Below are 144,179 nucleotides of genomic sequence, written 5' to 3' on the forward strand. Positions count from 1 at the left end.
TTGGTTTATTTAAAAACAAAACCTTTGTAGCGCTCTTATTGAAAAATCTGTTGCCTGAAGGTACTTCCCTAGCTTTAATCCTTGCAAGTTGCAAGAGCATTCATGTTCACCGATACTGTCATATCTTACTACGGCAAAACGAGTCGCCCGATTTGTGAACTCTACCGTGAGATTGTATACCTATTTAATACATTTATATTTATTATCTCAAATCCATAATCCATCATCGGTTACGATAACTTCCTTGCTCATTGCTTTCTCACACAATAGCGCAGCACTTAGCGGAATCACAGTTGATTCAACCGATTGCTATTTAAAAACTATCTAAACTACTATCAAGGCTATACATTTCCACAGCGCTATATACATACATACATAATAGCGTGCAAAGCTTGCACTAAAACGATGATGATGAAGTGCTTTCCCACATTCCTATATATGTATGTATGCAAGTGTGTTTGTACACCCATACTGGTGTATGCAATGAGGAAGCGCTGTACGTAGGCCCTGAAACAATGTGATATCCGTGCATAGTACAAAACCAATAAAGCACGCGATTATCCCTTCGTGTGTTGACCTAACCCAAATTTGGTTGTGTGCGACGCAGCGACGCATGCACTTTGATGTCGTACATAAATTATAACGCATTATCCCATTGCCTGTCAGTTTTGTGTGTGTTGTTGTCACATATTCGAAAACAATACATAACATAAACGAAGCCACGATAGGGCTAAACGATTACATGAGTGCGGAAGTGAAAGCAGTGTTGCCACAATGAGAGTCTTTGAAGACACGTCCAGTGCTTTGTACTCGCAACGACCATTCCTAAATAGGTTGACGGGCGGTCGGGCACTTTGTGCGCCTGATGTGTTCGTAGTTTTACCGCAACGAAAGTGACAGCAACAACAACAACTAGTATAAAAAATGGAACGTTCCACTTAATCTGCACGCCCACATAATTTCATGTGCATGTCACTTAAAAATCTTCGTTATGTGCGAGCATATGAGTACATACATATGTATGTGCACACGCTTTTAGTTAAGCTGCTCTGAATTAGAGTAGTTTTCAAAGTGCTTAAGCTCGTGTTACCATGTTTGTGTATATCTGTGTGTGTGGTGTGTGTTGAACCGGCAGCGTCATCACTTTCACTTGACTGTCAGTGGCACGAATTGTTTTCTAGCACATATCCACCTGCAACGGTGCTGAGGTGTTGCCTACACACATACGCGACAATATGGGTGACCTACCACCGCAGCTGTCATTTCGCTGGCGTTCACCTTGTTTTTTCGGTTTCTTGTTTTCTTTTTTTTTTTTTTTTTGGTGCACTGTGGCCTCTTGTCTGTTCATTATTGCTGCTTTAATGGCACGAACAGTAAAAAGGAAAAAATGAGAAGCAACTAAAGCACTTTTCCCAACTCTCTGTAATGATACGAGGGTTGTTTGATATGTCCATGGATAATATTTTATATTTTTTGGTCACAAGTTATTATTCACCTTATGAATAATTCACAAAATTTAGCTAAAGTCTTTTTTACCTCAAAAACATATTTGGTTTGTAACTATGCGATTTTTTCCTTGAAAATTTTAATGTTTATGTAAGAAAAGCATTTAAAATAATATTAATCGCCTCATCACATGGTCATATGAAGCCAAAACATTTTTCCACCTTTCTGACAATTTGGCGAAAGAATCATCCCGGCTTGACCTTATGTCTAGTCGTGAATTCCAGGCGTTTTCTAGCAATCGTTCGTTTCAACTTGATGAGTTGCTGTCGGTATCATCCGCCATAAAAGGTTTCACCCGGATTCAGAAGCTCATAATACAGCATGCCCTTCTAATACCACCAAATATAGGACTCTAAGGTGGCGTCATGAAGTCATCAGGTTTAACATATGCGCTTAGAGTTGTCATAATAAGCCCATTTTTCTTTACCAATCACAATCCAATGCAAAAACAACCATGCACAACACAACGATGATTTTTTTTGTAGTGTTCAAGCATCATTTCTGGTATCAAAATCTCTTGGCTCCCATTCATCCAATTTCACTTTTTAATGTATTTGACTTTTCGAAATGCCCACATCATTGAGTAATAATACCAGTTCTTCATCTAAGATAAGGTTCAACCGTACAATTTTCTATTCCCAAAGATTATTTACACTCTACGAAAAACTGCACTTAAATATTCGTCACATATGTATGCAGCTCTTTGGCCTGACCGATAGGTCGAGCTACGAATACAAAATCTTTGCTCCTGTCTTAGAGCATTAATCTTAACCAAACTACTGTAAAGTTTCATGACATTTCATCCAATTGCTCTCAATATATTGATCACAAAGAGAGACTTCCTATGCTGTGTTGGTTTAAAAAAGAGAAAAGAGAGAGCATTTAGTGTTTCGGCAAAACATTGTTTTTTACATTAATTGATTTACGTCCCCAGCAAATTCGAGAGTTAAGAGTAGTTTTGCTGAACTTCGTTTGGAACCTTTATAGCACAAATGATAAACCCCTTCAGCCAGACTATAACAAAGCCAGAAAACATCGCAAATATTCATGAAATGGTGCTGACTTTCTTACTAACTAACGATCAAAAATCTAACGTTCAAAAGACAATATAGCACTGAACAAAACGAAAAGAACAGTCCATAATCTCCAAAACCGCAACATTATCGACTGCCTCCCGTTGCGCGTAGTTGGATCGATTGGATGTTGAGATCAAAGTCAAACACTCTTTCAAGAAGAAGGAACTGGAGAATACGATGTATGTATTTGTAGAAGCAAATCGAAGCCCAACTCATGGATTTTTGCATGGTTTTTACTGACTTGTGATTCCGTGCCTTGTCTTGGTGGAACAGGTCTTCCCTTTTCTTCTTTCTTTCGACGATTTCGTCCTTCAAACGGCCCATAACGCAATGAATTAGTTGCTGTTGATGGTTTTTCCTTTTTCAAGGCTATCAATAAAAGTTATTCCATGCTCAGCCCAAAATACAGGCGCCATAACCTTGTCAGCCGACCGTTGCGATTGTCCACGCTTTGAAGCGTGTTCATTGTGTGCATTCCACTCGGATGACAGTGGATTGAACTTCTGAGTGAAATAATTGAGCTATGTATGTTTCAACTGTTATCACATTACGATGCAAAAACTCTAGTTTTTTTAGTGTTTACGCTTAAACATCTCCAAACACTGGTCCGAATCATCAACTCGTCTTTGATTTTGATCAAAAGTGAGCTCGCGCGAAACCCACTTTGCCCAGAGCTTTCTCATACCCAAATATTTGTGAATGATGTGAAATGACGTTCAGTTCATATCGTTAGAGTGCTGCTATCTCGAACAACTTCACTTTACGGTCATACAAAATTATTTTGTGGACTTTTTTGATATTTTCACCGGCAACAACCACTTTTAGGCGTCCACTGTGTTCATCGTCTTTGGTGCTCATTTCACAACTTATAAACTTAGGATACCAATACTTGAATGGTTGATTTTCCTTGGGCAGTGTCCGGAAAGTCATCATCAGGCCAAACTTTCGCTTCCACTGTATTTTTTTCCTTGAAACAGCAATAGTTAATCAACACGCGAAATTCCTTTTTTTCAATTTTTTTTCACTGTAACAAAAGTTGCTCCCTCAGAATAATATAATTAACAGACTAGTGATCCGTCTGCTTCAAAATGTATTTTACTTCTAACATTTGCTTTAAAATTTATTAATAAAAATGAAGTTAATATTTCAAAAATTCATTGACTTATCAAGCCTTAACGCTACACCATATGTAATATGTAAATATGTAGATGAAGTCTACGTAGAATACTAACCACTATCGTACAGGCTCCAACTGCCCTTCATCGTCGCACGGCTCCTTCAACTTCCTTCCTTCCTACTTAACATTTCAATCATTTTATTGTGTCAACAAGCTGCGCTCACTAAGCCATCATCAACACCAGCCAGCCAACAACACCAACAATCGCGCGTCCAAGCAGGTTGCATTAACTATCTGCTCTGCGCCGCTTGTGCTCCATTTTAACATATATTTATGCTTCTCCCCATTATAAACATAATTTCAGCGCTCATTTATTTAGCCTGGCGTTGGCGCCATACAACGCAGGCCAAGTCCACGATATGCGAACTAACGACAATGCTGAGCTGGTATTAATCATTGTTGTGCTTTTTTTTACATACTTGCAGAAGGCGGAGGTGGGTTGGAAAAATGTTTGCTTTTATGTACCTTAGTAGGTGCCAGAAATACATACATATATGCAAAATTACATAAATATATATGACATCTATACAGTTTCATATATACTATAAATATGTGTATATATTTGTGTGGCGATTAAAAGTTTTATCCACTGAAGCCACTTGGCCTCATTCCGGCTGAGCTTGACGCTCTGTTAGAACAAATGCTTTATATTTACACTTAGCTTGCATTCACTTATGTAGTATGTAAGTATATATGTGAATATATATGTATGCAATCATATACCTTAAACACACAATGAAACCTTAGCTGGCTTTTGTTGTTACCTGAGCTATAATGTAGTAATAACGCAACGTAATAGCCTCAGGATGAATAATAATCAGAGATTTTTCCTCAATTTTCAGCGGGATAATAAACTTTGTTTTGTACATATGAGGGAACAAATTTATTTATGCGTGTTTACCTACATATATTTCATCTTTGCAAGTCAAGCTTCGACGGTTCTTAAATGAAAAGTAATAAGTATATAAGATAAAAGGTTGGAGAGTGCAGAGCTCGCACCTAAGCTTTTGCCTGTTCGTGAGCGACACCTGTTAGCTTAACTTTGAATTCATTGTTCAAAATTTTCTCGAAAATAAGCAAAATTAATGTCCTAGCGCTCTTAAGTAAATCAAAACTTTTTTCAAAGTAAAGCTTTTACTACTTGTAATATGAATAATGTTGATAATTTCTTTAACGTTTTCCTCTTTCCGCAATTTTTATACTCTCGCAATAAAGTTGCTAAGGAGAGTATTATAGTTTTGTTCACATAACGGTTGTTTGTAAGTCCTAAAACTAAAAGAGTCAGATATAGGGTTATGTATACCAAAGTGATCAGGGCGTCGAGTAGAGTCGAAATCCGGATGTCTGTCTGTCCGTCCGTCCGTCTGTCCGTCCGTCCGTTCAAGCTGTATCTTGAGAAAAAATTGAGATATCATGATAAAACTTGATACACGTATTCCTTGGTTCCATAAGAAGGTTAAGTTCGAAGATGGGCAAAATCGGCCCACTGCCACGCCCACAAAATGGCGGAAACCGAAAACCTATAAAGTGTCATAACTAAGCCATAAATTAAGATATTAAAGTGAAATTTACCACAAAGGATCGCATTAGGGAGGGGCATATTTGGCCGTATTTTTTTGGAAAACTGGGCGTGGCCCCGCCCCCTATCAAGTTTTTTGTACATATCTCGGAAACTGCTATAGCTATGTCAACCAAACTCTATAGAGTCATTTCCTTCAAGCATTTCCATATACAGTTCAAAAATGGAAGAAATCGGATAATAACCACGCCCACCTCCCATACAAAGGTTATGTTGAAAATCACTAAAAGTGCGTTAACCGACTAACAAAAAACGTCAGAAACACTAAATTTTACGAAAAAAATTGCAGAAGGAAGCTGCACCCAGGCTTTTTTTAAAAATTGAAAATGGGCGTGGCCTCGCCCACTTATGGACCAAAAACCATATCTCGGGAACTACTAGACCGATTTCAATGAAATTCGGTACGTAACATTTTCTTAACACCCTGATGACATGTACAAAATATGGGTGAAATCGGTTAAGAACCACGCCTTTTTTCAATATAACGCTATTTTGAATTCCATCTGATGCCTTCTCTGTATAATACGAGTATATATGTACATTAGGAACGAATGATGATAGCGGAATAAAACTTTACACAAATACGGTATTTGAAAAATATGTAAATGGCGGATAATGAAATCTCGATTATCACTTTATCGTGCGAGAGTATAAAATGCTCGGTGACACCCGAACTTGGCCCTTCCTTACTTGTTTAGATCTTCATTTTGACATATGACCTATCCTCATGAGTCTGCAGCAAATTTTTGACATTTCTTATTTTGTAAGAAAACGGATTAATCACTGTTGAGAGCACATTCAAGCGGTCGTCCATTGAAATTTATTTAAAAGTCTCAGAAATCTTTATTTAAAAAATTGCAATTCAATAATTGTTGATTTTCATGATACTGCAAATGGATCACCGTTCCAAATTTCCTACTCTCTTTTTTAAAGAGAAAACACAGAAACTTAAAATTTAATGGGGAATGTTTATTATCATTCGAAAGAATATTCTTTGGTATTTATTTTTTGAAGAATATCTCTTTCAAATTTTGGTTGCGGCTCCGTAGCGGATGGCCAATCCTTTGAGTCCAATTTTCGATTACCCGTTCGAGCATTTCGACTGTTAACTGGCGAAAGACGCGAGTGATGTTTTGCCAAGGCCTGAATCGAAGCGGGACTTTACATATCTTGGTGGCCAATCGACCGGCCCAAAACGTGAAATTATCTGCTCACCGAAGTGTTCTATCAATAAATTCATTAATTGATACAATGTGTGGGAAGTGACGTCGTCTTGTTGAAACGAAATCTCACCGAGATCACGAGCTTCCAATTCGGGCATCAAATAGTCGGTTATCATGGCGCGATGACAGTCACCATTGACGGTTATGTTCTCACCGGCATCATTGTTGAATAAATATAGATCGATGATTCCACCGGACCACTAATCTCACCAAACCGTTGTTTTTTTCTGTATAAAATGGCAGCTGTTGAGCCTCTTCAGGTTGCTTTTTGTTCCAAATGCGGCAATTTTGCCACATTCATTGACCGAGAAGTAGGCCTCATAGCTGCACAAAATTTTTCTCTAAAATGTTTGCCTTCTAGACGTGTTATATTCGGTCGAATATTATCCAATAATGAATGCTGGGTCTGAAGATGCGTGATGGTGTTGCGAACAGTATGCTCATTAACCCGATTATGTTGACCATTCAAACGATTTTTAAGCGAATTCAGGCGTAAGTCTTTCCATGATGAAATATCAAACAAACCTGAACCAAAATAACATGGCAGCTTGACACGACTCACGCGTGATCTGTCAAAAAAAGATATTGGAAAAAGTATCTCTACTTGGCCCTGACGTTATATTGAAAAGACAAGTCATACAAGTATATTGCTATAGAAGTTTTTTGGAAAGATCCTAAATTCAGAATATTTCTTACCTGTCGCATCACCAAAACAATTTTTATTTTAAAGTAATGGATATTGTAATTAAAATGGTTTTCGAAAAAGTCTACGAAGCGACCTCATAGATTATTGTTTAATCCTTAAACCGCCCAGATAATTAACTGAAGTTTTCTCGATTTCCAGTTTCTTGTGATAGCTTTTCGATAGTTCTTCTTATAATTATTAATATAATAAAAGTATATATTTGAGAGAAAACCCTTCATGTGCAAAACTTATATAATATTTTAATGTATCTGGAAACTTGATAACTAGTCAATACTCTCATATCTCTCAGAATGCAAAAACTAATACTATACATAGTTCAAAAAATAACACGGAGACCTCAGGAGGAATAATCTATAACTTTTTTCCTTGTTCCTTAAGATTACCTTTCATAAAATATTTACTAAATTTTTGTGTAAATCTTATAAAAATCTTACTAGGTTTCGATTAGCAAAACAGTTCTTCACCCTATCCTGTGAAAATTGCTAACTCAAATACATACTAATCCTAAAAAATATGTTCGAGTATAATTTTGGTAATTATGGTCATATGTAAATAAAAAGTAAAACCCTTTTCCTGGTTTAATTTTATATAACATCAAGTAAAAATAAATCCATTATTTCTCCAATAGAACGCCACATATTTGTAAGGATCACGCGTTGTATAAGAGCGATTGGGTCACGCTATATGGCGTTGTAAAGATAAAACTTTTAACTAAAAAAATCTTCTCCGAATCCAACTTTTTGTTGGAGCAGGCGCTACAGATAGACAGTAGTAAGGAGTTCAAAATGGGGTTTTCAATAGGGACGCTACAAAAATAGACCGATAGGGAGAGCAAACGACACCATATTTTGTCCGCTCTTTTGACAATTCTCTTCAGTAGTGTTGACCATTTCATCATGGAAAAATATACGATCCATGAAACAGTCGAAAGTATTAAAATTTACTACCGAAATTCGGAGTTACTGGCCTCAACTTTAAGAGCTAAATCGCATTTTATAATTTTTCTCAATAAATCCGAAAATATTGGCCCACTCTAAAAGCCATCCCTTAGACATAAAATTGCCAAAAAGTCTTACATTGTCATACAATTTATATAGAATGACACACTGATTGAATACTGACAGATATTGGAAAAGTAACGATATAAAAATATGAAAAAATTATTTGTAATTTTATTGCTTCGATATTTGTTCTACATATCTACAATTTTAGGTGTTTATTTCAGAGATTTGAATGTCGAGCGCTGAGAAAAACGAGATTCCTTATTTTAGGATGATCGTAAAAGGTTTTTGAAAATTACCTGTTTTTTTCTAGTCACTTAAGCCGTTAGATAAATGATCTCAAACCAAACCAAAGTTACTCAAAAGTGCCAACAGTTATGCGGAGATAGCTTAAGTATTCTTGATTTGCCTGATATAATCAAATTAACATTACGAAAGAGAAAATAATGCCAGACAAATATTAAAAACTAAATATAAGTTATAGCTTAATATCCGCCTTGTACTACCCGTACATGTGTATCGTATGTTGTCTCTTGGAACCTAAGAACAATTTATTTTATTTTCTGTGAAATATCTTAGAGTCCAGAGAGCGACATTCCTTATGGCTCAGGGAAGAATATTCCAAAGTCTTCTCGCACTTTCACTGTACCCCTAATACCTTGGACCCCTGCTACCTACTCCTAGCGGCATTTTCTCCGCGCATTTTCCACCGATAAATATGTGGATCAAGGGAAGATTGGAGGGAAAATTTCTGCCAGGAGCTCTCAATCAACTCTTGTTTCAGTCTGCCAGACTACCGTAGTGTCTTTCACATAGAAGTGACAGCCAGCAGATGTACTTCCCTAGAGTGTAACTTCTTTTAGCTAGGTATGCATTCACACCGATAGAAGAGTTGCGGTTCAGGTCTTAAACAGTGCTAACAGTGAAGCCTTGCCCGAACTTAGCAAGCGGTGGTCAACATACAGCACTGGTGGAGTAGCGAAAGCCGTTTTTGGTCCAAAACATTGAAATGCTAGCTCTAAGCAAGACTTACTAAAGATTTTGGAAGGCGCAACTTTTTAAAATTCTAATGAGGAAGATCAGGAGGAAGCATCGATACACTTTTTCCTTCACTGTTCAGCTTTTGCCAGACTAAGGCTGAAGCATCTCGGTTGCCATACTTTCTACGAACGCGGCGGATTGGGAGAAATCGATATTAGCAGTCTCAGTTAATTCGTGGCAGACTCTAATCGGTTTGTCGATAGATGACAATCTTTTTGACCCATATCTAGGATATCTAGGAGTTCTGTACATCATGGAGAGGCTTCTCCGGCCAAGTGGGATTATTGGGAACCTCATTGATAAACGAGGAATGCACCTCGGCCTTAGGTTTAATGTGCCCTCTCCTAAATCACAAAGACTCACCTTGCGCCAGCATATTAATAAAGCTCAATGTACTGCTAGGTGCTAGCGAAGCGCTGTGATTCCAATTTGGAAACATGGATCCAAGGGCCTTCAACCGGCGCCTGCAGACTGCTGTGCAGTCTATTAGCAGATGTTCTGGTGTTTCAGGCTCCCTGTCGCACAACTCGTGGTCTCACGAGAATTATTTACCCAACCTAACTTACCTTATAAAGAATATAGACTGTAATTCACACCCATCACCTGTTAAAGGTATACACCATTTGACCTAATCAACGGATATTATTTTATTGCATTCGCATTTACCTTCTTTTATCGAGTTCGCATTTAGGTGCTTTTGTGTTATTTGTTCTCACATTCTAGTACACGGTACTTCTTCCTTTTTTTTCTACTTCATACCCTCCAACAGTATTGGTATTCGTATTGACCTCATAACCTCTGCCGAGTGGGCAAAAAAACCCATAAAGCGTCCGAACAGTGCCAAACCTCCGACCATTTACGCTGTTCAAGCACCACACTTCAAACGGACGCAGTCGCTTGGACGCCCATCGATTGTTATTTACCCAATTTATGGGTTGCTTTATGTGTTGTTGTTTACTTTTAGACGTTGTCTACGCATACATACAAGTGTGTATAACGGCACATTGTGTGTCAGGTCCAAGTAAGCACGCGGTCTAGTCGCTTAGTTGGGTGCTGCGGTCGTTGGACGGTCATTAGCCTCGCATATTATGACGCATTGATCCAATTATTTGCAAAAATTTGTAGCCAATTTTATTGACTCACGCGCTCGTGAGTCGGCGTAACTAATTTCGTGTGCTTAGTACGGTCGAAGTTAGCAGTTCGTGAGCATCGCGCGACAACGGAATGCCATTAAAGGCGAAAAGGCACGAGACGCAGCACAAAACAGGCTCGTAAATTATGTTTCTAACATTAGCGCGTGCTGATATTAGCCTATCGCGTTCTAGCCATCAATAAATAATAAGCTTTTTAAGTGAATGACTTCGTTAAAGTTTTAATAAAGTGAACTTTTGTAGGAATTGTACACAAATTCAAATCTTTTTGCAGTTTCTTTTCGCCAGCAATGCACTTCAGAGCGTTCTCCAATCAAAGGATGAACTCAAAATCAACGAGAATGACTTGAGCTGCCGCTAAGTCAGCGAGAAAGTCAAAGCCAGAGTAGGCGTACGCTATTATAAAAAAAGGAATTGAAAGCATATACCGTTATATGTGTTTGTATGAGAAGGGGAGAATGTCAAGTAGTAGAAAGCTTGTAAAAAGTACGCCTTGCATTATTAAAATTCCTTTCGTGCGCAGTCAAGAGGAAAACATGACACAAATTGCGGAACTCAAACCCCACAATACGAAGCGCTACCGAAATCAGCAACAACAACAACAACAACAATAGCAGCAACAGCTAAAGCAGCAACACGAGCGGCAGCAACTTTTAAATACAGCAACCGAGACCAAAAAAAACCAACAACAAAGTAATAGCAAAAAGGCAGACCGAACTGCGCTCAAGCACGCCAACTTGGAAACTTAAGGAAATTCGCAAACACACACACACACTCATGTATGCACACACAAATACGTAAATACGTAATCATAGCAGAAGCTCGCGTCTCACTTTAAAATCGCCTTCAATGCACAACACTCGCTAATAGTGACTGCCAAGCTGAAGTGGGACCTTAGCAGTCGTTCTTTGCGATTTATGTTAAGGACAAGTGGCGCCATTTGTTCAGTGCCTCCATACTCGAGTCACAACTGGCGACGACAACAACACAAGCACAACAGTAGCCAGTGAGCGTGCCACAAATGTGGTAAGGCGGCACGGCAACGGCGGTACAAGCGGTTTGTAAACAAACGCAGCCGCAACGATTAACAAGGATTCTTAGTTGCATTGCCAGCCCCTCATCTTGGGCTTGGCGTTTGGTACATCATACTCGCTACGTCATAGCAACGTTTACTAGTGCCGTAGGTGTTTAACACAATAGCACAGACGACGACTACGACAACGAAAACGGCGACGAGGACGTCGAGGACGTTGAGGACGACTCGGTACTTGAGGACAGTGACGCTGTGGCATTCGGCTCGGCATGGGTGACCTGCAAGCAACAATTGAATTTTCCGTTGAGCTCTATAAATTCTTCAATGTTGACTTATTTCAAAGAGGGTAAGTTCAAGATGTGTTCTCATTTTCCATTCTTATTCCCATTTCCATTTACATTCTTATTCCCATTAGCATTACTTACTGTCGAAAAAATGTGTGAAGTATACCAGTTATATATGGTATGTGTGAGTACATAACATAACAAGGTGTGGTGTGGGGTAAGCAGTGGACAATAAAGTGGCGGTGTCACATTAAATCAGAAAATGCATTGTGCGCACAGTCGTCATGACATTAACATTTGCGCATATTAATTATATTGCAGTAACACATACATACATACATAAGCAGATGCGTATATACATATTCGTTTTCGCTTGACAAATAGGAAAGACCAAAGCTCTTTGAAACACTCGAGTATTCGTTTTTAATTGCCCTCGACAGGAACTCGACTAGGAATTTTTATACTCTCGCAACAAAGTTGCTAAAGAGAATATTATAGTTTTGTTCACACAACTTTTGTAAGTAAAGTGATCAGGATGACGAGTAGAGTTGAAATCCGGATGCCTGTCTGTCCGTCCGTCTGTCCGTCCGTCAGTGCAAGCTGTAACTTGAGTAAAAATTGAGATATCATGATGAAACTTGGTACACGTATTTCTTGGCTCCATAAGAAGCTTAAGTTCGAAGATGGGCAAAATCGGCACACTGCCACGCCCACAAAATGACGAAACCCGAAAACCTATAAAGTGTCATAACTAAGCCATAAATAAACATATTAAAGTGAAATTTAGCACAAAGGATCGCATTAAGGAGGGGCATATGTGGATTTTTTTGGAAAAGTGGGCGTGGCCCCGCCCCCTACTAAGTTTTTTGTACATATCTAGGAAACTACTAGAGCTATGTCAACCAAACTCTATAGAGTCGGTTCCTTCAGGCATTTCCATATACAGTTCAAAAATGGAAGAAATCGGATAATAACCACGCCCACCTCCCATACAAAGGTTATGTTGAAAATCACTAAAAGTGCGTAAATTTTACGGAAGAAATGGCAGAAAGAAGCTGCACCCAGGCTTTTTTTTTAATTGAAAATGGGCGTGGCGTCGCCCACTTATGGACCAAAAACCATATCTCAGGAACTGCTAGACCGATTTCAATGAAATTCGGTATATAATATTTTCTTAACACCCTGATGACATGTGCGAAATATGGATGAAATCGGTTCACAACCACGCCTTCTTCCAATATAACGCTATTTTGAATTCCATCTGATGCCTTTTCTGTATAATACGAGTATATACATTAGGAACCAATGATGATAGCGGAATAAAACTATACAAAAATACGGTATTTGAAAAATATGTAAATGACGTATAATGAAATCTCGATTATCACTTTATCATGCGAGAGTATAAAATGTTCGGTGACACCCGAACTTAGCCCTTCCCTACTTGTTTTTCTGATAAATTTAATATATAATACTTAGCCGACGGTCCGTGTTCAAAACTTTGCGCACACGAACATTGCCGGTGTTTGTCGATGTCACAGATTTCATCAACAACTTCTTCCCGGCCCTTCAAAAAGCCGTGCTAAAGCAACATCTGGTTAACCTGCTTGATCACGTCTCTGTCGTAGATTTACCGAGTTTCACACAGAATTTAAATGCGTGCCTCTGCTCTAACGAACGCTGCATTTTCGGCTTGAACCAGTCAGGTTCTCGGAGCCAACTGACCAGTCGCTCGTTCATTAGCTAGGAGCGCCTTCTATTGAATTTAGACGGTGCGCGCACGCTCTGAAGTACAGTCGCGGCGTAAGAAAATCAGTCCTATTACTTTCCGGAAATACCCTAAATAGGAAGAATGCGTGGTTTTAGTTTGATTGGAACCAATTCGATATAACATAAGGTTATTATGTACCAAACTTAGTTAAAATTGATCGAGTCGTTCCAGAGATAATTAATCTAAAGATAGGCGGTGCCACAACCAATGTTACACCGACTGCTTTGAAGCTTATAAGCACAATCTTGTCTGTAAAATTTAATGTTCCTGACATATTTATTTAGTGAGTTTAGTTGAGAAGTACAGGGAGGATAAATCCTCAGAGAGTTGTTTGATTAAGTTGTCAATTTTTTCCTATTTCCAAAAATTAAGACTAAACTTAATAGGTTACATGGGTTTTCTCGTGTAAAAAATATCCTTTTTTCCACAATTTTTTCTCATATTAAAAATGATTAGGGTTTTCACAAGTCTCTTAAAGTTATAAGCTATAACAATTCGAAAACATAGCATTGAGAATTGTAAATGTGTACTCATTTTTGTATGAAATCCAACAACAATTTTTTTAAACAAGTGTAAAAATTTATAATTTTGCGATTTTACGATGCTTTACGACGGGTTGTGAGTACCCCATATATATTTTAGAATTTTTATTGTTACAAACATACACTAGAAACATACACTAGAAAAGAATTTCTCAAATTTTTGAAAAAAAAAATTTAAACTGTGACGCCATTTTGGTGACTCTTCGGAATGATCATCTAAAGTGAAAAAACTTTTTTTAGTTAAAATCTTAATTTAGAACTTAGACAAAGGAAAAAAACTCAAAATTGGATTTCTGGCAGACAATTCTACAAAAAAATTAAAATTTCAATTTGTAATCGAGAAAAAATCCGTCGTCCGAGTCTTTAAGAATTGTATCTCAGAGTCCTGCTTAAAATTTCGTGAAGATCCGTTCAGCAGTTCTCGAGAAATCTTGCTAAACGACTTCAAAAACACAGTTTCGAAAAAAACGTGTTTAAACGCGGCGCACTATGTCTAGCTAGCCTCGACACACAAGTTCTCAAGGCTGTATCTTCGAAACTATTATTCGGATTAATTTCAAAATTTACATTTCAAATTACTATATTCTAGAAGTGTTGTAGAATTTAATAAGACAATAAAAAATTCGATTTTTTGAAACCCGTAAACCCATGTACCCCTTAAAGGGCTGTCGTTTTACAAAATAGATGAAAATCACTGAAGAAGCTAAAGGCTATCTCAAAAATTAAGTTTGAAATTGGAAGAAGCGTTGTCGTAAGTGCATATTATGAAATGGGGATTGCATTAAAGGCGACAACAATAAAACTCTCACAAAAATGCTTTTTAAAAAAAAAAAAACAATATTTTTATTTTGGTATAGATGAATTCTTATTTCAAGCATAGTTTTTTGTTACTAAAATGTTTATATTGTTGACTCATTATTTAAATATAAAATATTTTTTTACCTGTTTTCTCATATGGTATTTCACACGCAAATCCATTTTTGCACTGTATGGTATGTGAATAAAGAAATTATTTTTTCATAAAAAAAAAACAAAATACTTTAATACAAGTTGAATCGTAAATGAACTCCAACAGCAATAATATCTGGTATTTATTAATAACTATTATTTGTATCATCACGTATGTATGTGTGTACCTAACAAAAACAAATAAATTATACATATTTCGTTTTTATTATTGAAGTTTTTGTTGATTGCCAATAAAATCTAAATTTAGAAACGCTTTGAGCACAACTACAATCCAACAGATAAAGAAATAAATAAATAACTGTATTTAAGCGTATGAATGAAGGGCGAGTACACGCAACGGCCTTTCAAATAATACTCGCATGAAATACCTTGGCGTACATATTTGTATACAAATTAATTATTTATTGAGCTATTTCGTGTTCTAAAAATAAACACTTACAAAAAGTGGAAAACGTTAAAGCGTCAGACTTACGTAGGAAAAAATTACTAGCGGTTGGCTTTGAATTTATGGCAGGTGGAAAAGGTGTACTGATTTTTATACTTCCGCAACATGTTGCACAGAGTAGAATAGTTTACTTCGGTTGTTTGTAAAATCAATAAAATTTGTAAAATTTGAGATATCTTGATAAAACTTTGAATATGTGTATCTTGGCACACTGAGGAGTGCGGTATAAGGGAAGCGTAAAATCGGAACATAAGATTGAGATAACTCAGTCACAAATGATGCAAAAATTAATTTAATACACATGCTTGACACGTCACAGTATCTTCAAAACCGCTAAAGCTATGTCGACGATAAAAAATAGTTTAAATTGGATTATAACCATGTCGATATCCAATACAAGGTCATGTTAAAAATTAGTAAAAGTGTGGAAACTCTCTAAAGAACAAGAAAAAACGTTAACTTCGGCTGCACCGAAGTTAATATACCCTTCACAAGTGAATTTCTTTTAGTAACTATGTGTTCAGTTTGTATGGAAGCTATATGCTATAGTAATCTGATCCAAGCAATTTTGTCGGATTATATTATTACCTTAAACAGTAATACATGTAAAATTTCGTAAAGATACCACGTCAAATGCGAAAGTTTTCCATACAAGCTCTTGATTCCGATAGTTCGGTTTGTATGTCAGCTATATGCTATATTAATCCGTTCTGAACAATTTTTTCCGATATTACATTATTTCTATGAATAATAACTCACACCGAATTTCGTGAAGATATATTGTCAAATGAAGAAGTTTCCCAAGCAAGCAGTTGATTCCGATCCGAGTTAACTGATCTGAACAATTCCTTCGGAGATAACATTATTATTTTAGAAAATAACCTGTGCCATCTTTTGTGAAGATACATTGTCAAATGTGAAAGAAAGTTTTCCATACAAAAACTTAATTCCGATCGTTCAGTTTGTATGTTAGCTATACGTTATAGTGGTCCGATATCGACAGTTCCGACAAATGAGTAGTTTCTTGAAGAAAAAATTGCGTTTTCAAAATTTCAAAACGATATCTTAAAAACTGAGGGACTAGTTCGTATATACTATGTATACAGACGAACAAACAGACAGACAGACGAACATGGCTAAATCGACTCAGCTCAACATACTGATCATTTATATACAAGTATATTCTTTATAGGGTCTGCGACGCTTTCTTCTGGGTTTTACAAATTTCGTGGCAAACTTAATGTACCCGGTTCAGGATATAAAAATGACAGAAGCATACGATTTCCCATAAATTCAATAGATATCGTAAGTTTGCATGAGAATTAGTAAAAAATTGGACAATAAGCGTGCCACGATCCACTCTTAAGTAAAACCTCATATCTCATTAATGGATTTGAGTTAAATTTGGTACATAACATTGCCTAGACATTCTTCTGTTACAGCAACGAAATCGTCAAATATACAAAATCTGACTACAACCACACCTACTAGACATACGACTCCATTTTTAAATCCACCAGATTATGTGCCTTTTCGTTCGATAAAATGTTTCCATCTAGACGGCAAGAACTCGGACAATCACTTTCACAAGCCTCTTTTGAGTTCAACTTTACACCAACAAGGGCATTCGCCATGGACTGGAACAAGTCGTAATCACTTGGCGGGCTATATGGTGGAGCCAATAAAACCTCCCATTCGAGCTCCCGTAGCTTCTGACGAGTCATCAACGAAGTCTGGTCCGGCGTTATCCTGCTGGAACATTACACCCTTCCTGTTGGCCAATTCGGGACGCTTCTGGTCGATCGCCTGCTTCAAGCCCAGAAGGTTTTTTTGCGTCAAATCATGCGGCACCCAAACATCAAGCTTTCTTGTGTATCCAGCCTTCTGCAGATGGTTTAAAATGGTTTTGTGACTAACTCCCATCTTATGGGCGATGTCACGAGATGCCATATGCTGGTCTAACTCGATGTTTTCCATTATTTGATCGGTATTCGTCGTCACAGGTCTTCCGCCGGCTGGTTTATCCATGGTGTTGTTTTCAACCGCTCTGAATCGTCGAAACCATTCCTCCGCATTTCGAAGTGTTAGAGTACCATCCCTCAAAACACCATTAATCTCGCGGAACGTTTCTCTTACGGATTTGCCTTTAACGAAGGAAAACTTTAAAATAACGCGAATTTCGGCATTAGTGAACGCCATGTTAACACGTTTATGACTGTTGAACGCAATATCCAAACTAATCATGCATAGCGTCGTTTTGTAGGTTATGTCAAGACCTTTCAAAGATGTATAGTATTGCCAGACACGAGCTCTGTAGAGCTTTATACAATGTCGCGAAATTCAAAAGACAAAAAGGCGGAAGGGAGATATTTGACAACCTAATATATCCATTTAATAATTACTCCAAAAATTCAGTTAAAAATATATTTCAGCCTGTTACTTAAATACTTTCAGTACTGAACAGCTCAAATAAAAAGTATTACAAATATAACAATCGCATTTTGCCGCCAAAATTTCCGGTGCACTTTAGAACACTGATTTCCTTAATTTCAGAGCGAACACTGTTAATTTCCTCAATCTTTTCGATTTCAAAAATAATCCATTAATGTTTAAGGACACTTCGTGCGACGCTAACGAGTATGCCAGTTGCAGGCAATGTCGCTCAAAACTGCTGACAGCGATTTAAACATTCCAGTGACAAACGCATAAACTGCCTTATAAAATTAAAAATTAATTAAAGCCAACAAGGAAATTCTTGCGTCACTTTCCTGCCTTCTCCCGCTCACTTTTGCCGGCGTAAGCGACGTTGCACGCTTGTTTGGATTTTCCCACGATGCCAAAACGTTTAATTTTAGCCCATTTCATTTGACATTTACGTGCTTGAACGCTATTTAAAAACAAAAAGCAACAACAACAGTAAATTAATTGGCAGCCAACGCAAGCATAGTGGCTGAGCATCGAACATTAAGTGGAGGCAGCCGTTAGGCGTATGTGTGTGGCAAGTACATATACACACGCAATCAGCTGTGCGCTTCACACGTTCACCGCACACCAGCAACACCAGCAGCGAGGCGGCTAAGCACTCAGCAAATCACTTGCTTGTTTATGAAATACACATGTCAGCAACAGCAACCATAACAAATAATTTGACATTTGCAGTTCCCACTCAATGAGTATTGTTGTTGTTGTTATTGTGGTTTTTTTGTGTCTTTACGAAAAGTACACACAGTCGACTGGCTAAGAATGTTTTTCCGGCACAGCAGTAGAGTGATTACATACATACATGTGCACACACACACACATATCTACTCAGTTTGAAATAATATATATTTGTCTGTTACTCATACGCCATGTACCATCGTCCATCTGTCTACTTATCAGCTGCTCTGTCGTTTCGTTTGACTTTTCGCCGCCTCCGACTGACTGGCAGTCTATTTGTCGGGATCAACGGCGAGTGCTTATGTGGGATTTGCACATCTGACGCGCAGCGACAACATTGCGTTGATGAGATTAAAAACGAAAGCATGTTTTCCGCCGTTAAAAGGCCAAAAATAATCGTAACTCATGCGAGCGCTGAGGGCGTTGAACAGCCAATTGACAAATACGCGACGATTTAAGCGCGCCGTTGCTGATGGCAGATAGAATGGCGCAGAAATTAATGTATGCTGCGGTTAATTCATTCTTATCCACTGGTAGCTGCTTGCCACACACATGTACACACACACACACCAAAGAGAAAACTCATTTTGAAATACTTGCTTCCACCAATATATATTTTATATATATAAATTTCGCATATAAATTCCAGTTTACTTATATGTTTTGTATAAATTTACGACTCTTCCGCAGACTCTATCAGGTGCGCTGCGGTCTACGTGTTTCTCCACGGCTCCCCGTGCAGGTGGAGACCAGCATAGCAGACACACCGCAGAACAATGCACACATGGCGGAAATACACACACAGGCGCCAGCAACCACAAATGGTTGCAATGGTGGCGATAGCAGTGGCGGTGATGGCGGCGGCGGCGGCAGCAGCGATGGCGATGTGTTGCAAGAGCCGCGTGAACAGCAACAGGATGCATTGCCAAGCATGTTGCAGAACGGCGGCAGCCTATTGTCGGGATCTGCATGCATAATTAACGGTTGTGGCGCATCGCGCGTCTTTCAGATCCTCTACCGGAATGAGGAAGTGACGCTGCGCGATGTTATACACTTTCGCACACACTTGTTGGGTGAGTGATAATTTTAGATTTATTACCGTACGGCATGCGGCATGTGCACTTGCAGAGTTTTGATGCCTGTGAAAGGAAATAATTAGGAACTTTATATGGGTATACGCTTGCTATGTAATCAGTGCTATATTCAGCATAAAAATTTCAAATTACAATTTTAATAATGCAAGACTTTATTGTTGATGTATGTGTGTATGAACAATTACTTACTGACAAGGTACCGAATTAATTACACTATGCGACAAATTCTGAGTGTTGAACCAAACCAGTTTTTCGAGAGATTCAGTCATAGGTAAACAACTAATCACTCAAGTTTTCGAAGGTAAGCGCCGAAATCGAAATATTTGCTTTGAATTTCGAAATTGAGGTTATTGAAAAACTTATTATTAATTCTGGTGAGAAGTTATTAAAAACAAAGAAGAAGAAAAAACGTCGACGGTTGCACCGAAGTTAGAATATTATTCACAAATAATAAAGTTTCTAAACAAGAAGTTGATGTGATCGGCTAATTTGTACGGTTGCTATATGCTATAATGCTCCGATTTCGGCGGTTCCGATAAAGGGAGCTTCTTGGAGAGAAAAGGAGGTGCGCAGAACTTCAGAATAATATCTCCAAAACTGGGAGACTGGAGACTGACAGACAAAATCAAATCCCACAGCAGCCGGTTCTACGTTACCGGAATTGACTCGGATTTTATCCGGCCAAGGGCTGTTTTTTGGCGTTCTAACCTCGTTCAGATCGGTGAGTTTAGATTACGTTTGTCATCACTGGAGCAACTTCTTGCAGCAGGGTGGCTTTGCCTCTTACTGCCGTACGAGTATTGTGTCCTACTCGGGCGCGGTTTACGCTAAAAGACTCTATCCAAACTTCATCTCGGTTAGGTAAGGTATCTTAAGACCTTTTTGGGCCTAAGGCACATCAAAATTAGACCAAAAGTTACGTATCCCCATGTTGCCAACTCAAAACTGCGACATTCGCCTGAACGGCTTTGCAATATGAACCAAGTTCGGACACTTCGCCACCACTGCATCCGAGTGGCCAGCAAAGGACCCTACGGTCAATAGAAGTTCAAACAGGCAACATTGCTCTCCGCCTCCTAGGAATATCAAGAAGTATTTTCTTAACTACGTCGACATAAAACAGTACGCAGTCCAAACTTCGGTCGCAACAAACTTCAGACAAGCGCTGACCGCCATTCATAGTATAGCCACTCTACTAAGTGAAACCACCACCCATTGCAGACGACGAGTCCGAGTTGCCGCGAGAATCTATATAACTTATCGGAATCTTACCACCCTAACGAGGACTTGATAACCGTTACAACAGTAGATATGTCTCAATCGACTGCTCATTTATAAATATACTTTATACGGTCTCCGAAGTGTCCTTCTGAGTATTACAAACTTCGTGGCAAACTTAATTCACCTTCGTCAGGGGTGTAAAAATACGCGTCATTTAAAAAAATCATGTTGCTTCTCATGTAACTATTATATTGGGATCTCATTTTATACCACGCACCAAAGGCTTACGCGGACGTTTGTGAAGTCGAACTTCATGATTGGTGTGGCAATTTGGGAGACTTTGTTATGGTACCGTATCGGTGCAGTAAATGTAATGTACAGAGAGCTCATCCTTGGCTAGCTAATAGGTCATAGAGTTAGTCGACGCATATTTTAGTGACTCCTATGATACGAGTATACAGGTCTATCCTATTTACAATCTTGTTGGAGTAAGAGTGGTCGCTTAATAGTGTGGACTCTGAAAAAAGCATATGTGCAGCCTGCTAAGTTGTCATGGCTGCGCGTATAACGAGAACGGTAGCGTTTAAAAAAAAGGTAATACAATTTGAATGTGACTATGAAATTCCTCGAAGAAAAATTAGGGATCTGTTAATACAAACGTTCCAATCAAAAATCCTTAGAGCTATAACAGCTTCACCATGTATATTCGTAAAGAAAATATTCACAAAGATCTTGGTATTGTTTTAACAGTTCCTTTAGCTAATGTTTTGCTATAATCCATAATCAAGACCCTTTATGAAGAAAGACCTACCGCCTTCTAAAAGTATCACCAAGTCGGCTCAACTAGAACCTGTCTACTTTTAAACAGATTTACGAATTTTATTACTAATTTGCAATCTTAGAACGAGCAGACTCAATAAATAAAGATATAGTAGTAACTAAAAAAAATATTTTCTGGAACTTTCATAGTAGAAGAACTCCGAAGGTATTTAGAAGGTTATCACATAGAAATATTCTGATTATTTTCTTTATAGTTTAGCATGTACGGACGCAGACCACTTACCTTAAGAGTGATCTAAATAGAGAAATTTACGCTTTTTCCGGTAAGGCTTTGGGTCAATCATAAATCGATCCTTCATTGTCATCTGCAACTGTGTGACTCTGACAGAATTCGAACTAAATCTAAGTGAACGTAAAAATAACTAAAGCACCACACTAATAGTTCAAAATGTGTTACAATTTTATCATCTTAGGTATGTAGACCCTTTGATGGGCTTTTGTAACATTATAAATCAACTGAACCAAATTAAATTTAGTCAAAAGCAAACAGGCCCCACACTTAAAGGTGCTCACATACATGTATGTAAATTGGCTGTACTATGTATATTTTAGCATTTAATAGCATTAAATGTGTGCCAACAGCGCCGCGTGTGCTGGCACTATATTCAATTTTTCGCCGCCTTTCCGCTGAGGCATGCAGGCATGCAGGCATGAGGCAGCAACTTGCAGTGCGTGCCAACTGCCGCATTATTGAAATTACTGCGTCTGACATTCGGCTGTCAAAGCACTGCAGGCTGCCGATTGACGCAGCGAGGCATAAGGGCGTGTGTGCGCGACTTCTGCACTGACTTCGAGCTACAGTGAAATAAGGTGGCAAGCGCCGGCAAGTATATGCAAATTTAATGAATTAAATGATTTGTTGCAAATACGCGCAGCGAAATTTAATCTAATTTTAATTACAAAGAAAGCAAGTTTGTTTTCAAGTAATCGGATTTAATTGTATTTAAATTAGTAAACTGTAAATGACTCTTTAGTAACGGATTGCACCCAAAAAGTGTGCGACAAAGTTGTCAGCTGAAGGGAATGGAATATTTATATTATATTAAAAAATTCTTTTATTACATACCACTGTCAGTGACATCTGTGCCTAATGTCACATCAAAATAATTATTAGCGCTTAGTATACGCTTGTCTTTCTAAAGAACATAAAGTGCATTCGACGATTTTTACGATGAGCGAAATTACTCTACAAAATTATTCCATTTTTTGTGTGCGGAATCAAATTTCTGGTGCTAAAACGTTCACTATGTTGGAAAAGGTGATAACTATTTGTCGCAGGCAGGTATTTTTGATTGGTACAAATTATTCAAAGAGGGTCGATAACGCGTTGACGACAAACTACGTCCAGGACGGCATTTAACATCAGCTCATGATCAACACGTCAATAAAATAAAGAAATTGGTGCTTGGGAATCGACGATTAACAGTCAGAAATCTTACTGGAATTGTTGGAATATCGGAAAGATTAGTGGAAACCATTTTGAAAGAAGATTTGGGCCTTAGAAAAGTAAATCGAAAAAATGACTCAATTTTTTCGAAAAAACGGCGTCGCGTGAACATCTGTGAAAGAATCCAGTTGTCGATAACTTGTTTTCTTTTGACTTTTGCTTCTGGCACCAATGGCACTGCCAGTGAACAGCATCTATCTATCAAAAAGTCAATAAGATTTTCCATTTCTTTGATTTTCAAAGCACATACTTTTTTGGAAGCAGCAAACTCAGTTGAAATCCATCCAATACTTTTCTGGTAAAGCGCGTCTTCAAATCTTCGCCGATTGTATTCAACAGAGGAATGTACACTGAGACCCGGTGGTATTCTTCACAAGTTCTCACACAGAAATTTTCGCGTTTGGTTTGTCGGCTGCAGATTCTTGGAGTTTTTCGTAAACTTTCAGTTCTGCCGTCATTTTTTTCGTGTCTGAATAAATGGACCAAAAATGTTCCTCAACTTTTTCTCGATCATTTCGGAACGTTACAAGCAGCTTTTCTATCATATTTGATGCCTTTGCCAGATCCTACGATTCTTTCTGAAGAATCACACTGATGAATGTGTTAGAGATAGAATATCACATAGGCAAAAAATCCCAATTATAAACGCTGCGATGAGAATCGTTGCTTTTCCCGCTATTTCCCTATTTTTCCAGTGACTAATTTTTGTCAGAGCTTTGACGATCAACGACAATTTTGCGGCAAATTGGATAACTGCATCGTGCCATTGAGCCCATTTTGTTTCACATAACTGGATAAGTTGTAGCGCCAAGTATTTTTCCCAATGCGGTCGATGTCCCCCATTTTTCTCCTTTGAATACGCCACTGATACTACTATTACCCTACACCAAGTAATAGATGTGGTTAGAACCGTGATGTGTTTCCACAAAGGTTGAGGTCTTTCTCAGCACTATCTAGTACATAAATATATTTAATTTTTTCGTCAACTTATGATATCATTATTTTAAGTTTTCAGTTTCCTGCACCTATTTAGTTTAACGTCCATATCAAAATAATTGATATCATATTAGTTTCATTCATTTTAATTTTATAAACAAATGGTCAACCGCTTTCAAAAATATTATGAACTCAAACATTTCCTCTCTCTTCAGTTCGGGATGCTTCGTTTTCCAATCTTCTGCTTCATATATATTTTTTTACTTGAACATGTTAAACAGGTGGCCTCCCTCTTCAACAAATGCCTTCAATTTTGAACGTTCTTAAACTTCTACAGTTTGTAATGCCTTCTCTTTATACCATGAACATGGTATATTCAGTTTGCCACAAAGTTCGTAACACCCAGAATGAAGAGTCGGAGACCCTACCATCCATATATATAAATGATCAAAGTGACAAACTAAGTCGATTTAGCCATGTCTTTCTGTCTCTCTGGATATACGGGAATTACTCACTCAGTTTTTGAGATGTCGATCTGAGATTTTACAGCCATATTTTTTTTCATCAAGAAGCTACTCATATGTCGAAACGGTCGATATTGGACCATTAGCATACAGCTGCCATACAAATTGAACGGTCAAAATAAAGTGTTTGCATGGGGAACCTTTTTAATTGACGAGAAATTTTCATTTGACGAGACATCTTCACAAAATTTGACATGGGTTATTTTCTACGATAACGGTGCAGTCTGCAAATAATTTTTTTAGATCGGTTTATATGCTCAGCTATACAGCTGCCATACAAATTGTACGACCAGAAACAAGATGAATGATTTTTATAACCTTGCTTTAAAATATTTACATGAGGAGTGTATTATAGCTTCGGTGCAGCTAAGGTTAACGTTTTTTTATATATATATTCCTTTTTTACAGAAAAGTTCCAAAAAGTTGGCAACTTTCTAATAATTTCACTTTAAAATATTATTATTAAATAATCACTAAAATATTCAAAACCTTTTATCTTCACTAAGATTGCGTGTGTCAGCGTGACGGAATTTTGTTGCGTTACGCGATTTTATTGCATTCGAACTATTTGACTGCTTCAATTTCGCCTTATAAAGTAAAGTCTCAAATATTAAATCCTAAAATCATACAAATCATAAAATGACTAGCTTCAGAGCATCCATTCACTAATCACACCACATTTACAGACCGAAGAAAATCAGTAGATACTCAGACAAGATTTTACAACAGCAACACCTTCATAAACATTACTAAAAGTGCTACAAAATTTAATAGGTACTCGCAATGATAACAATATATTCTACATCCACTCACACGGCAATTTAGCAACTCGACCGTAAGTATCAAGAGATACTTCGTCTAACGTTTTTATGCGCTCATAAAATATTAATGGTCATTTCCTCCATTTTCCTTTTTATGCATTTAGAAGCAAGTGAAGGCTTTATGTGAGCGACTTGTGTCTATGGAAGCGAAAAATACGCAAAATTCAAAGTGGCTCAAGCCTTGATTTCATTTGAGGGTACTTGTGTTTGAAAACCTTTGACGTGAAGGACCTTAGAATAAGTTTTGCCGACATGAAATGTATAAAAAACGGCGTCGAAATAAAATACTTTTTAATGTGCCACATTTTTAAGTACAACAACAATCATAATTGTAAATTAATACGCAACACGTGCTTTGATATAAGTATATGTAAAATGGCATATTTGTGCAAGTGGATTTTGGGCACCTTTTCCGCTAGCAAACATTTCATTTCGTATACTTACATTCAACAAGTGCCAGCAAATTTTATTACCTTTGCCCATTTCATCTTTATGGTTGTTATGTATTTGATTTTTTGAGTAAAGTATATATACTTAGTACAATGAAGAAGTTATTTACATAAGTGACTATTAGATCAGTTGGGAATACTTTGACTATTTCTGACTAATATTTTAGAATCTAGCTTCAGTTATAAAAATTTCATAGTCGCATATATGATTTTATTCAAATGCGAAAATCTCATAACACAAACATTGCAAAACTAAGATCTCGTTGATTACCCTTTATTGAACAATAGATGGCACACCGACCAACTTTAGGCGGAATCTTATGATTCAGAACGTAAACGAACATATTCAACAAAATTTGGTGATTAATACACTACATTTTTATATTAAATTATAAGAGTTGGCGTTATTGGAATAAAACCACGCCGAGTTCTCTTAAAACGCAACTCTAATTTTTCAAACCCGGAATATGTATTCCTAATGCCTATGGAAGGCTTTCTGCCGCTGTGAGATCTACGTATAGTATTGAAATAGAAAGAATTTAAAATGCAGACCTTCCTCTTAAGACCCATATATCTAATATAATGATTTCCCTCTGATTCACTTTGCTTCAATATTCCATATATTAAATTTCGTCCCTTTAAGTTTAGTTTATGAAATTTGTTATTTAAAATTTAAACAAATTAGGTTGATTTAAATATGTATACTTATCTCGGCAACGAAGCAAAATTTGGTAAAGCAACTAAATTAGTCTATGACCTTTAATATACTACTATGAGCAAATCATAGTAAGTCTTTATTCATGATTTTAAAATTCTTAATTTATTTTCAAAAATCTTTGTCGTCTTCGTCAAAGTAATCTCCATTGATACCAATACACTTGTACCAACGTCTTTTCCAATCCTCGAAACAGTTGTAAATTTCCGGAATAGAATTCAATGCGTGTAGCGGTCGTTTGAGTTTGCTGAATAGCCAGAAGTCACCCGGATCTAAATCAGGCGAATACCGTGGTTGTGGTACGTTATTCGTTGAAAATTTGCCAAAAAAAAACTCACGAAGATTCAAGAGTGCGATGGAAAGAGTGCGGTATCACAACTTCGATAAATGAAGGAAACTGTCAACATAATCTTGATTTTTGACTAGGTTGATTGATCGTCTGTTTCTGGGTCGTTAGCATAGATCCAAGACTCATCGCCAGTAAAAATACGTTTAATGACATCCTGATGGTTGGAAAGCATTGTTTCCCAGACGTTAATGCGACGATGTTTTTCGAAAAACTTTTAGTGATTTTGGCACCAATCTGCCCACAAATATTTGAAAAAACTCTTGACATTCACTGGTTTCAACAAACAACATGCCTTGTCTCACTGCGAGACTGTAACAAAAACTCCCTAACGTCTGCTGTCAAAGAGATGTGACAGTGGCACAGTTCTCCTCATATGATTCCCTTCTTGCTTTCCGTTGCCGTCGTCTGACCATTGACGAGCGCAAGAAAAATATTTGTACCAAGCTCATTACTATACTACCCGAGATGGCCGTCGGATTATTTAAAGTGATACAAACCAGGCTAATTTTTTAAAGAACAACTTGCTCGATTTAAATCAAACGCAAATACCAATCAAACCAGGAACCAGTGTAACAAACGGTATTTTATTAAGTTTGCTACGAAGCTTGTAACACCTCGAAGCAAAAGTCGGATACCTTATAAAATATATGTCTAAATAATCAGCAGGATGAGCTGAATCGATTTAGCCATGTGCGTCTGTCTGTTTGTATATACCCGAATTATTCCCTCAGTTTTTGAGATATCGATCTGAAATATTACACACATCTTTTTCTGCCCGGAATCGCTGATATTGGAGCATATAGCTGCCGAATACAACGAAGTTAGTTTTTTCTTTAGTTTTTTTCTAATATGTATTCAACGTTTACATACCGACGATGACACTCAGTATATCTCAAAAGAAAATATATAGCTCCTATGCACAGTGCACTGAAATTGTAAAATTTGTATTTACATACAATTATTTGTATAGGTATGTTGGCAACTCCTCTCGAGAAGTGGTTAATTTGTCGTAAACGCTGTAATGTTCGAGTAGAAAGAAAGTTGTATTTAAATTATATGCACTTTGTAGGGGAAACATTAAATGAATTTCATATATTGCAAAACTCATGTGGTACTTGGGCATAACAAGTGCCACCAACTGACTTAAGTGTTGTTACTATTGTTGTTGCACTTCTTATTGCTATTGTGCGAATACAATAGTTGCATGGAATTGTTTGTGACTGCGGTTGATAGCACCGTCCGCACGTTGCCACAGCGCAACGCAATAACATGCTTGTCATAATATATATTTATGTATTATACTAGCATGTGTATTCTTGTATTATTTGAAGTATAAAATACTCCTTTCTGAGACGCACAGACCGTTTGACAGACAGACACTTTTCATGCAAGTGGCATTTTTCACTTTTTCATCCGCCATTCTAACTTGGAGATCTATTTTCTATACAAATATTTTCCAGCAAACGCACACAGTCGGATTTATACATATATATATGTAGATATATAATGCAAAACTGAATTTATTTGAGTACTCTAATGCACATATGAGTGCAGAAATTTGATGCCAGTGCGACGCATTCTTCTTTAAAACATGCGTGGGTGTTCGGATAAGTCCTTAGCCCACCAAAGAAAAAAGAAAAATTTCGTGAAAGAAAACTGGTGATTCAAACTTTTTAGTTCGATCACTTTACCCAGCGATACTTCTTAAACACGTCAGTGTAAGCTTCGTTGCGATCTACAAACTAGGCTGCAATAACCTCCAAATTCGATTCAATTTTTGGCCGGCGAGGTAGTTTTTCAGGTTTGAAGGGAAAAAGTCACACGAGGCCATATCTAGAGAATACGGTAGATAAGGTGGAAGTTCGTAACCTAGTTAGGCCAATTTGGAAGTGAAAACAGCGGCACAACAACCGCCAATCTGTTGTCATGTTGGAAGAGTAATTTTCTTTGCCAAATGAGACTGTTTTTTCTATAATTCCGACATCGAATTGAACCAATAATTCGGCAAAGCAAAACTCTGTGACAGTTTTACCAACAACCGTGGAAAGCAACCAGAAAAATACTTTATTTTTGCCAATTAGTACTGTTTTCTCTGTAATTCGGCGTCGAATCGGTGCAATAATTCGTCATAAAGAACGCTATGACAATTTTTTCCTTCTTCAAGTAGTCAGTATGAACCATAGCCTTTGAATCTCAGGAAACGGTATTTATCATCTTTCCAGCCGATTTTTACTGTGTTCCTTGGTCTCTGGTGTGTATAAATGGATCCCTGATCCTATGACAGTTCCGAAATGAAGCAGGAGTTCTTTCAAATCGAACTTAAACAGCTTCAAACATTGCGGTGAAGTGATCGCACGGTTGCGCTTGTTGTTCGGAACGCGACACTAACCGCGCCCATCGTTATATCGTTATCATGAATAATATGCAGGATATGATCCAAGTAGTTTTTCCCTGACTTATTTTCAGTCTCAACTATTTCGCGCTCCTTCAAGAGGGATGCGCCAAATATAATTTATTGCTTTTGTCACGTTATCTCCTGTGGAAGCAGTTTTCAGGGCGGATGGGTGTTCTCATCAAAAACCGACGTAAACGACGACTTTGAAAGTCGTTGAAAAAATTTTTGACCGTCCCCACCGAAGGAGATAAGTCACTTTATACGACATCGAAGCGGTTTTTGATTTTACTACGACATTTCCTTTTCAAAAATGAAATTCTAAGCGATCGTTATTGTTCATTCTCAATTTTTGAAATCTGTTGAGGCGTCTGGTTTTGTACGCAGTCAAAATAAAACTTCAGGTCCGATTCGCTTTTACGATACAATAAAAAGTAAAGCTAAGTACTAATCGGACCGCTCTCGTACGCATCTCATACACATGCGCGTGGGTGTTGTCTTTGTTCCAATGTGCATAAGTTCGCAAATAACAAATTTATGCATACGGAATATACTGTATATCACGTACACACATACATATATACTTGTATTCCGTATAGGGCCTTTATTTAGCTCACCGTGAATGCGCAGTTAAGTGGACTCACATCGTGGTGTGTTGACGTTGCCAAGACAAATCTGTGCAAACCAAATAGTACATTACCATGAATTGAATGAAATAAAAAATGAGGAATGACAACTTAAGTCGTCTACAATGCTTCAGTTTCACCAGCCGAAATGAGAACGCTGTTATAAATATTGAAATGTACATTTAAAGTATTTGAGTATTTGCTGAAAGCACTGGGACAATTTCGTGCGGATTTAGAGCTTATTTGCATTGGCAAAACCATCAATTTTTTCAAAGAACTTGAATTTTTCTTGAGAAGTGCCTGAAAGTAACATATTTTTCGGAAGAATGCATTTTCATACTGAACAAAAACTAATAGTTTTCATACAAGAATGTAGCCATGATCACGGCCGCGGCGGCATATTTAGTCACTCGCTAATCTATAATTAAAACTAATAGAGAATCTGACTTTAAATGTAGATTAGGATAAAAGTTGCAGCTTTGACTTAGAAGCTATTAAAGTTAGACGCGTTCTTATTGCTTGGCCAAAAACAATACTATAACGATGCCCCAGCCTTCATATTCCCCAAACATGGCTCCGTCTGACTTTTCCCTATTTCCAAAACTTAAAGTAACCTTAAATGGACGTCGTTTTACAAGCATTGGAATTTAAGTATGCCCAATCCACAAAAAGAGAGACCCCGCAAACTTCGCCAACTGCCGTGGTATTAGCCTCCTCACCATCGCATATAAGGTTCTATCGAGCGTATTGTGTGAAAGATTAAAGCCCACCGTCAACAAACTGATTGGGCCTTATCAGTGTGGCTTTAGGCCTAGAAAATCAACAACGAACCAGATATTCACCATGCGCCAAATCTTGGAAAACACCCATGAAAAGAGGATCGACACACATCAATTCTTCGTCGATTTTAAAGCCTCCTTCGACGGCACGAAAAGGAACTGCCGCTATGTCTGAATTTGGTATCCCCGCAAAACTTATACGGCTGTGTAATCTGACATTAAGCATCTCCAAAAGCTCCATCAGGACCGGGAAGGACGTCTTTGAGCCGTTCGTTACTAAACGAGGTTTCAGACAAGGCGACTTCTTTTCGTGCGACTTTTTTAATCTAGTCCTGGAGAAAATAATTCGATCTGCAGAACTAATCAAAGATACCATCTTCTACAAGAGTGTACCACTGCTGTCGTATGCCGATGACATCGATATCATTGGCCATAACAAGTCTGACTTCTCCATCATTAGCATCCAGCATTAACATCAACAACCACGTCAGCATCGAAATCCAACGCAGGATAACTCTTTCCAACAGGTGCTACTTCGGGCTGAGTGGGCAATTGAGAAGTAAAGTCCTCTCTCGACGAACAAAGACTAAACTCTACAACTAACTCGTACCCGTCCTGCTATATTATGCAGAGGCCTGGACGATGACAACTTCTGATGATTCGACGTTTAAATAAAGGTGTTATCCGAATGGATGAAAACACTCCAGTTCTGAGAGTATCCAACGCAGTAACTGCTGAGGGAAGCAGTGGAATAGGAAGACCACCACTCCGTTGAAAAGACCAGGTGGTACACTTGGAATATTCCATTGGCGCCAAACAGCAAAAAGGAAGCAAAGAAGGAAGAACCTCGTAAGCAATATCTACGCCTAAAATGAAGAAGGTAATCAACAAGATTTCAATAGAAAGGATGGAGAACTTTTTATTATTTGCTCTTCAGCAATATCTGATCTTCATATGCAAACAGTTCTGTATGGTGCCATCGACGGAACTTGAAGTTAGCCGAGGATCTTTTGTTGATATAGCTTTCCAAATGAAGATATCAATCCTAAATGGGCTTTAACGTTAACTGATGCATTTTATTTAGCAAGTTTGCTAGCTATGAGTGTAATAGATCCGGAAATAAATATGACTTGACGTCGACACATGAGATATTTTTTTTAATAAGAATTAAGTCATAGGTATTTGCTAAATATAGCGTTGCAATGATTTTCTCCCCACTGTCGTTAAGAGGTTAGAATGTGATATATAGTAAAGTCTTTCACCGCATGAAGAAACATAGAAATTAATTTATATATAATATTAATGAAATGTCATTTGAAGTTTTTGATTTCAGTTGAGCACAACAGCTCTCAGTGTTAAAAAGCTTGTAAATCTAATTCTTCAATTATTGTTAATTACCTCAAAGAAAAAGCATAATTAGTTTACTTATAAGCAGCAATACCTTTTCGCATGCAAATCCGCTTTTCTCTTTAGTAAGCATTTAATTTTCGATTTTCTCATTTCTCTTTTGCTCACTTCACTTTTTTCCAGTTGACAGCCGTCACTTGAAGGAATCCATTGAACGTGCGGAATTCTCATTGCAATTGGAGTTGTGGTTTGGCGAACAAAACGGCACCAGCGCATTATCATTGGCCTCCACACGCACCTTACAGCTGAATTTCCATCCAGGTCGAGGGCTCCATTACCATCTGCCGGTGCTGTTCGATTACTTCCACTTGGCCGCCATTAGCGTTGGCATCCACGCCAGTTTAGTGGCTTTGCATCAGCCCTACATAAAGTGAGTATTGCATGGAGTCCGTGTGTGAATGTGTTGAATGTGAAAGCTGGGAGGCAGACTCCTGATCCGGCGGGCTGAAGCGGGGCATGTTGAAGGGTCATGAAAAAAAGAGGTTGAAGGGCAAAACCACGCACATTCCGGTTGTGGCATTAACACACATGCTGCTATGTTTGTTTGAAAATGCGGCAGCTTTTGGCCACATACAAGATCATTATACTCTGCACACCGCGCACAAACCGCACCGCTGATGGCTGCGAATGAGGCATTTGTGGCTGCATTGCTGCTGACTTGTGCACATTTGCTCATGCACCTGCGTTGTACTTCATGCCTCTTCATATTTATGGATAAATTATGCAAATGAGGTAGATCGAAAAGCTGGATTTAGAAATAATTTGATAAGAGTTGGGAATTGGAATTTCGAATTTCTATATTATAGTTTTTATCGTACTCCAATCAGGTATCTATGAGGATAAGAACCACATATTTTTGTGGAAAGAAAGAAAACTATCAAGTAGTAGTTTAGTCAGGCTTTCTTAGATAGTAACTTCAAAGAATGTAAACTCAGAAAAACGGTCCTACTAAAAAAATTTTGATTCATCAATACAAAATACCGTGCTATCAATCAAAAATATGGCAATATTTCATTAATTGGGCTCCGTATTCCCCGGATGTAGTCCGCAGCGTCTTGTTCCTGCCTTCAGAACCAAGAAATTACCCGCTAGAATGAAATTCTGCGAAAAAGAAGTGTTCATCGCCTAACCTATTTTTAAGTGAATATGTATTTTTCTACAAAAATGGTATCGAAAAGTTAGAACATAACTAAAAGCGGATCACTACCCTTGATGGCATCGAAGTTAAATAATAAAATCCAATTTCATAATGAAAATATGTTTTTGTTTAAGGCGAAACAAAGTTTTCAGTCTGTCTGAAACACTGTCCATCTATCTTCCACCACGGCTGCCAAAGAAACATTGCGCCCTAAATTTCAAAGGCCCCCCAATCCCTTGAAAACACTGTGGTCAACGTTTTCCTGTTATAAATATCTCACTAGCGAACAGAGAGCTCTTCTTTATCAGATTAGGTTAGGATTAGATCGTATGGTTGATCTAGAATCGATGGATCTTACTTGGACAGATATTTGACCTTTGTGTTACCCTTAAATTCCTAAAAGTTGTCTACTAGAACCCCATAAGTCGACAAAGTGTTAATATCAATCCCAGCTATTTCGTTAGGTGTATCTACCGAGATATTGCAATCACAGTGTGGAAAAAGCCGAGCAATAAAGAAGGTAGTGACAAAATGATCCCACTTCACATTCCTCCACACAGCTTTGAAAAAGAGCGTCTGACAGCCACTGACCGATGTTTAGCCGCACCCCATGTAAACCTTTGAAAAGTGTCCAGTCAGGATACCAACACTTGGGACGACATTGGCTTTGCTAAGAGCCAGCAGTTACACAAATTCCAATCGAATGAAATAGGGGACAGGGTGCCATGCCTAGCAATCTTTGTAGTTTCCGGCGATTTCGCTGTGACCGGGCTCCTATACAAGTCTAATGTGGAAGAAGCTTGAAGCTATTGCTAATGGCGTTATGCACTCCTTGACTAACGCAAGGTCAGCGAGGTCAAAACCAGTATAGCGGCCCGGCTATCGGAGTTAATACGCACCTCTCAGAAGGAAGCTGCATTTCGGAGCAGTACATCTACTGTGATGGCAGCCACCTTCGTGTGAAAGACGCTACATTGTTCCGGTAGACTGAAACTAGAGTTGATGGAGATCTCCCAACAGATGACACCTCCACCTACTCTCCCTATTAACTTCGATCTAAATGTGAAAAAACTCACCCCTTCACCAACGACTTCGCTCCGCAGTCTCTCACAGGAATGTGAGCTTCTTTATCAAGATATCGGCCATTCTCTATATACTTTTATATGATCAAATCAAAGTTCTTATAACTTTAACAATTCAGAACTCGGAAGGTTCAGTTTTACTTGAACAATACTGTAATGGATTTTCGAACAAATTACCTCGGAGTGACTTTTACAAACCTTTCAGCATTGATCCAAAACTCAACACGTCGTTTCATACAAGTTTTGCCCTTCCGATCCAATATAATGCCATACCAAACCTTAAAAGGAATATATTTAATATGCAAAACTGTAATCCCGAACATTCTACAGAAGTCACTTGCAATTGTAAAAATATAATGTTACTAAGCATATAACGGGTGTTTCAATAAGAGCACTACAAAAATTCCTGTGAAAGTACATTCGATGCCATTATGTATGGAACTCGATTTCTTTTGCATGGCCACCACGGCCACGCTTGCAGAAGTCCAGACGCTGAACCCAATTTTCGACGGTTTTCATGCATAAATCGACCGATAATGCTGCATTCTCACGTTCGACATTCGTACGAAGTTCATCAATCGTCCCTGGCTTATTGGCATAGACCATAAACTTGACGTAGCTCCACAGGGAATACTTTCAGTTTAACGGCGTCAAATCGCACGACCGAGGCGGCCTATTGACTGGGCCATTTCGTTAGATAACACGTTCACCAAATTGGCTTTCAATAAATCGATTGTGACTGTGTTTCGCTGCTGTGTGGCTATTGAAACCACATATTGTCCAAGCCCATATCATCCAACGAACATACGATGATTCCTGTGGTCAAGCGGCTTCAGTTCTTGCGTCAATTTGATTTTGTAAGGGTGTAGGCCAAGATTTTCTCGCAAAACTTGCCAGAACGATGTCACAGAGATCCCCAACATTTGAAAACGACGTGTGAGAGACTGATTTGGGTCTTCCTGATGATTATGACGGCCATACATTAGACGTAGCGGTGTTAAATTTTAATAATTTCGACTCGTTGTTGGATCGTACATCCTTTCATGATGAAATTCAAACCTTACTGAAAAGAAATGTCAAAGATGCGGGTAAAATATGACGTCGCTGCTGTCCCTTCGGCCTACTTTTGTAGTTCCCTATTGAAAACCCCTTTACATGGTATTTGCATACATGTATGTTCGTTCATCAACATCGAAGATATGTAAGAATGTGCATATATATGTATATGTACATATAATCGTCCCCACACGTCGGTGACGGCACGTGCACTTATAAAAAATTAACATTCATGCCATGAATGAATTCAAGTGCCGGCTGTTGTGTCTCATCTTATCATAATATACTTATGATCATGAAAAACAGTGCGAGCTAGTACACGAATGACTGAATGAAGGCTAACAACGCAAAAAAAATGGAATAGCGAAGGCATTTGCAACTCATTAAAGCGTTTACACACACGTTTGCCTTGCCATGTGCCACGCATTGACGTTCATTAGCAACGCATGAAGAATGAGCGGCGCATTGCCACAACAGCAAACGTGTCACCACCCACTATCACGTCCCATCCCCCCCTAGTGAGTGGGCAGCTCTCATAGTCGCAGACTCACTTGTAATTTGCAACATGTGTCTACAACTTTCTAACCGAGCATGAATGGCAAGGCGCATCCTTGGCGACGCTCGTGTCCCTAGTCACTTAGCCTCCTCGTCTCCTAGTCTCATGTCTGTCTACACTTCGACCAACTATTGCCCCTCAGTAATCCTATTTGGTATTTCCTTTCCGACCGACATAACGACTCACCGACTTCCTTACTTGTTTTGCAATTAATTTTAATGACTTAAATCAATTGTTGCCGCTGCGCTGCGTTTCATCCTCCAACCGACACACACACACACCCATATATACACGCCATTGGATCACATTCACGTGCCTACAACTGTACGCAGACGTCAAACGAGAGCCTTGCCACAGGTTATTCCTTTCAACTTTCCTTGGCGTATACAAATTTTCCGACGTTTGATGCTGAAAAAGTTTGTATTGCAACACACACACAAACATCCATGTACACACCCGCGCTGAATAATTAAAATCCTTTGCTAATATGAGTATATGTACCATAGCTTGTGTTGTCTGGTATAATATATATACATAGTTGTACAGCCGATTCGCCATTTAATACTCTCTTGAATGTATCGCTCACAGAGGAGAATTTAGAAAGTTCATGCTTACAAATAAATGCGATTTGTTGTAAAACCACAAGTGTCTATTTAATCTCTTAAAGTGACTTGAATGCTTTTAATCCCGTATTGAAAATTGGTTAAGTTTATTAAAGTGATAGCTGCGGTTTTCGAGATATACCCACATAAGTGGACATCAATAAATCACCTGATGGATTTGAAAGAGTTTATTAATAAAGGAGTATTACATATTTTCCCTAAGGATGTGGTTTGTTAAGTTAGTTTCTAGTCTGCTGGCATGTTTGCTGATGACGCAGGGACCTGTTAACACTCCTATTAGAGTTCTTATGTCATTCTTTTTGAATTTGATGTGAAATAGATCCAATTAATTAGATACAATCAGAAGCCAAGGAATGCTTTCCCTGTCTTTGACGAAATCTTAAAAGATAAGATCTGTATATATAAATAAAGTGTAATCCATTTCGAGATTCCCTACTTTTTCAAAGGAAAAACACAGAAACTTCAAATTTAGTGGGGAATGTTTATTATCATTCGAAAGAATATTCTTTGGCATTTATTTTTTGAAATTATCTCTTTCAAATGTTGGCTGTGGCTACGTCTTAGAGGGTCATTCATTGAGTCCAATTTCGATGACTAGTTCTAGCATTTCGACTGGTAACTGGCCAATGGCACGCGTAATGTTTTGCTCCAAGGCCTGAATCAAAACAGGATTGTCAAAATAGAATTTACACTTTACATATCTCCACTAGAAAAAGTCTAACGGTGTGATATCACACGATCTTGGTGGTCGATCGACCGGCCCAAAACGTGAAATTATCTGTCTCACCGATATTCTCTCAATAAATCCATTGATTGATGCGATGTGTGTGAAATGGCACCGCTTCGTTGCAACCAAACGTACCCAAGATCACGAGCTTCAATTTCAAGCGTCAAATAATAGCGCTAACGGTCGCCATTGACGGTTACGTTCTCACCGGCATCATTTTTGAATAAATATGGACCAAACCGTTGTTTTTTCTGGATGAAATTGCAGAAATGTTCAGCTTGTTTACATACCCATTGAGCCAGAAATTCGCCTCAACGCTGGACAAAATTTGGCCCGAAAACGTCGGATCTACTAGAAACTTTTCAAAAGTCCATAGAGCGAAGGAAAGGTAGAGCGGCTTCAGTTCTTGCAAAAGCTGTACTTTGTCCGCTTTCAATTTAAGATCTCGACATAGAATGCGCCAAGTCGATCCATGCGTGTGTCTAAGTTGCAGCGAATGGCACCGAATCGATTACTAAGGCTGCTAAATTTTCTGCACTGCATGCTGGATGTGGTCGATTCCGTCGAATATTATCCAATAATTAATGTTGGGTCTCAAGATGTGTGATAGTGTTGCGAATAGTACGCTCAGTAGCATATCCGTATTATGTTGACCATAAGTTTAGCGAAGCGCGCGAATCACATTTTTTACAGAACGTGAATTTTTGTAATAAAGTTGAACAATTTGTACCACCACCTCCCTCTGGATTATCTAAGTTGTACCCATACGTAAAGATGCTTATCCCTGCGCCCTGTCCAACTCGCCCCTAAAGTAAGACTAAATCAGGCGCAATTCTGGTTTCGTCTGTTCCGGTTATTCCTAAAACATAGATGCACCACGCTTGAGAAGACCAATTGTCAAGCATTTCGATAAATAATGTAAATCGTCGAATGCGACCAACATGTGTACACCATTTCGATTGCCAAGGAGTTAAACTTGTAAAAAACACGTTTGGAATCATTCAAATAAGTGTCATACGTGTTAACGCCAAAATCTTATGGACCGCCTTTCCATCTGTGAATATCTGCTGAATCGCAACAAAATCGTTTAAATTCTGATGTGAATGGTTAGCCAGGTTTAACGGTCAGGAAAGATTTGCCATGTATTTAGTGAAATTGACACAACGATAGTAACGGAACAGAAGCTCTGGAAGCTTCATTGGATACCTCTAACGCATCTACTTTATAGTGATTACTGTGTCTTCCTGTCTGTGGCAAATGATTTTGCTGATGAAAAATCGCTTCAAGAGAAATGTGTGAAAATCGAAGTTCACAGTTGTTTGCCCTTAAGGAAGAGGGTTTATATGAAAGTAGCGTTATGTAATTATCTTCAAAATGGCAATAAGTATTCAAACAAAAGGTTCCTAAAAACATTAATTTAATGCAAATCCACGAAATTTTTTTAAAGGATTTTTATAGCAGTGAAAATCGTGGGCATTTCCTGCCATTTGGTATAGAATTAGTCTAATTATTCGGGATAGTAAAATAATGACACACATTTTCAATAAGGAAGCCTTCGCCTTCCTAGAAACAAGATCGCACGGTGAATACCACTGTTTCGACTGTTTCGTGCTCCCTAATGTACATATGTATATTAAATGATCCTTGTTTCTTCGTTATTTTGTGATAGTAGACGATTTGCTTTATGGGCTCTTGAAAAGTTCCAAGAAGATCCGACGGTGTCGAGCCAAATTTTGTTCAGCGAAGATACCCATTTATGGCTCAATGAGTATTTACACAATTGCCGGATTTGAGACGAAACATCACACGTCTCGTTCGCCAGTTTTCACTAGAAATACTCGAACCTCGAAATGGATCACCCTTTAGTAATATTATTCCTTTTAGTCTCTTGCGCTCAGGCGCCACCGGCGGTAAGGCTAAGTACTTATCGGACCGCCCTCATAATCTAGCGCAGGCTATATTTTCGTTCTGTAAAGGCAAGCATCGCAGTATTTGGTAAAAAATCTCTGGAAGCTTATGGATATTACATACTGCGTATTCATATCGATAATTCGAACAATTTAGTTAAAGCGGGGTTAGGGTTTCAAGTAAAAAATACTTTATTTGCGAATTTATTTCTTAAATATTGATTGAGTAATTTTATTCAGAAGTTTAGAACATTATTGAGCAAACTTTTGACAATATAGGGTAATTTTTTCGTGCAGAAATATTGAAGCACAAGCCAGTAACAGAGCTTTTCTCAGAACGTCTTGGAAAAAAAACAATTTGCGGTGTTCACCATAACACGACTGGAAATTATCCGAAAATAAAAAAAACAAATAAATTAGTCGAATTATAATCAAATCCTTCCCCCAAGATAAGAGAAAACAAAAATCGCTTTTTTGAAAGTAAAAACCCTAACCCCCCTTAAAAAAATATAATTTAAGTTAACAATCATTTAGATCAAGTCTGTTTCCAGTAGTTTTTAGCTTCACATAAATAGTTGAGTTTTCAACTTGTTCTGCCCTTTTATTAACTATTTTTATGCTCTCTTCCTACCGAATTGAATTAAAATAGATTTTGTTGATACACATTTAGCATTTATACCCCCGCAACTCATTTACAGTTAATGCAAAAGCAATGATTATTTCTAAAAGCATATTCGACTCATATACATCATATTATATGCCACTGTATTATTACAAATCATTTTACTAATTTGTTTTTTACTTCCCAAATTCTTTATCCCACAACATTCGAAATGAAACGAAAAAAAAATAAATAAAAAAAAACTTAAACCTATCCGGCCCAAAACTTCAACATTTCACATAATCGCCTATTTTTGCTGTAACAATTTTACGACAAAAATTGTTTTTGTTTTTATTTGGACCTCCCACTCATGAATGCTTACCATCGATAAATTAAAAAGGAAAACACTTTTCCGTTACATGAAACTCTGGTAAGACTCTCTCCACGTTTAGTATCACAATTTTAGTTGTTTTCTTTCAATTTCACTAGCATTTCTCGTTTTCGTTTCACGTTTTCCGTTTTGATTCATACCTTCTGTTGTTTTTTTAGTTTTGGTTGTTTGGTTTGAATGCAGTTTTAGTACAACTTTGCCTAGTTGAAAATAAAATCATGAAAGTAAAATTAAAGTAGTACAACTAAGAGTTTTGAAAATTCCATATAAATATTTGTTATTGTTGTTTTTTTATTTTTAGTAATTTGGTTTAACTTGTAGCACAAACTTCTCGGCCAGTTTGTTATTATTTTTTTTTTTTTGTAATATAACTTAAAGTCTGTAGTCGGCATTGAAGTTGTTCTTAGAGAGCAACAATTAGCGATAATTTTGTGTAAGTGTGTGTGTCCCAAACAAAAATTGAACAAAATCTGAGCTTAAAGCTTCACTTAGTGTAAAAACTGTATTAATTTTTTTTTACCAAAGCTCATAGTCGCTAATACCCACACGTCTCTTTAATGCAGCGCGCCTAAAAGCTCGAAAGCTTGGAGCGGCAAGCTGAACTGCCGTGGCAGTATGTCGCCCGGTCCATTGGAGGCGGTCTTTTTTGGGCCACAAATTGTGGGCACCACCAAGTGCAGCGGCGGTCCCGCTGGACGTTTACTGCAATCGCGTCAAATACATCACGAAGTGTGTAGCCTACTGTTGGGCGCCATTGAGAATCTTAAGGTTACGCTCAACGAGTTCAGCGCAGTGCTTACGAAGAGCATGAATAATCAAATCGGCTCACCACCATTACGCGAGAACGATACCACGGAGCGTTTGCAGCATTTAACCGAAGAGGCGAAGGTAGGTTGTCGGAGCGCTTAAACGAGTTTCGGTAAAATTGTAAATTATTTCAACTTTCTTTTACACAGCTTCACGACACCGAAGAAGATTTCGCGATTCGTGCAAATTCCGACATCGCACAGCTGTGCGCCGAGTGTATCATGTACTGGCGGCGTGTCTTGCTCGCCTCCTCACAAACGGCCGTGCATACACTGCTCGCCAAAAAACATCATATACTGCGTGTGCAACGCTTTGCGGAAGGGTTTTTTGTCAACGAGAACCCGCGTCATTCGGCGGCCGGTTGCTATGATAGCAACTATCAGAATTATGTAGCCATCGCAGAAATGGCACGTCGTAGCCGTTATCTACAGTCGCTGCCACCGCTACCGGTACACTGCACGCCGATCGATGGTGATGCGAGCTCTTTACCATTGATATTTGAAGATCGCTATGTCGAACCGCCGAACTATACGCGTCGTCGTACCGGCAGCGATCCGCATTTAAATAGTCACGAGAGTTTGGTGAGCTCTTGTGGCAGCAGCACAACGCCCAAACTACCACCGCCGCCAGCAGCGAGCATGCTCGATAAGACACACTCAGTTAATAGCCTCAGCGGGCGTAGTACTAATTCCAAAGAATGCTCGTGTACCGTAAATTTTGATTATCAGAATAGTCCCGGCTGTGTGGCTGGCGTGCTGACGCCACGTTTCGCTTTGGGTGGTGAAGTATTGCAAGCAAGTCTCACTATTTCAACCACAGCAGCGGCCAAAGCACCGAGTAATAGCGCGCTAAACCATCGACAGATGTCGCGGCACTCTGTTACCGGTCTACTTGAGGCTGACGATGATTCAGTGACTGCAAAGGAATGCAGTTACAATGCTAATAGCACGCTGCCAGCGCGGCACAGCAAGTCATTGGACCAACTGGATGGCACAGTCCACAGCACGCCCTCCTTGCGCACACACAGCCACACACAACAGCTCAACATGCATGGTTCCTTACAAACGCAATCAGATTCAAATTATAAACACTTTAGTGATGGCGCCAGCGTATCCAGTTTGGCCAACAAGGTCGAACAATCGGCGACGCGCAAGCATAAAGCACAAGCTGAAGATCTCATGCGCAATATTTCCGAGTTCCGTCAGAAGTACAAGAACTGTGAAGATGGTACACGCTGTGAGACCAAACTGCATTTAAATGGACACGCTAAGACCACAAATAATCTAGCTGTAAATGGTTGCAACCGTGCCGACGTAAGCACACTTAATCGGCAGTTAAGTACGGGAAAATTCGATTATTTGCACGAGATACGCATGCTGAACTCACCGAAGCAGCTAACGCTATGCTCACATTACAACTCGTTGCCAAAATACAATGGGAATGGCTTGATACCGCCGCGAAACTCATATCCACCCATTAAGTCCAAGAAAATAAATGGTTGTATAGAGAACGAAGCCAAAGCCGCCAAGCAGATAGTGACGCCAATACAACAACACACAATACCGCGTAGTAGCTCTTCACAAGCTTTACGTCAGAAGTCCCAAGGTGATGTAAGCAGTCAAGCAGAGTATGCGTCAACCATACCGCGTTCGGTTGAGATCGCACGGGTGCGTGTCTCCGATCTCAAAGAAATGTTGAAGAACGGTACACTCAAGAAAGAGTCAAGTAGTTCTGAAAGTGATATACCCTCGAAAGTGCAGTCCTCGAAAAGTAGTGACAATAAAATGCTCTCTTCTCTTAGTGTACCATTTAAATTAGAGTCGCTGAATACGACTAGCAGCGAACAGAATACTAGTGGCTTTAGCGAATCATTACCGAATCTGGCGCCACCACCGCAATTCGATGCGAACACGGGACAAAAGCGAAAACTTGTGCTAAGCAATTCCACGTCGTCGTTGAGTGAGGAGAGTGGTTGGGTGTCGAGTCGGCGCAGTTCACTCGGTCCATCTAGTCCAGAGACCATTACAAATAACGAAAAAAATGAAAAGAATGAGCAAGTACATATCAATGGTATGGAGACTCGCTTAAATGGCGAGCAACTACGTCTTAAATTACAACAACTATTGGATCAGCAAACTCAAAAGAATATTAAAAAGCACAGTACAGCAAAACAGTCGAGTCAAAATCACAAAAACAATGCCGCAAACAATGAAATGTCGATACAACGTAAGGTCTCATCTGTAACGCTGAAGATGAAACCAGACTTTAATAGAACCGAATTGCATTTACGACGCCGTCTGCAGCATTTAACGAATGGCGAATCCACGGAAACGGATGATTTAGAAATCCCTGCACGGCGCGAACGTTTAAGACATGGCAAACACGAAAAATCCAAATCAGATTTCGATCTAGCTAGTTTAAAAGAAAACACACCACTAGAGAATGTGCGCGTACCGCCACCACAGCAGTTCCAAGATGATTTGCTGCCACCCGATGAATTTCGTGATCCACCATTACCCGGTACACATGAGAAATTTACGACAGACACAACGATTCCCACAAATACAACAACCATAATCTCAACAAGACATGGTAACAATAAGAAAACTCCTTCCACGCAGTCCGCAACGTCGAAAATACAGTCAAGCAACGAAATCAAGTTGATGCCGACACAAATATCTAAAACAAAGCTAAAGCATCATCAAAGCTTTAATATTAGTCCAAAGAAGAATCAGAGTCGTCCGTCGCATACAACAACAGTGCAGACACAAAATCTATACGCAATGCAAAAATCTTCGCCGACGACGACACTTCTTGCGAAACCGTCCCAAATAAAAGAAATTGCCACCCCGGATCAAAGCCTTTTAAAACTCATGGAGCCCTCGCATGCTATCGACAACCCAGTCTATCACATATACGAATCGTTGAAACCCATCGCCACACCCGCCATATTCACAAACAAACCGTTATTAAAGTCACACAGCATCTTGGAGCTGAAACATAGTCATCAGCCGTCGAGTGAACTCTACAACAACCACTGCAGATCAACACCGCATCATCACATCGCCAACATAAACAATGGTGTTACGAATGTGACCCACAATGGACACGGCCACAGCCATATGCACAGTCATGAGCATACCAACGATCACACCATACATACGCATGCGGTTGAACTCACCGAGGACGAAGATAAGGAGAATACCAGCAACACACAAAATAAAGCCATAGTGGCGCGAACCGATAGCCAAAAGTCGAACAGTTCCAAGGTGTTGGTTAAACGCACAAAAACCGCTGCTGTCGTCGGTAGTGGTCAAGATTCCAATGTTTCACTCATGGAGTTTGAAAAGTATCGTGAAGAATTTCGCAAACAGATCAAATATACCGGTAGCATTTATTCGGACTTTGCTAAGCTGGCTTCCGAACTGCCATACTTTAGCATTTGCGATGAGTATCGCGCCTTTTCGCCCAACGGTATGCATTTAATTATCTGTGTTCACGGGTTGGATGGAAACGCCGCCGATTTGCGACTCGTGCGTACTTATCTAGAGCTCGGTTTGCCCGGCGCTAACTTGGAGTTTCTAATGTCGGAGCGCAATCAAGGCGATACGTTTTCCGATTTTGAAACAATGACCGATCGGTAAGCGAACTCTATGACTAAAGAGTTTAATAAGGTGTATTTAATATGTATATCTAATCCTTCAGGCTTGTAGCTGAGATACTATATCATATAGAAACATGTGGTCTGAATCCAACACGCATTTCATTCGTCGCACACTCTTTAGGTACGATCATAGTACGTAGCGCTTTGGCGCGTTCGCAAATGCGTCCATTACTACCGCGTCTACACACATTCCTATCGCTGTCTGGACCACATTTGGGTACGCTATACAACACTAGCGGGCTTGTCAATATGGGTGAGTTACCGAAGATGACTAAAGCAGATGAAAAGAAAGAATTAACAATAGAAGTCTGAGTCGAAGCGCTTTGAAACATATTTCTTCCTCTTTTTATTCTGAGGAGACTTTCTCATCCTTGCATATCACTTTATAATAGTAATCATAATCGCGTTTCAGGCATGTGGTTCATGCAGAAATGGAAGAAATCCGGCTCACTTTTACAGCTTTGTATGCGCGACACATCGGATCTACGCAATACGTTTTTATATCGTCTTAGCCAGCGCAGCACCCTGCATCATTTCAAGAATATACTGCTCTGCGGTTCGAGTCAAGATCGTTATGTGCCAGCGCATTCGGCCCGTCTGGAGCTCTGCAAAGCCGCCATACGTGATAACTCCAATCTGGGCACAGTTTACAGGCAAGTAACATCAGTTCAGTGCTTGATTTATTGAAATATAAAACGAAATATCTTTTCATTTTTTTTTCAGGGAAATGATACACAACATAATCGCACCGATATTGGCTCGTCCCGAATTGCAGTTAGCGCGTTACGACGTCCATCATGCACTTCCGCATACAGCAAATACGCTCATCGGTAGAGCAGCGCATATTGCTGTACTCGACTCGGAATTATTCATAGAGAAATTTTTACTGATTGCCGGCTTAAAATATTTTAGTTAACCAAGAAATAACTAGAAATTAACCAACTACAAATAGAGGAGATAAAAATTAGGTATTGGCTTAAAAAATACATGGTACGAACACTTGGGTCACATGTTGAAGCCAGTTTAGTTAAAAGCTATTTTGTGGTCGTAGTTGTTGATACACGCTTTAGAGGTAGTTAGGTATATAGCTGGTAACGGAGGAATCACATGACATAGAAGAGAAAACTATTACGAAGGATTTGAGAATTGGCACGGCGTACAAATTTTATGTATATTTATTTTGAAAACATAAAAAAAAATATTTTAGTTGAGCGGCTCTCATTGTTTTAGCTATAGGTTTCGAAATTGGAGACCTACGGGAAGGAAAACTCTTATAATTCCAGGCAGTTTTGAAAATGTTAAGTATTTCTACCGAGTTTTATACTATATAATTGAGTTATTAAAACAGCTGGCTTACCTTGGACTTAAAATAGGTCTCATCTTTGTAGAATCTCGAATGAGATCTGCCCAGCTAAATACTATTATATCAAACAAAATACGCTGTAAAGTAGGACGGAGTAGGACATTAATTTTAATGAGAAGAAGTGAGTTTTTTAAAAGAGAGACCGCTGCCTGAAAACAAATTTGAGTAAGCGAAGTTTTCTGTCAATAAAAAATCGCCAAACTATTTGAAAAAGTACGCTTTGAGATTGAAGAAATTCAGATTATAATATGAGACCGCCAGCTGTTTAACAATTTAGCAAATGAAAAGTCGATATTACTCCGATTTGTTTCCGATAAGCGGTTCGGTAATTTATAACGATCAGAATAATTATCGAAGACTTAAGAAAGAGTGTGTGTCATCTGCCTGATCTACAGGTACTTATTAAACACAGAAAAGGAGCTGACGATTGTTGATTTCATTATATAGCTATTCTGACAGTAGCTTTTGAAAATATCACCAACTAACTACCGTTAGGTTCGTATATTGACAAAGAAGTTTTAAAAGTTATATGCCTGTATGTACAGGAAATAGCTGATTAGGAGCAGATTGTCGTCGTTTCGTCCACCGATTGTCCGGGTGAACGGGGTCAAAATGAATGTTTGAATGTCATTCCAAACTTGGCGAATGTGAGGGAGCGACTGCAGGCATCCGTAGGCAAATTACGACGTATTTTGCGAAGTGATTGACGTCTCGGACGTCGTGCTGTTCGCAACCATATGTCGTGGCTTGTTTGTGCCTGTGCCACTTATAGAGTCAATGTATGGTGGAAAGCAGCCACGGTAGTCTTGGGGTCCTTTAATACAGAGTTGTATGATTTTTGACTGTTTGCCTGTATGTCATTCCGTCTTAACGAATGCTATGCAGGTTTTGTTAGATGCACCCCCTCTTGACTTGATTGTCCCCTTGGAGTTCGCTCCAACCTGCTAGTTCTAAAGGTTGAGTGACGTATGAGTACATTAGAGACATTGGGTTTTTTTGAGGGTGACCCAAACTTCAGATTATGTCTGAGTCTGGGTTTTCTGCTTACGTGACTACGTGGCTACATGGCATGGGCCTCTGAATCCATTTTTGCATCAGAGGCACCGATCTGATAGGTCAGATTGTTTTGCGGGGCGCGAGTAGAAGACTGGGAGCATGTAATTGCAGAATGCCCGATGTACTTGGTCATTAGGAGTCTGGGTGATATGGGGATTAGCTGGACTGATGGACGTTTAGATGTTAGCGGTGTGATCAACACTAGTCAGAATGCAGAACAGTTAGAGTCGAGTTGCGCTTGAATTCTTTAGGCCGCGAAGGCGTTTAACCGAGAATTAGTTCTGCGTGAATGGTGTGTGCGTGTAATGTGCGTATGGAATCCAACCCCTGGTTATCAGTCCAAAGCAGTATGTAAGATCAACAGGTATTAGTTTCGTCTACGAGGTTTGAGTGTAAACTTAATTCTGGTACCACGGGTAACAGGAGCCCTTGGAGTTCTATCGTCTTCGGTCTCTTTTTTTCTTGAGGTCGATTCTTGCAGGGATTTCACTTGGTCAACTTAGAACGCCGATCTGTTGTGGGTAACTCAAGCTAAAAATGGAGCCAAAATTAGAATTAAATTTAATAAAAATCTTTTTTCCTATACGTGTATGACGAGCAAGTCTTGATTGAGCAGAGATTAATCACACGTTTTAAAATCGTCGCCGACAATTACTCACACACATGCAACATATGGCAAAAGTGTGCTAAGTTGAAAAACAAAAAAAAACTTACTTAAACAAACAAGGAATTTTTCAATGAGATTTGAACTTTTTTACATTAAAATCTATGTATTTAATAATTAATATTAAGGAACAAGCAACACAAACATACATACATACATATATTAAACTATTTAGTATGAGAGTAGTAGTATTAGAGAATCAGTGTTACAAAATCAAAACCAAAGAAACTCTACGCATAGAGAAATGTTAAATTTTTAATCAAAAAGAACAATTTATTGAAGGAAAATATAGTAATAGATTCATGCATACAAACACACATATGTGCGTGTGCTAGCAAGCTAGTTAGAAAAGGGTTAAGAAAGAGTGATAGTTGTGAGGAAGGCAGAGATTTGCGATTTGTTTACACTTTAAGACTTTAAATAGCTGAAGACAAGGACAAACAAAGTCGAAAATCACCAAACTGAAACCACGTTTTTCGTTTTGAACATTTGCGCAGCTATTAAAGTAGTTAAATAGAAGATTAAATACCGTTAAAATATGAATCAAAATTTTTCCAAATATCACCGTTGTAGTTAATAAAAAATATACTGAAACGTTCGAAATGCACCGAAAAAAAAGAAAAATTTATTACGTTACATTTTTTATTGATGAATCACATATTCTACTTTCAGCGGTAAGGGTCAATTAGGTCATGCAAGAAAACTTTAATTTAATTTTTTAATTAGTGAAAATAAGATATTAAATAATAAACCATTGTTAGAAATGCAGGGAACATCATTTATAGAACGTAGGAATTGTCTGAGCGAATTTTCCAAATGCTTATTGTAGTTTGTAGTTGCAACAAATGATTGCATAATATAATAACAGTAAATAAAAAAAAAAACACAAAATTACATATAATAAGTATTTACATTGCCAACTGTCTGATTTTAAACTAGTGATATGCTCTGCATGTAGTTGTTAGCATTTGAAATGGGTTTGCTTGTTAGAAAAAATTCAAAATATCTATTTGTAATTTTCATTCAAGCATATAAGTATAAAAGCATTCAAGCCGTTTCAAAACTTAAGCAGAAATTAATAAACAAAACATTAAATTTATTTACGCTAAATTATATTAATAAATTATTCTACATTATATTGGGCAGTCGAAAAAGTCTTTTCGTATTTTGTCCATAGATGTCGTTGCAGTCGTATATCTGCAGTGCTACCAATCACATTGTGGCATACCATGTAGTGTTGGAAAGGTGATATTTTAACAAAAATTAATAAATTAGGGAAAGTTGAAAAAAAAATTACAGCTGTTCAAAAAAGAAAGAATATAATGAAGAAGTTAGCCTTATTTCGAAATTTTTGTATAAGAAAAGGGAAAAAAGCCACGCAAGCCACCATTGAAATTTGTGGAGTTCACGAAGACAGTGCTGTATCAATTCGTGTAGCACAACAATGGTCGCTTCCGTTCTGGAAATTTCGAAATTTCGATTTACACTGATGGAATAATGTCTCCAGCCGAAAAATGGCAAAAAGTGGTCGACCAAAATGGTGCATATTTGTTTATTTATTGTCTGAAGTTGTTTACACTTCGAGTGCCGAACCCTGTTGAATACGAAAAAACCTTTTCGACTAACCAATATTAAAATTTTTTTCACTGAGTTCGTATTTTTTTTTTAATTCATAAATAATTTCTTAAAATAAATTCATTTGCCAACATAATGTAACCTTCATTTAACTCCGCAAGCTTCGCACAGCGAAATATTACGCATAAGCACCGACTCATCAATTCGTCCACTCAATTACTTTAATGGCAAACATGTAAGCGAAGAATATTGATATATTGACTGCACACACACCTATTCAAATACCAGAGGATTGGCTTTAGCTTATAATTTTGTAGTAATATTTTTAGCGTTTACTCTATACTTTCGATGTGTGCGTAACCTCATTTAAAACTTTAAGAAATTGTGTTTAAAGTAAATCTTAAATGTAAGAAGAAAACATTTAATAAAGCACTGCGAATTATTTAAGCTGGTTTTATTTATCATTCAGATTTTTGAACATGGCCAACATGTTGGAAAGAAAGTTATAATTTGATTGAGGTGTCGAACTGTAGCAAAGCCACGTCTCTTTCCCAAATAAATCCAAAGTTCTTCAGCTTATTTACCATTGCTAATATATAACATGGATGGAAGACTCATCCTCACGTAAGTGTAGAAAGTTCTCTGAGCGCTATTCACTTAGGAGAGGCCAGAAACAATTCTTTTACATATGTATGGCTCAAGCAGCTTACGACTTCCGGTTTAAGACCAAGTATCCTCCGGGTAGCCAAAAAACATCCGTTTGAAGGCGAGCTAAAGTAAAAAGGAGAAATACACTTTCCGAGGGTTGTGGGCTGGGTTTGTGGCCCGCCATGTAAAAGAAAACACCCCCAATAAAAGAAAGAAAACAGCCTCGGATGAAAGATCCCTCTTTTGATGACGACCATTGCCAACGCATTAAGGATTAGGATTTGATGGCATGCACCTGGAATGTGCGGTGCCTTAATTGGGAAGGTGCCGCTGCCCAGCTGGTTGATGTTCTCGTCACAGTGAAGGCTGACACCACCGCTGCCCAAGAAATGCGATGGATGGGACAAGGACTGAGGCAAGTAGATTCTTGTGGCATTTACTTAGTAGCCATATAAAGTAGCACAAATTCGATGTGGGATTCGTGATGGGAGAGAGACTCTGCCACCGAGTCCTGGCATTCACCCCGGTAGATGAACATCTAGCCACAGCAAAGCCAAGTTCTTTAACATAAAGCTGATTTGCACCCTCGCCTCGACGGAAGAGAAGGAAACTTCATCAACCTGTCTGTCTCCAGATCGAAAATCCACCAAACCAGATCGATCATGTTGTGATGGACGGAAGACACGTCGCCAATATTTTAGATCTTGTTGTACCAAAGATACGCACCCACTTCTGTGCAGCAAAATACGCACGTCGACAAACACGAGAAAGGTTCGACGTCGATCATGTTGTGATAGACGGAAGACACGTCTCCAGTGTTTTAGACGTGCATACGCTCCGACGTCCTATCATTGACTCAGACCACTTTCTTGTTGCACCAAAAATACGCACCCGCTACTGTACAGCAAAAAACGCACGTCGATAAACACAAGAAATGTTCGACGAACGAGTTTCGACTAGATTTGCACCCCTCCTATCGGAGAGCACTCAGCAGCAACTCGGTATAAGTGAACTGTGGGACGGAATTTCAAGCTCCTTACGTACAGCTGCAAACGAAACCATTGGTTTTCGGAAAAGACAAAAGTACAGCTGGAGAGAAAACGTTACAATCGACGACAACACGTTCGGTGTGGGATAGATGCAGTGTTTTGCAAACAAAAAAAAAAAAGAGAAGCCGAAATGCGTGTGTATAAAGAGCTTGACAAGCTGGTCGACAGGGGTAATGCTCAGAAATTCTACGTAGGACCGGAGCATATTCTTGTAGAACCCCCAGAGGTGATCTAGTCACTGATACCCAGAGCATACTAAAATTATGGAGGGAATACTTCTCCAGCCTGCTGAATGGCAGTGAAGGCATAACATCAGGAGATGGCGAACCAGATTCCCCAATCGATGACGATGGAGCAGACGTCCCATTGCCCGACCATGAAGAAGTTCAAATAGAAACAACTCCAATAACAAAGCGGCTAGGGCCGATAGATTGACGGCCGTGCTATTCAAACACGGCAGTGAAGAACTGATAAGGAGTATGCATCAACTTCTATGTAGAATATTGTCGGACGATTGGAATTTAAGTGTTCTCTGCCCAATCCACAAAAATAATTTATAGTAACCACCGTGGGATAAGCCTCCTCAACAGCGCATATAAGGTTCTATCGAGTGTACTGCGTCGTCATAGACAATGTCATCCTCGAAATCCAACGTAGAATAACTCGTGCCAACAGGTGCTACTTCGGACTGAAAAGGCAATTGAGAAGTAAAGTCCTCTCTCGACGAACAAAAACCAGACTCTATAAGTCACTCATTATTTCCGTCCTCCTATATGGTGCAGAGGTATGGACGATGACAACATCTGATAAGTCGTACGGCCGTTCCCACGACAGTCTTGTCTACGGAACCTAAACGGACCCGGACCCGGAATTTTGTCCGGCCAAGGACTGTCAACTCGGCAGAATTCTGTCGCTACGACAACAACAACAGTCGACGTTACGAGTTTTCGAAATGAAGAATGACTGGCACGCTGTGGTAAGCTCGGCTACAATTGCGTAAGCTGTGTCTATGCTAATAATGAAGAAGAAGAGGGAAACGTCGGTGAACTTATCCACAAGTGTATACTCTAATATAAGTGATCAACAAGCCCGTTTGTTTTAAAGATATATGTATGTAAAAACTGACCGATCAATGTAGATTCTTATCCAAGGTATCTGTAAGTTATTAGAACAAATTGTTCAGAGCGGACCAGCTCATAGCTCTTATACAAACTGACCTTAGAAAATCAAATAAATCTATATACAATCCTCTACATATAACCATCTATTTATCTCGATTATAACGAAATTATTATAAAAAAAAAATTCCAAATCCGGAAGTCAACATTGAAGTTCTTACATTTATTTGTAGCCCTATCATTTTATCATTTATTATCTCGCTTCGTGAACACCACTCTCAGTAGGCGCAAAGCAAAACAAAAATGAAAAAAAAGGCATACTTATTGTGAATTTGCGAAAATGCTTGTCAAAACAAAATTAATTGGTACGGATTGTGACTGACACGAACATTGATTAATTTTTATAGCCTGAAATTTTTCGCCATAAATATTTGCTTATAATAAACATACCGTTGAAAATTATCTAACCCTTTAATACTCATATAGGAAGTTAAATATGTCAATAGCGCGTGTGCCCCAATTACGAATTGTGCAGCGAGACCTTAAATGCCGTCAAGGCTGTGGATTTTATGGGAATGCCCAATTTGATGGACTCTGCTCCAAATGTTTTCGTGAACGAAACGATAAAAGAAAGAAAGGTTAGCAGTAGCTTTATGAGTTCTAAAAATAAATGTATTATTTTATAATTTGCAATGATTTTTGACATACAGCAGAGCAGAATGCACTTCCTCCTGTTGCAAATTCGCCGAATACCAGTGGCACGAGCACAGCTGGACGATTGTCCCCACAAAACCTCTTGGGGCGTGTACCAAACAAGAGGCAGGACAGCATGCCGGAAATATCGACAGGGACACTTACAAAGAAAAAATCTCTTGTGCCAGCTGTATTTCAAAAAACACTTCAATCGAATACGCTGAAAAGTAAAAAATTAAAACAAGATGGTCATTTAGGTAAGTTTGCAAGCTTTAAGTTTTGTTTGAAATAAAAAGAATTTTTTAATGCAGGACAAAGAGCATATGTGCCCGATCCCACCGAAAGCCAATTTATGCTTCAACTACGCCAACTACGCATACCCGATGATGGCAAACGTAAACTAAAAAGTGAAATTCAACGTTTAGATAATGCCATACGGAGTTATATGAATAATAGTGCTAATAAAAATGTTGATGAATTGTCAGAGATGGTACAAAATGCATACACCAAACTGGCGGATATAGTGCACAATGACCAACGTTTCCAAATAGCCACCAATGAAGACCGTGAGAGTGCAATCGATTTTTTCGAAAAGGTGGTCATGACCCAAAATCACAAGTAATTTCAAAAAAATAACAATTTTTGTTTCAATGTAATTATTTAAATTTGCTTTATCTGCATTTCAGATTCCTATTTAGTCCGTATTTCACGCTCGATGAAGAAAACGATGTAAAAATACAAAAACGGATACGCCAACTCAGTTGGATAACGGCAAAACATTTAGTATGTAGCATTGATGAAGTTAATGCGGAATCGCGAGACTTGGTCTATAATGCTATAACAGGCATGTTGAACCTTTCTTTCTTAAATGCATAATCTAATTTACATTTTTTAACATTTTAGAGTTGGTAGGCATCGATTCTTATTACTCACCTCAAGAGAAACTGGAATGCACAGTGCGTTGTTGTCGCCATATTTTTGAATTACTCAAGCATTCAGTTGGCGGTCCCGCAAGTGCAGATGAATTTCTTCCGGCTCTTATTTTCGTTGTGCTAAAAGCTAATCCAGTGCGACTGCATAGTAATGTAAACTTTGTAACACGCTTCACCAATGCGTCGCGGCTAATGAGTGGCGAAGGTGGCTATTATTTCACTAATTTGGTAAGTATTTTTGTAATTTTCAAATATTTTAGCGATATTTAGATAATTTCATTGTAAAAAACACAAGTGCTGCGCAATCTCCTTTATTGAGAACTTAAATGGCGAAAGTTTGGGTATCTCGGAAGAAGAATTCGAATTACTGATGTCAGGAGATAAAGCTTTCAGTACTCCTTGGGAAAGCGCTTTGCTAGCTTGTGAGGGATTACATTTGATATCGGAGAATATGAAGCGCATGGAATCACTAAAAAAGCGGAACTCTAGCATTGCTACTGGTATTGATAATTTTCGTAAAGACCTCGAAGAGTTTCAGGTATGAGAACTAATACATATTTTATTACATACATACATTTAACTGAGTATTTTGTTTTCTGTTATCAGCGAGAGATCACCGATAAAGTGGACGCTTGCATTGCCAAAGCACCACTTACTATCCTGCCAATAAAAACACCATCACATTTAATCAGTAAAGCAAGGGCTCACCTGGCGAATGGTGGTGAAATAGGTTTAGCGACCGCTGAATCAGTTGGACATTACAGTGCTAATTTGATTGCTGCAATAAGCGCCGATGGAAAAACGAACAAAGAGAGTACAAAAAATACTCAGCCTTTAGTACAAAACAGTACAAATCAAATAATTGATATTCTAGAGGACGCATCGCACACATTGGCGCTTAAAGATACTAGTACTACATCGATTGGTCGACTATCGCCCCTACCACCAGCGCAACCAAACATAGACTTACAATTTGCATCACCAATTTTTAATTATACGCCTTTCGACGCCATTTCTCTACTAGAGGATCACTCTGACTCCACTGATGATTATTTAATTAACACCAATTTACAAGGCGGACTTACAAATGTAAACTATGACTTCGATTTATCCGACCACAGCGGTGAAAACAGTGTTACTGAGGATTTGAAATTAAATTTAGAAGAATTCGATCCACTTGCACAAAAACCCGTGACAGAAAGTGATCTGCAAGCAACTGAGCAAAATGGAAGTACTGTTGAGCGTAGTTTATTGGACAGTGATTCGCCCACAAATGGAACATTACTTCCATCGCCTTTGAAACCGACAGTAACAGATTATCGTGGCTTCTCGAGTTTCGAAATACCATCTATTTCCTGTAATACAGGTGATTTTGCGTCGTTAAATCATTCTGTTAATGAAAGCGAGATTAACATAAAAACAACTAGCACTGTAATCGAAAATAGCAAAGCTAATTGATTTAAATCAGCCGAATTCCACAGTTGTGTGATAAATGTATTAATATAGTTAAATGGATTCTAATTGTGTATAATAAATTAAATGATATTGTAAATTAGTTTGTGTACATAATCAATAATATTTGATTATTTGCTTAAATAATGAGAATATAATTTTTCAAAAATATTGAACATATTGGCCAGATAATTATCAGAGGTAAATAATTATTTTATCATATTATTAGGTTTGTTTCTTAACTACTAATTATTACTAGCTAACTAAGTTTCTGCTGGAAAAGCGTTTCGTAACCCAAAACACTTACAGAAGAGAGTAGAAGTTGAGAGTTGTGAAAATAAAAATTTTATTGATTAATTTTCAAGTGTTGATCGGACATGTTTTCAATAAAAACAACATTTTGATATATTCTTGGTAGTTTTCAGTTTCTTTACTTCTTCGTTATATCACTCTTTGTGAGAGTAACTCGCATTCTCCTTCATATCTAGTACCTACTAGCATTTATGAAACAAACCTTATTACTCATAAAATAGCATCATTGACTGTGAATTCTCTAATACCGCCAGTCACAATAGTATGACAACAAAGCGAAACGCCAAACACAGGCAGACTTCGATTCGATTGGCTTTCGATTTGTCCATCGCTGTGATTTTGTGTGTGGAGGGATTGTGGTATTTTTGAAGGAAGCTGTGAGCGTGATTACATTAAAAACCTTCGGAAATACACAGACAATAGCATAAAAAATGAGGAAAAGTGATGAGGATAGGTTGGTGTCATAGTGAAGTATATGTATTTTGGAATTATGTTAATATTTTAGCATTTTTGTTATGCAATTCAAATGGAGAGTAGAACATATAATAATGAACATCATAATTCGCGTGTGTTGTGTGTGGCTGCGTTGGAAGTACTTTATGTAGCCGGCTGCTATAGATGCAGAGAATGTGCGGGCAGGAGCGCGAGTGAAAATAAATAAATTGTGTGCGAAAGTGTATAATGCTTTCCTTATGATTATTTCGTTTTTTTTATGCTGGACATAAAGGTTATTCATATGCTATGAAAGTATTAGTGTATATTATGTTTTATTAACTATGTTTTAGTACAAAAACAATAATAAAGAAACAGCTGAGTGTGATGCATAGAGGGTATAGAGATGGGTGAAGTTTTCCTACCCTTCCAGATATTACTTGTATCTACTTTTTGCGTCACGTCTACTACGCAATATTGTGACCGAGACCTTGAACTGCACATATGGTTGTCATATATTCATATATATTCACTGACATATTTTTAGGAGTGCTTATATTCCTAACATAACAAAAATTATTTAACTAACTGCCAAAATGTTACTTATAAAAGCAGCTATGTACATAGATTTTTCAATAAATACATATAAGACTATTATAATTGCTTGTCTGCGATAAGACGCTCAAATCATTTATACATATCTATATCTTTCAACTATTTATGACAGTTCTACAAGCGCACCAACTTTTCGCATAATACGTGAAGTTTACGAAAGCACTAATGCACATGAACGCTTTGAAGCAGAGCTGGACAAAGCGCTGGAGGCTAAAGTGGATTACATAATTATCGAACCGCCTAGGCTGGGCGATGAAACTGAACGATGGATAACCGTTGGGAACTGCTTACACAAAACAGCCGTAATTTCAGGAGTAGCTTCTCTTATATCTAGTTTGTTATGGCGGGATCGGCCAGTGATTGCAGCGCCAATGTGCGCTGTTTCGCTTTTCTGTGCAGGATTATATACAGTATCTTGGAATTATGATCCATGCTGCCAGTATCAGGTACTAGAATTTTTTGTTAAATGAAAAAAAACTACTGATTATTTCCCTTGTTTTTTACTCATTTTTTTTATTAATTTAAGGTGGAGAACGATGAAGAAATTTTAAGCAAATTACCACTCGGTGATGTGTCTGCTCCTATGATACTAGGCTATTCGCCTAATAACAAAACAAAATATTTGCATCGCAGTGTCACTTTATTATCAGCAGCATTCTGTGCATGGCAAATATGGCGATCGTACAAGTAGCTGAGCATACCAACACCCAGCCGTATTGTCTGAGTGAAGTTGCATGCTTTTGTGATTAGATGAAAAGTAGAATGTCAATGCCACACCAATGTACTACTGAATTTTGTACATTTATCGTTTTTATTGCATGCAACCGCGCCACCACGTACTCGCCACCGTACCACAATCTCCACCAGTAGTACCCAAATGACCACGAACACACACAGGGATACATTAGGCGTCTCAACTGCAGCGATAATAACTGCATTAGCTCAGCGTGGATTAATAAATACTTGAAAGTTGTTGATGGATAAACATCCCAATTTTTTTTTTATTTAATGCAATTAACGAACTTTTATTTTGTATTTTTTTTACAAATAGTAAGAATGAAGCTAAAATAAGACGTTAGTGTAAAAGAGTGTGTGGAAATATTTTGGCAACGAAATTCACAATTGCAAAAGTTTACCAAAAGACGATTTGTTGGAATACAATACAAATGTAAGGTGAAAAATTATTAAATTAATTGTACGTTTAAATGTTTCGTTTAGCTAAAAGTTTAAGTAAAAATGAACAACAAACTAAATTTATGCATTTCTTTCAATTTTTACTTCATTTTGAGACTGCATTATTATTCGAGTGATATTGCGTACATACCGATCTATATACCACATGTATATCGGCTATCTGCATTGTTCTAAGCCTCTTGTGTGAAAATCTTGGCGTTGAGCAGCAATAAACTACATTCACATTGAAAAGTGTTTAAGCATAAATTGTTTTAATCGTTTAGACATACAAATAAACAAATTGAACTCAAGAGTAATTCAATTATTAAAGTATAATTATAAATGTTTAGCAATAAAACATAAATAAATAATATATTGGAATCGTCTTATGAAGCGTAATTTTGTTTTAGCAAATAATTCAAAATGTAAAACGTTCAAATGTATCTAATACAACGCAAAAAAGCATAAAAACAATAGAAAAAACGCAAACAAAAGTCCAAAAAATAATACGAAATGAAAGAAGTATAGAAATAAATAAATAAAGTTTGAAAAATATTAATTGTTATGTCGTTTACTAAAACATCAAGCACAAATTGTAGGACCAATAACACTTGCCGACTGCCGCATACGACTTTATTTACTGCTGATAACGAAATTTGGCATAGAATTCAGAACGTACGCATACATACATATATACAAATATATCATTTTCGTATGTGTATGCGTTCATTAACTTCTGAAATCTGTACTTACAATCAATCAATTTATTGCCGAAATTCTACTTATACAATATGCACATCTGTGATAGTTGTTCTACATACATACATGTATTATATAATACTAGGGTCGCCAGTGATCGAAATTCGAAAATACATCTTTTTAACAATGTTAATTGAATACAGAACAGTGACCAAGTGTACTTAAGTACATATATGACTGTGTTAAGTGTGATGACGCACAAAAGCGAAATAACATCGACCGATGTAAACGGGCCAACGCGCTTGTAGTTTTGTAATCGCTAAATTTGCGCCAACGAATTTTTACCTGTGTTCCAGTTGAGGCCACCGCCCTTGTAGTTTTGTAGTCGCTAAATTTGCGACAACGCATTTTAGCTGTGTTCCAGTTGAGGTACATGCGAAAAATTACGTGTCCCTCTGCACGCCTTCTGTTGTTGTTATTGGGGCAGAAATCTGCCGTTAACTTCGGCTGCGCGAGGTCTTTATTCTGATTTTGATCGATCAGTGTTTTGTTCTTGTTGTTGTTGTAGCGGCAGAATTCTGCCGAGTTGACAGTCCTTGGCCGGATAAGAGTCCGGGCCGTTCTGGTTACGTACACCCGACTGTCGTGGGAACGGGTCAGTGTGTTGTTCGAATATTGTAGCGATGCATTTATCTATAAAATTTCCAAACAAGGCCTTGATTTGAATCGTTCAGTTTTTATAACAGCTATTAGTTATGGTGGTCTGATATCAAAAATTTTTTTCGAAGACTCTAGTAATACTTCTGACAAAAACCCATGTCAAAATTCACGAGGATAAATTGTCAAATGAAAAAGATTTCTATACAAGGACTTGAGTTTGAGCGATCAGTTTATAAGGCAATTTTTTGCTATAGCGGTCCTTTTGACATAATTGTTTACCCTAAAATCTAGTTTACTCCGCCGATGTTCTGTCTTTAGCCAGTAGTAACGAAGATTTCTCAAATCGTTCTACTTGATCGTTTTTGCTGTGACGTTATAGGTTGCGGGATTGAGGGGCATTTACCAGATTATCTAATTCTTGGAGTCATTAACTTTATCATAACAGCATGAAGAAGACATTCCCACCAGACAGTCATGGTAGACTAGTGTCCAAGATAAGCTTATTTGCGTTTACACATATAATCGAAGGTATTCTTATATGTAAGTATATAAACATGCGCGTAGTATATAAGACACTGAACTGGCCATGTGTAAATCTCAGCGAGCTGACCTGCAAATCCCTCATTGTAGTACTATGAAATCTCATGCTTGCGTAGAAGCGGCCTGTGTTATGTCTTCGCGCACATGCTCGAATACACATGTATACATACACATACACATGTATATACTACGTAGGCATGCATTTTGTTTTTTGTTTTGTCAAAGAACCCTGTGTGAAATCTCACCGATTCCAGAGAGATAACATTTTTCCGAAAAATATCTTAATAAATAATTAGCCTAACACTATCTATCTCCTCTTTAACCATAAGAGAGGCCGTGGGGAATCCGTCATTAATGATTTGGCCGCGATCATGGACCTGTTGTCGGGAATCGTCATATTACATTGAGCCAGGCATTTAAGCTCTAATAAAAAATTCCACTGTTTATTATTGTAATGGTAGGTCAGTGGATATTGCGCTGCATGCTATCGTGCCATAAGGCTTAAGGAACTTGCTGTTCACACCTTCCTAAATATCGAGAGAGCTTTCAATATCATCTTGCCGGAAGCAGTTGCAACAGCTCTGAATGGTTATGGCGTTGAATCGAACCTCAAACACCTTATTTTTAGACTTCCGTGCGACAGAGCGTTCTTGGCGGAATGAGGCAGCGCACGTACTCAGCGAAATGTTAGTAAGGGCACCCCACAAGGCACAGTTCTTTCTCCTCTTCTATGGAACTTTGTTGTCAACGATCTGCCGAAAGACTTAAGTATCGCGGCTGTCGAGCGATTGCCTGCGCAGCCGATTTAGCACGCATGGTCAAAGGAGAGCTCTTAAGTACGGTGAACGATTCGATCCAAGGATACCTCAGCGTCGTAACTATTTGGGCGGCAGAAAACGGCCGTTCCATTAATTTAAATAAAACCGGTTTCATTTACTAGTACACACAAGCTCCAGGAGGCACCATTTGTGACTTTGTTCAGCTACTGAGGAACCATTGACAAAAGATAGGGTCTCTCACCGAAAGTAGCCGTCTGTCTGTCTCTTTGCGATACCATAACCAAAACCTTTAAGTTCTATGAGGTCCTCGTTTAGTGGAGGGCCCTAGAAAAGACAGAAAAGACCCTACTTGCAAGGAAATTCGACAGTGTTTAACGGGGGGCGCTCATCAGCATGTGTGGTACGCTAAGTTCCACCAACCTCGGAATCCTCATACAATTTGACTTAAAACCGGATCTTTTGTTTCATGGAGTTGCTAAATCAAACTCTGGCAGTCTTTTCTCTACCCACATACTTGCGATGGAGATGCAGGTGGGTAAAAACCATTGGAGAAGAGGGACATTGAGCTTCTTTACAGATAAGACAAAGCTAAAGCTAATGAGTTGAAAAAAAGGGTACCCTAGCCCCGCTATCGGCAGAATGAGAACGATTCAGGGCTCCTCTCTACTCGTATATTCTACTACTGGTTAATTGAGCTTACCGGAAACTTGGCTAGCGGTGAGTTACCGCTATCGCTAGATCCTTTTGGGCCCAGATTGATTGTAAGTAATCCAGTGAGCTCTTTGCAATCAGTAAAGCTAACATCTCAGAAGGACTATTTAGACTAGTTAATGTGCAATCTTTGGATCAGCCAACAAACATATTCTTAGCGTTTAGTTCTGCTTATTTATTTAGTTCGGAAAGTTCAATAAATGGTCTGTCGAAGTGGTTCCGATTTCCTGGTAGCATGCAGGCTAAAGTGATCGTGTCCACATAAGGGTTGATCATTTCTTAGAATATGAAACAAATTTAAATCTAATGTGTAATATTGAAATACTCTTCAATGGAAATTTTTTTTTATTAAACAGTTCAGCCTCTACGAATATAAGTTTTAAATATACGTTAAAAAAAAATGTCTGTAATAACCTAAAAAATTATATATATATTATAGTTCTTTTTCACAAAGTCTCACTTAGGTCTAGCGCCCTTATAAATTCAAAGATCGTGCTAATTGCTAGAGGTTCGATACGTCCCTGCTAGTATTCGTGGATCCGAGGGCATACTTCGTCAAACACTCTCAGAGCCGACATAACCTAACCAGCATAGCCGCTGTCTCTTAATTCGCTGAACTATGTCAATGTCGTCATATATCTCGTACAGCTCATCGTTCCATCGAATGCGATATTCGCCGTGGCCAATGGACCATAATCTTCAGCAGAACCTTTCTCTCGAAAACTCGTAACGTTGACTCATCAGATGTTGTCATCGTCCATGCCTCTGCAACATATAACAGAACGGATATATTGAGTGACTTATAGAGTTTGGTTTTTGTTCGTCGATAGAGTTGGCGAGAGTTATTCTGCGTTGGATTTCGAGGCTAACGTTGTTGTTGGTCTTAATTCTGGTTCCAAAATAGACGAAATTATTTACGACTTCAATGTTATGACTGCCAACAGTGATGTGGGAGCCTAGTCGCGAGTGCGACGACTGTTTGTTTGATTACAGAAGATATTTCATCTTGCCCACGTTAACTACCGGACCCAAGTGTTTCGCTTCCTTATACAGCCGCAGCTCGATGTATTTTCTACATGAGCAGATTGAAGAAGTTGTATGATAAGGAGTTGCCGTGTTTAAAGTCAGCTCCTCTTCGTGCTGTCAAAAGCAGCACCTCTTCGGTGGTGTGTGTCGATCCTCTTTTCACGGGACTTTTCCAAGATTTGGCGTATGAGGAATATCTGATCAGTTGTCGATTTTTCAGGCCTAAAGCCACACTGATAAGTCCCAATCAGTTTGTTGACGGTGGACGGCTTTAATCTTTCACACAGTACGCTGGAAAGAACGTTGTATGCGATGTTGAGAAGGCGCTGATTGCATTCTCCTTATCAGTTCATCGCCGCCGTATTTGAATAGCTCGGTCGGCCCGCCACTTTGTTGCTTTCAGATGGGTAATTGCTTTTCGAACTTCTTCCTGGTCGGGTAATGGAACGTCCTCTCTATCGTCATCGATTGGGTAATCAGGTTGACCATCTCCTGGTGGAATGCTTTCACTGCCATTCAACAGGTTGGAGAAGTGTTCCCTCCATAATTTCAGTAAGCTCTGGACATCATAACATTGGCCTTCAAAACAAAATTCCTCATAGGTAAAAATTTTATTAGAACAATTTCATTTATGAGCCAACCTAATGTACAAATGCAATATATTATGTGTGTGTATGTGTTTGTTATATGCATAAGGAATTTGTTAGTTTGTTTATGTGCGTTTGTTTACATGCATTCCGTAGAATCAGAAGTTGTTGTCAGTCATTGAACGGTATCAATTCATCAGCGTTCCGCATTCAAAACGCTTGTCCGCCAATGCGCTCATTTCAAACTCATTAAAGTCGCGCTCAGCAACAGTCGCCACAGAAACACAATTGCTTCCAAAAAGTGTGGACTTGACACCCGCGTGTCGTTTCAAATATTTTTTTTATTCCTGCTAACCTACACACAGATAGCCGTGTTAAAACAAAAAATCGCTGATGAGTGCTTATTCGCTTGTTAAGAGAATGAACAACTTCACAACAATTGGTTTCGCGGATCAGAATTGGCGGTTTGACGTCTGACAGCAAGGACAACAACAATAAACAACAAATTTCAACAACAATAGTCAATATAATTATTTGCCTCTGGACAGCCTTAAAGGCTAGCAAAGGGCAAGAAAGTGCAAATAACACAATAATTTATTTGAGGATCAAATTTGAAGTTTTGTGGAGACGCGGTTCGAGTTCTACGTCCACGATATGGCAGGTGAGTGTTATCTGAATTATCTGATATACCAGTAGTCTGTAGTATATGTTACATAGTTAATTTTGTGGTTCAGATCGTTTGATTTATGATCATTTGGCCTGCTGATCAGTGTACCTCAGATCAAAAAAGTAACTTTCTTGCGGGTATATACTTAAGTACGTATTATACATACTCGTATATATGTATAATTAGTTTCAGCCTACGCTCCCAGCAGGAAAATTTTGTGATGCATAAGATTTATTCTGAGAAAAAGCGATATACATATAGGAATTTCCGAGATTTGCTTTAAAATATAATTTCGTAAACCAAAATTTCTTCGATCGACGAAGAAAGTGATTCTTCTAACGACAATTGGGTCTACGGAACCGAAACGAAGTCGAAAGTCGTTTGTCAGTCAAAGAACTCTCATCTCGTTTTTCCGCTACAACAATGACAATAGAGGAAGAAACTAAAACTATTCTTTCTACTTAATATTAGTCACGCCTCAGTCGACAATGTCAAACCAACATGACAATGAAAAACTATAAAAGAAAAGCTCTTTCAAATCCTAATGCAGAACTGTGGCTGTTTCCATCCCTTTTCAGATAGCAAAAAAAAAGAAAAGAAAATAGCTTAAATATCTAGGAGATCTAGGTGTACGCTTCCAGGTGTTTAAGTCTTGACCTCCCAAAGGCGGGATAGTCAAGAAGGAAGTGTTGAGTTGTTTCCATCCTATCTTCAGGCGTCTGGTAGAATTCCAAGCCTTACTTTATGGACGCCAATAGGGCAATGGCCGTTAAAAGTCCCAAAAGTAGGGAAAGGCTAGCCTTACTGATGGCAAAGAGATCAATAGATCTCTTGCAATCGATTTTGAGCCAAAAGGCTTTGGCGACAGCGCTTGTACGGATGGTGACCTGGCGCTGGCGGAGCCCAGCTAAAAGATAGAACACAAGAAGATACGGGACCGTCGACCCGCTTCTATTCTACTGATACCGGTTCTAGGGTGCCTTTTCTTGCCAACTCATCAGCTTTACAATTTCCTGTGATTCCGTTGTGGCCTGGCACTCATACCAGTCTTATCATAAAGACACTCATTGCTATTGATAGCGAGGTTAGACACTCTTTGACCAGCCCTGAACGTCCTGTTAATGAGTTCGAGACTAGTATCGCCGCTCTGCTATCTGAGTGGATGGTCACTTCTCTGTCTTCCTGACAGTAAACCCCTCCACCATCCTTCCTCCTAAGCGTTGACCCATTCGTAAAGAAGCTCACTGCGCCTCTCTTCCAACGGCTTCTTCCCACCCTTAACTCCCTCGCCGGTATATGGGTAGAGAAAGTGCCACCAGAGTTCGGCTTGGCCACTTCATGATCCAAGTGATCTGGTATGAAGTCAAAGTGAGTGAGGGTTTCCGAGTGAATTTTTACAAATTACAAATACTAAAAAAAATGTTCTAAGTAAATATCTCATTCATAATGATAATGCGGTCATTAGTTAAGTACAGTCTCTATCTATATTTCTTGAACCTTTATGCATCATTTCATCAAAAACTGGAACAAATATATACATATGTACATACCATATGTATTTGTGCATTCTTGTGTACATATGTTATACATATGTATATATTCGTTTACGCTATTATATATTCTTATATACATACTATATATGTACCATATATAAACTCGCACATGAAAGACACAGTGCGAAGATATCTCGCTATCATATGTCTCTAAAGCTCCCATCAAATATTTACAAATTGTATATAGTAGACTGTCGGTCCGTTGTCGGTGTCTGGCGGTAGCGATACGATGTTGTGGGCATAAAGATATTCTCACGCCAAGCAGTAACAATTCTGAGCTCTGTTCGAGTATGCCACTGCAGCTAAGCAATCGCAGTATTGACAATTTCATAAGCTATTACGAACACGATCAGAGATATGAGGAACTCTTCGCGCGGCTAGAAACGTTGCTAACCAACTTTTGGCGTCTAATAAAATTAATAATTGGTTTCAATTTACTACGTACTCTACTAATAACTCTTATTCATTTTGACAAAGATTCTGCACGTCAAAACGAGCGATTGGTGATGCCATGGGGTTCATTTTATGCCCCCATCTCGCGTCCATCTCCCGGAGCACAGGCGAAGGTCAAATCAACGTTGATCGCTATGAATGCCAACGAGCGAACACCGCTTCTGAAGAAGGGTCAAAGTTATGGTGGCACATCGTTGGCGACAGCGGCGGCTTTCAGTGATGGCTATGTGAGTGAGACTGCAGCAGACAGCAGCTATGGCAGCGATAATGATAGTTCGAGTGTCAAAGGAGATTATGCTGGACATGAGCACGCCGGGTTAGGAAAGCATAGAAGGGATTGCTGCTCATATTTGCAAATTATGACATTTGTTTTGATACTAGCCGGTGGCTGTGTTATCGCCACTTATCTCTTGATTGCTGAATGTAAGTTTTGAAAATACCAAAAAAATAATTACTTAACATTTGTATACAAATGAATTGTTTGTTTGTTAGATTTGAGTCCGAATGCATGTAGAAATAATGCCTTTGTTTTATTTCATATAATATAAAACACATTCAGTATATAAGTTTACATATGTTTATTGCAACAGTATATAAGGTACCTAATAGCACTAATCTACACCTATACAAATACATATAGTCCAAGGCAAATACTCGCAGACTGTGCGTTATTTATACTAGATACTAGGTAGGTTCAAGATCCATTATCTTTCGTACGTGCGTTATCTCTTATTCATTGTGATAGGACAGTTCGGATAAAAACTGATAAAAGTAAATGTCGTCTTCAAAGTTTTTTGCAATTTGGTCAGGTTTCTTGTCAACTAATCCAAACAATACAATTGAAAAGTAGAAATATTCGATCACACATGCGCAGCATAGCCTGTATATTCACGACAATAACAGCATATTCGGAAAAAATCATATCCGATATTACTATAGAGTCGATTATAACATTCTTAACGATTATAAAATCAAGCAAACCTCAATCGGACTTTTGATATTTTAGAAGAAAACTATTGTGTAGTCGGAAAAGTCTTTTCGTATGTCTAATCAAACTTCAACTTAATTTTTTTTTTTATTTATATTGAACTTTAATGAACCAAATATGCACCATTCTGGTCGACCAATATTTGCCATTTTTCCGCTAGAGACATTATTTGATCAGTGTAAAACTTTTCTGGTTTCTCGGCGAAAAACTGCGACAAGTAATTTTTGACGGGCTTCTCTTGAAGCCAACTTAAATCCATTAAGGAAGTTCTGCATTGACCGAAACAAATAGTCGTCCAATGGTGCAAGGTCAGGGCTATATGGTGGATGCATCAAAACTTTCCAGCCAAGCTCTCCCAGTTTTTACCGAGTCATCACAGATGTATGTGGTCTAGCGTTGTCCTGATGGAAGACGAAGCCCTTTCTATTGTTCAGATCTGGCCGTTTTTTTCCATTGCTTGCTTCAATCTCATCAGTTGTTGACAGCAAAATATAGAATCAATCGTTCGACCAGGCTGGAGTACCTCATAGTGGATGATTCCTCTCCAATCCTACCAAAAACTCAGCATAACCTTTCGAGGCGTCAATCCCGGATTTGCGATCATTTGTTGAGCTTCACTATGCTTGGACCATGATCTTTTTCGCACATCATTGTTGTATTTAAGCCACTTTACGTCTCCTGTTACCATTCGTTTCAGAAATGGTTCGATTTCATTTCGTTTCAGCAAAGAATTAGAGTAATTAATTCGGTCCATTAAATTTTTCACAGTGTTTTCATGTGGTACCCAAACAACGAGCTTCTTTTTGTAGTCAGCCGTTTTTAAATAGTTCAAAACCGTTTGATGATGATTGTTAAGTTCTTTAGCGATGTCATGGCTGCTTATGTGACGGCGCTGGTCAATCTTTTCCATAATTTCATCTACTTTTTCAACGATAGGTCGACCAGAGAAATTTCCAAAACGGAAGCAAACGAATCATTGTTGTGCTACACAAATTGATACAGCATCGTCTCCGTAAATTTCACAAATATATATATCATGCATTAAATGATCAGGGTACAAAATATGCCGATAGAAAGGAATTATTTCCTACTGAAAACTCTTCTCAGACCTCTTTGAGATTGCTAATTCGCTGGTATCCGTACCATTGAAAAGAAACTGATGTATGGCTGTCACACGAGTTAACACAAAAAATCTTATGGACCAATTTCCATCTACGATCCACTGCTGCTCGATCCAATTTTGAAGCAGTCGTGGTTGAACGCGGCGAACGGTGTAAATGGTGGCTAAACTATCATTAAAGGTCGGGGAAGTTTAGCTATGTGTTTAGTGAGGCCATTGGACCGTCTGAAGTAAATAGTCGGTCAAAAGATTCGACCGTGTCCAGCACCCAGTAAAGAAAATATAGCAGCCTAAGCTGAGGGTGTACACGAAGACCGCGGAGAGCCAATTCGGGGCCGTCCAGCAACTCGGACTGACGTATGGATCCACTTGGCGCATTTTACGTCGATATCTTAAATTAAAAACTTAAAAAATATATTTTGCACAAGAACTGGCGAGTATCGCTTTAAGGGCGCTCGAAAAGTTTAAAGAAGGTCCGTCGTTTTCCATTTCTGGTTCAATGGGCCTGTAAAGAAGTAAAATTGCAGTATTTGGAATGAAGAGTAATCTAAGGAGACCGGTGAAATCATCGGTTCAAATTTCTACAAAAATGATGTCGTTGAGAACGTAACCGTCAATGGCGGCCGCTATTTCGCTATGATAACCGACTATTTGATGCCCGAAATTGAAGCTTCTTTTTCGGCGCCATTTGGTTTCAATAAGAAGGCGCCACTTCCCACACCGTTACACTTTTTCCTGTGGGGATAAGTAAAGTCTAAAGTCTATGCGGACTATACCGCTTGGATTCAGATCTTGGTGCAAAATATCACGTATGTCATTCGCCAGTTAGCAGTCTAAATGCTCGAACGAGTCATCGAAAATTGGACTCAACGGATGTACCATCTGAGACGTAGTCGCAGCCAACATTTGAAAGAGATAAGCTTCAAAAATTAAATTCCAAAAAATATTCTTTCGAATGATAATAAACATTTTACATTAATTTTGAAGATCCAGTGTTTTTTCTTTAAAAAAGTAGCGAACATCCAAATGGGTTACCCTTTAGTTTAACACAGTTAGAAACTTTGCTAAAGAAGTTGTATTATTTTACTTTTTATTACTACTAATTACTATTAAAAATGTAATTAACAGCGTTATCAGTTAACAGAAGTCGCCTATAATCTCTTTCTTAGCGCGTATACCGGCCTTGCAATTCTCGTTGGATCTCGTGCATCGTGACATTTGGAGCAATGTTTCCGCGCCACTTGCAGATTTTCTCAACTTTTCCAACGTCATAAATATAGTTATAATGCAGACAGGTGGTTCAGGTTGTGAAAAACTGGACAAATGTCTACAAATACTACAAGGACTACAAAAACAGGTAGATACTAGAAATAGTAATAATATTTATTTTTTACAAATTTGCTTCTTAACAGTACCAAAAGCAGCTGGGCATGACGCAGGAGGTGCCATTTAACTTCCTGATCGGCGGTGATCGTCAGACTTATGAAGCACGCGGCTGGAACTACGAAAGCGGTCTAAATTGGGTGGCGCAAAATGCAACGCTGGTGATTGCTTTCATAGGTAGGACTGTTTGTCATCTTGTGCCTTCCAACTTTTTGTAATATTCTATCACACTTAAAGGCAACTATACAACACTGGCGCCCAACGCTTTGCAGCTGCGCTCAACATTATCACTTATTGCGGAGTCGGTGCGGCAAAAGAAGCTGCAGCGTCAGTACAAAATTTACGGCTTACAAAATTTAACAAACAGCGAAGTTGATGGTAAAGCGCTCTTCGGCGCTATTAGCCAGTGGACGCAGTACAAAGGGCTCATACAGGTGCTCTGAGCTTGCCACAACGGTTGTGGGTCCATCTCCAGATATTATGGATTTCAGTTTCAGTTACTCAAGTTATTCTTTCATGCCAGATCAAGCGAAACATATTTAAAACAAATTAATTTACTATTTAAAAAGTAAGCAAATGATTTATTTAGCCATTACGCAGTTACACAAAAGCACGAAGCATTGTATTTGTATTTAAAGTACATATGTATAACACTATACACTCGTATAAATATATGTTTGTACATATATATAATTCAATGTTTTTCACACGTACTATCTATACATAGTTAATACTAAACAAAGCCACCAAATGGAGCGTTCACTCCACAAGGCGCTTCTCTGACTGCCAGCTAAATCGTTTATAATTGTTTCCTCTTCGAAAACTCTTAAACTTAAACATTAAGTAATGTAAATTAACACAACACGCACATCAACACAGCATCTGTGAGCTTGGCTCAAACGTCGAACACATCACCACTTTCGGTTAGCAACCTATAACCCACTTCCCTTGAAAGCTTAATCGAACTCCAGCTTTCGAAAACTGCCCTCAATTGACTCGATCTGCGACACGAAATTCATGCCGTTGCTGCTTTTCTCGCTACTGTAATTACTTTTGCGCAAGATGCCGCGGTCGCTTAAGAGCGCAATCTTATCCAAGTTGAGTATAGTTTCACGCTTGGCGAGCAATTCCGCCTTCCACAGTTCAACTATCGCTTTAAGCGGCATTTGACCGCCCAATTCTTGTGGCAGGCAAGCTGGATCAACATGTTTTGCCAATTCCTTGTCTTGTGTATAGAGTGTGAGGCGATTGCGTATTTTCGAACTGACACGCCCCTTTACGAAATCGATCAACCATTTCAGCGTCGCTGGCACATTGACCAAGTGGATTTCTTTGTGTCGCAACGGTAGCGATTGTTCGCTCCACTTGAAGACGCGCGCAAATTCGGTTGGATTCCAATTGGTCACGTGTGTTGTGGTGACACCGGAAAAGTCGCCGACATGAACAAGTCCGCAAATTTGTGTAGCTTGATCTTCCATGAGACACTCGTAGGTGAGAAAATGTGCACGCGCTTGATCACTACTATTATAGATCTTTGGATTGAAGCCTTTGGCGTTGATGACCACAACACGACGTCCGTGCTTGTCACGATTCGGCGTGGCGAAGATGTAGCCGCTGCTGATAATGTCATTCAACTTTTGATCTAGAAAGTCCAACTGTGTGCTCATATGCGGGAAAGTGCGTCGTACATTCAGGTATTTGAGTAGTGTCTGCTGCGCCATAGGCACGCTGAACTTCTTGCAACGCAGGAAACGTAGTAGAAATTGATCGTCGAGTCGTACATTTCGTAAGTCTTCGTGTTTAAGTACCCAGTTGCGCATTTGTTCCAGACTTTGTTCTCGCGAGCATTTATCTTCACGCAGTTCGCGTTTCGCAATCTTCAGCATGTTTTCCGTTAGCTCGGCATCTGCCAATTGTTCGATGGTTTGCTTCATGGTTAGGTGTTTCAAATTAAACGCTCACCGGAGAAATAGCTGCAAATATAAAAAAAACATTTACGTAAATTTAAATGGTTTGTAACTTTATTTCAAATTTATGATGAATATATTTTACAATAAATGATTTGAAGATAAAGGTGAAAAATATCAAGGTATTAGTGGAAGGTTGGAAAATATTATCTGCAAAAAAAGGTGATCCACTTAAAGATTCCATACTTTTTTAAAGAAAAAACACAGAAACTTCAAATTTAATGTGGAATGTTTGTTAATATTCGAAAGATCATTCTTTGGCATTTTTTGAAGATTATCTCTTTCAAATGTTGGTTGTGGCTACGTCCCAGATGGTCCAACCGTTGAGTCCAATTTTCGACTGGCAACTGGGGAATGACACACGTCCAAGGCCTAAATCGAATCGAGATTGTCCGCATAGACTTTAGACTTTACATATCCCCACAGGAAAAAATCTAATGGTGCGATATAACACGATCTTGGTGGCCAATCGACCGGCCCAAAACATAAAATTATCTGCTCACCGAAGTGTTCTCGCAATAAATCCATTGATTGATGCGATGTGTGGGAAGTGAAGACGTTTTGTTGAAACCAAATGTCGTCAAGATCACGAGCTTCAATTTCGGGCATCAAGTAGTCGGTTTTCATTGTGAAATAACGGCCGCCATTGACCATTACTTTCTCACCGGCATCATTTTTGAAGAAATGTTTCTACCAGTCAACAAATCACATAAGACGTGGTTTTTCTGGGTGAAATGACAGCTATTAAATCTCTTCAGGTCACTATTCGTCTCAAGAACCATAAATTTGCTTATTTACATACCCAACGAGCTAGAAGTGGGCCTCATTGCTGAACAAAATTTGGGTCGAAAACGTGGGTTGTTCCTGCAACTTTTCAGGGGCTCATTGAGCGAAGCTAGGTCGCTTGGAAACGTCGAATAGTTTCAGTTCTTGCACAAGTTGTATTTTGTTCCCTTTCAATTTAAGATATCGCCGTAAAATGCGCTTGGTCGTTCTATGCATCAGTCTGAGTTGCTTCACCATAAGTTGTTAAAGCGTAGGTCTTTTCATGATGAAAAGACGAACAATACTGAACAAAAATAACATGACAGCTTGACACGACTCACTCGTGATCTGTCAAAAAAGGTTATTGAAAAAAATACCTTCATTTGGATTACCCGTTAAAAGGAACTACAGTAGCTTTCGCCCTCCAATTGGTAAATATATATATAAGATAGTTTTCGCTTGCTTGTTGTTATATATATATACCTTATATACAAGTATTATACATATTTATAACATTTTAGAATTTGCATAACCATTCTAAATATTATCTCATATATGTAAGTACTATTCTATTTTTTTTATAATTGAAATTTGATGATTTCCTGATGAGATAATTTACGCTCAATTTTTTTCCGTCATCCGTGAAACACACCAATGGGATCATAATTGCGCAAATTTTTTCTCCTCTAATTTTTGCGTAAAAAGTGTAATATATATTGTACAATATAATTGAGGAAGTGACAAGATGTGAACAAAATAAAGTTATTTTTTCATAAGTTGAAAATCTTTGTTTTATTTGTGTGTCTCTATTACTTTGTATATTAGTGATTGTAGTATGTAACTCTTAGTGAATCGAACAAACAACTAGTATAAATCAAATACAAAGACATAAGCAAGTGGATACAAATAATAATAAATTCAACAATTTCAACAAGAGAGAAAAAATAGCGAGCTGTGAATGGACAAATTGAGTTAAAAGCCGGCAACAACTTTATTATATATTTTATACAATTGCGACATGTTGCTATAGAGTATACTAGTTTTGTGCCCCTAACGGTTGTATGTATCACCTAAACCTAATCGAGATAGATATAGAATTATATATGTATATTTAAATGACCAGAATGCCGAGAGAAGTTGAAATCCGAGTGACTGCCTGTCTGTCCATTCGTGCAAGCTGTAACTTGAGTAAAAATTGAGATATCTTGACGGAACTTGGTGTACGAGTTGTATGCATACAAGTATAAAATTGCTTGGATTCCGAACTTCTGGTTCACGTTTTGTACTTTCGGTTATTTCCCTGGCTTTGGTACTGGCAAGTTGCAAGAGTATGACATGTTCGGTTCCAGCCGAACATAGTCCTTCCTTACTTGATTGAGATTTTTCTACATGCAGTGAGAATACTAATTAATTTGATTTATTTTAGCCCAGATTGAATAGTATTTTTATATGTTTATATGTATGGTATATTATGGTATGCAGTAAGAAATCTAATTGGTTATAAAAATATTGTATTTCTAACTTCTACTAGTCAGAAAATATTACTGTAGAAGTTGAGTTTTCCAACTGAAAATAAACTATTAGGTGTGCAACTAAGTTATCGCTGTTTTTTAATGAAAATGTGTTTTTATTGTAAGGAAATGGTTACAAATAAATTATGCCAAGTATTGCCCATCGCTAGTCAACCCATGTGCCATCGATCCACCTCACGTTTAGCAACGTCATGCAGCAGAATCGCATTTTCATGCATCGCCTGGTACTAAGGACATAAGAAAGACCAGTGCTGAAGCAAACTCTTCTTGCATTTAACACGGGTTCTCATGGCAACGTCTTCAACTCACCGTCTTCGAAGGTTTTTGGCCATCCTTCACGCGGACAATGACAATATCGAAATTGCCGTCTTTGAAGTGACGAAATTAACTATGGTATGCAGTTTCACTTGGTCCTCCGTGACTTTTCCGATATGCTTCAGCAAACGGTTATTTTGACTGAAAGACGATTATTTGGTAAAAAAAATCGGACATATTCGCACAACCAAAAAGTATATGACACATAAACAAAGTCTCTAATGTGTAATGCGTTTCTTTTTCAAAGGTCTACATCTGGCATTTGTCGCACGTTATTAAAGACAGCAAGATTCTAAGAAATACCCGGAAAAGAAGTTCGCTGACTAGTTTGCCACGTTACTAGTTTCAAAGTAACTAATAACTAGTTCTAGGCCGCAAGGTACATACTGTACATATGTATACGAGTATACGTATGAGAACAAATGCAATTCCATGCTTATTTTGTGTTAATAATTTATAAGAATTTAATAGTTATTTTTTTTAGCAAATACAAATAATCGAATTATCCAAAGTAGGACAAGCATTAATTGCCCATTCGTTGTTGCGTTGTGTCTATAAATGTATGTATATCCAAATGAATTCACACAGTGGCCGTTTAAAACTTAAATTGCAGTATACTGTACATATATATACACACATAGTATACAATATACAACAGCCACTGTGCGAGTTCACTTCCAAAATACTTAAAATGTCAAACAGTAGCTTCAAGAGCAAAAGGCTTAAGGCATCAAGCCGAATAAATCTCAATAAATATCTTCAAAATCGTGCTACAATTAGGTGTTCAACCATTTTGTTATATATTCCTTTTTATGTATGTTGGTATATACATATTTCTATGCACTATTTATCTCAACGATTTGTGTTTTATGCTCAGCATTCACGTCCGGCGGCAAAATGTGACCTTGTATTGGAACACCATAAATGCCCTTGTCGCTGCACAAGGTAGCTAGCAATCATGTATACAAACATATGAATTATTCTTACATATTTACATATACATAAAAATGTAATGTAGCAGATATGTATGTATGTACATACACAAAAAATAAATTGAATAAAATAATATATATAAATTATGAGCCACTTCAACTGTTGGTCCACCTGACTCATAATGGGTGATATACATATCATATTGAATTATCGCTGAATATGAAGCTAATGTTTGTAAATGCAGTACTTTAAGACCCATTTTTTATTTAAATTTGCTTTAGAATCAGTAAAGGTAAAGAGAATAATAACCATCACATATTCAGAAAGTAAATTTTTCAAACTTTGGTAATTCTTAGAAACTTTTTTTATTTTTATTGAAAACATTCCAAATTTCAAATCACTGTGTTTAATCGCCTAATTGAGATAATCAAACTTTGTCGCAGAAATTTTTAAAATTTGAAAAGTGAACTTTCTAAATATGTGATGGCTATTTTTGAGAAACGAAAATTAGTTGGTGAAATTTTAGTTTGAATGAAAAAACGAAAATTCCTATGTAAAATGTATGGGAACCTAAACAAAAAATAACGACCCCTTAGAGTTAAGCTACAGCGCCTGGCTTGAGGGAGGATTTTTTGTTTGTCAATCACTAACATTTGAGGGGGCAAGAGTTGAAAAAAAAAATCAAAATATTTTTTTTTGAAGCACCCTAGTACATACATTTGTGAGGGCATCGATAGTGAGGCCGCAGAGTCTGTTAAAACTCGCGGCATACTAAAGGATGATTAATCCTCGGACCTAGCAACTGAACTCCATCTGGTATCACAAAGGATCAAAATTGCTCTATGCTTATTGGCCTACCAGATTAACCTAACTTAACCTAATAGATATGGACAGCTGCCATGGACGAATTTCCAAAATTTGTTTTATAAAAAATACACAAAATACTTATTATTCAAATGTTGCCTTTTGAAATCTTGGAAGGTTTTAATAAATTAATTGATTTTTTATATGAACAAAATGGTGAAAATAATCAATTTTTCGGCCGTCAAAAACCCACATTCTCTACTTGAAAGTGGTCCATATTTTTTCTAGCTGTTAAATACGGAATGTCATGAACGCCGTACAAATGACTGACTTCATATTGAAAATATAGGTTAATATATTATTTCATAAAACATATATCAGCGTTTTCCCCTTTCGCATATATATCGGATTTAAGACACAGGAAATAGTCTAACGGCGTCTAGTCACACGACCGAGCCGGCCAATTGACTGGGCCATTTTGCGAGATAACACGTTCACCAAACTTGGTTTTCACTAAATCTATTGTGACATTCGCAGTGTGGCTTGTGGTGCCATCCTGGTGGACCCACATATTGTCCAAGCCCATATCATCCAATTCAGGGCAAAAATATTCGGTTATAATTGAGCGATAGCGACTCCCATTCACAGTAACGTGCCAATCTTGATCATCACGGAAGAAGTACGGCCCAACGACACCGCCGGCCCATAAACCGCTCCAAACCGTAATTTTATCGGGATGCAATGGTGACTCATGGAGTACGTATGGATTGCTGCCTGCTCAATAATGCAAATTTTGCTTATTGACGTAGCCATTCAGCCAGAAATGAGCCTCACTCTGAAGATGATTTTTCGATGAAAATCCGGATCATTTTCAAGTTGTTGCTCGGTTGTTGACGATTGTGGTGATCAAGCGGCGTCAGTTCCTGCGTTAATTTGATCTTGTATGGATGTAGGTCAAGATATTTCGCCTGTAGATTCAATATTTTCCACTAAACGTTCAATTTTAACAATTTCGACTCGTTGCTGTATAATATATCTTTCCGTGATGAAATGGCAAACCTTACTGAAGAGAAATGTCAAAAGAGCAGGAAAAATATGGCGTCGTTTGCTGTTTCTAATGATCTACTTTTGCAGCGTCCCTATTGAAAACCCCGTTATAAAAATTCCTTCAATTCTCACATATTACTAGAGCAACTCAAATTAAGCCCTTTTTTATTTGTTTGTTAATACATATGTATGTATGTATGTATGTGTATAATGGGGTTATATGAATATTAATTTACTCATGTCGCAATTAAATGCTTTTAGTTAAAATTGTATCCAAACCATTCAGTTTTGAATCGAAATTTAAAAATAGAAATTTAGGTTTCAACGTTAAATTTTTCATTAATTAAATTTTAGTTTAAAAGAAATTGCTAAATATTTTACAACCCGTCAGATATCGAAGCATTTGTGTGCACACCTTTATTTGCAACGCAAATTGAATAAAATCGAATTTGTAAAACAAATGCGTCAAGCCTGCTTATACATATGTATGTACATATTTACAAAAGTAAAGATATCTTTAAAGCACTAAAGATTTAAATTCCGATGCTTAATTTATTATTATTAGAAAATATGATTTTTTTTACTTGTATAAACAAATTTAGTTAATTTTGCCATAATTATCAGCGCAAAATTGAAATAATTCCCATGACAAATATGGTATAAATAGATAAACGAGGCATTTTACACGAAGAAATTTGCATAGTTTACAATGTAAGCTTGCTAGCACACTTAAATATATATTTTTTGCTCATACATATGTATATTTACTATAGAGAAACGTATATATATACATATATACGGTAAGCAATATCAGTATGCTGCTTTTGTATGTATGTATGCATGATTTCTTTTGTAATTCTGCGCGGTATGTTAATTAAGCTTCAACGCCGTTGTTGACTACTCTCAACTACAACAACAACAATAACAATTATAGATTTCTCATCAAAGAAGCAAAATTTAATGCGAAAAAAGCCACGGGCACATCTCCCATCAACCATTGAAAGGTACGAAGTAGTTACGTACACACGTTTGTAATCACTGGCAGTGAGTTTTTGCTTGCTCCAGTACCTTTTAGCAAGGTTTGACGTTGATTGTTGTGCCATTTTTTTACCCACAGTGTAGTTTTGTTTTATTTTTCCGCAACATGCGGTTTTTCCTGCTATTTTCAAGTCAGCGTGAACTAAAGTTAATGGAATACGATTTGTATGCCCTGAACGGGCTATATTATTGTAAGTTTGACTTGAAGTTTGTAACCTCCAGAAGAAAACGCCAGAGACTCTATAAATTATATCCATACTTAAATGATCGGCATGATGAGTCGATTTAGCCATATGCGAAATAATTCCTAAATTTTCGAGATATCGATATGAAATTTCGCATACATCCTTTTCTCTCCAAAAAGTTGCCCATTTTGCCATACCAACTAACCGATCAAAATCCAGTTCTTGCAGGAGAAACTTTGACGAGATATCTTTATGAAATTCAGCGCGGGCTATTATCCAAACCAACAGCTTACTCACGGAAGAAATTGTTCAGATAGGACCACTATAGCATAGAGCTGCCACGCAAACTGAGCAATCAAAATCAAGATAAACATTTTATTCTGTAGGAAATGTACCTGTGTGGTATTAAAGCATTGGTGTAGCCGACGTTAAAATTTTTTTCTCGTTTATTGTTAGCTACATATATTAGATATATACAGCTTCTTAAATGTACATTAAGATATTGTATTGCATGAATGTAAATAAGATATATGTAGGCTGGAGTCATGTGTAGAAATTCAGGCATGTGAAGAAAGTTCTCTGATTTCCATTCACTTGGGAATGACAAGAAACTATTCTTTTATTCAAAGTATCCTCTGGGTAATCAAAAAACATCCATTTGAAGGCGAGCTAAAGTGAGAAGGCAAAAACAGCCCTCCACAGACCTGATCGCTGGGTTTGGGACCCGCCACGTAAAAAACGGCCCCAACGAAAAAATACAAACAGCCTCGGATGAAAGACTCTCTTTTTGGTGACGACCATGGCAAACGCACCAAGGATAACAATTTAAGGGCATGCACCTGGAATGTCCGGTCCTCGTTCGAGTGAAAGCTGACATTACCGTCTTCCAAGAAATGCGATGGACGGGACAAGGACTGAGGCGAGTAGGTCTTTGGCCTTTACTACAGTGGCCCTATAAAGGAGCCCAAATTCGGTGTGGGAATCAGCATCAAGGCGAAGTTCTGCAACATATCGCTGATTTGAGCCTAAGCTCCGACGGAAGAGAAGGACAATGCGACCAAAGATGCCTTCTATGAGCGCTTGTAGCCCACCTATGAAAGCTGCCCCCGCCACGATGTCAAAATCGTGCTTGGTGACTTTATCGCCAGGGTGGGCAAAGAATATATCTTCGGCACAGCGGTCGGGAAATTCAGCCTCCATGAGGAAACATCCCCAAATGGGCTGAAGTTGATAGATTTTGCCGGAGGCCGATATCTGTAGTACTAAATTCCAGCATATGAAAATTCATATTCCATAAGACGGAAAAAAATGTCGGCTCACATCTGCGATGTTACAAAGTAGACAATGTTGAGAAATAAACGTCCTTTTTTCCAAATTCGATTTACTTATCGAACCGAACTCGTATTAAATACAAAAACTATATCCATATGTATGATCTAATGATAGTAAGTATATACAAACATACATATGTCTGCAAGCTCATCTTATCTGATGCGAAAATAATTATAATATTTTTGCTTAAATCTCCCAATGAGTTTCATTGCCTTTCGGCTTTTTGGGTTTGGCTTAAGTTTTTGCTTCATTAGCCAGGGTTTATTTTCTTTTTATCTAGCCACACGTACTCAACGTATCTATTGTATAAGTATGTATGTATGTGCGTTGGAATGTATCTTTTCTTTTTGCATAAATTTGCATTGTACGCATGTCATCGAAGGCACACTGGGCGCACAGCGACAGATCTTGGCAAAACCATCGCTTGTATATTTTCTTAACCACCGAATTTTTGTGTTACAAATACATAGTCACATACGTATGCTAACATATTGACCCGCTTTCTGTAAATAAATTTGAACTTGAGCCGATTTTGCACTTACAAAAGACAACGACACAAAATTTCTTAATAAAACACAGGCGAGTACAATGCCTGACCCTCGAGTTGCAGACTTTGCAATGATTTTATATTTTAAATTCTGCTTTTAAGTAGTTAACAAAAGGTTTGTTTATATATGTCACTTTTTTAAAGCGAGTGGCAAAAGAATGCAAAACTTTTATAAAAATTCGCTGAAGGTCTCCTAAAACTACAGTGACAGTTGAGCTGTTAGTCACATGCTCCATTTAGTTTATTTATTATTCCATTTAAAAATTCCATAAACATTATGGAATTAACGTTTGTAGTACTGTACATATTTATACAATTAACATGTGTTCGATCTGAACAACTTTTCGGAAAAAAAATTAAGTAATCAACTCGCCGTTGACAGTTAACTTTAACGAATTCATGATCTACATGTATATGTAGTATAATATCAAGATTTCATCGAACATTGGAAAACCCTTCTAGTTAAAAACTTTTGCCATATTGCAATGTAAAAAACCCGTTCCGATTTGACCCGGTGATTATGTTTCTCAAACATATATTCCTTTACCTTGTCAGTGATGGAAAAAATTCTATCTATCATGTCAGGTGAATACGAATCTGGGGCATCGATACAAGTATATTATTATTTTTGGCCAAGAGTTCACGAACTAATTCTTTGATATATTTCTTTTGAAAACAAAAATCAACAAGCTCATAAAAATACAGCTAACCTTAGCCGCTGCAACAGACAAAGTAAGCAATGAATACTGCTGAAAATTTTATCGTGCTTAAGGGGCATGTGTAAATGTATATATACATATATATTAACATAAAGAAAATTTTGACAATTGAACTCTCCAAATCCGCGGAATTTTAAATTTAAGATCTATACTCTTTTGTATGCGCTTGAATCAATTTTCGAACCACTTTTGTTAATATCGTATGATTGAAGTATCTTCCAAGCATGTGTTCTGAGCGCATCAACCGCTTCGTCAGATGCCAAAAAACGTTGACCTCTTAGTTTGTCCTTTATGTAAGGGAATAAAAAGGAGTCATTCGGTTCCAAGTCAGTTTCGTCTTGGAATGATCTACGACCTCGATAGAATTCAACATACCATCTATAAACACCAGCACTTGATGGAGCTTCATCGCTAAAAACAGTATTAAGTTCAGCGAAGCACTCTTGCTGAGTTAATCCACGTAGACAATTGAAAATATAACCTCGCGATTTAATTTAATTTTTTGAGGTGGAGAAGAATATTTTAAGTTACTGTCAGCAACACAAATGTGCGGACGTATGTCAAAACAATCTGAGTATGTATAACGTCAAAACTATCAAACTTTATAGTAAAGTTGTGAGTTGCCAGATTGCAATACTAGGGTTTCTAAACCCAAAATATAAAAGGCAACCTACGTAGTGTTTGGAACCATTTTCAATTATCGAAAGCGGATTCACTTTTAATTAAACTTCTGACAACCATTGTTCCTAAGAGCGAGATTTAAACGGTGACAATGTGCCGATTCTGGTTCCTAGATATATATCTTTTCATTAATTTCTAATATCTGGTACATTATGAATATGTGCTTAACAGAATTCTGTGTCTAAAGAACGAACGAAAAGTGCAAGAAGAATGGATTAGAGCATACTGTACTGTTTTCTTAAAGTTTTGTGTTTCCAGTGAAAATACTACTATATTTTGGACACGCTACTTTATTACGCAGACAAATCCTTGAGAGCACAAAGCATTCAGTGACGTCATCGAAAACTTTCCCTATGCGAATTCAACAACTACTTCTTTTATTATCGTCATTAAATTGAAAAAGTTAAGGAAAAAATGCTTGAAAATCATCTTGTTGGCATCAGCGAAATAGCCAAAGACCTTAACGTGTCTTATGGATCAATTCAACACATTTTGGTTAATGTTCTTCAACACACTTCAAGCTCTTCTGTATCAAAGACAGTTGCAGATAGTAAGGCGAAAGTTACATCACTAGCGGGTTTTTCGGTCAAATTACGAGCTGAGCTTAAGAAATTTCGCAATTTTCGTTACAAACTCGTCTGCTTAACTTTTAGTCTTTCTGTGAGTAGAAACGTAGTAAAAGCATTCTCTTGGCTGCCTGCTGTTTCTTGATACATATTAATAAACAACTTGAAGCGTAGCGAATGTTGTGGTGGAACCACCAAACAACAACAATATAACTATTTCTATCTTTGACAGCGGTGGCAAGAAATCATAGTGAGTATCTATGTACCATACATACATATAGCATATACATACATACTATATGTATGTATATAGTGTCTGGAGCACTCCAGGCCTGAACAAGTTTTCGCTTGGGCTAAAGAAATCACCGTCTTCAGCATGCAGACTAGTTGGTTTGGCGAGAGTGTATGGATGTATAAATGTCTATGAATAGTCAAGTCCCGCCGCTTATTGCAGCACAATCATTTATCAACGCCGTAAACAATTTACAAACTAATCGAACAACAGAAAAGCCGCACACACAATTGAGTAAATATTATGTGTATGCATGCGCATGCTCATAAACATACATACATATACATATGTAAGTATTTTGTATGTATGTATGTATGTAATTTGGCGCTTTGTTTTTTGCTGCAGCCAACCGACCATTAAAGGTACTTACTGGCTTTGTGACAGCCACCGTCCGTCATACGATCGGTCACTAATCGTTGATTATGTGTTTGTGAACGCCGCACAAAGTCCGAAAATAATTCAGTCTAGATTCGAAAAATGCAGTTGGGCAATTGTTTTTCGAATCAAAGCTTACACACAGCCAGAAAGCTGGTTATTGGACGATAGCAGCCGAGCAAAGACAGTAGTTCGCGGTGTATTAGATAAGTGTTTATGTACATGTAAAAATAATATATGTATGTATGTGTGTAAACGCAAAATGTTATAGAAAAACACATCAGAGACTCCGAAAATGACTCAAAAACAGGAAATATGTGTAAGCAATTGCAGCATTAAATGGCTGAGGTACCGGTTTCTCATAAGTGGCGATCAATATCGAAGATGACAATCGATGGTGTGGGCATTTAACCTCTGTCAAAAAGACATAAGTGTAATGATTGTAAAGCAGTTGCAATGAACATTAACTACTCTAAAATCGATTCGAAACTCAGAGAAAAGAAGATTATAAGAAAATTATCATACTCTAGTAGTGGAAAAGTTCAATGCCTTTAAGAGTTCTTGTTGTTCCAAAGCATAGACTTTAGAGTCTACAGGTAATTTCTGTCTCTTTCGATATTCACTTAAGATTTGTGAGACCACAGCTATTTTAGACACTCAGCCAAGCTTCTCCTTTTATTTGTGGTGGGTGTCTTGCTAAAGAGCTGATAAATTTTATATACTCGAGGAAGAGGCTTTGCATTCGCATGACCTTGTAGTAGTGAGCATCTCTGACTACTATTCGCAGGTAGCCGCCAAGATACTTATTTATTGATAATCCACGATTGCTTTTTAATACTCGTCACGGATTTTTTTTTATTGTTTTGTGTTGGGTATATTATGCGAGGACTGGTAAGCTCTTCGAACTCAGCAAAGAAGTTCTAACGTAGAACTAGACTCTATCCAATAGCGATTGTTGCGATAAGATAGAAAATTTGGCCGGATATCAGTTGCATAAGCTGCAACTAGAAAAAGAAAATGAGATAGAGTCAGCTCAAGGCTAAAATATCTCGGATCGCACACTTTTAGACATCCAGGTGAAATAGCAGATATTGAAATAAAGTACCAAAGTAGATTTACTTAGCTCTCAAAATACTAGATTTAGCAGTCTGTGTTTGATACCAACACTTCTCCAACCTGCTGAGTGGCAGTGAACGTACAACGCCAGGAGAAGGCGAACCCGATTCCCCAACGATCGAATAGCAATTACCCGTCTGAAGAACAACATAGCAGCGGGGGCTGATGGATTGCCGGCCGAGCTATTCAAACACAGCGGCAAAGAACTGATAAGGAGCAAGCATCAACTTCTTTGTAAAATATGGTCGGATGAAAACATGTCCAACGATTGGAATTTAAGTGTGCTATGCCCAATCCATAAAAAAGGAGATCCCACAATCTGCGCCAACTACCGTGGGATATGCCTCCTTAACATCGCGTATAAGGTTCTATTGAGCGTATTGTGTGAAAGATTAAAGTCCACCGTCAACAAACTGATTGGACCTTATCAGTGTGGCTTTAGACCTGGCAAATCAACAAGCGACCAGATATTCACCATGCGCCAAGTCTTGGAAAAGACCCGTGAAAGGAGAATCGACACATACCACCTCTTCACCGATTTCAAAACTTCTTTCGACAGCATAAAAAGGAGCTGGTTTTATGCCGCGATGTCTGAATTTGGTATCCCCGCAAAACTAATACGGCTGTGTAAACTGACGTTGAGCAGCACGAAAAGCTCCGTCAGGATCGGGAAGGACCTCTCCGAGCCGTTCGATACCAAACGAGGTTTCAGACAAGGCAACTCCCTATCGTGCGACTTCTTCAACCTGCTTCTGGAGAAAATAGTTCGAGCTGCAGAACTAAATAGAGAAGGTACCATCTTCTATAAGAGTGTACATCTCCTGACGTATGCCGATGATATTGATATCATCGGCCTCAACACCCGCGCCGTAAGTTCTGCTTTCTCCAGGCTGGACAAGGAAGCAAAGCAAAAGGGTCTGGCAGAGAACGAATGCAAGACGAAATATCTCCTGTCATCAAACAAACAGTCGTCGCACCCATGTCACTGTTGAAAGTCATAACTTTGAAGTCGTAGATAATTTCGTTTATCTTGGAACCAGTGTAAACACCACCAACAATGTCAGCCCAGAAATCCAACGCAGGATAACTCTTGCCAACAGGTGCTACTTCGGACTGAGTAGGCAATTGAGAAGTAAAGTCCTCTCTCAACGAACAAAAACCAAACTCTATAAGTCCCTCATAATTCCCGTTTTGCTATATGGTGCATAGGCTTGGACGATGACAACAACTGATGAGTCGACGTTGCGAGTTTTCGAGAGAAAAGTTCTGCGAAATATTTATGGTCCTTTGCGCATTGGCCACGGCGAATATCGTATTCGATGGAACGATGAGCTGTACGAGATATACGACGACATTGACGTAGTTCAGCGAATTAAAAGACAGCGGCTACGCTGGCTAGGTCATGTTGTCCGAATGGACGAAAACACTCCAGCTCTGAAAGTATTCGACGCAGGACCCGCTGGGGAAAGCAGAGGAAGAGGAAGACCTCCACTCCGTTGGAAGGACCAAGTGGAGAAGGACATGGCTTCGCTTGGAATATCCAATTGGCGCCACGTAGCGAAAAGAAGAAACGACTGGCGCGCTGTTGTTAACTCGGCTATAATCGCGTAAGCGGTGTCTACGCCAATAAGGAAGAAGAAGTGTTTTTGAAGTCGGTTGACACGATTTATCGAGAACTACACAACCGATTTTCATGAAATCTTACACAAGTCTTTGACATACAATTTTTTGGTAAAACTGTCTGCCAAAAATCAAATTTTCAGTTTTTTTCCTTTGTCCAGGTTCTAAGTTTAGGTTTTAACTGAAACACGTATTTTTTCATTTTAGTTGATCCCGTAAGGAGTTATCTTGCCAATGCAGGCGTAGCTTTTTTCCGAGGAATCACCGGAAATAAACGAGTTGTAAATATTTTTTTCCAAATATTTCAGAATTTCTTAGTATATTTAAATTTTTATATGAGAAAAATTGTTGAAAAGTCTGTTTTTTACCCGAGAAAACCCATGTAACCCCATATCCTTCCGTACTTAGATTCATAGAAATGTTCCGTGTCCTGATATCACCAAATATTCAAAACTTTTTCAAATATTTGAATAATAATATGATTATTTGACCAGATAATGGCAATCCATTTTCTTAAATTCATAAATTTTTTTTAAATTTTGTTTCTTCATATATTTTGCTTCAAGATAGTCTTTATTTTGTATATGTTCTGAAAATTGGAAATGATAAGACTATGCTTCATTAATAATTAACAAAAACCTTGTTATACATATGTATGTATATACACATGATTGTAAAAACAAAAGCAAATACCAGAAAATACAAATCGGTGCAATCAATTTCTCAACTGAAACGCTGAATACTCGTGCATACATATCAATTTACATATACAACGAAAATAATATGCATTTATACCACATGTCTACGCACTGCCAACATCACGATAGCATTTTCGGCAACATGCGCATGCGCAGTGACGATATCTTTTACGGATACGCTGATGACCTTGAAAATCCAGCGACGCTGTAAAACTTACTCAAACGTTAACGTTTATCAGTGAGCTCGATTTTGAAAAATGCGTCGTATATATTAAATACATAGGTATGTAATTAAGAGCCAGCGCATGGGGTGCCCTTTTGCGTTTTGTGTGAGCGTTTATACAATAACACAGGTGTAAACAGATGTTAAATGCATTTACATGAAACAAACATGATTTAAGTTATTTACAAGTGTGCGTATGTAGATATGTTTTACATATTCAAAGTAATTAAAATACGCCTTACAACATATACATATTATGAGTATATAAATTTGTGTATATATATAATTTTAGTTTGGTTTAATTTTTTTTTATATTAATAATGAAAATTTTTCACGTTAATTACTCGCCAGTGTTTGATTTATTTTATTTTTGTACGCTACTCATTAGCTTTAGTAGATTTAGTACGCTAAACAGTCTACTAGAGCTAATGAGTAGCGTAAGCGTGACAAAACAGAAAAAAAATCGAAGCTCAATTTGTTGTTGGTATTTGGGGAAATACTAATATTTCCACTATTTGTGAAGCAATCGCCGGTGACCTTTGCCTTGGTAACTAAATGGGGCTTAAGGGACCGTAAAGTTGCAATGAGAAAAAAATATTAAAAAACTAAATGCGCAAGGTGTGCGAAACGCATTCGTACTTAATTATGTGTGTCTTGGGACATGTATGTATGTATTTTATTTTATTTTTTTTTTAAGTGACAGTGGTTAGCAGCTTTACTAATAGCATCTGCATTCTAGCACCAACGCAACGTTTACCATATATGTATCCGTACGTATTTAATATGCATAGTACAAAAGCCTTCATTAGCAAAGAAGAAGCAGATTTTCCGTTATAAAAAATATAATCACCTCATAGTCTCTTCTATAATTGACACAGTTTTATTGTTGCATTCGAATTTTTAATTGTTTAATGTAGGCGTTATAGGCAAAACGGAGTATATTACCACAAGAAATAAAAAGTTGGCATCTTAGCAATTAAACTTCAACAGGCATTTTTGCAGTATTCCACAAAACAATTCGAAATTAATTTTGCTACAATGACAACTAAATTTTAAGGACAATTAATAGCATCGAGTTGGAAATTGTAATTTTATTATGTGTTAAACTTCTGGTTCCTCTATCGAGTCTCGCATAAGCCGGTGGCAATAAATAAAATATTAACCCTTACCTTACTTACATAGAAAATAATAATACAATTTTTTCAATTTTAAAACTTCATTAAAACTGTTCGGAGGACAGTTTTGTAATATTGGTAGTCGAAAAAATATTTTCGTATTTAAATGCTACCACTCACACTGTGTCTTACCATTTGGTGTTGAAAAGGTGAGATTTTTAGCTTCATTTAACCAAAAAAAATTAAATTCGGGGAAGTTGAAAAAAGTTTCAGCTGTTCAAAAATGAGTGAAAATAATGAAGAAATTCGCTATACTTTGAAATTTTTGTATGAAAAAGAGAAGAATGCTACGCAAGCCACAAATGAAATTTGTGAAGTTTACGGAGACGAAGCTGTATCAGTTCGTGTAGCACAATAATGGTTCGCTCCTTCCGTTCTGGAAGTTGAAATTATAGAAAAGATTGGCGAGGACCGTCACAAAAGTCGCCACTACATTTCTAAGGAACTTAAAGTTCATCATCAAACGGTTTTGAACCATTTAAAAAAGGCTGGCTAAAATAATAAGCTCGATGTTTGGATACCACATGAATTGTCTGTGGAAAATTTAATGGACCGAATTAATATCTGCGATTCTTTGCTGAAACGAAATGAAATCGAACTATTTCTGAAGCGATTGGCAACAGGAGATGAAAAGTGGATCAAATACGACAATAACGAGCAAAAAAGATCATGGTCCAAGCGTGGCCAAGCTAGACAAATGGTCGCCAAGCCAGAATTGACGCCTCGAAAAGTTATGCTGAGTGTTTTTGTTGGGATTGAAAAGGAATAATCCACTATGAGCTGCTCCAGCCTGGTCGAACGATCGATTCTATATTCTGCTGTCAACAACTAATGAGATTGAAGCAAGCAAGCCAGAACAGATCAACAGAAATGGGTTCGTCTTCCATCAGGACATAGACCACACACATGATGACTCGGCAAAAAATGGGAGAGCTTGGCTGGGAAGTTTTGATGCATCCACCCTGACCTTGCACCATCGGACTATCATTTATTTCGGTCAATGCAGAACTCCCTCAATGGACTAAAGCTGTAAAAGTCAACATATAACTTACTTAAAGAATATGTTCTTTTTAATATCAATAGTGCCAATTTTTATGATTCGCTAGAAAATCACTTTTTTAGTACCTCATTGGCTACATTTAGAGACTTCATAGGAATATAACTCATAAAAAATAGTCTCTTATAGGTAAGCTACTATTAGGTTCGTTTGGCAAACGTAAAATCATCTATATTTGCACAATATGGTAACCTCGCGTCATTTTAAAATCAATAAAGCTCGAAACATTGACCTCGCTTTTCTTGAGCAGACTTGAGAACTGCAAATAATAGTTTTCCACATGGTCTTGTAAGGCGTTTGTCCCACATATTAAAATTAATAAGAATTGATTTAACTCTTTTTTTTTTATTATTTTGTGTTTGGTCACAAGGGGGGTCTAGACATACGACATATAATATAAGCTGTGTTCGCTCTCTTTCGAAGAAATTAAGAAATTTAATCCTAAATAACTTCCATGAAAAGGCTTCGAACAATTTGTCCACTGCCATAGCTTCAAGCCGGTGTTCTCAAGTGAGAACAAGCAGCCAGTAGCGAAAAGTTTCTCACGGTAGTAGTTGAAGTACAAAATAACTAATAGTTTAAAGAAGGCATGCTTATTGTAGAAATAGGTAGAAAAACATATCGCGTAACTTCGAAGACAGACAAACAACGCTTAACTTTTTAAATGTTAGTCACAAGCTTACAGAGCTTTTAACTCTGTATCTTTACATTTCCCTTTAACTTCTAAAATCCTGAAATCGCTTCGTAGAAAATAGTAGAATACCACTGACGTTAATAGATGAATTTTACCCCATGGTAATGATTCAGCAAAATTATACTATTTTAATCTATCGATTAGAGAACCAAGATGTATAAGAATCAAACAGGTTGTAATATGTGTATATACATAAGTATTTTCGTATCTTCCCTTATTAATGTTTGTATATGTATACACAAATAGAAGCATAAATTAGCATATTTATAGAAAACCGCCTTTACTAAGCCTCTGGCTAAGACATGTTCTAGTTAAAGTCAATATGCCATTAAACATATAGCATACGAAAAAGTGCGTGCCAAAATTTTTGTTGCTATTTTTTAGTTATTTTGGGAAAGGTAACTTCAATACAAGTCTCCTTTGTCAGACCTGCAATCAAATTAAGTTACGAGAAGAATCTTATAAATAGAGACTAACTATGAATTAGCTAGAAAAAGATGACCAAAAGCAAGTCGAACAAGAATTTTCCATAGAATACGGATTTCTAAGAGATACAATTTTAGAATGTTAGATGATATATGATTTGTATGTGTGGGTAATTTGATTTAGGCACGTACACATTTGGGCCGCCTTTAACCCTTTCAGTTGTTAAAACATTTATTTAGAACTCAAGCGCAAGCTTATAAATGAATTTCGATGCTTTGCAGATTGGCACGTGCTTAGTTTTGAATTATTAACCATTACGTATTTAACAGTTATGTATTACATATATATATATACACTAAAATGGCATTTATGGAATCGCTGGAGGCTGAATAGAACAGCTTTCATACAACCTAACTTTTGCCTAGAATTTATCTAGCGCCAACGAATGCTGATAACATTTACTTGTACATATACCATAGATGCGTTTTTGATAGCAGAATAAGTTTGCCATTACCCGTAAAAGGAAAACGGAATATGAAAACCCGTGAAGATTTGCTTCCAAAACTCGCGGACTACAGACCATGACAACGCATATCCAAAGATTTTAGAAAAATGGTAACAGAGCAATATCAATTGAATAGATTTTTATTTTTGAAAGGCTTAGTTGAGTATACATTAGCAAAACATGGACCCTCTGGTATGCACAAAATGCTAGGGAACAGTCAAAACAGTGCACCACACTAACGAACTCCGAAGAAAGCGAAGGCTATGATATCTCCGGGAAAGGTGATGGCATCTGTTTTCTGGGATTCACAATGTGTGATCTAAATTGACCACTTGGAGAAAGATAAAACGGTCACAGGATTCTACTATAATGAATTATCGGACCGATTCGACGACACCGAGTTCTCATTCGCCGTAGAAAAACATCGCAATGGTTTAATTGGCCGCATTAGCTAGGAACTGTTATTGCATCCACCGTAGTCTTCAAAATTGATTTAGCGAGTTTCAACGAGATCTCAAAACGGTTTTTAACATAAGTGCAGGATCTCGTATTGACAGACTGCCAAGTGAAGATGCTCGAAATAGCTGAGATCGTAAGTATCTCAAAAGACCTCGTTAGTGATATCAATTTAATGCATGATATTGCACATGAGACAGCTTTCGGTCCCATTAATGCCTTATTTGCTTACTCCGGACAATGGTAACAAACGTGAGACCATTTTATAGCAGTTTTTGACAGTGTTTAAGCGAAATCTGAATAGGTTTCTGCATCGTTATGTCGCCGTTTAAGATCACCGTTTACTGGAATACACAAATAGTAATCTACATCGGCTACCAGGATAAGGGCTCTACCAAACTAAGTTTCAGTACTGAGTCGACGCTGAATTTGCGAAAGAATGGTAAGTCGTGAAGGTCTTGATAACCCACCTACGATGTCGCCACGGCTAAATTGGTTGTATTAGGCTACGGTCTGTTCCCTCATCCATCCTTGTTTCCATACCAGAAAGTAATAGGACTGATTTTCTTCGCGACTGTACTTCGGAGCGTACGCGCACCAACTTGATTCTGTTGAGGGCGTTCCTAGCCAACGAATGAGTGGCTGGTCAGTTATGTCCAAGCACCTGGAGAGCACAAACATTTTCGCTCGACGTGTTTCTGCGAGTGTTGCAAGTCGAAAATGCAGCGAATAATTACAGAATATACGGAAGTCACTAAAAACTATATACAATATGGTAAAATTTCCGAAAGAGCTGACAGACGGATCAGGGCGATATGGGCATGCAGGAGTGCCATGTTTGTGTGTAAGACCCAAAAATAAAACGCATGCTTTGTACTCATAAGGGTCTCGAAAAAATGCAGGACGGTAGTTGGCCTAATGACAGGTCACAACCTATTGGCTCCAGATACCCATCTGGGGCATAAGTAACAACAATACAATCAGAAAGGGCTGAGAAGTAGGCATTAGAGAGACGCCGGCGGTGTTAAAGTTCGTCAAAAGCGTTGACGTCCTGTATGACGAATACTTCAGCTCAAATTAAACTAAACCTCTATCTGGCATTACTAACAACCAGTAGGTCTATACATGGCGTGACAGCCAGCCAGTATAACCTAACCTAATCAGATAAGATAAGCACTGATCGCACTGGCTTCGTTTATTTGCCCAAATGCTGTAATCACAACAAAATTCCCCAACAAAGTTTTAGCAAGGGGCATCATTTGCTATACTCTCGCAATAAACTGCTCAGAGTTTCATAGTTTTCACACATATAAAAGCGGTAATTGACACAATTAGAAACAGGAATGAGACAGTAGAAGCAATTTTCTGACGCAGACGCAATTCACTAACAATATTGAAATATAGCTCTCTCGATCTCTAATCTAATTTTGTTCATATTTAATTGAAATTCATTACAACGCGCATGGGCTACTCATAAAATTTGCTCACAAGCACAACAACAACCGATTCTTTCACTTGCCTGCAGTCTAATTTGTGAGCATAAATATAAATTAATTTGCAACAAGTTGACACTTTGATTTTGTTTGCAACTTTGCATTAATATTTGTATTTATTGCACAGCTGTGTGTTTACATTTCGCCTCTTCTGCTCGCTTGAATCAATCCAACGGCCACAAAGTAACGTTTTTTATATACATATGTACATATGTATATGTGCTACATTTTTACGCTGCTGTGCGCCGAGTCAGGTTGTTGCCGCAATACCAAAACTCGAAATAGAAATTTCATAGAAAATAGCTGGCAAGCAGCGGAGCGATCGAGCACCAATTACATAAGCCAGCAATGCAGTGGAACATGCGCCGTTGCAACGGCTGCCGTCGCATGCAATTGCATCTGATGGCTGAGTGCATGCATACATACATACAAGCGAGTGTATATGGTTAATGTTTGTATATACATGTGTATAAACGATGTTTGCTTGCAAATGCTATAAATTTCTCAACGAGGTCCTGCGCAAAGAGCGTTGCATAAGAAAATAATTATGAAAAAAGTGAAAAAAGTCACATGATATGCATTATTAAAAAGGCGTATATGACACAACAAATATTTATATTGATTGTTGTAAGTGATTTTCTTAATGGCGTTCACTAATTATATTTTTTAATGATTTTCATAAATTTGTTTTTCTTATTTCTTTGAGGTGTTCATTAAATGCTACTGCTTTCAGCGCAGCGCAATTACTAATTAAGCAATTGTATAAACTAAAATTAACACACTTTTTGAACAATTAAAAAGTTGTTATAAAATGTTTAATAAAAATAATATTTTTTTTTAGATCGGAAGTTTTTTTTTTAACTTTTATGATAAAAATAATATTGTTTTAATTTTTTACAATAAAAAAAATGGTTTTTTAAATATTTTATTGCTTTTATTATTTTTTATAATAAAAATATGTTTTTTTTTTATTTTTTTAACGCTTTTGTTATTATTATTTTTTAACATTTATTACATTACATTATTTTTTTTGTTTTTGTTGTCTTTTTCATTTTTTGCACACTTTTACCTACCTCGTTTAATTATTTTCAAATTCAAAATCACCAGTAAATTGAAATTTTTTTCAATTAACAAAACTGAAAAAAGCTCACTAACTTCGTTAGCTCACTCGGTCGGTCGGTAAATTGGATAAATACACTTTGTGCACAATTTTATTCAACAAACTGCAAGTAACTATCCGAATTGAGCGCTTTTGTTTGAATCAAAATCAACGAAACGTCTGTGTCGCCCGACAGCAAGGTGCGGAATGAATTGCGGCTGCTGCGCAAGCGCTTCGATGGCACGAAACCTCCCGCAGCAACAAGTCACCCCAGCAAAGAAAAATAACTACGAATATACCATAGTTAACTGTGTATGTATATATGTATGCAGGCTTTACAACCAACCAACTAATCAAGCATCTTGAGTAAAGAAACGCCAAAAAGCACATGTCGACGCGTCAACGTAATTATACACACACACATACGCACATTTAAAGGCATCATGTATATAAAAATGTCGGTATATGTAAATTTTGTATCGTTCAATCGCCAAAGCGAAAATATTTCGAAGCTTTCTTGTGCGAATATTTCTCTTTAGGAGTGTCTGGCAGATAAGCCCATGCAAGAGACAACGCTAGCTTTCTTATCCTTTACAGCTTTTCGGCAGACGAACTTTTTTACATATATACGCATATTAAATGTTGAGTTGAATTTTTCAAAGCAGAACTTGGCTGAGCACGGTGGTGTAGTCAAAATTTTTCGATGGAGGATATTAAAGATATTGTGCGATATCGGAAAGGTGAGAAATAAATGGAGATTAAATATTATCTATATAAAGTACATTATATTCACGTACATATGTACATACATATACATGTACGTATACCGTATAAGTATATGCATATGCATACATAAATACATAGTCTAAAAAGTCTTTTCGTATTTTTAATCAAAATTCAACTTTTTTATATTTATAAAGAACTTTAATGAACCAAATGTATACCATTTTGATCGACCACTTTTTGCCATTTTTCTGCTGGAGACTAATGTCTTCCATCAGTATAAAACTTTTCTGCTTTCTCGGCGAAAAACTGCGACAAGTAATTTTCACAGGCTTCTCTTGAAGCCAACTTTGCTCCACTAAGCGAGTTCTGCATTGACCGAAACAAATGGTAGTCCGATGGTGTAAGATCAGGGCTATATGGTGGATGCATCAAAACTTCCCAGCCAAGCTCTCCCAGTTTTCGGCGAGTCATCAAAGATGTGTGTGGTATAGCATTGTCCTGATGGAAGACGAAGCCCTTTCTGTTGATCAGTTCCGGCCGTTTTTTCGATTTCTTGCTTCAATCTCAACAGTTGTTGACAGTAAAATGTAGAATCAATCGTTCGACCAAGCTGGAGCAGCTCATAGTGAATGATGCCTTTTCAATCCCACCAAACACTCAACAAAACCTTTCGTTGCCACAACAGTTGGGCCTACGTAGCTGGAACGAACCACGATTTTTAACCGGCAAAGGACTGTCAACTCGATAGAATTCTGCCGCTACAACAACGAAAACAAGGCGAAGTTTGTTTGAAATTTATACGTAGGTGTATTTTGACTGTGTATTGATAATTTTTCGGAATTGTTCAGATCGGTCAACTATACCACACATCTCACATACCGATTATTCAAATTTTCGCCGAAAAAATCCTTGCTCGAAACCGGTTGCATATATTCTCTTAAGTAAAGTTGCACAGAGTAAGCCGTAGAACATTTCCGCAAGCGTGATTTTATAGAAAAAAAATCGACCCGCTCTAATATACAAATAGGTACACACATACAGATCTTCGATATTCGAATCATGACGTGTTAAATTATTTTTATAACTATTCTGAAACTCAATACACCGCTAAGAAAAAACTCTTAAATTAAAGGCCAAAATACTAATTGTTAACTAATGTTATATGCCAATTCTCTGTCGCTCGAGTTTGTTGCTTAAGTCTTTTGTAAAGTATTGTGTGTAACCAAAATGAGCTTATTTTATCGTTTTTTTTTGGAAACTACATATATTCTTTTATTTAAGAAGCAAATATATTCGACAATGATAATTTAACAGCACTGCACTGTGTACTAGTACTACAACAACAATGCTCATAATTCTTAAATCACTTTTGGGCCCGGACGCCGGAACAGCCTCAAATTTAGACAAGAAACTAAATTATAAAAAAAAACTATAAACACAAATTATAAAAAAATCCAAAAAAAAATTTGTAAAAAAATATTAAAAATTATAAAAGAAAGTTATAGAGGGTAGGCAAATATAAATATAAAAAAAAATTTTAAATAAATATTAAAAATTTATAAATGAAATATAAAAATATTATAAAACAAAATTCTAAAAAAATATTAAAAAAATTATTATTAAAAATATAAAAAAGGTTATAAACAAACTATAAAAAAGTTATAAAAAAATTATAAAAATGTATAAAAAAATATAAAAAGATTTATAAAAAAATTTAAGAAAAATTATAAATAAATTATAAATAAATAAATTATAAAACAAGTTAATTATAAAATTATAAAAAATAAAATAAAAATAAAAAATTATATAAAAAATAAAAATTATAAAAAAAAATGATAAAAAAAAATTTAAAGAAAATTATAAATAAATTATAAAAATAAAATAAATTATAAAAAATTAAAAAATGTTATTAAATAATTTATAAAAAATATTATTAAAAAACTATAAAAAATATAATTAAAAAAACAATGTTATTAAAATAAATTATTAAAATATTATAAAAAATATTATTAAAAATTATAAAAAATATTATTAAAAAATATTATTAAAAAATATTTTATTAAAATATTAAAAAATAATTTATTAAAAATTAAAAAAATGTTATTAAAAAAATTAAAAAAACTTATATTAAAAATTAAAAATTATAAAAATATTAAAAATTATATTATTAAAAAATTATAAAAATATTATAAAAAAATAAAAAATATTATTAAAAAATTATAAAAAAATATTATTAAAAAATTTATAAAAATATTATTAAAATAAATTATAAAAAATATAATTAAAATTAAAAAAAAATATTATTAAAAAAATTATAAAAAATTAAATATTATAAAAAAATTATTAAAAAAAAATTAAAAAAAATTATTACAAAAAATTATAAAAAAATTATAAAAAAAATTATTAAAAAATTATAAAAATAAATTGAAAAATGTTATAAAAAAATTCAAAAAAAATTATAAAAAAAATTATTAAAAAAAAAATTATTAAAAATTATAAAAATATTATTAAAAAAATAAAATATTATTTTAAAAAAATAAAAAAAATTATTAAAAATTATAAAATATTAAAAAATTATAAAAAATTATCAAAAAAATTATAAAAAAAATTATAAAAAAAATTATAAAAAAATTATAAAAAAAACTATAAAAAAAGACACGAAAACGATTATATTGCTTTGGTTGTATGGCATATTTATTTCGTGCAGCAATTTACTTTCGTACGCATTTATGTATATCTATGTTTAGTAAAAGCATGTACACAAATACCCTTCAGACGAAAGCAACGTAAGCGCCAAAAATGGTAGCTTTTCCCCAAATCAAATCTTAAGACTTAAATCTTATAATATTGGTTATATAGTATAAGATCTTAAATAAACTTTATTTCGAGTTGCACTGAAATCCGCCAATCCACATTTAAATTAACTATAAAAAAAAACCTTCTTTAAAATTTCATTTTTGGCACTAACGTCATTTTTGCGAGAATAGCAGAATATATATGTACGTATGTATAGATACACGAAAATATTATTGTACATACATATAATACAAAAGGAATTACATATAAGAATACATATATTTTCTTAAAAATATATTGGAAACTATGCTTTCGCCTTAATTCTCCTCGATGATGTCAAGCAAAATTGACTCCTCTATATCATTAACATTATTAGACTCCTCCTAATAAAAAAAAATATATAAATAAATACAAAACTTTGTAATAAACATAAGTTACTTACTTCAAAACCGAAACATTCATCCACATCTAGTTTGGATGGAGCATCAGCTTTCTCATCTAAAAGCAAAAACATATGAAAAGACAATGTAGGCGATTTAGCATTAAATAATGTTATAAGCAGCAATACCTGTAATGTTCTCTAAACTCGTTAAAATGACACATTCACCGTCACCGTCATCGTCATCCAATTCATCGTCAGTTTCTAGAACTTTCACCACCATATAGCTAGGCAAACCACTCACATCATCCTCTGCGCTGTTTTCGTCCCCATTTCCTGTGGTTTCTACGTTAATTTCTATATTTTTCCCCTTCCCTTTGCCTTTAGATATCGCTGTCGCTGCTGTACTTTTGTTCGATACGTGCGGCTTACTAGTGGTTGGTTCAACCGTTTCTATAGTGAAACCGTTTTCACTCCTTTCGACCTCTTCTATAACACCAAATACTTCGAAATTTTCATCGTTAGTCGCTTCGTCGTCGTTGTCGTCGTTGTTGTCGTCGTTATCGTCGGACACATATGGATCTACAATATCGAATAAATTCTCATCGCCGAATTTGACAATTCTGTCGGTTTTCGATTCTTTATCTGCGTCATGTAATTTCATGTGTCGCACCAAATTGCCCTTGTGCGCAAATGCTCTATTACAATATGGGCAATTATGTGTCTTTTTGAGCTTTGGTGGCGGTGTATAATTTTCATTATGATAAAGATTTGTATGACGACTTAGTAGTTGCCTCTGTCGGAATGTTTGTCCGCATTCACCACACCCAAATGGCTTGACATCGCTGTGTATTTGCTTGTGCATCTCCAAATTACGCATGGAAATCGATTTGTAATTACACTGATCGCAACTGTTTAGTAAAGAATATTTAATTGTTATTGCTTTTCTGTATTTACTTTGTTAAGTGCGTTTGCTTACCTGTAACAGCGTTCTCCTTCGTGTGTTTTTATGTGCATCTTATAGCTATAACGATCGGGCAATTCTTTGCCGCATCTGGTGCATGGTATAGGATGATCCGAATAATGCAGCTTTTGAACGTGTATTCGCAAATCCGATTTGCGGCTGCAAGTCGTTGGGCATAATGCACATTGAAAGACTGGTTTATCATCCACACTGTGTATGAGTTTGTGCGATTTCAATGAGTTTGATTGCGTAAAACGCGCTTTACAAATATCACATTCATATGGTTTTTCACCTGTGTGTGTGCGCAAGTGTCGTTTCAATTTAAAGCTATCCGGTGAAGCGTAAGTGCAATGTGGACACTGATATGGACGTTCGCCTGTGTGGGCGCGCATGTGCCGCTGCAGCTTACTCATCTCAACCGTTGCGTAGTCACATTCGCTGCACTTGTGACGTTTCTCATGCGTGTGTTTATAGCGTACATGCCGTGCCAAATCGCCGGGTGTCGTGAAACGACTTTCACATGACAAACAAGCATGTGGCCTCTTGCCCAGATGCACGTTAATATGATTTTGTAAGGTATGATTCGTCTTGAAACCCCGATCGCATACAGAACAAATAAATGGACGATCGTCTGAATGCCGCTTCATGTGTCGGGATAACAAAAATCGTTTATCGAATTTATTATCACAATGTGGACATGAGTATTGGACTGAACCACCAGCGGAGGAATCTTTATTTTTTACCGGAAACACTTTCAATAGCGACAACTGTACACCTTCTTCCTCTTGAGATCCACTTTGCTCTTCCAATTCATCGAATTCATAGATTTCATCAATCGCAGCAGGATCGTCAACAGTTTGCTCATTTTCTGCTTTAATATTCTCAGACGGAATATAAACCATATATTTTTCTTCAATAGTACACTTGGCATTGCTGACAGTCGTACTGCTTTTAACAGCTAAAAAAATACTTTCGTGCAATTAACATTATGAAAATCTCTTGTTGAATAAGCAACTTACCCTTTCGCTTGGTTTGCATTCCCAGTAAAGGCTTTGCTTTTCTTTTGGTGCTGCTCGGCACATTATCCGACTTGCTTGACGTTAATGTTAAAAACAAATTTCCACTCTCATCCAGGTAGTATTGTTTGTCTACACCTTCTTTATTTTCTCCATCTTGAGATAATTTTACTGACTCTTCATCCTCCTCATCACCACCTAACCCATCAGTTAAGCAAAGCGTTACTTCTTCAATTTCTTTATTTATTGAGTGTATGATGGTGTCCAAATCTTGTCCATCTGAATCTTCATCTATTGTTGCAGACATCCTTCAATTTTTATTGACGATCTTGTATGTTTTCGAAAACTTTCTTCACAGAGGTCGCCCGGAGTTTGGCGCGATATTAAGTACTTTTATAGACTTTGAGCCGACTTTTCAGGCGACACACAGCGGTCAGCAGCAAAGATCCCTAGAACGACGCTCGACTTTGGTTAATCGGTCGGGATGACTGCCTTATATTGATTTCAATGGAGATTACGATGCGTAATTAATAACTGGTAGCCACATTAAAATCAATATGCGATTTAATACAGTTTACACAAATTTTAATGAAGATGAAAAATAGATCTTATATTTTGCCGTCAGAGGAAAAATGAGTGTTGCCTTCATTTGACAGCTGTAGTTAAATTTCAATAAAAGATGGCGTACGAAGGCTACATGGTTGCATGCGGATACATTTAAATTTCAGATTTTCTTTAACTACAACTTTGATCCTTCTGTACTTGTTCACATTTGTCTATTTTTTAAAATGTATTATTTTAATAATAATTTTTGGTAAAGCTTTCAAAATGCCATATACTTTGCAATATTTTATTAAATTTTCCGAATGTAGCTCATATTACTCTATTACAATCTTTAATAATTTGTAATAGAAACTTTTGAGACAACACATTGACAACCCCGACTGTCGAAAGTACCTGTGTACGGCTGTGTATGAAAAACAACAGCAGCCGCATTCCGAATTTTTTTGCAACACCCGGCCGTTTTCCGTTTTTCCCGCGCGTGTAGACTTAACGTTGAAATTTAGAAATACCTAAATTGCAGTCTGCCGAGATCGCCGCAAGAAGTTGTTTCTAGTTTTAAAATATTTGCTTGATATAAAATACCAATACACCACTCTGATATATCAAATAACCATTTAACAAAATTATCTGATTCATTGCGGTGTCAACTTCAACTTTTTTTTATTACTAAGGGACAAAATTTGTAAGTAGATTGGTTAGAATGTATTATACATGCTGTTTATCTTTAAATGGGACTTTTTGATCGTGTCTAACCTTTAAAGTGTTTTAACTTTGTTTCAGTAAAGTCTTAATCCAAGATTTGGTTTAGTAAAATCTGCAAGGCCGCACACCTGGTAACAGCGAAAGAAATAAATTACCCATAAAAATGCCGCGAATCGCAGTACGTCGGAAGGCCTCCACACCAATTGGCAACAATAACAATGAAGAATTAGATGCTCCAAAACGTAAACTACAGCGTACCGCTTACCAATTGCCATTACCTGAGAGACCACACGTGGTGGGACGGGCTTTGGTATGTGGACAAGGAGATATGGGCCAGTTAGGTCTAGGTGATGATGAGTCGAAATTCGAGCGCAAAAGACCGGCTTTGGTGGATTCTATAGAAAATGTTGTTGATGTCAGAGCTGGTGGCATGCATAATCTTGTATTGACACTCGAGGGGACAGTTTACTCTTTCGGCTGTAATGACGAAGGTGCATTGGGACGTGATAGCAGTGAAGATGGTTCAGAATTTGAACCGCATCCAGTTGAATTACCAGGAAAAGTGCTAAAAATATCAACGGGCGATTCACATTCGGCCAGCCTGTTGGAAGATGGTCGTGTTTTTGCATGGGGTTCATTCCGCGACTCGCATGGAAATATGGGTCTGACATTAGAAGGAAATAAAAGACTTCCCATCAACGTTTTACCTGACATGGTATGTTGCGACATTGCTTCCGGAGCAGATCACTTAGTTATACTTACATGCAGCGGGAAAGTATTCACCGTAGGCTGTGCTGAACAAGGTCAATTAGGCCGTGTGTCTTTGCGGTCGGCGACTGGAGAAAGTAAGTATTTATAATGAGCTGCCATTAAGTATCAATTATAAATTCGTTATTGACATAAAATGAAATATTTTATAGGTCGTCGTGGCAAAACAGAGCTGCTTCGCCCAGGTGAGGTTGTAATCAAACGTGGTAAGCCCGTCGAAGCTATTTGGGCCACGAATTACTGTACATTTTTGCGCGAGTCACAGACAGGTAAAATTTGGGCTTTCGGTCTGAACAATTACAAGCAGTTGGCCTATGCCAAAGATCTTGCAACAATTATAAATCCAGTAGATACGAAATTCGAGAACGTTAAACAAATTGCCGGTGGACAGCATCACACATTAGTACTTAAAAATGATGGTTCTTGCTATTCTATTGGACGCAGTGACTACGGTCGTCTTGGACTGGGAACCTTAAATGGTGATATCACAGAACTGCAATCAATCAAAGGATTGTCCGATAAGTTCATAGTTTGTGTGTCATGCGGTGAAGCGCAATCATTTGCGCTAACCGATGATGGTAAACTGTATTCATGGGGCATGGGCTCGAATTACCAATTGGGTACGGGATCGGATGATGACGCATTGGAGCCTGTACAAATCATTAGCAAACAAACTGAAGGCAAACGAATCATACGTGTATCCAGTGGAGGCCAACATAGTATATTTCTGGCTGAAAGCGACGTACAGCCAGCAAAAGATTCTAACGCAGATGTTGAAACAAATGGCGACACTAAAATGGAGGAAACCAACGAAACCGAAAGTACCAAGGAGGTGGAGCAAAAGGAGATTGCCGAAAACAATGAAACTGGGAAAGTTGCTGCAAAGCGTGGACGTAAAAAGAAATAAGAAACTATTTAAAAAGACTCCCAAGAATACAAATCATTTTATAAGTAATTTGTTTCTTGTATATTTTTTGTTTAATTATTAATATTTCGTCTGTTGACTGTTAATAAAATAGAACGTAAATTAATTAGTTATTGACTAGAGCGCACACACACGTACGTACTGGTGTGCCTCTACATTATTGTTTTTTAAATCGGTATATAAATTGATTGATTCTCTTACAATTATGCAATTGAACATAATATATTTCGAAGAACAATATACACTTTTTGTACTACACGTACATCATCTCATATGTAAGTTCATTTGGGATTCTTAATAAAGCATGAATAAAAAAATGAGTAATTAGTATATTTGTTTCTCATTATTTGTAAAGATTGCATTTATTTTAGCTTATTTTTTCGATTTACTATTCATTTGGCTTCTTCATTGTTGTTGTTTGTCTCCGTAGCTGGAGAATTTCGCAAAATAAACCCCCCTAAAAAACATATGTATGTGTGTGTACATATGCTTTAAACCATAGTGGTGTGACAAGTTCGATTTTAGGCAAAATGTTCATTTATATGTATGTATGTATTTATAAAATTTTGTATATATTGGCATTTTGTATGTACAATGTTTTGTATAGTTATTAAATAGTCAATAATATGAGTAATTCCAGCAGTTAATATGTGTATATGTATATTATATATATGAACGTGTGTATATAAAATTGGCTGCCGGTATTTTGGATTTTCCATAATTAGATTTAAAATAGCAATCCTTTGCGTTGATTTTAAGGGTGAACGCATGTAAGCACACCTTAAACATGAAACTAAGTTAAATATTAGTCTATTGTCTGGGGACATAAAATAATCTAGAGAATTTTATAAATTTTAATATTATTATTTAATTTAAAATATTTGTGCATGATTTCGCTCCACTTTATATTAAAATGCAAAAGAGCTACCCCTCGATGACTTTTGTGTTTGTGGCACAATACTAAATACATACATATGTAATGTTTACATACGCATGTCAGTTTTGCACACATTTTGACGGCATTTATAAAATCTTTCCACGTACTACACTTAACATACATAGACATATTTACATATATTGCCGCGTTAAATATTTAGGTTAGTGCATTATATATAAATATGTATTCAAAAAGGTTGTGAGCTCGTTCATTATTACATCAATTTGTTGGCCAACTTCTGTGTGCTTGCTGCGCGTGTGTCCTCATATGTACCTCAATGGTTGTTGCTGGAGGTGTCATTGGTGGCGCTAAAGCGGTAATTGTTGTCCTCGACTCGGAGCAGCAATAGAACGAGATGAATATAATACAGAAGAGCATCGAAATTGTAATTATGATACGCGCAAATTTACGTGCAAATGCGATTAGACCAAGCAGGTAGCCACCACCAGCCACACCGCCCTTATCAAAAGCAGCTTCGTCATAATCCATGGCATCGCCATCGATGACAAAATCACCGCAGTCAATGTCGCCATCAGCTGCTGTATTGCAGTCGCAAGCAGTTGTCTGCTCGCCACTACTACCACCATGACCTCGTCTACGTAGCTTCTCAGCGGCAGTGGGTACCAGTAGGTGCTGCTTGGTCAAATTGCATTTTGAAAGTAAATATTATAGATTTCGGCTTTGACAATTGGCTGAAACACTGCATTCCTCATCACCGATGCAGCCGGGCAGGTGATTTAGTTGTGTCTTCAGTAGATAAACAACTGCGACACAGAGTCCCAGTAAAAATACGAGCGTAATACATTGTAGAATTTGTGTAAATCTCAATTGACTCTCCAAGTGTTTAGCTTGTGTTGACAGCTGTTGGGAAAATTAAGATGCATGACATTAGTACATCTATATGTAAAATGCAGAAGTAATCTTATATTATATTTACAAAAGTTCTACTCACATCCGAAGTGTTGGTACTCTTCGTGGAGGAAAAGCCCTCATCCGGACCACCGTTGAACACGGTAGTTTTTCCACAGGCGCAAGTACCCGGTGTACTTGCTGCACTTGCACTGCTTCTATAGTTGCAGGTTAAGCGATGTTGCTCCACATCATTGCCATTTTGAGGTTTCATTTTCCAAGCTTCACTCATACTTTGCTGTGACGGCTCTATACCCACAGGTGCTGGCATACACATCACGAGAAATTTATCCTTCGGCGACTCACCCAAATGATAGTCCTGCTTCAACATAAGGTTCACCGAAACCGTCTCAGACGGCGCTAAATAGCCACAACGTGGACGCACTCGAAATTTTTCTGGCGAAGTTGTTTGAATCTGTGTGTACATGAGTGTGTATATAATTAAGGACGGTTGATTCGTCAATGGAGAAGAAACTTACCTTATAAGTTATAGCCTGTTTTCCGATGCATGTGAGTTCTATTATGCTCTCGCTATTTTCGCCCCGATTGAAGTATATATTATCGTTTGGAGAAATTCGCAGCATTGTGCCTAAACGTTAAGAATTTTTGTTGAATTTTAATAAATGAAGAAATTCTAAATTGTATGTTCAATTTTGACAAATTTTATGTATATTTTTTGATTATTTGAAGTTACAGGCAATGGCCTATTAATCAAATTTAAGTGTAATATTCGCTGTAAAAATAATACTTTAATTATTTTATGGAATTGCATAAGCATATAATATAAAAAAATATCAATATAAAAGTCAGCAGAATTTATTATAATTCATGTATTTTTTTTTTTTAATTTAATGGGTTATATACTAAAAATATATATACTATTTTATAAGTAAATTTGGCTACACTTACTCATTGGGTCCACGGTTTGATAGCCTCGCTCACATTCCGGCATTTCAGATCCCGCGTACATCCGGTTGTTGTTGGCAAAGTGTACCTAATGAAAACAGTTTTGTTTTAATAATTTTAATTAATTTTTAGGCAGCTGTTGTAATTATTGCAAAATATTGTTCCATTCGGTATTACTAAAATACTCTGTTAACCGTATTAACTTTCCATTACCCACAACTGTCGGCGATTGAATGGTAAAAGATCGACCATTTACTAAAGCTTTGGGTTCGATTCAATGTATAAAGACAAACATACTTATGTTCATATAATTATAAGATTATATGTGCATAATGCTGTACGTTGTAACACTTTTTAAAGGACTTTGCTTGAGGAGCAAAACAGCGCAAAGACTTGCAATTCGTTAAATGTATATGTAAGTAGGTTTTTATCTACAAATTTGTGCATTGTCGTTCTTAGTCTTTTTAGTTCAATTTCAATGAACCCTTCATCATTGTGTTAAGAGCTCTCAAACGTTTCGTTTAAATGCTTACACTTTCTATTTTTGTATTAGGCATCGTTTGCTTTTTTTAATTTTATTACAAGTATAAAATACACATACGCATGTATAAATGGATACAACAATACTAAACACAACAACGGCTATGTATGGTATCCCTGCAAGGAAATACGTGCAAGTTTAAGTTAGATATTTAAAGCAGATATCATAATATTGTATTTGGATATAAGTATTATCACACCAATGTCATAATGTAGTTCAGGTTATTCCTTTATATAGAAAATATAATAAAATCGCTATTTGTTTGGCTGCATCACAGATTCATTTCTATAAAATATGTTTCAATGTAGTTGAAAACATGATATTCAGTTGCTATTAAAGGGGGTTAACAGCAAATTAATAAGGTATTAATAACACTACCGTTCCCTTCCATTCATTATCTTCATTGCCAAAAATCCAAAACGGCTGGAAATTGTTTGTGTTTTTATTCTTTTTTCTATTCCGGTTCCTAATAAAATGTACATTGGTAATATCACAGCGAGAGGACGCCATACGTTTAAGTGAAATCATTATTATAATGACTTTTTCTTATTGTATTTTTTACACGAAATTGTGTTTTGTTCTTATTTATATTTTTTCAATTTTTTTATTTTTTGTAAATTGTAATAGAAAATATTCGCAAAAATTTTGAAAATGTTGAAACGGTTGAAAATTTTAAAAGAAACAAAGAAACTATATATATGTCAAAAACATTTTAAATGCTGTAATGTAATTGTGTTTACACTTTTTTCGACAAATTCACAGCTGCACTTGGTCACCTTATTGAATTTCCTATGAATTGGTGAATTGATTTTCATCATTTTTATACAGATATATATATGTATTTATGTATTTTAATCAAACTTGATTGTTAAAAACAACACATTTTTTTAAAGAAAAATAACTTTTTTATTTTAGTATATCAGTTACTTTTGATATTTCTACGCACCGGTATTAAATTAACTTTCAATAAACGCCCTGCAAACTTTGAGCAGTCAGGATAGCGAAACACTTGTAAATGCAATAGAAATATATCTTTCTACATAAATTGGTCTGATTTGATAAAATATGGTTTGATTGTCGTGAGCTTTCTCTATTTAACTTTTAATTACAAATTATTTAACAAACATTTTTCCAAAAAACGACAAATTATTATACTAAAATCTACACACATATGTTTGTTGAGAAAATTTTACAGCTCTAATATTCACCTCAATAGTTGTGGTTAGTAAAGCAAACAGCTGTTAGTAATTCGAATTTTAACAGAATGCCAGATGTGCGAAAGTTATTTGAGTTATTTAATTTAAACTTAATTGCAAAGGAATGAAACGAGATTAAAAGTCTTATATACGTTATATATGTACAGCGTTTGCTTTTTATTGATAATAACAGTTCGATAAAAGATTACTGTTAACATTTATGGTTATTTTTTTATATTTTTAAGTTTTCAACTGTCAATTTTTTCACATCAGCTGTTTCTTAATTTTGTTTTATTTCCAAATCAAAATATAAGATTAGCGAACTTCTTCAGTTAGAGAATTATGCTGCGTACGTTGTTATTGTTGTTACAGCATAAAATACTATGCTTATGCTAGTTTTAAGTAAAAATATCGGTTGTGGCGAGGGAAATGTAAGCTTGGGCTAGCTCTGGTTGTGGCAGGCCAGACAGTTTTGGTAGTGTTGTAACATATTGGCATTGTTTTTTATGGCGAGCGATGTCTTAAAACCGATCAGTTGCTGTTAAAATTTTATGCTCTCAATTTATTTAATTATTGGGATCCAAAAAATGTCTAAATTTTAAGTTCTAATGATCTTAATCCTTCCATGATTTATACCTACAAATATATGTACGTAAATTTGTAAGGAAATATGTACTTATATCTCCAAATAAATACATACATACATATACATAAACAAATACTATGTCGACATGTATGTATGTATGTACATAAGCTCCCAAGGTCAGCATAATTAAGCCGTACTTATTGCTAATCTAAAAAGTTAGCATATACGTGATCACATACCCTGGGCATCTTGACAGAATATTAATTTTTTGCTGTTTCTCGTTTCCTTATTCTATACACGCTGCCTGGATACTTCGCACAACAGTTGGTTGCCTGCTTGCTTATTCCTCTTATGTTTGTATGTGCTTTTATTTACTGCTGAACACTTTGTATAGAAGCGTTTCAATAATTTCTTTATTTCTTAACACTTCACAAATTCATGCGATCGCGTTTCGAACACTGGCCCGCACCTTACTTTTTACTAAAATAAAATTTAATGAAGGCGAATGCTTACTTTCATTACACGAAACTCGTTCTATCACTCAAAGCTATGAATTTGTTTAAAAAATTATTCATATAAAATTATAAAAAAACATGCGTTGGTACATAAATACTAAGGCACAAACCACTCACGAGTAACTAATGAAAGCGGCGCGGCAACCGAGAATCAACTGAAAACAGCCGACAAACGACAACCAGAGCGTTGGCATTAGGGTCGCCAGTGGCCAACATGTTGAGTAAATGCTAGATACCTACATATGTATGCACATATTTTTAAACACAAAATGTATACAATACATACACCCATCTATTCATTGATATAGCTATGTGAAAATGAAGCAATAAAAACAAAAGACAAGAAGCCTCAAATGCCAATACAACAACTAAACCACTAGCAGCTATACGCGCACCAACAATACTAAACACTTCAGTAGAATTAATGCCAATAACAAGAACAATTCATACATATCTCATAATGTGTGTGCATGTGCACACACAGAACCAGCATTGCCTAGCAGAGAAATGGGCAGGTGCATTTTCAACCAGGTACAAATGGATTCAGGTAAACAATAGATAGGTAGGGAGTGTCACTTGAAACCGCAGTTATTCCATTGTGTTATCTGGGATTTCATTTAAAGTAATTATTTGAAAAAAAGTTTTTTTGTCACGAAAATATAATTTCTAATATTTAGTTTATATCGTCTAATCAAAAATCAATCGGACTAGTAAAAAAAAAAAAACACTTTCATGTATTTTAATACAAATCTTTCTTAACGACTTCAAAATATACTACTTTTACCCCAATACAACCATGTCCACGCTTAATCTAATTAACCCTACACTCGTTATAGAGTCCCGGCTGAGATGACCTTCAGCGTCTTCAGCGAATAATAGTTATTGCGGTTTCGCCTCAATTTCGGAACGCCATTCGCTTCGTTGTTGTACGCTTTCGACGTCATATTCATAAACCCACGTCTCGTCACCAGTAATGATACATTTGAGAAATGTAGGGTACTCAGCTAACTGTCAAGCATCTCTTTTGCGACTTCTACTCGACGTAATTTTTGGGAAATATTCAGGTCTTTTGGTACGAGTCTGGCATAGAAATGCTTCATACCCAAAACACTAAGCAAAATTATCATTAGGGCATGTTGAGATCCTCTGCTATCTCCTTGGTATTCAAAATGACGATTTTCAGGCACTGTTTCTTTAGCTTTATCGATACTATCGTCATTAACAGAGGTGGATGCACAACCCACATTGTTCGATGATTTCACGATCTTATGTTAATGATAAAGTAGAGTCCTCAAAACACTTCTGAAACATTTTCAATGGGAGCCGTGTTTAAAGATTGCTATACTAACTTTTCGCGTGGTAAACACAATACCAATTGGCATAGGTATGGAAATCAAGCTTCGAACATTAAAAAGGTTGTAGCACAAAAAGCAAACTGGTATATTGTTAAGCTTGTCCTCACAGATTGTCGACTGGGTTAGCTTACATACATATGTACATATAAAGCTTAAACCAGTAACTCAACGCAATCCAACGCAAACGACGATCAAAAGATATAATAAACAAAACAATAAAGAATTTCATACGGAGTGAAAAGCTCACACAAAGAAATAGATGAATAAATGGGAATGATATGGAGGCAGATTGTAGGGTTTGACATACAAAGTTAGTATTACGAACATATACACATACTCGCATACATACGTTTATGCATTCTATTAGGCGAATATGCTTGAAGGAGAACTAGAAATTGGCGCGCCGCACAATTGAATATACATACATATGTATGTATGTGTATGTGTACGTGTGTGTATGTTCGTATGTAACTGTGTAAGCTAAATTTGCAAATACATTGATATTTCTGCAAACATATAGTATGTATGAACAAATGTACAGATTAGCCAACATTAAATACCAATTAATTGTGAATTGTAGTTCGAATGTAAAAAAATTATGAATAAGATATATTTATGTAGGTACATATACACATGTACATACATACATATGTATGTTAAATTATCTAGGAATTTTTCTGCAGCTCACCAACTGTTGAACTACAAAGCTTCAATGCGATTGGCATCAATAAATTTTGAAATCATTTTTGTATACATTGCAGATATGGTGTGCATATATATATATACATATGTATGTAAATACGTTTAATATGTTTATCTTTAGGCATGAGCAGATACAAAAATAGGTCCGTATATTTTATATAAACATTTAATGGCATCATTAACATAAATTTCTAGAATTTTAAGTTACTTTTGAGTTGAATTTCGAAAAAAATAATAAATTTCAACATATGTGTATGTACATACATACTACTGTGATCAAATTGAAAGGTGAATTTTGTTCATTTCATTTCCTTCCCCTCCCGCTGCAATACACTTATGGTAGCGAATTTTCCAGTCGTCATAATACTTGGAGAAATCCTCCGTCGTGATGGCTATCAGAGCCTTCTTCGATTCAGCTTTTATATTCTCAATTGAGTCAAAACGGTGTCCTCGGAGTGGTCATGTGAATTTGTTGAATAGCCAGAAGTTATACGACGGTTTCCAATGAGCGCGCGGCTAAAGAATTGCAGAAAATGTTGTAGAAACGTTTTTGGGTGTGGCATAAAGCATTCAGTGAAGTTGAAGGTCTAAATTTTCAAGTTAGACCGAGTAATAGTTTCGGAGATACAGACTTGAGAACTTGTGCACTTGTTTCCCACTTTTATTGCCACTCAAACCTTTGCACGCGTCTTTCTCGAAACTGTGTTTTTGAAGTCGGTTGACAAAGTTTCTCGAGAACTATTTAACCGATCTTCATGCAATTTTACACAAGTCTTTGAGATACAACTCTTAAAGACTTTCACAAAGATTTTTTTCGATTACAAATATTTGAAAAAAAAATTAATAAATAAATGTCGGGAAATTCAAATTTTTTTGTAAAATTGTCTGCCAAAAATCCAATTTTAAATTTTTTTTCCTTCGTCCAAGTCTAAGTTAAGGTTTTAACTAAAACACGTATTTTTTCACTTCAAATGATCCTGTAAGGAGTTGTCCAGTCAACCTGGGTTCTTTTTTCCGAGGAGTCACCGAAAATGTCGTCGAAATGTCGCAATGGTGGAGTTTACAATATTTTTTTCCAAAAAGTTCTAATATTTCATTTTTTATATGAGAAAAAAATTGTTCAGAAAGGGCTGTTTTTTTATCCGATGAAATCCCATGTAATCCCTTAAAGAAAAAGTGTTTTACAATCGGCGTGTTGGTATCAGCAAGATAGCCAAAGATCCCAACATCTTATACACATCCATGCAACACATTTCGGTTAACGTTTTAGATGCGAAACGTGTCAATGCCACACTCGTGCCGAAAGATCTGAATCTTCTGCAAAAACCGGTCAAATACATATATGTTTTAATACACGAGATACGAAACGTAGCTTTATGAATATAACGGCGAAACTGTCCAACAATCTAGCGATATACACTCTCAAAATGGACCGACATCCAAAATTCGCAGAAGGCACTGAAGAGCATCCCAGCCGATGCTTATAAGAAGTATATGGATAATCGTATTAAGCGTTGGTTGGTTGCATTGGCTTAGGAGCCTATTTTGAAAGCGATAATAATGATTTGTATGAAAATAAAAGAAAATGTAGTTTTTGTCAGTCCGGGTCAATTTTGATCAGTTGGTATATAGTGCTCTGGCAAATTTTTAATTTCTCACAGTGAGCCCGCTCTATTATTAAAATTGGTCTCTATTGAAATATACTTTCGACCATCAAGTGACTGTCCTAGACTAAACACGTGCGGTTGTCGACTAACCGCATACACTAGTGAGTTTTGAGAAATTTTTCAACAAAATTTTAACCAAACTTTGTATGCATATACAGTATATATATGATATTTTAACGTCTCCTTCCAATACCAATAGGATCCTCAAATGGCTTAAAATTGCCATTAAATAGTGGCAAATAAATGCTTACAGAAATGATTTTCATAATTCACTTCCTTATACTTATATCCGTTAATTAGCAATGATAATTGCAGTGTCACATGCTCCACAATTGTTATCGAAAAAAGAGCAATGCCACAGCAGTTGAAAATTAATTCATATGGATTGCAAAAAACTCTCACTTCTTACTGAATCGTTATCCGCTCCAACAATTACACAAGAGTTCTCAGATACCCCATGCTCCAAATGCTTATCAAGCTATCGTGTCATGCTGAGGTTGAATATAAGCTCAGTTGACCAATATATAAATTAGTTATATGCCAGCATATATGTATTTACAAACATATACAATTGCAATTACTCTATCTTCAACTCAAATCACTTCATTTCAAAGAATCTATACAAGTTAAGCTCAATGCCAAAAATCAATTAGAAAACGAAAACGACTGCAATGCGTGTCAAAAATAGTTAAGTCAACTTTACGCCAACAACAACAAAAATTATGGATTCCATTGTATATATTGTCGATAATTGCCGAGCTGTGTGCTCAAATGGAGTCACTATCTCGTGGCTTGCGATAGTCGCTGCTCTCATCCTCGCAATCAGCGGTCATTTGGCATTAGAGCTGGGCAATATTTGCAGTTATATACAGACATCTGTATGTATATATCTATGTATATTACTTCGTGGCACACGATAGCGACAAGCATGCCCTCAATTTGCTTTGAAAATAACTTTTCAATATATTTCTCTGTGTACTAATCTATGTAGAACATGCAACACAAAGCTACGCATAAAATATTGTCCCCTTCCGGTTTTTGGTTCTTGCTTGTTGTCAATATACCGCACACAATCCGATAGTGTATAGTATGCTTTGCGTTGATAGCTTTTAGGCGCGGTCAGTGCACGCGTTTCTCCAACTACTAATATTGATAGTAAAGGATGACCAGTAGGAAAAATTGAGCTCAATGTGAAATGTAAGGTAGTCGAAAAAGTTTTTTCGTATTTCTATTAAAACTTCAACTTATTTTTTTTATATTTATAATAATAAATAAATAAACAAATAATGGCACATATTAATGGTCGACCACAAATTTCATTGGTGGCTTGCGTAGCATTCTTCCCTTTTTTATACAAAAATGTCAAAATATATTCATTCTCCATTTTTTGAACAGCTGTAACTTTTTTTCAACTTCCTCGAATTTAATGTTTTTTTGATTAAATGAAGCTTAAAATCTGCACATACGAAAAGACTTTTTCGACTGCCCAATATATGTATAGATTTGCTCTTGCTCTTGGACGGAATATAATTATTTACTTTATAAAAAATAATTTTTGAAAATTTGCGTCAAAGAAAAGCATATTTTTTGGGAAATTTTCGATTGTAACATTCCATCATTTTGTTGCCATTAAGGGCGATACCGCTTGTAGTGATATTTCAGCTTTTTGATATCATTGAGTACGAAGCTTCGGTCTTAGGTTAAAAATGCGGCTCTGTTTCGGTGATTCCTTTCCAGAGACCATTTCTTTTAGGTATGAGGACAGAAAAAAGGTGATGGGTGCCAGATTCTATTTTCATTTTTATGTTTTTAAAGCTCATATTTGACTGAGAAATTGCTAATTTAGTTCCAGTTCTTCAGATAGCACCTATATGAAGTTTTAGCATGTCTGGTATATCATCGAATGAACTGGGGGTTATTTGGATGATATGAATGTACATACAGTAGAGCGGGTCGATTACTTTCTATAATGAAATGTTCTACGGATCATTCTAAACAACTTTGCCTAAGAGACTATGTGACTAAAAACGGGTTTGAGCCAGCGATTTTAATGATGAAGTTTAAGAAATCTGAATAATCGGTTGTATGGGAGATATGTGATATAGCAGTCTGATCAGACTGATTCCAAAAATGAGCGGATATCTCAAAAAAAAAAACATCCGACTCTAAACCGCTTTTAGACCTATAGTCTTTTGAGTGAAGTTCTTCAGATACGTAAAATATTTCCTGCATACACAATTTTTCCATGTTTTTGGCTCTCTGTGAATCTATACCCACTAATGTCAAAGTCTAATAAAGATATGTTGTGCAACTGAACATAAACATTGCTACCATCTTTAGTTAAATATTTAGATTTTTATTTACAATTTTCTGGTACTTTTTTGTCACAATGTTTTCCAGTTTAACACAACAACAACAACTAATGAAAAAAATTGCTGAAAATATAACTGAAATGTCTTCATATAAAATTTATCAATATATTTTACTTGAAAAGCTCGGAGTGCCTGTCGTTTTTCCAACAGGCCCTCCCAATTCAACCTTAAGCGTGTATTTTTATCGTTGATTTGACCAGCACGGCATTTAACTTTCGTGTTTACAATGAACACACAACTAAAATAGAGTTATAACTGTTTATGGAATGATATAAAAGTACACGTAATAAAGTTTTTAGTTTTTTAAAAAGTACTAGACTGATCCAACCTAACCAAGCAATGAATTTCAATTTGTCACCCTAAAAGTATGCTATGATTTACCAAACCACCTTGCTTTGGTCATGCCTATGCACATACATTTTTAATTACAATCAATTGTGATGACATATACACGTACATACATATATGCTTATACACATACAAACTAAATATGTGATTTCTTATCTAAAATAGTTTTACAGAAGTTTGCTAATGTAATTTTGCAAGCACATCTTAGTTCATATGACATAAACTTTAGAGTCTTACTCACCTTCTTTTCATACGACGAATCGGGGCTGCTTGGCTCGCTTGGCAGCGCGCCATTACTTATCACAGTCAGTGTAGTAGGTCTCTGTTTCTTCAACTGTTCTGGCACAAATTTGAATTCGTACAGGTCATTGCCACCCCAACTGGCAAGGCAATTGGCTTTGTCGATATACTGATTTATGTCCTTCTTCGATATCATTTTGAGTATTTCCAGCGCTTTGGCTGGCAGAAAACCCTTTATGATTTTGAAAGCCGCTGCAAAAAGCAAAATTTAGAGTTATAGATTTATGCACTTTAAAAAATAAATATTGCCGCCTACCGTTCAACACCCAAGCCATTTCGAAAATCAATATATAATTCAGCGCATTCGGATAATACAGTTTGAATGTCTCGATGATGCGTTTGACAAACTCCATATCCATGTTGGATACGCCGGTGCCGGCCATGTCGAAGAAAATTGTCATTTGATCCAAATCTGTTTCGCGCTGTATTCGCTCGATCCAATAGACCACAACGCGAATTACTTCATCCATATTCTTTGTGCCCTTCACGTGTAGCTTGGTTCGGAATATGAGCAACGTTTTGCCATCCAAATCTTTGTTGTGTGCAAATATTACTCCATCGTGTAAGTATTCCTTAACCAAATTATTTTCGCTTAGTTCATTTGTGCCAAACTGTTGCCGCCATATGCAAGTATCCCAGAGCTTCTCTATTGATGTCTGCATGTTCAAATCGTACATCTCGAGGAATCGTGTTAGCCACATATCTCCATGGCGTATCCGTTCGAGATCCAGGTTATGGAAGGGTACTGAGAAATAAATTAAGGAAGACAATAAGTTTTAATGACGAAGGCGATGACGAAGATTTTTCTGCTTAAAGTTATCCAAACCCTAAATCCAAATGTTCTTACAAATTATAAAATAGCTTTACAAAAAAAAAATTAAAAATAAATTAATTTTACACTTCAGAGTGCTTTAAAAAACCTAAATTATTATAAAAAATTTCATTCTTTCGGCCCTTACTAAACAAATATATCAAAGAAGGTCATATGATTGGTCCAGACGTTTGGTAGAAAATGAACGATGGGCGTGGCACCTCTCACATTTCGGTGAAAAGCCATATCTCAGGACCTACTCAACCAATATCGACCAAATTTGCTATATGTATGTGGTATTGATACCTTGATATTTCCAAAGGATGAACCATTTCGAAGCTCCTTACATTTTTTTTAAGAAAAAACACAGAAACTTCAAAGCGGATACAGAAATAGTTGTAGGGGAGGCAGGGGGGAAACATTTACTTGACACATGAAGATTATTATATTAAATATACCTTATAGAGCACTCCAGCTCTGAAAGTATTCGACGCAGTACCCGCCGGGGGAAGCAGAGGAAGAGGAAGACCTCCACTCCGTTGGAAGGACCAGGTGGGGAAGGACATGGCTTCGCTTGGAATATCCAATTGGCGCCACGTAGCGAAAAGAAGAAACGACTGGCGCGCTGTTGTTAACTCGGCTATAATCGCGTAAGTGGTGTCTACGCCAATTAAGAAGAAGAAGATACCTTATAGAGTTTAATATCATAGTGGAAAAATTTTAAACGATCTTCTAATACCAAATCACATAATAAATCGTTAACGTGCGTAGAAGAAGAAGTGTGGCAAAAGAGCGTTCAGAACTTGCATTCGGCACAGGAAATGTGCAGAACATACAAAGAAAACATTGAATTAAGGGGTATAGGTCTATACCGCAGTTCTTCAATGCTTCCAATGCAGTGGTCGATAACTTGTTGTCTTTTGACTTTTGCCCCCAATGGCACTGCCAGTGATCAAGTTCACCTTTGAATTTCAAATGTCGCTGGACGTTGTCTTTATTCAAAAGGCTTTTGAATCTATCTATGAAGAAGTCAATGAGATTTTCCTTTTCTTTGCTTTTCAAAGCACATACTTTTTTGGAAGCAGCAAACTCAGTTGAAATCCATCCAATGATTTTCTAGAAAAGTGCGTCTTCAAATCTTCGCCGATTGTATCTAACAGAGGAATGTATACTGAGACCTTGTAGTATTCTTCGCAAGTTCTCACGCAGAAATTTTTTGCTTTTTGTTTGTCAGCCGCAGGTTCTTGGTTTTTCTTCGTCAACTTTCAGTTCTGCCGCCATTTTTTTCGTGCCTGGATAAATGGATCGAAAATTTTTCTCAGCTTTTTGTTTTCGATTACGGAATACTACAAGCAGCACATGTATTATGTTTGATGCCTTTGCCAGATCGATCGATTCTTTCTGAGGAATCACGTTGAGTGAATGAGTTAGAGATAGAATATCAAATTGGCAAAAAATCCCAATTATAAATTCAAATTTGCATTTTCCGCTGTTTCATTATTTCTCCAGTTACTAATTTTTCTATGAAATTTCCCCTATTTCCCCCTCTGATTCCGCCACTGGATGATTCCACCGGCCCGCAAACTATACAAAATCATTGTGTTTTCTTTATACAATGGTAGTTCTTGAATCACTTCAAGTTGATCTTCGTTTCAAATGCGGCAGTTTTGTTTGTTTACATTCCCATTGAGCCAGAAATGAATATTTCAACAGATAACAATTTTTTCGACCAATGAGTAAAACAGCTCTACTCTCTCATTCAAATTACGCAATTTGCATTTTGAAAATAAAAAGCTTCAACACTGTATCTCGATAATTTATAATGCCAATTAGTGGCAATAACAATGCAAAGTCCATCAAAACTGAAATAATAGCTGTATGCCACTTTCAATCACCTGTTAATCTTATCTACAATACATCTATCTACATATGTACAAATGTATGTGTGAAAATACGATAATAAAAAGCGTATAAACTAATGTCACAACTGAGCACTTGCTGAACAATATGTTCCTTAATGACAGAATTTAAACACTCATAAATTGAATACACAGCCATTACTAGCCACACACCTACATATACTATACTCGTACTTATGCACTTTAGTTCATAATTTGTTTGCTTGAAATATCATCAAGGTAATGAATGTGTTGGAGATCACACAAAAGTTTAGGGGGTTAGACGACAAACCCATAAAGCAAGTGCGATTGACTTTTAAACTGCCCGCAAATTGCTTATTTGAGCGCAAATGGAACAAACATAAATATTCCATTAGGGGTGTGCCGTCTAGCTAACTATTGTAATCATAAAATAAATGTATAATATATGGATAGATTATCAACTTACTTGTGAGAACCTTCATGGATGATTTTGAGTGCAAGAGCTTTATTCAATGATTCGTCATGAGTAATGTGTTAAGAGCACTTAGTTTTCAATAGAAACGCCTATGTTTACGAGAAGGTTTGATTGCCTATCGATTGTTTATGATGGTACATAAGAATCTATCTACATACTTAGTACATGGATAAATAAAGAATTTGATTTTTTTGGATTTAAGGGGGTAATCCGGTCTAAGATTTTGAAAAAATTGGTTTTTTTTTGCATATTTTCAAATTTTAGACTTTCAAAAATATGACCTACTGAACCGATTCCTTTGAAATTTGGTACATGTGTATCTTCTTTATACAATGCTCTATCATCTCTGCCTTGGATTTCCAAAAATTTTGATTTGACGTATTTTTAAAAAATTCGAAAAGGTCGAAAAAATCGGGTCAAAAAATTTTTTTTTTTAAGTCGACGTCAGTTTGTTATTTTTGTTTTTGTTTTTTTTGAAAATGGTCAACTTGATAACGACATTCTTACTAATGAAGAATCTTCTTGTTTTTTGTGTTCTAGATCTCTACAAGGGTTGAAATCACGCCAACCAAGACGCACCGTTTTTTTTGAAGCCCCCACTCCACCGGCCCGTATCTGGACGAATTTTGGTTTTTTTTTCTTACAATTTTTTTTTTATATTATTAAAATGCCAATAAAACACATATAACAAAAATGGATAATAAAAATGTTAGTTTAAAAAATGCATAAAATTCATGCGTCTAGACCAGAATACCTCCTTAAAGAGACATTCTACATATGCTTCTCCGTATTATTTGTCCTTGGATTTAATTTCATGCCATGCTGTTTCTTCTTAAATAATGAGAGAGTAGATTTGTATTGCTTTCACATATCACTTTAGGTTTGATATGAGTCGGTAATAAATTTTACTTGAATTACTTTTAGATGTACTTCATCATATCGCTTTCTGAAAAAAAGTATGTAAAAATTTTTAAATGATATGCTTGCCCCTAACAAAGAAAGTACAACAGGTTAGCAAAGATAAGCTTGTTAATAGCTGTGTGGTCGCATCTGCTTTGACTCACACTCAAATAAATCAACTTCACAGTGGTATCAAAAATTAATTTATTATTAAATAAAATTACATTTCATGACAGTCAGAAGAATGAAGAGAGTAAGGAATCGTTTATGCAACCACCCTGTTTGTTTAGAGATACGCTAAAGCTTTTAGAGAAGATAAAATGAGAGCTTAATAAGAAACGGATCAATATATAATTCTGGAATATTTGGAAATGGTCAGTGTTAATATTGTAATTCTTAAGTAAACACTCACTACTTGCCACTTATCATTTATTCATAATATAATTAAATAAAGCTTAAAGAATAGAGTCATTAGGTTTTATTAAATGCTTCAAATTTTTTTAGTGGTTTTTAATTCTCATATACAAAGCTTTACTTTTTTTTATAAATGGCAACTTTTTACCTAAACGAGCAAATTTTTAGAGACTCTATACCGTAACGTCCAAAATGTATTAAAATTTAGCACCCTAAGAACTTTTCTTATGGCATGTAAAGACGTACGTGTTTTATAGTTAGACATAACCTCCAAAAGATACGTGAAAAAAATTATGAATAAAAGAAGTGAGGAAAGGCTAAATTAGCGGAATATTTTATATTCTCACAATTTGCCAGGATTAAAGGCGAGGTAATACCTTCAGGTACATAATACTTGTTAGTTATATGTGGTCTAGAGCAAATATACTCTCGATTTTATTCACTTTAGGCAAAGATGCTCCATTATTAGAGAAACTCCCTCTCTCAATAACTCACATGTTTGCCGATTTAGACGGTATAAAATCAACCGGAAGTTCGAAAATCTTTATATTAGGTATTTGTGGGCTAAGGGAATTATTGATCCCATTAAAACCATTTATACTATATTAGAATAGGATTTTGTCTGAAATTATACAATAAATCTCACAGAAAGAGAGATATTTTCGATAAAATTTTTGGAATTAGAAATTTGATCTACATATGTACATATTCGGTATCTGGGGGATTGAATAGTTTTAGTCCGATTTGCATAATTTTTGTTTCCATACGTTTATTGAAATATGTATTATTGCTTGATTTCCATATTGGAGAGTGAAAAGATCAGATGGAGTTTAAAATTGTGTTAGAAGTAAAGTAGGAGTGGTTGTAGTCCGATTTCGCCCATTTTCGCAAATGTCCGAAAAATGGTATGTATCGAATTCGGTTAAATTCAGTCGGGCGGCTCTTGAGAGCATGATTAGTTTTAGGTGATACAAACAACCTTTAGGTGAATAAAACTGAAACTAGAACTGCACCAATTGCCAAAACAGACAAAGCTTAAATAAGACTAAGCATATTGTTCTTTTTTTCTGTTCCATAAGAGTATAATCGCTAGAAATAAATTTCGTAACACTGAGAAAGGTTATCGCCGAGACTACGGTCTCTTTTCAAACAAAATGCGATCGTATCACAAACTTACATGTTATTGAAAAGTTTGAAAATATAGAAAATTATTACGAAAAGATCATGCTTTACAATTACATTATAAATTGGTAATCTGCGATTAAAGCTCCAGCGTACTAATTCTGCTCGGACTAAGATTGTAAGGGATGTACCAACTATTCCTGCTCAGGATCCGATGTTAAAATATAAAGTTCCAATATCTGCCTGGTTTGTTGAGAATAGCCATTTTCGCGATTAACTATAGTAAATAATAAATTCGAATTTTGCCAAAAAATTGTTTGGTAGTTCGCATGGTGACAGGTAATGTACAAATAAATATTAATTTAAAAACTGTGATTAATCCTTCTGCATAGTAAAATACGGTGAATATTTTTTTTCGATGTCCAAAGTTTTTAATTTATCCAATTTTTGTCAGCACAAATCCACTGTGCAGTGAACGAAATTGTTCATTACTTAGTAATATAAACATGCTGCAGTATTTGTATTACAAAGTAAATACCTAATAATTAATCAGTATCGGCAAATAGTTTATTACTCATTTAAACACAAATGAAGGGTCTAACAAAAGAGCGACGTGATGTTAAAATAAAACAAAAGTCTCAACTTTTGTCAAAATTAGTTTTGTTTTAATTTTTTATGCAGATAATTTTATGCCATTTATGATTTGAACAAAACTGTCGGCCAAATAGGCCACACGCCTCACTTTGGATATATCCGTTTACGCCAATTTTCGATGACCCGGTGCAGCATGGAGTTATGTGTAGAAGTTCACGCGAGTGAGGAAGTGAGGCAATCTCAGCCATTCGCTTGGGATGCCCATCGAGCATACTAAATGGCCAAGGGAACTTCCGGTCTTCGACATTATCCTGGCTGAATAACAATCTTAATTGATATCACCGCAACGCGATTATAGCCGAAAACCAACGCGCCAATTTTTTCTTTCGAATAACTTAAAAACAAGCGAACATAGAAATCTAATGGTCCTTATCGGAGGAGGTCATCCATCCTATGGGTATACCAAAAACATTCCGCTTTGATTTTAGCTTCCAACTAAGCTATATGGTTTTTTTTCGACATAATCGACTAGAGCGGCATGTATCTAAAAGAAGATTTCTCGCCTCCTCGTTCACATGTGCATTAAGCCTTTAATAATATAATTAGAATAACAGTGAAAGCATAACACCAGTAGATAGTCAAACCGATTCCCCAATCGATGACGATAGAGCAGTCGTTCCATTACCCAGCCATGACGAAGTTCGAATTGCAATTACGCAGCTGAAGAACAACAATGCGGCGGGGGCCGATGAATTGCCGGCCGTGCTATTCAAATACGTGATAAGGAGCACGCATCAGCTTCTTTCTAGAATATGGTGGGACGAAAGCATGCCCGACGACTAGAATTTAAGTTTGTTCTGCTCAATCTACAAAAACGGTGATTCCGCAAACTGCGCCAACTACCGTGGGGTAAAGCCTCCTCATCATCGCTTACCTTTATAAGGTTCTATCAAGCGTGTGAAAGATTAAAGCCTACCGCCCACTTTAGTGGTTTAGACATGTAAAACATTTTTTTCACTATTCTTCTAATTGAATATTTCAGCTTTATTTGAAAAAATATCGATGTTTTGAAAATCCTAGACTAACCTTACCTCTTAAGCCACATTTGAATTCACTTTTATGTGAATCTTTTTCGAGTTCATAATTCTTATTTATACTTAAAGGTTTTATATCATTTAGGCAATATCATTATTCTAAATAAATTTTAGATATATTATTCTCACGTACGGGATTAGAACCTAGAAGGTATCAAGTAACATTCACACACTTAAGTAACTTTTCAACTGTGTGGCTGGCTACTTGTCATATTAAAAAAATTAAAATTTATGATGAACAAAAATAATGCATTATTATATTTATCTGTTTACAGAATGACTTATAAGGGGAAAGACCCCTCGCGACAAGGTGGTATTTGATAAAAAAATCCACTTATGCTATTGTTGTTGGCAAATGAAAACAAATCTCTTTAGCTGAATAATGGAAGTGACCTTACAATTTAATGCAACAAAAGTGTACTTATTCCATTTATTTTCTAGACTTTTATAAAATTCAGCACGTGAAAACATTTTCTTACAACAAAAGCTCGATACTCAGTCATGAAATTTTGTCAAGCCGACAAGCGCAGTGCAAGCTAATTAAATCACTGCATTGTTGCTTACCTGCGGGTGGACTTTGCTCGTATTTTTCGTTGAATAAATTTCGCAGCTCGTCGATCTGGCTTTTGGTGGGTGTTTGCACTTTGGCTGGCATTTTTAATTTCGTTTTATTTTTTCCACTAACTAAGCAAGCAAGCACTATAAATTATAATTAATCACTAAAATTTGCGGATTTAGCGCTTAATTTTGTATGATAAATGAACACAACGAATAATTAGGCGATCATAAAAAAAACGAATTTCACTGCACTTCCGTTACTCGTATCCGTACCGTTTCAGCGCCGAAATTGTACTGGAGCGTCGAGCAGTACGCGGTGTCGACTTACAATCGCCACAACTCAATTGTATTCTCCATTCTATTTGATTGTAAAGAGTGTTTACTGCATAAAACAAATTTGTATATTGCACAAACATATGCTCATACATATGTAAGGGCGTAAAACATTCTCACATGTATGTATGTATGTATGCACTACCGAAATTCACTCAAAGGTTTCAGTTTGACGGCGAAAAGCGCGCGCTTATCAATGGGCGATAATAGACCGCTTCGAAATCTAATCGAAAATTAATTTAGCATATGTATGTCGGTATGTACTTGCATGTATATGGACATATGCCATATGACATATACCAAATACATACATATGTATGTGTGCACATGTGCATTAAATTTGCCTTTGCATTAAATCGTTGAAGAAATCACTTTTTGATAAGATCGCACTACTGATATGGTGAGCTTCAATATACATACATGCATATACATACATATATGTATGTATGAGAGTATATATACACGTATATACATATATACTTGTATGTATAGTGCAACTGCACGGACGCCTGATCGCGCTGCTCACCGCTTGTTGCCAAGAACCGAACTGCCGACAAATTGGATTTTGATTAATACAATGCAATGCGAATGCGGTAGACACCAAATGAAGAAGCTATATGCGTATGTATGTATGTATGTATACATTTATAAATGCAAACTATAAAATATGGACAAGAAAAAACAAAAGCTTAAGCGTATACCAAATCCATTCTCGAGGTCGCCGGCATTGGCAGATGCGCTACAATAATGTATAATCAAAAGTTAAAAAACAATTAAGGAGAATCCAAAGGCCAAACAAGCGTTCGAAGAAAAAATAAAAAAAAATGAAGATACAAAAAAAATATAAAATATTAAAAAATACTAGAAAATAGTAAAACAATGCATGCGCTCGACGACCCACATACACAAGCAATATATGGCAAGCTAGCTGATATGGCCAGCGAAGCTTCGAAAATAGATCAAACGGCAAAATGCGTAGAACATGTTTTGAATTTTCAATTAGAATCGGTACAGCGACCCGCTTCCGAGCACGACATTTGTATGCGACTGCCGCACGCATATAATCACACACTCTCCCTTACATATATACATACATACATACATATTTACAACCTGCGCTCCCACTGAGTCGTGTTCTATACAGTTGATGGTGTTCGCTTGGGCCTGCTCTCCGGCTGGCCTTCACGGCTATCAACATGATGATCGCTTTACCGGTTTACCATATAAGAGTCACAGCAAAGCTGACGCGCTGTCTCAGCGGTTGAGTGTATTCTCAAAATATAACTGTTTGTTTGTTTGTATGCAAGTATTTTGCGATAACTGTTGCAGCCGAAGCGGTTGCTTGTCAGTAATCAGCCGGTTGTCTATGAAGCGCCGTCACTGCTGAGCGTTTCTGCGCGCCCAGTGAGCGCCCGTTGCATTTGTGAATGCGCCGAGTTGCTTGCTCGCTCACATGGCTTGATTAGTTGGACGCCGTATCCATCGCGTGTTTCCACTGGTACGCTTTCATGCTAAACAATCAGCAGGTGTGTTAATGGTTGCATGAGGTTCGTTTCGAAGGTTTTATTGATAAATTTATATGTAAGTATGTGTACAAATATATATAATCATATCAATGCCGGCTGTCTGCTTTGTTTACGTTTTTTATGATATGCAATAAAAGCGGACAAATCACGTTTATGAACTTTTATTTTCACATTGAGTGACTTGAGGTGATGTGTTGATGATACTCAAGAGATTACGATAACTAAATTATGATAAATGATAGTTTGATATTATTAAATGTAAAATCTTCTCAGATATATACATAAAAAATTGTATATCTAATCAATTAGCCAAAGATCGTTTTTCATTCGCTATTCTTCTTTATTTCAGCACTGTTCTCTTGTGAAAAAACAAAGAAATGAAAACAACAATAAAGTTATTCGAATAATTCAAAACAAGCGAGAGTATAAATGGTTTTCTAACTCTATTTTATTATGCTAATTTATTGCATTCATACTAGTTGCTTGTGCGATTCGCCACTGTCCACTTTTGGTGAGCAAAGCTACATATGTACATATGTCGTAGTAGGTTGGGTCTAAAAAATGAATTATTTTTTTCGCTCGGTACTCTGAGAATTAGGTTCTTAAACACCTCTACAAAAATTTCTCCAAGTATGAGCTCTTAATTGTAATGGAAAGGTTTTCCGCCTTACAGTTTTCTATTTTTTCGTATTATCAGATATAAAAATTCATATCTCGCTTTTAACTACTTGAAAAATAATCTCGTTTCATAGATTTGGTAGTAAATTGTTACACAAAAATATCTCTTACGATTTAACGGTTGAAATTTGTCAATTCTTATTTCTTAAATTTTATAAATCAATGAAAAAAAAATAATTTTATTACTGATGATTTGCCCTTAGCATTTCTTCATATACTGGAACTGAGTAAAATCAGATAATAACCACGCACACCATATAACGGTTATGTTGAGCACTACTAAAAATGAGATAACTTTATGAACGAAGGCGCCACACAACCAAATTTTTTGGAAAGGATTTTATAGGTTCGCTTGTAAAAATTGTACAAGTGGCGTGGTACCGTCCACCTTTTAGGTGAAATCCTATGCCTCAGGAATTATTTAAGACGTATGACTACTGTAGAATTTTCAATTAGCCATTTTTTGGGGTTTATTATATTTTTGCGCTTACCATAAACTATGTTTTATGGTCATACCGGGTGATCCAAGTAGAGGAACTTTTTTTCAATCGGTTTTTTTTGACAGGTCATCGTAAGTCGTGTCAAATAGTCATATCATTTTTTCTCAGTATTGTTTGGAAAATCATCATGGAAGATTCAGACTTACGCCTGAATAACGTTTACAAATCGATCAACTTTAACGAAAATTCACGTTCTGTAAAGAATGTGTTGCGCGGTTCGCAACACCATCTCCCATCTTGAGACCAAGCAGTCATTATTCGATAATATTCGACCGAATAGACCACATCCAGCACGCAACTAAGAAAATATAGCAGCCGAGCTGAGAATGTACTTATGTACATGTAGACCGTGGAGATTTTATTCGGCGCCGTTCGGAGCAACTTGGACTGACATACTTATGGAATGACTTGGCGGATTTTACGTCAGATCTCGAAATTAAATTTAAATTGAAAGCGTACAAAAAACAGGATGTGCACAAACTGAATCGATCCGACGTTTCAAGAGCTGTCATGTCATCCAGAAAAAAAGAGTTAGGTGTGGTTTGGAGGCCGATGGAATCATCGGCCCATATTTCTTCAAAACTTAATCGTCAATGGCGACCATTATCGCGTCATGATAACCTACTGATCTCGACGACATTTGGTTGCCACACACCGCATGCATCAACGGATTTATTGAGAGAACACTTCGGTGAGCAGGTAATTTCACGTTTTGGGCTGGTCGATTAGTTATCAAGATCATGTAATATTACACTGTTAGACTTTTTCCTATGGGTCTAAAGTCTATGCGAACAGTCCCGCTTCGATTCACCCTTTAGAAAACAATTTTAAGTTGATTTGTTGTGAGGAAATTTTTTTCGAACGACTTAAAACATATATAGAAGCCCACTACCGCGTTTTTTTTTTCAAAACAACTCTTTTTCCATTTTTCTAGACAAATAACTTCGACAATTTTTATCCGATAAACTTCAAATTTTGAGTTTACTGTTAACCAGTGTTTTTTTTTACAATTTTATAAACGAGTATACATATATCCAGGATTCGAAACTCGTAATTACACCAAATGAATATTTTTCACATATAAAACCAAATTTGTTGTTTTCCAAAAGCTTCAACGCCACTAAAAAGCCATGCAAGTTTGCCATACGAAGCACAAAAGCTCTGCCCTGACCATATGTTTTCGACAGTTTTCACTTTTCATCTATTTTGGACTCACTGTGTGTATTTGTATTGAATGTGATTGTGAAAATGATGCGTGTGCAGCGTTTGCTGTTGAATTATTTAGTGAAATTATAGTGAATTAACACGCTGCGGTTGTTAAAATGAAATTTGCCGAACACTTGAGCGCGCATATAACACCGGAATGGCGAAAACAGTACATAAACTACGAGGTAGGTTTGGCAATCGCGACGCGTTTTATTTGCGTTTTCGGTATGTTGGCCAGTGAAAAGTGAAAATCTTGTAGATACTGCTGCAGCGGGTGGGTGCTCGCTGACAGCTGTTGTCAGTTGGGTGGGTGACGTCATAAAAAGCTCGTTGGGCAGCTGTCAAAGTGAGGAGCTTTTATTTTGGCGGGAAAAAGTGGTGGGCGTATTGCGCATGATCGTAAACAGACACCTGTTGCAGAATGTTTGGAAGATGGAGATGTAAACAAAATGAAAAACATGTGTTGTGTGGTGTGGATTGTTTACAAACAATCAATGTAAACAGAGAGAGCTTTCAAGTTGAAGAGGAAATGAGAGAGAGAGGTTTTTTGGTTTTACTTTACATATGCATTTATGTATATAATGAGAGCTGTATAATAAGTGGATTTCACATATACTTACAAAAACTTTATTGCTGATAAAAAAAAGTACAGTCATGTGTGTTATAAAAGCACTGTTTGGTACTATATATAAAGCTTTTATACCTTAGAAGTAATTTATGTTAGATTTACTAAAAAATATTTACTATTTCTGCAGGAAATGAAGGCAATGCTGTATGCGGCCGTGGAGCAGGCGCCGTCCGCTGAGCTCGTCGATCCAGAGGTGCTCTCACGTTACTTTGCCAAATTTGACGAACAATTCTTCCATTACTGCGACAAAGAGTTGGCAAAAATCAACACATTCTACTCTGAAAAGATGGCTGAGGCTACACGAAAATATGGCAACCTCCGCAGTGAACTTAGCGAAACGCTAGAGATGGGCGCGGTCAAGAAGCAACCCGCTTGGAAGTCGAAAACACCCTTGGGCAAGAAGAATGTACCAGCGCGTAAAATACAGGATCTCAAATTAGCATTTAGTGAATTTTATTTGGGTCTCATTCTACTACAAAACTACCAGAATTTGAACTTCACCGGCTTCCGCAAGATACTCAAGAAACACGATAAGCTCTTGAGTGTTTGCGATGGTGTTAAGTGGCGTGAGGAGTATGTGGAGGCGGCACATTTCTATGTTAACAAAGATATTGATCGTTTGATACAGGAAACCGAGCGAGCTTTTACCAACGACATTGAGGGCGGCGATCGGCAGAAGGCCATGAAGCGCTTGCGCGTACCGCCTTTGGGTGAACAACAAAGCCCGTGGACCACTTTCAAAGTTGGGCTTTTCTCGGGTGCTTTTGTCGTACTCTTCCTTACGGTCATTTTGTCGGCAATATTTCATGGTTTTGGTGATGATTGGCGCGTGGGTCTGCGTATGTTTCGTGGGCCCTTCCTCATTATTGAGTTTCTCTTCTTGTGGGGCGTCAATGTGTATGGCTGGCGTTCGTCTGGCGTTAATCATGTGCTCATCTTTGAACTGGATCCACGTAATCACTTGTCCGAGCAGAATATCATGGAAGTGGCGTCCGTATTTGGCGTAATTTGGGCTATTTGTGTGCTCTGCTATATTTATTGTGACCCTTTGGGCATCCCACAATATTCGGCGCCCATTTTTCTTTACACCTTGTTGCTTGCATTTTTGCTCAATCCAACGAAGACATTTCATCACGAGGCACGGTACTGGGCCGTGCGTGTGCTTAGTCGTGTTGTGATGGCACCATTCTTTTTTGTGACTTTTGCCGACTTTTGGCTTGCCGACCAGTTGAACAGTATTGTGCCTGCCTTCCTCGATATACCCTTCATTATATGTTTTTTCGGTGAGAATCCCAGTTGGCACAAAACCAGTGATGGTGAGTTGGTGTCCTGTGCTTAGAAAAATTAATTTTTAATAAATATTATTATTTAATTTCAAACAGGTGGCAGCACTTGTGTACGGGACATCTCTATGGTGCGTCCAATTGTTGCTATCTTGCCGGCTTATTGGCGCTTCGGTCAGTGTATTCGTCGCTATCGTGACACTCGTGAAGCTTTTCCGCATCTGGTTAATGCTGCCAAGTACGCAACATCTTTTTTTGTGGTGATATTCTCATACAAATTTCAGATAACTTCAGGTGAGTGGAAACCATTGTTGAATTTGAAATATTTCAGAACTTTTAAATTGTTTGAAATTTAGATATGTATGTATGTGTGTACGTTTTAACTGAACTCCAACAAAGCTATATATTTGAAACATGTATCATATGTATGTTTGTTAATCATTTGAGATCGAATAAGTTATAAATAAATATGTTTGAAATGTATAACGTTCCTAAAGTGTCTCGCTCTGGTACGTGTGTTACTAGAAAGGGATTTCTTTGGAATTAACAGAGTTGTGGTGAAACTCATAGTACGTCTCTAAAACTTCCTATATGAACGTGTGAGCTTTTAGGAGGAAAGCTTGTAATACTATATGAAGTACATGAAATGGTTTAAAGCAGATTGTTTATGAGAACCAAATAATGACATAGTTCAACGTAGTATCTAAAATACTACCTGATCAAACTTCGATTATGAATGTATGTATATGTAAACATTTTCCGTTTCGATATATAAATACATGAAACCAAATAGTTGTATTTTTGTAAAGATACGGATAAACCAAAATACCAAACAGAGTTGCAAATATATTCTATACAAATTGAAACACCCTGTAAGTATATAAATATTTATATACGTTTCTAGTTAGAAGAATTCTTTGAAAATAAAAACACCTGCTGACTTTCACAGCAGTACTTAATTGCCTTAAGGGGTCGGTAGGGTAATCTGGCCTGTTTTTTGACTTTTTTTCATAGAACTTTTTTTATTTATCAGCAAAAGAACTTTTTTCACATATCAGCAGTTTATAAACAAATTTTTTTTTTTTGACATCTGTCACAGAAATGGCTGGGTGAATGAGATGCGTTTTTTCACTGGCGGACACGATTTCTCATGTTTGGATCATCTGAAACACAAAAGCCCAATTTATTCTTAAAAAGTACGTGAATGGTATCGTCCCTAGAATTATGAAAAAATGTTGATAAATAAAAAAGTAATTAACGTTTTTTTAATTTTTCTCCCTGTTTTTTACATAAATTTCGTTATAACATTGTCAAGAAATTATAAAAAATTATGAATGCAGAAGGGACGATATCCAGGCATTTTGGGGACATTAAAAAAAAAACAAGAAAAAACGTTTACTTCGGCTGCACCGAAGCTAATATACCCTTTACAGGTGCATTTCTTTTAGTAACTATGTGTTCAGTTTATATGGAAGCTATGTGCTATAGTAATCCGAGCTGAACAATTTTTTCGGTGATTACATTGTTGTCCTAGAAAATAATCTATACCAAATTTTGTGAATACTATATCTTGTCAAATGCAAAAGTTTTCCATGCAAGAACTTTTTTCCGATCGTTCAGTTTGTATGTCAGCTATGTGCTATAGTTAACCGATCTGAACAATTTCTTCGGAGATTACATAGTAGCCTTAGAAAATAATCTATACCAAATTTGGTGAAGATAAATTGTCAAATGTGAAAGTTTTCCATACAAGAACTTGATTCCGATCGTTCAGTTTGTATGATAGCTATATGTTATAGTGGTCCGATATCGGCAGTTCCAACAAATGAGCAGCTTCTGAAGAGAAAATGACGTTGGTAAAATTTCAAAACGATATCTTAAAAACAGACGGACAGACAGACGGACATGGCTAAATCGACTCAGCTCAACATACTGATCATTTATATATATACTTTATAGGGTCTCCGACGCTTCCTTCTGGGTGTTACAAACTTCGTGACAAACTTAATATACCTTGCTCAGGGTACAATTAAGCAAATCGGTTAAGTAGTTCGACCGGAATCACATCCGCCATTTTAAAAAAGTGTGTGTTTGAGAAAAAAACGTTTAAAGTTTGAGGTGAGGTGATTATTATGTTTGGTCCTTTTTCGAAACCTTCCTATGGTAAAGTGTGTTTCTACATTAATTCTAAGGGTATAAGGGAACAGAAAATGCAAAAAAAAAGAAATTTTAAAAAGTAGATCACCCTACTGATCCCTTAAAAGTTAAAATGTAAAAGGCGAGCAAATATATATAAATAAGAAATGTTCAGGAAATTAAACATTTCATTTCTAACTGAAAGGTGGCTTCTTAAATTCACCGTTTTCCCCATTTTTAATTCAATACATACAAACAAAACTTAAATAAAAATGTTAATTAACTGAAATAATATCCCCCAACTGTTACGCATAATTAAAAATACACCTTAAAATGATAACAAAGCATAGCTATAAAGAAAGATGTCCCATTGGGATTAGGAAATATATGGAAATGTTGAACAAAATATAAAAATGAAAAGTTCAAAGGGTTCGTGTGTTCCATCTCGTTGCCTTAGTTGCAATAATTGAAGCTGGGAAACCCACATAATTTGTGTACACTTACTATATAATTACATGTATGTATGTGTGCAAAATTAAGTATTACCGGCAACGAGTGCGTAAAATATGTATGTATTAGTAGGTTGTATGTTGTTCTTCTCAATAACGGTCATCCCTCGACAGGAAATGCTGAATAACCGAGCAAGTGTATAGCGTGAGACAGCTGCCCGTAAAATCACTCACCTATCGAAGGGACTTAAAACTTGTAGGTATGATTTGGAAACTTAAATTTCTCTCGATATTGACGAGATAAGGCGAGCTAGTTTGGAAAAAGCAATGTAATAACTATTACACTAAATGTCTGATAAATAATAATTAAATATGATTATTTCTTATATAGTCAAAATATGATAATTTTATTAAATTGTCTGTTCTGTTTTGTAAAAAAAGCTTTATAGCTCTCAAAAATATCCTATAAATATGAATGGATGGTATGCCACCTGTATACCTCTAAACAAGTTTGAACTATTTTAGTTGAAACATTTTGAACAACTTTATCGCAATTAGTAGAAAGTTACTGCGAATTATGGATATTTTTATGATTTATAACAAATGCAAGAAACTTAATGTGTTAAAAGCACTTGGGTCTCAAATGTCAAATGATACAGTTAACGTACTGTTAACCAAGGAACATTAACTGTTAAAGTATTTATTCCGCATCAAACTCTACAATGTGGTTTCCGAGGAGCAAACATTCTAACGGTATATACTATACTTATACTGTGACAAAAAAGTATCCGGAAATTGTAAATAAAACGCAAAACATTTATTATTCATCAATATTTATTATTTCGCCTTCAAAGTAATCACCACCAGTTGTAATACACTTACGCCAACGATTTTTCCAGTCCTCGAAACATCATCGTGTAAAATCCATGAACTGTCCACAGTTTTGGCCGTTTTCGACAGATGCTCTCATGCAAATGCCTCAATGCGGTCAAATAGAACTCCTTATTGACCGTCTGTCTCTACGGAACAAATTTATAATGCATCAACCTACGAATATTGAAAAAAGCAATGAGCATCAACTTGATATTTGTGCGGCATTGGCGTGTTTTTCTTTTGATTCCGGCTCGTTTCTTCCCTCCATTCCAATACTTGTTGACTTGTTCGCTTGTCAAACTCATAAACGCATGTCTCATCGACAGTTATAATGCTGTCAATGAATGTGGAGTCGGAATTCGAACGATGAAGCATGTCCAAAGAGATCTGTTTACGGTACTCTTTTTGAAAAACATTAGATTTATCGAGACGAGTTGAGGAAGAATGCGTTTCATACCCAAAATATTCCCCTAAGTCATCCGAACGGACTTGCGAGAGATGAATGCACATAGATGTAGGCTCTGTTGCCATCTCTTTAACACTTGACTGACGATTTTCAAATACCATATCCTTCACTTTTTTAATATCATCATCAGTTGAAAAGGTCAAAGGTCGTCCAGACCGAGGCATGTCTTCGAATATCGCTCGACCGTCTTTCAAGGCTTTGTACCACTCGTAGGCTTATGTTTTTGATAACACTGAAACACCGTAAAACTTAAATAATTTTTTTAATAAAACACTTTTTTTTTTGAAATATCATTTACCCGGGACTTTAAATACAATTTTCGGCTGCTTTTTGTCACAATGTATGCCTCTGTTTAGTCAATGGAGTTACTTTTGTTCACAAATAATCCAACACAAACTGCTTTTACATATTTTCAAGTAAATTGTTAAGTCTACTTTATCTTCGCAATGAACAAAATAAATACAATTGACCTCTCCAGTACTAAGCTTAATTGACTGTTAATAACATTTCTGTACAAACATTCCCCAATGTCTGCATAATTGAGTTAAGGTTTAGCACCTCTCTCATTTCTTCACTTTCTCTATCTCTTTTTCTCTTTTTTACAGACGGCTACTTCACATCGAAGGATAATCCTTGGTTTTATTGCTGGATAGTGGCGGCCATTGTGTCCTCATGTTATGCTTACACGTGGGACATTAAAATGGATTGGGGCCTCTTCGATGCCAAGGCTGGTGATAATCGCTTTTTGCGCGAAGAAATTGTCTACTCGTCGACGGTAAGTGCTTGTCGGCATTACAGTTTTCTCACACACACACACACTCATATAAAAATATGCAGAGATATTCTAAGTTGGAGTATTTTGCTGGCAACAGCAAACCACCCCAACTACTTTAAAGCTGTAAATTGACATGATTTTTTGCCCAATTAGGCAGCTATTTACTTATTGTTTATGTATTGTATTGTTCCTTTGTTTCTAACGGTGTATTTCTTACTTATTTATCTCGCACAGTGGTTCTACTACTTTGGCATTGTGGAAGATTTAGTGCTGCGTTTCGGTTGGACCGTATCGATGAGCTTAATTGAGGCGGGTTATATGGAGGGTGACGTAATGATGACCATACTCAGCCCATTGGAGGTGTTTCGTCGTTTTATTTGGAACTATTTTCGCTTGGAAAACGAACACCTGAATAATTGCGGTAAATTTCGTGCAGTACGTGACATTTCGGTGGCGCCCATGGATTGCTCGGATCAGGTGAGTGCTTCTTGGCTTTGTGCGTTAATTGCATAATTTATTATATGCAGGGAACGATAATAAATTACGGTTGAAAAAGTAATTTGTTACTCAGATTGAGAAAAGAAAAATATATGAAGAATCATTTAAGTTAGGTGTAGGGATTTGCAATGCTGTTCTGATAAGTCAATATTGAGAGGTACATATCCTCAGTGGTCGATGATGCAAGATAGGTTTACTATGGTGACCCTTACTATAAAAACTTTAGCCGAAGCAGACCCGAATTTTCGTTTTGACAGCCTGTGGAAGAGGTTGTGTCTGCTGATTTTGGAAAACCGGTGTAAGAGCAACATCTGTCGGCGTTTCGATCTGGAAAATTAATGAAATCGTACGTTGGTTTTTGCTGACAAACATCATCTCGTATTGGCAAACTGTATGTGCGATATCACAGAGATAGTAAGCCGTTTCTAAAGACCACGTCGGCTAAATTGGGATAATATTGGGAGAGCTATCATGCGGATTCGACGTCATAAAAAGAAACCCATCAGGAAAAAGTAGTAGAAAGGAAAGAAAAGTCTAACAAAGCAACGTACTGGCTTCCATCTTCGCCGTCACTACGGCCAAAGCAGTCAAATTAGACTATGAATGCTTCCACAATCGCCGTATCCTCCGAATTTGTCTCCTTCCGATTTATTACTGTTTGTACACTTGAAAAGGTCGCTCACTGGGCAGAAATTTTTTACTTTGCAGGCCTCCCGAAGAAAACGTATTTTTCAAGATTGTTTGAGAAGTCATGCAGTTAAGAGTATTGCCTATCGAAAAGAAACTGCCTTGAGATAAAAATTATAATTTTCCCAAAATTAAAGTTTTTTGTACAGGGCTTGTCCGGAAAGTTATAGGTATGATTTACTTTCACCCTGTCTGTACTTCGGAGCGTGCGCGCACCGACTGGATTCGGTAGAAGACGTTCCTAGCTAACGAACGAGCGGCTGGTCAGTTGTCTCCGAGCACTTGGAGAGTCAGGACAAACATTTGAGCGTTCGTTAGAGCAGAGGTACGCGATTAAATTCTGTGTGAAACTCGGTAAATCTGCGACAGAGACTTTTGATATGATCGAGCAGGCTTACCCAGATGTTGCTTTAGAAAGAAGTGGTGTGTTTTGGTGACACGAGGTCGCTGATGAAGACCGGAAGAATGAGCAAGAGCAGGAGCCTCAAACGAAGAGTCAATCGGGCCCGACAAGACATCGCAGCCGATTCGAAGTTGCACCAAGGCAATGCCCCGCCTCACACCGCCTTTCTTGTAAACAACTGCCTAACCAAGGCCGGCTCAACGCTTCCGCAGCCGATGTGGTCCCCCCGGACTTTTTTGTTTCCTTGCCTGAAAAGGTTGTTGAAAGGCAAGCACTTTGAGACGACAGAGGGGATACCAGCATGCTCCTCGTCTTCAAGGCTCTCCGGAATCCCTCCGTGATGCCTTCAATGCTTGAAAATCGCGCTCGCAGCGCTGCATCGACGCAGAAGGAGCCTATTTCGAAAGATTTTAAAGAATTGTTACAATTGGTTCAATATTTTTTTTTTTATCGACTCGGTCCTCTTAATTTCCAGACAAACTCTGTAAATTAAATAATTTAAGGGAACACTCTTTATGAAATCCACTTAGCGACTTACATACCATTATCAATTTCGGCATCTACTTATTTTTTTTTCATAAGCTGTCATCCCCAAATTTGTATACAATATTGAACTTTCTCTTGAACTTATTATATACTATAGTGTAGATATGTATGCATATACATACAAATATTTTTTGTTGTTTTTTTTGCTAGACGACAATTTTACGCATGATGGACGAGGAGGACGGCGTTGTCAATCGACGTGGCAAGACTAAAGGCCTATCGAAGAAGAAGGAGCAGCAACGCTTGTTGCTTTTACAAGGCGAATCTGTCGAAGATTTATGCTCTTAAATGGACAAAGGCTTTGCATTTTGTTTTAAATTTAATTATATATACATATGTAGTTGCCATATCATTGCAGCAGCATAAACGTTTTGTTAAAGTATATATATATAGCTATATATATAATAAGTGTAGGAAATAACAAGGAGCTCAGCAATTGGGTAGCGAAGTTGTAATATTAGAGATGCCATTAATTTCAATTAATGTGGCAACCAAATATTTATATACATACATATAATATGTCTATGTAATGTGAAGCGAAAATGGAAGAAAGAAAGTGAATTTCATGCTTCAGCCACGAGTAACTTATAAAGCCATATTTATATACATATATTAAAATATCCTTACATGTTTATATGTATGTACACATATTTTATTTAGGTTTATGTACTTATATAAATTTCTTATATGCCAAAACATTACAGTATAGTTAAAATTCAAATACTGTTCACTTAACAGTGCAACAAACAAAATAATTCGCACAGAAAATACATATCCTCATAAGTGCTCCATCTGCTATTTTTAAATAATTTTAATAAAGAAAGTCATAGCAATTAATACAACAAAAGTTATAATACTCATGCCCAACTATTAAGAACATTTACAGTGTATATATATATATGTATGTGTGTTTTGATACATATGCATGGTATACATACATAAGTCTGTGACTGTCTAAATTTGTGTCCTCATGGGCCTTTATATCGAAAGGTGCGCACAAATTTAACTTTTATATATTGTATTTTTATATTTTTCTATAATTTGCATTTCTTTGTACTCGCAAACCGATTTCTATTTTCTTTGTTTGTTTTTCTTCCTTTTTTATATTGTTTGTGTAAAACAATTTAATGTAATAGAATTTTACATGTTAAATAAATAAATGTTTAGCCAAATGTTGTTCACAGAGTTTGACTCTTCTTTTCGCTTCAATGAGCGCCGGTAAAAGGTAAGCAAATACTAATTTTATGTCATGTACAAGTACGTATTTATCTTCGTCTTCTTGACTGGCGTAGACCCCGCTTACGCGATTATAGCCCAGTTAACAACAGCGCGCCAGTCGTTTCTTCTTTTCGCAACGTGGTGCCAATTGGAAATTCCAAGCGAAGCCAGGTTCTTTTCCATCTGGCCTTTCCAACAGAGTGGAGGTCTACCTCTTCCTCTGCTTCCACCGGTGGGCACTACATCAAATACTTTCAGAGCTAGAGTGTTTTCGTCCATTCGGACGACATGACCTATCGGTATGTACATCGCGTAGAGCGGCAACATACCGCTTGCTTTTAGTCTGAGCAGCTCCAGCGTACTGGTAAACGATGATGTGTTGACGTCGGCATACGTGTACTAATTGCCCTTGGAACGCAAACAGTTGGCCGCTATATTGGCACGCTAAGAACTTTACATTGGCACACAGGGCGGCGCCGTGGATCAGGCCATCGCCTACATGGCCAAAGCTGCTTGAGCACAATTCATCGAATTCCATCCGGAGCTGGAGGTCGACACAAAGGAATTCGAGAGGGAGTTTCTCACCGTCAATACGCGTCACATGACACAATTCGAACTGAAGCAACTTCCGCGGCACTACTACTTATACACCACCAACACACAACACATCCGCACTTAAACGCAAACAAATTTAATCTGTGCTTTGGCGATAATCGCGGCTGTGTGAGGAGTGAAGGAGCACAAGCTGTAGGGTTTAACGCTCAAAATCTTAGGGTTTTTGACAGTCGGAATTCTAATGTCATCGACTACAATATTAAGGTGAAGTGTGTACTCCTTTGTCCAGTTTGTGTATATGGTCGCTGTCGATTTTGTGGGGGAGAGTATTAGGTTCTGTGCAGCGAGAAAACGAGAAAGGTGGGAGAGATAGCCGTTTACTTTTGAGCACATGCCATCGAACCCATTTTTTCTTTCCTGTTAATTTAGAGTTTTTACTTCGAAACAGTACGGATTATTGTCGACCGTTCAGGTATTTCATAGTTCACCTCTTTAACCTTGGAAAGCGTAGTTTTTTTCGATGCCCTCAAGAAGCGTTGTGTGGTTGACTGTGTCAAAAGCTTTTGACAAGTCTAACGATGCGAGGTGCGTTAAGGTGGGGAGTAGCCAGGCCTCAAGTGTCTTCACTACTGGAGAGAGAAGAGTTATCGGACCACAGAACTCCACATTATTAGCGTTTTACCAGGTTTCAGTAGTGGGGTCACTCTTCCGATTTTCCACACATCGTGTATTTGAAGAAAGGTAAGCGACAGGTTGAGAGCCTTGGTTTTTTTGTTTTCAAATAATTCATAAATAAATCACAACTAAGAATATTTGTGTTTCCATTTTACAGCTCAGTTCATAGTGTAAATGATAAGCCTGGCCAGCGGAGTCGATTTAGCCATATTAGTCTGTATGTACAGAACTAGTTCCTCAGACCTTTTCTACGCAAGAATCTGCGCAGTTGCATCATAACCTAAGGCAGCACTTTATATCTTATATCTTCGATCGAACTATTCAGATCGCCACAGCATAAGGCTACTGCTCGAAGTGACCGTTTGCCGGTTGGATAATAACACATATAGGTTTAAGAATAGAGCCTGCGTAAATACGATTTCTAATAATTTTATTGACAAAACATGGATATAAACGTCTAGCTATTTAAAAGAAGAGGCCAAATCTCTTTATAACACATTGACTCAGCAAAAAGTAAGAATGTGGGCAACGGAAATATGAGAGAAACGAATAATTAACCAAAAATGGATAAATAAAAGAATAGTAAAAAACATTTCCAAATTGTAAAAAATATTTGTGATTTCCTTAGTTTCTACTAGTATATTTTCAGTACTTTAGTTTTAACATTATGTACGTGGACCGCTTAAAGCGGGCTCACACAAATGCACCAAACGTGGTATAGTAAGAGTAAAATTCGATTAGTAAAAAATGTTTGTATGAACATATATTTCCTTTTAAACTAGGTGTTGGGTGCTTTGACATTATATTTATTTATAGTGTAGCCGCAAGAGCAAAAGTAACAAGTACATGTTAAATTTATTTCAAATCCCTCAACACTGAACATCACTCACAGGTAATGCAACAATTTACTTGTCTTGAAGCAAAATAATGACCCTATCAGAAATGCATTACAATAAATACCAAACTTATATGTAGCTCACCCAACAAGCAGAACTAAGTTGTCACTTGATAGGAAAGCTGGCAGACGAACATAAATTCAGAAATCAATTGTTCTGTTGCTAACCTTTTATTAACATCGATGTTTTTTAGATTTTTTAAACAGCTGTTAAGTTAGACTGGGTTTACACACGAGAGACACGACTTTGGCAACTTGAGTGGTACAATTTTCTTGATTCCTTTTCATAACACACACAGATGCTTGTACGCTTCATGTATCCGGTGCACAAAAATATTTTTGATTAGCTAATTTTTCTCCTTATTTACCCTTTTATAAAATATTTTAATCATGTTATAAAAACCGCTGTGCCCAAAAAATAAGGTGACATTGTATTTATTTTGAAAATTCTTTATTTATTCTTCCAAATCAATTTTATCCCCTTCAAAGTAATCCCCTCCCGATGCAATGCACTTATGCCAACGGATTTTCCAATCTTCGAAACACTGGTTTTAGTTACTTTCCGGGATGGCTTTCAGTTCCGTCTTCGCTGCGGCTTGAATCTCCTCTTTCGTATAAAAACGGTGTCCCCGGAGCGGTCTTTTGAGCTTGGTGAACAGCCAGAAGTCGCACGGCGCCAGATCAGGTGAATACGGTGGTTGCGGAACGATATGGGTTGAGTTTTTGGCGAAATGATCACGAAATACGAGGGCAGTATGGGATGGTGCATTATCGTGGTGTAAAAACCAAGAATTGTCTTTCCACAATTCCGGCCTTTTTAGGCGGATAGCGTTAGGCAAACGGCGCATAACGTTGAAGGAATATTCCTTGTTGACTGTTTGACCGGTTGGAAGGAATTCATAATGCACAACACTACGATAATCGAAGAAAACAGTCAACGTGACCTTGATTTTTGAGCGACTCTGACGCGATTTTTTTGGTCTCGGCTCTTTTTTGGCACGATATTCGCTCGATTGATCGGTTGTTTCGGGGTCGTAAGCATAGACCCAAGTCTCATCGCCAGTTATAATGCGTTTCATGACACCCTGGTAGTCGGAAAGCATCGTTTCACACACTTCAACGCGACGCCTTTTTTCCATAAAATTCAATGTTTTCGGTACCAGTCGAGATTTGACGCGCTTGAGGCCCAAAACATCCTTCAAAATGGTATTGGCTGAGCCTTTCGATATGCCAACTTCATCAGCAAGGTCTCTAATTATTAATCGACGGTTTTCCAACACCAAATCTTTGATTTGTTGAACGTGAGCTTCGTCGGTTAAGGTTGAACGCTCTTCGTCTTCGACACGTTTACGGCCGACATGGAACTCACTATACCACTTGTAAACTTTTTTTTTTGGACATAGCACCATCAGCAAAGGCTTTCTGCACCATCCTCAACGTACCCGCAGCAGAAAATTGATTCCGTAAACAAAATTTAATGTAAATTCTTTGCTCAATAAATTTCGACATCGCAAAAAACGAAAAACTCACTTTTAGCAGCTCACAAAACAACACGGATCGCAAACACTAATGAATATTTTGACATGAAATTTGACATAAATGTGACTGATACTACTACCAACCTAAAAAAAAAGTAATTCTCCAAATCCTTCGACGGGCCCAGCTTAAATTCAAATGTCACCTTATTTTTTGGGCAAATTACATACATATATACTGGACTTATTTGCCATCGCTTAGCTACGCAAAAGTACTTGTTTATGTAATGTAAGAGGATTTTTTTGTGTACAAAATATTTCATATTATGTAACACGCAACGCCTGAAGTGGAATATCTATGAAGGTCATTCTAGTTATTCAACAATTTGAGGCACTTGAATTTAACATTGAATTGATATGAATAAATTGTTTGAAATTTCGTAATGTCAGCTTTAGTATTATGATACTTTAAAGTAATGAGATTGTCACAATAAATTTTGACAAACTATAACAGGAAGTTTGAATATACCTATGTAGGATGAATTTTCGAAAATTTTTTGCAGTTATTGTGGTCTTTATGCCCTTAATGCTCTTTAAAGCATCACTCGTTTCGAAGTACATAAGTGACTTCACATAATTCCACACGAAATGCGATGTTAAATCCCGCGATTTTGGAAGCCACGCCATTGGCCCACGACGCAAAATAATGCGACCAACAAAAGTTTCCTTCAATCAGTTGTTTGTTTCGCTGGCTGTATGGAATCAAAGCTAGTCTTTCTCCAATTCAGGCATGATAAAATAATTCATGAAGGCTCTACAGCATTCCCCATTAAATTTATGATTGGCTTGGTTTTTGAAGAAAAAAGGACCAATGGTTCCCTCTGCTCATAGCGCACAGCAGAGACTTTTTGTGCACGTAACGGCGTCTCAGCAATAGTTTGTGGATTATAATTTTTCCAAATGCAACAGTTTTGTTTATTAAAGTATTCATTCAACCAATAGTGAGTTTCACCGCTGAACAAAATTTTCTTGTGAATATCGGGATCGTTGGCCATTTCAATAGCCAATAGTTGTTCGGCTTCAATTCTTGTACGAGTCTTCCATACAGTAGGCAGACACAGCTCCAATTGTTGCTCGCAATGCATTTTTCGGTATGCGCACAAGTACATCCTGTATAACCTTATGTGCACACAATTGCTTATTGTGAAAACAAAAAGTATTAAGGTTGAAAAAACAGAAACGTTATTATAATTTTATGGTCTAAATGCAGTTATATACTTAAGAATATTAATAAAATAAATTTATACGAGATTTACAAGAATTAAAAAATTAAATTATAGATTTTATTCTGGCGCATCTTTACTTATTGAAGGACGAACAAAATCAAAAGGGAGTCTAGTATAGCTAATTTCAGTCTGTAATCCCATTATTCCACTTTAGTAGGTAATTCCAAACACAAATGAATATAAGTTAATAAGTTCGGAGAATCTCAGCCTGATCTCCCGTGTCATTACCTAGTATACAGTTTTTAAAATTGCACTATTAGCAAAAATTGACCTTTCAGTCAAGTGAAATCCTAACTCTGCTGCTTGGTGCATAAGTAATTCACTTTTTAATTTTGACAGATGATTGATAGCTGCTACTAAAAGTTTAGTTAAACGTATTTTGTTGTCAGTTCTATTGCTGTAGATGCTAGTCAATTTACCGGAGATAATATTTTAATAATTTAAAAGTGTTAGTTAATGAACTTACTTGTTTTGGTTTTCAATAAGGTGAAGCCGCTCAAACTATCAAAGTTAACCAGAAAAAAGATCAAAAAACCAAATTTCGATTAAATTGGTAAGAAAGGGTTAATTTGGCTTGCGAATAAAATTTTTAAAATTTGGAGGTCGACCAACAAGTTATTAAATTATCATATATTTTGAGCCATATATGTATGTATATGTGTAATATCAGCCGGACTTCAAATTTGGTAAAACTAGGGGTTTGGGAAATGGAACTGATTTTATAAGTTTCTTGCACAAATGCCAGAAAAATTAGTTATCTTCTCATATTCTAAATTTTTCTATATAAAAATATGTACTAAAAGAATGTATTTACTAAATCTTTACTTTTTTTTTAAAAGATTGATGTACACAATATTTGCCCAATATACCATACATACATGAGTAAATGTATATTTTCGATAGAAAAGGTAAGGGAAAATGCTTGAAACAGATGTGAAAGTCTTGAAGACTCTACTTGTATGTAGACGAATTTAAGCTGGGTTGTCCCTTATAAGAATACAAACATACCTACGTTTGAAAGGACGTGTCGTCCACTTAAAAATTTCAAAGGCCAAGGCATTTCAATAATTCAACGAAATTTTTAATCATGTATGCTTATATTTGACTACAAAAGCCCCTTAGGTGCTTAGCAAGAATTTATAACAGATGTTGGGCGATATGCAAACAAAAATGTAACAAACATAGAATATTTCATATGTCAAAGTAGTGTGTAAACATCTGTTGAGGGCTTTTTTCGCATACTGAGTAGTAAAGTTTGTAAACAAATATGCGTTCAGGCAATACATTTCAGGCCTTACAATACACTCGTGTTTACTCGTATACAGCATATTTATTCAGTCTAATGCCTTAGCAATACAAGCCCTAAAGTAAGCTTTAGTTCACTTCGAAATTTAATTACTGTTGTTTGCATGTGTACTTACATATCTACATGCAATTTTTTCGCATTATTTTGCAAGATATTGTAACCACACCTTTTGTAAGTGCTCAGTCCTGCAATAAGCAAATGCAGTTTGACACATCATCACAGTTTAATAGACTCAGTTAATGTAAACACCGTGAAAGGTTTACATATATTCGTGATTAATATAGACTTAGAAGCCCTCATAACGGTTGCTTCTATAAATTGGTAACAACACTAGTCAGGTTGTTGAAAAGATAATGTTAAGTAATGTAAAGAAAGTGGCACAGAAGTTTAGAAAGCCTTTAGAAACTATTTTAGTAGCAAAGTATTGCCTAATTCGTAAATATTTTATATGAAATAAAAGGTCCATGCCGCTAAACAATTTTTTCCTCTAATTGATAGATGTGTCCTATATGCTGGCCAGGCCCTAACTTTTGTCAGTAGCGTGCGCTCTTATTTCTCTTAAATCTTCAAGTTTTAAGAATAATATAAAATGATCTTAACACTTGGAAGTTAAACTGTGGTGTGTTTTTTGGAAAATTGGAGCTTGTGTGTAAAAAGTTGTTTTGCCATTTTTTGCATTGAAAAGATCTAAGCTGCTGAAGGTCAAGCAGACAAATGCAATTGCAGATTACTCTTGATTTAGTGGAAACAAAAAAAAAACGTTAACTTAGGTTGCATCGAAGGTAAATACACTTCACAGGTGCATTTCATGTGTTCCGTTTGTATGGAAGCTATATGCTATAGTTAACCGATCTGAACAATTTCTTCGGAGATTACATTGTTGCCTTAGAAAATAACATGTACCAAATTTCGTGAATATATCTTGTCAAATGTGAAAGTTGTCCATACAAGAACTTGATTCCGATCTTTCAGTTTGTATGGCAGCTATATGTTATAGTGGTCCGATATCGGCCGTTCCGACAAACGAGCAGCTTCTTGAAGAGAAAATGACGTTTGCAAAATTTCAAAACGATATCTTGAAAACTGAGGGACTAGTTCGTATATATGTATACAGACAGACGGATAGACAGACAGACAGACGGACATGGCTAAATCGGCTCAGCTCGACATACTGATCATTAATATATTTACTTTATAGGGTCTCCGACGATTCCTTCTGGGTGTTACAAACTTCTCGACAAACTTAATATACCCTGTTCAGGGTATAAAAAGAAAAGTTGGCATAATCTTCGAACTTTATTACAACAAAAAACAATAACAACATTCGTAAACAGTATTCTCAGCATTTCAGCGAACTGTATATGGATTAAATTTCGCTGTCAACATAACCGTTCAGGGACCTAAAATCTCCTTTGAATTGTTTATGCAACAGATTGTCTGCATATTTTCGATTGCGCTCTTTTCGCATACCTCAAGATATACATATTTGTGCACACATACAAATGTAGGTGTGTATTCGAAACTGGATGCTCACTTGCATTCAACCATACAATGACCGTCGTCTATTGTGTCGCGTATACGCTATGTTGCACGTTCAATTCTGTTCACTGAACATTTTCGCTTAAAATCAGCTAAAAGCTTCGTGCGTGAAAGAGCATATTCATAATTTATTGCACGTATTTTATTTAACATATTTAAGCCGTCGCTGATTTGTGTCAGCCCGATTCGCCAAACTAGTTGTCTCGCACAGCCACAAAAGCCACGCCAGGTCAGTCGTTGACCACCAGGGCGTATGAGTGCTGGTCAAACAAAGGCAACAGGTGTTGAGTGAGATTGCGCCAAAAAAAAATATGTGTTTGCAGGTGTGCTACTGGTCAATTAGAAGTTTGAAAATTCGATTTGTTTGTACTTTAAATCTTTAGACCTTTTCAACTGTATCAAAGCATACCATTTAAATAAACAAATCAGTAGAAGTTGAGAAAGAATTTCGCTTTATTTATTTCGTAATAAGCACTAGTAGGTGCGCAGACTTAGTTT

At 36.9% G+C, this 144,179-nt stretch overlaps 10 protein-coding genes across 14 annotated transcripts; 6 read left to right on the forward strand and 4 right to left on the reverse strand.

The window, feature by feature from the left end:
* The first annotated feature begins 10,825 nt into the window (after window positions 1-10,825).
* On the forward strand, window positions 10,826-48,784 carry LOC120777140 (protein FAM135B-like). Of its 2 annotated transcripts, XM_040108285.1 has the most exons (9): window positions 10,826-11,839; window positions 19,354-19,736; window positions 32,387-32,633; window positions 40,354-40,383; window positions 40,908-41,232; window positions 41,301-44,791; window positions 44,857-45,068; window positions 45,228-45,468; window positions 45,539-48,784. In XM_040108285.1, the coding sequence occupies exons 1-9, from the start codon at window positions 11,763-11,765 to the stop codon at window positions 45,729-45,731; spliced, it is 5,199 nt and encodes a 1,732-aa protein (XP_039964219.1). In that variant the 5' UTR covers window positions 10,826-11,762; the 3' UTR covers window positions 45,732-48,784. The 2 variants fall into 2 exon arrangements, with proteins under 2 accessions (XP_039964219.1, XP_039964220.1); XM_040108286.1 differs by lacking the exon at window positions 40,354-40,383.
* Window positions 48,785-52,642: 3,858 nt separating this feature from the next.
* LOC120777171 (rab5 GDP/GTP exchange factor) lies at window positions 52,643-55,468 on the forward strand. 2 transcript variants are annotated; one of them, XM_040108327.1, is made up of 7 exons: window positions 52,643-52,926; window positions 52,999-53,238; window positions 53,293-53,599; window positions 53,668-53,825; window positions 53,885-54,141; window positions 54,209-54,451; window positions 54,520-55,468. In XM_040108327.1, exons 1-7 carry the CDS (start codon window positions 52,785-52,787, stop codon window positions 55,369-55,371), a joined length of 2,199 nt encoding a protein of 732 aa, XP_039964261.1. In that variant the 5' UTR covers window positions 52,643-52,784; the 3' UTR covers window positions 55,372-55,468. The 2 variants fall into 2 exon arrangements, with proteins under 2 accessions (XP_039964261.1, XP_039964262.1); XM_040108328.1 differs by having other exon boundaries at window positions 53,002-53,238.
* Window positions 55,469-55,960: 492 nt separating this feature from the next.
* Window positions 55,961-58,204, forward strand: LOC120777172 (transmembrane protein 11 homolog, mitochondrial). Of its 2 annotated transcripts, none has more exons than XM_040108329.1 (3): window positions 55,961-56,131; window positions 56,837-57,170; window positions 57,251-58,204. In XM_040108329.1, the coding sequence occupies exons 1-3, from the start codon at window positions 56,109-56,111 to the stop codon at window positions 57,413-57,415; spliced, it is 522 nt and encodes a 173-aa protein (XP_039964263.1). In that variant the 5' UTR covers window positions 55,961-56,108; the 3' UTR covers window positions 57,416-58,204. The 2 variants fall into 2 exon arrangements, with proteins under 2 accessions (XP_039964263.1, XP_039964264.1); XM_040108330.1 differs by lacking the exon at window positions 55,961-56,131 and adding an exon at window positions 56,189-56,305 and having other exon boundaries at window positions 56,835-57,170.
* A 4,876-nt stretch (window positions 58,205-63,080) lies between these two features.
* LOC120778902 (peptidoglycan recognition protein 1-like) lies at window positions 63,081-69,568 on the forward strand. Its single transcript, XM_040110948.1, has 5 exons — window positions 63,081-63,560; window positions 65,597-65,995; window positions 68,850-69,037; window positions 69,093-69,240; window positions 69,301-69,568. Exons 1-5 carry the CDS (start codon window positions 63,554-63,556, stop codon window positions 69,504-69,506), a joined length of 948 nt encoding a protein of 315 aa, XP_039966882.1. The 5' UTR covers window positions 63,081-63,553; the 3' UTR covers window positions 69,507-69,568.
* Window positions 69,569-69,786: 218 nt separating this feature from the next.
* Window positions 69,787-71,032, reverse strand: LOC120777783 (alpha-tocopherol transfer protein-like). The gene has a single exon (XM_040109303.1). The coding sequence runs from the start codon at window positions 70,995-70,997 to the stop codon at window positions 70,020-70,022; it is 978 nt and encodes a 325-aa protein (XP_039965237.1). The 5' UTR covers window positions 70,998-71,032; the 3' UTR covers window positions 69,787-70,019.
* A 25,084-nt stretch (window positions 71,033-96,116) lies between these two features.
* LOC120777968 (transcriptional repressor CTCFL) lies at window positions 96,117-99,240 on the reverse strand. Its single transcript, XM_040109590.1, has 5 exons — window positions 98,608-99,240; window positions 97,604-98,546; window positions 96,814-97,535; window positions 96,688-96,743; window positions 96,117-96,628 (listed from the first exon to the last, which is right to left on the reverse strand). Exons 1-5 carry the CDS (start codon window positions 98,909-98,911, stop codon window positions 96,563-96,565), a joined length of 2,091 nt encoding a protein of 696 aa, XP_039965524.1. The 5' UTR covers window positions 98,912-99,240; the 3' UTR covers window positions 96,117-96,562.
* A 358-nt stretch (window positions 99,241-99,598) lies between these two features.
* On the forward strand, window positions 99,599-101,883 carry LOC120776453 (regulator of chromosome condensation). Of its 2 annotated transcripts, none has more exons than XM_040107110.1 (3): window positions 99,599-99,850; window positions 99,949-100,715; window positions 100,791-101,883. In XM_040107110.1, the coding sequence occupies exons 2-3, from the start codon at window positions 100,034-100,036 to the stop codon at window positions 101,543-101,545; spliced, it is 1,437 nt and encodes a 478-aa protein (XP_039963044.1). In that variant the 5' UTR covers window positions 99,599-99,850; window positions 99,949-100,033; the 3' UTR covers window positions 101,546-101,883. The 2 variants fall into 2 exon arrangements, with proteins under 2 accessions (XP_039963044.1, XP_039963046.1); XM_040107112.1 differs by having other exon boundaries at window positions 99,954-100,715.
* Window positions 101,884-102,096: 213 nt separating this feature from the next.
* LOC120776454 lies at window positions 102,097-103,013 on the reverse strand. Its single transcript, XM_040107113.1, has one exon. The coding sequence runs from the start codon at window positions 102,987-102,989 to the stop codon at window positions 102,720-102,722; it is 270 nt and encodes an 89-aa protein (XP_039963047.1). The 5' UTR covers window positions 102,990-103,013; the 3' UTR covers window positions 102,097-102,719.
* A 127-nt stretch (window positions 103,014-103,140) lies between these two features.
* Window positions 103,141-122,061, reverse strand: LOC120776452 (motile sperm domain-containing protein 2-like). Its single transcript, XM_040107109.1, has 7 exons — window positions 121,752-122,061; window positions 114,154-114,642; window positions 113,839-114,089; window positions 104,319-104,403; window positions 103,889-103,998; window positions 103,453-103,824; window positions 103,141-103,361 (listed from the first exon to the last, which is right to left on the reverse strand). Exons 1-7 carry the CDS (start codon window positions 121,840-121,842, stop codon window positions 103,167-103,169), a joined length of 1,593 nt encoding a protein of 530 aa, XP_039963043.1. The 5' UTR covers window positions 121,843-122,061; the 3' UTR covers window positions 103,141-103,166.
* Window positions 122,062-126,004: 3,943 nt separating this feature from the next.
* LOC120778215 (xenotropic and polytropic retrovirus receptor 1) lies at window positions 126,005-135,908 on the forward strand. Its single transcript, XM_040109972.1, has 6 exons — window positions 126,005-126,173; window positions 126,744-127,932; window positions 127,999-128,193; window positions 132,429-132,598; window positions 132,833-133,075; window positions 134,883-135,908. Exons 1-6 carry the CDS (start codon window positions 126,105-126,107, stop codon window positions 135,018-135,020), a joined length of 2,004 nt encoding a protein of 667 aa, XP_039965906.1. The 5' UTR covers window positions 126,005-126,104; the 3' UTR covers window positions 135,021-135,908.
* Window positions 135,909-144,179: the final 8,271 nt, after the last annotated feature.

Source organism: Bactrocera tryoni, chromosome 5, assembly GCF_016617805.1.
Source record: "Bactrocera tryoni isolate S06 chromosome 5, CSIRO_BtryS06_freeze2, whole genome shotgun sequence".
NCBI classification, from domain to species: Eukaryota; Metazoa; Arthropoda; class Insecta; order Diptera; family Tephritidae; genus Bactrocera; species Bactrocera tryoni.

What these genes read in the sequence shown, in the direction of transcription:
- LOC120777140 (XM_040108285.1), top strand. Translation starts at nt 11,763, where the DNA reads ATGGGTGACCTGCAAGCAACAATTGAATTTTCCGTTGAGCTCTATAAA. An exon ending in GTTGACTTATTTCAAAGAGG is followed by an intron (nt 11,840 to 19,353) that starts GTAAGTTCAAGA and finishes ACTCTTCCGCAG; the next exon opens with ACTCTATCAGGTGCGCTGCG. An exon ending in TTCCGTTACATGAAACTCTG is followed by an intron (nt 40,384 to 40,907) that starts GTAAGACTCTCT and finishes TCTTTAATGCAG; the next exon opens with CGCGCCTAAAAGCTCGAAAG.
- LOC120777171 (XM_040108327.1), top strand. Translation starts at nt 52,785, where the DNA reads ATGTCAATAGCGCGTGTGCCCCAATTACGAATTGTGCAGCGAGACCTT. An exon ending in GCTATTATTTCACTAATTTG is followed by an intron (nt 54,142 to 54,208) that starts GTAAGTATTTTT and finishes AAAAAACACAAG; the next exon opens with TGCTGCGCAATCTCCTTTAT. An exon ending in AAGACCTCGAAGAGTTTCAG is followed by an intron (nt 54,452 to 54,519) that starts GTATGAGAACTA and finishes TTCTGTTATCAG; the next exon opens with CGAGAGATCACCGATAAAGT.
- LOC120777172 (XM_040108330.1), top strand. Translation starts at nt 56,204, where the DNA reads ATGGAGAGTAGAACATATAATAATGAACATCATAATTCGCGTGTGTTG. An exon ending in GCTGCTATAGATGCAGAGAA is followed by an intron (nt 56,306 to 56,834) that starts TGTGCGGGCAGG and finishes ACTATTTATGAC; the next exon opens with AGTTCTACAAGCGCACCAAC. An exon ending in ATCCATGCTGCCAGTATCAG is followed by an intron (nt 57,171 to 57,250) that starts GTACTAGAATTT and finishes TATTAATTTAAG; the next exon opens with GTGGAGAACGATGAAGAAAT.
- LOC120778902 (XM_040110948.1), top strand. An exon ending in TACAAGGACTACAAAAACAG is followed by an intron (nt 69,038 to 69,092) that starts GTAGATACTAGA and finishes GCTTCTTAACAG; the next exon opens with TACCAAAAGCAGCTGGGCAT. An exon ending in GCTGGTGATTGCTTTCATAG is followed by an intron (nt 69,241 to 69,300) that starts GTAGGACTGTTT and finishes TCACACTTAAAG; the next exon opens with GCAACTATACAACACTGGCG.
- LOC120777783 (XM_040109303.1), bottom strand. Translation starts at nt 70,997, where the DNA reads ATGAAGCAAACCATCGAACAATTGGCAGATGCCGAGCTAACGGAAAAC.
- LOC120777968 (XM_040109590.1), bottom strand. Translation starts at nt 98,911, where the DNA reads ATGTCTGCAACAATAGATGAAGATTCAGATGGACAAGATTTGGACACC. An exon ending in GAAGGAGAACGCTGTTACAG is followed by an intron (nt 97,536 to 97,603) that starts GTAAGCAAACGC and finishes TTTACTAAACAG; the next exon opens with TTGCGATCAGTGTAATTACA. An exon ending in GAGTTTAGAGAACATTACAG is followed by an intron (nt 96,744 to 96,813) that starts GTATTGCTGCTT and finishes TTTTGCTTTTAG; the next exon opens with ATGAGAAAGCTGATGCTCCA.
- LOC120776453 (XM_040107110.1), top strand. Translation starts at nt 100,034, where the DNA reads ATGCCGCGAATCGCAGTACGTCGGAAGGCCTCCACACCAATTGGCAAC. An exon ending in GCGGTCGGCGACTGGAGAAA is followed by an intron (nt 100,716 to 100,790) that starts GTAAGTATTTAT and finishes AATATTTTATAG; the next exon opens with GTCGTCGTGGCAAAACAGAG.
- LOC120776454 (XM_040107113.1), bottom strand. Translation starts at nt 102,989, where the DNA reads ATGGATTATGACGAAGCTGCTTTTGATAAGGGCGGTGTGGCTGGTGGT.
- LOC120776452 (XM_040107109.1), bottom strand. Translation starts at nt 121,842, where the DNA reads ATGCCAGCCAAAGTGCAAACACCCACCAAAAGCCAGATCGACGAGCTG. An exon ending in AACAGGCTATAACTTATAAG is followed by an intron (nt 103,825 to 103,888) that starts GTAAGTTTCTTC and finishes ATGTACACACAG; the next exon opens with ATTCAAACAACTTCGCCAGA. An exon ending in AGAGTACCAACACTTCGGAT is followed by an intron (nt 103,362 to 103,452) that starts GTGAGTAGAACT and finishes TTTTCCCAACAG; the next exon opens with CTGTCAACACAAGCTAAACA.
- LOC120778215 (XM_040109972.1), top strand. Translation starts at nt 126,105, where the DNA reads ATGAAATTTGCCGAACACTTGAGCGCGCATATAACACCGGAATGGCGA. An exon ending in AAATTGTCTACTCGTCGACG is followed by an intron (nt 132,599 to 132,832) that starts GTAAGTGCTTGT and finishes TATCTCGCACAG; the next exon opens with TGGTTCTACTACTTTGGCAT. An exon ending in CCATGGATTGCTCGGATCAG is followed by an intron (nt 133,076 to 134,882) that starts GTGAGTGCTTCT and finishes TTTTTTTGCTAG; the next exon opens with ACGACAATTTTACGCATGAT.